Source organism: Monodelphis domestica, chromosome 5 (assembly GCF_027887165.1).
Source record: "Monodelphis domestica isolate mMonDom1 chromosome 5, mMonDom1.pri, whole genome shotgun sequence".
In the NCBI taxonomy this organism is placed as follows: Eukaryota; Metazoa; Chordata; class Mammalia; order Didelphimorphia; family Didelphidae; genus Monodelphis; species Monodelphis domestica.
The window spans coordinates 204,340,214-204,468,122 of record NC_077231.1 but is presented as its reverse complement, the minus strand read 5'-3'; the positions used below and the strand labels follow the sequence as shown (position 1 = coordinate 204,468,122).

The window sequence follows — 127,909 nt, the reverse complement described above, 5'->3', positions numbered from 1 at the left end:
ATAGTTCTCACTAGATTACCTTAGTAAATTCCTTAATTCCACCTGGCTAATTGATGTCAGCTAATAATAAGAAAGTGCAGTACTGGTAGAACCTTAAAAGTAATAGTTATATTAGAAAAACACATTCAAGATTACTCCTAGAAGCCTAAGAGGAGAAGTAACTGGGTGTCCTGGGATCTTGATTTGCTGGTCTGAATGGGGGAGTGTGGAAGAGCATTGCTAGAAACTGTGCTACAAAAGGAAGGGTGGAATTTCATCTCTGGGAATTAGCAGAGGCCAACTCTTCCCCTACGATGTCCTTCATAAATGCTTGTTGGCTGCCTGCCTTGACAGAAAGGTGATGGACTCAAGATGCAAAATAATACATACGTTTTCAAATACAGTCAATGTCTAAATTTGTTTTGCTTGACTAGGATATTTGTTGTTGTTCAGTCCTGTCTGACTCTTCTGTCATGACCTCATTTGAGGTTTTCTTGGCAAAGATACTGGAGTGGTTTGCCATTTCTCTTTCCAGCTCATTTTTGCAAATGAGGAACTGAGGCAAACAAGATTAAATGACTTGCCCAGGGTCACACAGCTAGTGTCTAAGGCCAAATTTGAACTTGGGCAGCTGAGTCTTACTGACTCAAGGCCTGGCACTCTACTGTGCTACCTAGTTGCCCTGGTTATTTGTTAAAAGGGATTTAAATTTTTTTCCTTTGGGAATTTTTCTCCCAATGATGAGAGGGGAAGGACAAGGGACAATTCAGACAGGGGAGCCAACAACAAGGGGGGAAAAGGAAGAAAGAAAGTTGAAGCCTTTCTTATTTCTTCTTTTTCCTTTGCTTCTTTTTCCTTTTTTTTCCACAAAAGGAAAGAGAAAAAATTTAGATTTTTTTTAAAAAGAAAGGAATAAATCCAAAAATATTGCAACTGAGATGAGAACCAAGACTTGTTGATGGTCTGAAAACATCAGAGGAAGAGAAAAGAAGACCCCTGAGGTCTGAACTGAGGAGCTAGCTATATAAGGGGTGCCTTGATGAAGACAGGGAATATTTAGAAAGTTGTGAACTTTACATAGATATATTGATATAGATATAGATGTAGTATCCCAGAAGTCAATGGGATCAAGTCCAATTTCCTACCTAATAAGTGAATCTTCATAACAGTTTGTCTATGTGAGGGCCATTTTTAATAGTAATCACAAAACCTTGGTTTGAAGTCATGAGTATGCTAATAAATGTTTAACAACCAGCTCTTCATTTTTAAAGGATGTATGACACTTAAACTAAATATGTACTATTAATGTTATCCATACTTTTCTTACATCTACACAACTGACAAAACAATAAACCAAGCCCTGATTTATAATGTTTGCTGATTTCCAAAGTATAAAGGTTCACACTAAAAAATTTAAGAACCAACTCTCATGATCCAGTCTAAGCTGGCTCCAGCATACTTCTGATTCAAATTCTACCTCTAATGCTTATTTTATGGAATCAAAATGGTCAACCCTTCCTCAGCTAATCCCTCACTTTCTATGAGTCTTGTGCACTGGAAGTCAGCACTTTGAAATTACACAGCAAACCAGCAATGGCCTCTGGATTTCTCCTCCACTGCCTGCCACCTAGATAGTTACCTCCAAGCTGCAACAGAAAAGACCATCCACTGAGTCAGTAAGGGCTGCCTACTCAGTAGACATTAAAAAGATCAACTCTAACCTTTGAGACACCCTTCATTGTTCTAGAACATTTAGCATGGAATGCTCTTCTTCATAGACTTTCCATGGGATGAGAAGAAGTGAAGGTGGCTTCTAGCACACATGCTATTTAGGTGAGCCCCCATTGGGATCTCTGATAGCTTCCCAGAACATCAATCTAGAGAGATTTTTCAGAGAGTAGCTACCTCAGAAATTTGGAAGTTCCTAGGTCTCTTAATAATACTTAAACAACTCTAATAGAAAAAATGACCACTGATAGGAGAAGGATGAGTCTAACCCCTAACTTTATTGGGCAGAAGATAAATCTTGATGGGGAATGGAATGTGGAGGACAATGGAGCAAAGAAAACGAAGAAGGGAGTCTAGTAGACACATGTTGGGTCTGTTGGAGTCAGAAAGACTGGCTGGGAACAACTTGACTGTCATCCCATTGGTGATTTGTCCCTATTGACACTGTAGCCAGGAAGGAAGTCAGCTGGAGAAACTGAAGGGACTAGAATGGTATTGGAACCATTTTCTAGCCTTATGTTGGCTATTTCCCTTTCTATATCCTCTGTATAATTTAAGGAATTGCATCACCAGGCCAAAATCTCTCTGATTGGAGGGATATTAGAGTCAAACATCTTAGGCAGGAGTTTGAACTCCATTTGGAGATTGATCTATACAGAGGCCTTGGCCTTGGAATTTGTTGGACACTGATTAGAGACTGGTGGTTCTGTAAATGAACAAGATGGGACATTCTCAGCATCAATAAAGAAAGGTCAGTGAAAGAAATAGCTCTTTATCCCTAGAATACTAGAATCCTACAGTTAGAAGAGACTTCAGAGGTCAGCTAGTCCATTTCCTACATGAAGTCTCTCTACAATATCTCTGATAATTATTCCTCCAGCCTCTGCTTGGAGAGTCAGATCAAATGAGATTACATTAAAGTATTATAGAAATGTCTTTTATTATCACTTTAAAAATGAATCACTTTATCACACAGTAGCCCTTTATGCTTTTGATCAGGTCCAAATTGTGAGAAAACTCTTAAAGGATCATAGATTATAGTTTTTGAGGAGTTGAGGAGGTCCAATTCTTCATGATCTCATTTGGGGTTTTCTTGGCAAAAATATTGGATTGGTTTGCCATTTTCTTCTTCAGCTCATTTTAGAAAAAAGGAACCTGAAGCCATCAGGGTTAAGTGACTTGTCCAGGGTCACATAGCTAGTAAGTTTCAAAGTCCAGATTTGAGTTTGGGAAGATGAGTCTTTATAATTCCAGACCTGATAATCTATTCACTGTGTCACCTAGCTGCTTTCTAAAGCATAGCTAAAAGATACCTAAAATACCTCTGTCTCAATTTTTCAACCATAAAATGGGGATGATACCATGTCCCAGGATTGTTTTGAGGATCAGATGAGATACACATAAAGCATTTAGCACAGTACCTAGCACATAATAGGGACTTAATCCTTGTTTCCTTCCTTAGTCACTGGACATGCCAAGATGAAAAATGTTTCCTAAAATAATCAATGGATTTAATTTTAAAGGACCTAGATCTGAATCATGACCCTGGGTTACTTACTCCCTATGTAACCCTAGGCAACTTATTTTGAATTTCTAAGTTTCAACATCATTATCTGCAGAAATGAAAGGAGTTGAACTAAATCAGGGATTCCTAAATTTTTTTTCATTTCCTGGGTAGCCTGGAAAAGCCTACAGATGCCTTCCCAGAATGATATACTTTTTTGTTTGTTTTTGTTTTTCAAACCCTTACCTTCCATCTTGGAATCACTACTGTGTATTAGTTCCAAGGCAGAAGAGTGGTAAGGACTAGGCAATGAGAGTTAAGTGACTTGTTCAAGGTCACACAGCTGGGAAGTGTCTGAGGCCAGATTTGAACCTAGCACCGCCTGACTCTCAATCCACTGAGCTACCCAGCTGCCGCCCAGAATGATGTTTTTTTTATATACATCAAATTTGTAGGATTATAAAGAAAACCAATTATAGGGAAAATTAAGATGGAAATTTTTTCCAACCAAGTTCATAGACTCCTTGAAATGCATCCATGGTCTTCCCATGGCTCTTTAAGCCCCCAGGTTAAAAATCCCTGATGTCTATAGTCTCTTCCATCCCTGAATCCTCTGGTCAATAGCCTAACCAGCCCTAGGACTCCAGTTTTTACTCCCCTCTCACCCAATTCACAAACAGCCTTTTCCTTCCTTCTGGAAGAATTCTACTGGGGAGAAGGGACTAAGACGGAGGCTTCTTCCAAGCAACCCTTGCAATTCCTAGAAACCTAATAGAACAGGATATCTCTAGTGCCTCGAAAAAAGAGCTCAAGCTGGGAAGGAATAAGGAAGAGGCCCCAGTGAGTTACGAGGCCATAATTCCTTCAAGGGCTTCTGGTGAGGTTGTAAACTCCCAGCAAAGCTTCCCCCGCTGGTCTCCTTCGTCCCCTTTACCCCCCAGCCTGATTTATGAGCCTATAATTCTAAGGCGGGTCTGCTTTTTATTCAACATAATCCAAATATTTTCATAAAGAAACATCATTCTTTCTTTTTGATGCCCGCTTCTATGCTCAGAGCTGGAGGGAGAGCAGCAGGTCAGCCTTAAGTGGTGAGTGTCTCTGACTGCGGCCCAGGGTTCTTGGGTCTTGGTTCTACCACCAACTTGCCTTATTACTGCAACATCTGCACTTCCCTATTCTTTGCCTTAGTAGAATTTAGTACAACAGAAAAAGAGAAAGATGCAATGGACAGAGTACTGGATTTGGATACAGAAAACCTAGTAACAGGAGCAGCTTGGTGGCTCATTGGATTGAGAGCCAAGTCTAGAGACGGGGGTCTTGGAATCAATTTTGACCTCAGATACTTTCTAGCTGTGTGACCCTGGGCAAATCATTTAACCCCTCTGTATAGCCCTTGTTACTCTTCTGCTGTGGGCCCAATGTACAGTATTCATTCTAAGACAGAAAGTGAGGGCTTAAAGAAGAAAAAGAAAATTAGCATCAAAGATTAGCTCTCCCATTAGTGACTATGAGTCTAAGGCAAGCTACCTTCCCAAGAATTCAGCTTCCTCATCTACATGATGGTGATAATATATCTTAATATTATATATATATATATATATAATATCTTATTTATAGTCTTGGGACTGAATGGGAACTATGGGCATCATCTAACCAAACTGACAGTTTACTGATGAAGAAATTAAGGGTCAAAGAATTGAAATGACTGGTCCAAGACCACACAATCACTAGATGATAACATAGAGCCCCCCCAAAAAAATAAATAAATAAAAGAAAACCCTTATCTTTTCTCTTAGAATCCATACTAAGTATCAGCTCCAAGGCAAAAAAAAATGGTAAGGACTAGCCAATGGGGATTAAGTGACTTGTACAGGGTCACATAGCTAGGAACTTCTGAGTTCAGATTTGAGCCCAGGATCTTCCATCTTTAGACCTGGCTCACAATCCACTGAGCTACCTAACTATGCTTAGAAAAGAAACTAAAACTCAGGGTTTGTTTGGTTGGTTTTTTTACTCCAAATTCCATATGTTTATTATTGATTATTCCAGGAAAATAATCAGGGAAATAAATTATGCTGAAAATAAATTGTTTCATTTTTGTCAAATAAATAAAATATTTTCTTAAGGAACTTTCTTGAGTAGTTGTGAGTTATAAAATAAGGCCAAAATAGACATGTCAATAAATGGCACTTATTTTAGCATGTACTAAATGCCAGGCACTATGAGAAATAGTGGGCCCAAATGCAAAAAGACAGTCTTACCCTCAAAATGCTTCTATTGTAACCCAGAGAGACAACACATATAGGGGAGTGGTGGTCAGAAAATACCAGTATACCCTTTCTAGAAACAGTGGTAATATTCATTTGATTGTTGAGGATTAGGAAAGATGTACTGCATAGGTGGTTCGTAGCAGGAAGATGGCCACGTTGAAGATTAACTGGATAGATAAAGCAGGTTCTTGCCAATCAGAACAGCTCAGCTTCTTCAGGTAGGATTTCAAGCAGCAGTGTTCTAGAGTCCAGTCTCTTGGGACAACCAATCAACATAAATTCACTGAGCACCAACTGTATAAAGAGCCCTTTACAAATACTATAAGTCCATATTGGTGAACCTATAGCACACATGCCAGAGGGGGATGCTCCCCTCCCCCTCATCACACATGCCTGAGAACATTTTTCTTATCACCTGCCCTTCTGCCCAGGAGTCCCGTGGAAGCACTTCCTCCCTTCTCCATTTAGGGTAAGATAGGGGGCTCACATGTGGCATAGGGGTTGCCATTTGAACACTCTGCCTCTAAAAGGTTCACCATCACTGCTATAACTAATGAGTATCATATAATAAAAGGTAATAATACCAATTCACATTTATGCTAGGTACTATGTGAAGTACTTTATAATTATCTCATTTGATCCTCACAACAACTCTAGAAAGAAGGTTCTATTTATATTACCATTTTATAGTTGAAGAAACTAAGGCAAAGAAAGTTTAAGTAATTTGCCCAAGGTTACACAACTAGTGTCTAAGGCTAGGTTTGACCACAAGTCTTCCTGATTCCAATCCCAGAGATCTATCCATTGAGCCACCTAATGGCTCCTATATTTCCCCCCCTTTTTTTTAAAGTGAAAAGTGGTATGATTCAGTCAGCATCCAGACTCCATCAGTTTTTTTTTCCTGTGGAGATAGCATTCTTTGTCATGAGTCCTTCAGAGTTGTCTTGGATCATTGTATTGTTGAGAATAGCTAAATTTTTCATAGTCGATCATAATACAGCATTACTATTACTGTGTACAATGTTCTCCTTTTTGTGCTCACTTCATTCTTTATCAGTTCATGTAAGTCTTTCCAGGTTTCTCTGATATTATCCTGCTCACCACTTCTTGTAGAACAACAGTATTCTCACATTCATAAACCACAATTTGTTCAGCCATCCAACTGATGAACATTTCTTCAATTTCCAATTCCTTACCACTTGTATTTCTATAGCAAGTTAAAATGCTTATAAGACAACAACCTTTTAAGATAGGTTGTACAAGTATAATCATTTTACAGATGAGGTAAGTCACAGAGATTAAATGTCTTGTTCTTGTTCTGATTCAAACACTTATTTGTGTGTGATGCTGAGAAACCATTTAACTTTTCCCAGCTTCTCTTTTCTGCTCTCTGTAAAATAAGGATAATAATGGTATCTCTCAAACATGTATGAACCTCAGCCAGCACACTATAGCAAAAGACAGTGCCTGCCTTCAAGGAGCTTACAATCTAATGGAAGAGACAACAATCAAACAGATATGAACAAACGTGGTATGTATAGGATAAATAACACCAAAGGAAAGAACAAAGCACTTGCAAGTCTTAAAGTGGTATTGAATTCAGTAAAGTTTAGATGGAATTTGCCATCAGGCATCCTAATCCTAAATCTAATACTCCTATTATACCATGATCTAGAAGCCTGTAACTTTTTGCTTTTGGAGGATAGAGGTAGGGGAGGAAGACCTAAATCAGTCTGTAGAGATCTGTTACCACTGATTGTGTATTGGCATTATGGGACACACCCATTGCCATGGGCACCTCACAAGGCTGATGCTATAAATGAGTCACCTCATCAATCTTTTTCTCAGACTCTATCAAAAATTAAGTCATTTTTGTAAAACCCATCATGCACAGGAATTCAAGACATGATGTGGCCCCTCACACTCACCACCACTACTCTGAGGAAGCTGATCAGGATCATGGATCTAATTCTATAGTTATAAATATGGAGCCCCATTGAAGAGAATGGACTTTATCCTTAGAGTTGAACTTTGAGCCACCAAGACCTGGATTCTGATTTCACCCCTGACATTAGCTATTGTGACCATGGGCAAATTACTTCATTTTTCTGGCCCCTTTCCCCCTATAAAACAAGGGACATGCTAATAATAGCTAACATTTATATACCACTTATATAGCACAACAGAAAAATGTCAGCAATTGATCTGGAAGGATAGGGTGGTTTGGATAATTCCATTCTTTGCTGACAAATGAAGATTAAGGATTAGAGAGAAAGGATAAAGGGCTCAGATTCTGTCCCAAAGGGTTCCCTGGAACCAAAGAACTCCCAACAGGGAGCTAGTAGCTGGAATGAATTATTATTATTAGAGGTTTACATTTCAAGCCAGAAAGGAATCTTGGAGATAACCAAGTCCAAGCCCTTCATTTTATGATGAGAAGCCTGAGTCCCAGAGGTTACATTACTTCTCCAGGGTCACAGACCCAATATGTGACCAATCCTTACTGACCATCACAGATAGAAATCTTTCTTATTGAAAAACCTCCTTTTTCCTCCCCCAAAAATGTAAGATAGTGACACCTTGGAAATCAAATTGGCTTCACAATGCCTAGAAGGTCCCTGCTTCTTGAATAGGTCTGTTATAACCCCATTTTCAGAATACAGAATTGGGACACATGGTTTAACAGAAGAATGTTCCTTTTGAAAAGTGTATTTTATTTTCTCAGATTCAAAACTGACCTTGAGATTCTAAACAATGTGAAGAGATTGTATGCTTACACATGCTGACTGACCATCCCTGCATTGTAGGGGCTGTCCTTTTCCCCCCTGAATCTCCAACCCAGGGCTCAGCTCTAACGTGATGCTCTCCCCAGACTCCCTGCCTCTTGGATTCCTCAGTACCTGTGGGTTTTCCCTTTAAGACCTGCTCTTGTCCTCCTTGGTGATGTCTGGTAACTATGGAAACAGCAATTAAGCTGGTTTGCTTGGTATTGCTGAAAATTGCCAAGTGCAGACATCAACCCTCTGACTTATGTGGGACCCAGAGCAGAAATGACCTGAATACCCATCCTTTCCCCATTCTACCTCTTAAAAGGACCATAAAGCTTAGGAAGGGGGCCTGGGGACAATCACGTTCTCTAGCCAGTCACACACACACAAGCATCAGGGCACAGGGTGGGCTTCTCACAAAGTAACTGGAAATTCCACAGTGGCCTATGATTGGTTTTCTATTCTCATCCCATAGCAAATATAATCAATCAGTCTATAGAGCCTTGCTATCATAAACATAGACTGGCACCAGGGGATATTCCCATCCTACTCTCTGTGTATTCTGACCCCACAAGGGTCCTTCAAAGGGTCTGACGGTATACTACAGGCCAGAGGTACCCAACAAGCCTTTCTCTATGTTTGCATCCTGTGTAGACTAATAACAAGAAGTAACATTCTTTGCTTCCCATAAAACAAATAATGTACTGTTTAAGTGACTCAGCAAGATCCTAAAGTGATTCCATTCAAACACTAGGGACAAAGGAGGATATGAGGAAAAGAATATGGCTTTGGAGCCCATTCTTCCACTAACTACCTGTGTGACTTTGGGTAAGTCATCTCCTTGGGCCTTAGTTTCCTCGTTTGTAAAATGAAGGGGTTGGGTTAAAATAAGGACTTGACCCTTTTGGTGTATTTTCTGTTAAAACCTATTACTCTCTTGCCAGAATAAAATTTTTAAATGGATAAAATATGGAATTATAAAGGAAACCAATTATAATGAAAATAAAGATGTACTGTTTTACATCTTTATGTAAAAAATGGGGAGGTATTGAACTTAATGGTCTCTAACATCCCTCCCAGCTCTCCACCTAGGAACACAGAATTAAGTGCTTATTAGATTGAAAGCACTGAGGAAATAAGGATTAAAAATAGCACCAGCCCTTCCCTCAAGAAGCTTACAATTTAATGAGGGTATACACCAGATATAACTAAATATGCGCAGAAGGAATGTATGAGAAATGCAAAGGAAACATCTCCACAAAGAACCTAGGAAATTTAGAGAAGGAAGAGACTAATTAGATTAGATTAGGAAAAACTTCCTAGAAAAGGTAGCACTTAAACTTTTAGAGGAAAAAAAAAACCATTTCAACAAGTGGAAATAGTATAAATCCTATGCTTCTTGTGACTTTGAGAAAATCAGTTAGCCTTAACAAATCTCATTTTCCTCATCTGTAAAATGAGGCAGTTGGACTAAATGAGTGGCCTCCAAAGCTGAAATTCAGGTCCCAAAATTCCAAGGCATAACCCTGAGGGGTACATGAAAAGCCACTCAGAGGCTGGAGAGATGGGTTGTGTACTACCCTTTCCTCAACTGTTTTTTTTATCTGAAAATGTTTATTTGATTAATTAATTTAGAATATTTTTGATGGTTACATGATTCATTTCTTTCCCTCTCCTCCTTCCACCCCCGTCCCGTAGCCAATGAGCAATACCCCTGGGTTTTACATGTGTCATTGATAAAGACCTATTTCCATGTTATTAATATTTGCACTAGGGTGATCATTTAGAGTCTACATCCCCAATAAAATCCCCACCAAACCCTATGATCAGGCAGTTGTTTTTCTTCTGTGTTTCTACTCCCACAGATCTTCCTCTGAATGTGGATAGTGTTCTTTCTCTTAAGTCCCTCTGAATTGTCCTGGATCTTTGCCTTGCTGCAAGTAGAGAAGTCCATTACATCGATTATACCACTATGTATCAGACTCTGTGTACAATATTCTCCTGGTTCTGCTCCTTTCACTCTGCATCAATTCCTGGAGGTTGTTCCAGTCTCCATGGAATTCCTCCAGTTCATTATTCCTTTTAGCACAATAGTATTCCATCACCAACATATACCACAATTTGTTCAGCCATTCCCCAATGGAAGGGCATCCCCTCATTTTCCAATTTTTTGCCACCACAAAGAGTGTGGCTATAAATATTTTTTACAAGTCTTTTCCCTTATCTTTCCTCAACTCTTAAGTCTTGCCTTCTACATTATCATACCAATTCCTCTACCCATTGTGGTCCAACATTTCCCCACTCTACTCCTTGCTGACCTGCAGATAAACAAATATTCATCTTCTCCCCTAGATGTCAGTCTTCAGAGTAGTTCCAGATCATTGGATCCTAGTTTTATAGAGGTAGATGGGACCTCACAGGTCTTCTAGACCAACTCTCTCATTTAACAGGTGAGAAAACTGAGATACAACAGAGTGACTTGTCTGAAATCACACAGCTAGTAAGTGTCTAAAGAGGGATTCAAACTCGGTCTTCCTTACACCAAACCTAGTGCTCTGTCCACTAGATCTACTGTCTTTTCTATAAATTAACCTCTACCCACACATTTGTATCTGCAGTCCGAAAAGCAAAATCCTCCCTTCCTCCATATCGTCAGGTTGTGGCAGGCAAACCTTATTCCCTTTTCAGTTTTTGTGGGACAAGCAGATAAGTTAAGCTAGTGTAATACTGATTTCAATCAGCATTGTTTTTCTCATTATATTATTTTCTCCCCCCCCCTAAAAAATCCTCTTTAGTACTTCCTGTTATGGTCAAGGGCAAAATCATCCTTCATGCCTTTCAGGTTCAGCACCTTGACCCCTCACCCTCACTCAGAACACCCCTTCAATTAGTTGTCAAATCTTGCTGTTTCTGCTTCCACTGCATCTGTCCCCTTCTAAGTCATTGGCTTCATTCTGGCCTTTATCATCTCTCACCTGGACTTTTGAAATAGTCTCCTAATTGGTCTCACTGCTTCAAATCTATTCCATTTCCAATCTGCTCTTCACCCAGTTGCCAAAGCAACTTTCCTATAGTGTGGGTCTTGCCATGTCACCACTCCACATCAATAAACTCCAGTGGCTCCCTACTGACAGTAAAATCAAATGTTATTCCAGCTTTGTTTCACTCTTTTACATTTCTGGATGTATATGCCTTAAAATGTACATAAATATTTTGGGGCTTAATAATATTTTATTTTTCCCAATTACATGTAAAAACAAGTTCCAAATTCCCTCTCCCCCCCATATGGTAAGCAATTTGACATAGGTTATACATGTGTACTCATGCAAAACATATTTCCATATTAGTCATATTGTGGAAGAAAACACCTTTAATCAAAAAAAGAAAAAAGAAGACAATGAAGTGGAAAATGGTATGCTTCAATCTGCATTCAGACTCCACCAGTCTTTCTCTGGCAGTGGATAGCATTTTTCATCATGAATATTTTGAAATTGTCTTAGATCACTGTATTGTTGATAACAGTTCAGTCATTCAGAGATGATCATTGTGCAATATTACTGTTACTGTGTACAATATTCTCCAGGTTCTGCTTGCTTCACTTTGTTTCATTTTCATGTAAGTCTTCCCAGATTTTTCTGAAGCTATCGGGCTTATCATTTCTTGTTGTACAATAGCATCCCTTCACAACCATAGACCATAGCCTGTTCAGGTATACCCAACTGATGAGCAGCCTCTCAGTTCCCAATTATTTCCCTCTGGTTACTGTTGTTAGTATGTTGGCTTGTTAAATCTTCCATTCTTTAGCAAGAAAAGCTAGTTTACCTCAGAGAATCCATTTCCAATAGCTCTTAACAATAGCTTTAATATCTTCATTGATGGTGAATTAATTCAGCCTTGGAGTGGTGAACAGGAAGGGAATTTTGGTAAGGATGGTGAATGGATCCAGAGGGTAGATAATGGTTACATCTTTTCCAGAAACAGTGGTAGTATACATTTCATTCTATTGCCTCAGACGGGAAATAGAAGGGATGAGATAGAATGGAATGGGAATAGACAATGTATGAAGGCAGAATACAGAAATATATAAAAAAATCTATGAAAAATAAAACATCAAATGAAACAAACACCACCGATTGGGGTTTGGGCAGGCCCAAGCTCCCAGGGTGAGCTGAAAATCAGCCTGAGACACAGAGAATCATAAAGCTAAAGCTAAAAGATCCTCAGGGGTATGTAGTCTTGTCTCTTTGTTTTACAGATGAAGAAGTTTAGATCCAAATTTCTTTGTTAAAAGACATACAAATAATAAGTAATAGAATCATGATTTGAATCCAGGTCCCTTGACTCCAACTTCAGTATATTTTTTCTGCTAACCCATGCTACCATAAAATACAATTGTCTTCTCCATCCTAGAAGGACTGTCTTTTCTTCTCCACTTTTCAAAATATTTAGCTAGTGGACTGGCATTTGCAAGAGATTCAAGTGTGCAAATCTGCAAAGAATTTAAAGATCCTGGATTTTTCTTTCCAGGTCCTGAGCTGAGCTGTTTCAAGGTAGCATTCTTCGATGCCAGTTTTCTTTTGAAGCAACAGGTAGCCCAGTGGGTTGAGCACTAGTTCAAATCTTAACTCAAATACTTTCTACCTAACCCGAAATTTGTTCTGGGCAAGTTATTTCAACTCTCTAGGCCTTGGGTTCCTATTGCATTTCCTCTTAATTCCTCAGACAAGAAGGGGAGACTCAAAGGTTTCTAAAATTCTTTTCAATCTGTATCTCTGATCCTACCAGTTCTACAAAGCAGATAGTGAGTCGGTAGAACCCTCAAATTGGAGTTTGCTATTTACCTCATATATTGCAGAGGCAGAAATCAGACAATTTGGGGGGCAGCTGGGTAGCTCAGTGGAATGATAGCCAGGCCTAGAGATGGGAGGTCCTGGGTTCAAATCTGACCTCAGATACTTCCCAGCTGTGTGACCCTGGGCAAGTCACTTGACCCCCATTGCCTAGCCCTTACCACTCTTCTGCTTTGGAGCCAATACACAGTATTGACTCCAAGACAGAAGGTAAGGTTTAAAAAAAAAAAAGAAATCAGACAGTTTTGCTAGGATAGAATTTTATTTTTAATAACACTTTCTTTTCTCCCAATTACAGGTAAATATAATTTTTAACTTTCATTTTTTGAAATTTTAAGTCCCAAACTCTCTACCTCCCTTTCTCCCCTCCCTGATCCCTGAAACAGCAAGCAGTTTGATATAGGTTATACATGTGCCATCATTTAAAACTAATTTCTTATTAATCATGTTTTGAAAGAAAGCAGAACAAAAAATAAATTGATAAAGAGAAAAACTGGAAAATAGCATGCTTCAAACTGCATTCAGACTCCAAGGACAGAACCTCTTAATTCTGAGAAATAAAAGAGAAATACATCAGTGAAGGCAAAAATCTCCATACTATTTCTGTTAATAATACTGGAGTGATAATTGTTATTGTTCAATTGTTTCAGTCATGTCTGACTCTTTGTGACCTCATTTGGGATTTTCTTAGCAAAAGACACTGGAGGGGTTTGCCATTTCCTTCTCCAGCTCATTTTAGAGACTAGGAAATGAAGGCAGAGAGGGTTAAGTGACTTGTCTAAGTAATACAGCTAGTAAATGTCCCAGCTAGATTTGAATTTAGGAAGGTGAGTCTTCCTGACTCTAGGACTGGTGCTCTATCCACTAAGCCACCTGGGTACCCCTGGAGGATTGATAATTTCATTGAAGGCAGTGATTGTGCTTTTTTTTTTTCACTTGAGTATCTCTAGTTTCTAGCCCAGTGCTGTGCACATCACATATTTATTGAATTAAATTGAGAAAGACGCTACTAAAGGATGGAGACATTAGTGACAAAGAGAAATGAGAATGACTGCTCCATATGGACACAGAGAGAAACAAATTAATTGTCTAATTCTTCCTTCCAGAACAAAGTTCCAGAATAAAGAACTCTGTCCTCTGCTCTCAATCTCTTCACTAGATTGGTCCATATTGAGTGACAGTCTGAGAAAATAAATGCTGACATGGTAGATATGGAGGATACAATGCTGAGTTCTAAACCTAGACAGCCACTCTCAGGATTCTATTGTCATGGGTCCCTCCCCTGTGACCTGCCTCCCTCCCAGAACCTGGAGGGGATGAGGCCTGGGGGGACAGAGTACCTCATCTCCTGACCCAGTTGTACCTGTAGTCTGACTGTCCTCTGGGAATTCCTTCTCCCACTAAAAAAAAAAAAAGAAGTAAAAATTACCTAAAATGAAAAATGTTTAATTACAAATCTGGTGAAAACAAGTGAACCTTTCAGATTGTAGGCATCATCATAGACTCATTACCATAAGCACATATCTTCACATGTCTGTGCCTCAGTTTACTCTTCTATAAAATAAAGGGGTTGTAGTAGATGGTTTATAAGATCCCTTTTGGCTATAACTCTTTAATGCTATGATATGATTTGTCCTTCCTCTAATGGGCACACCACCCTCTTTACCACTTAGGTCACAGGACTATATATTTAGAAGTCAAAGTGACCTTGGAGTATATGTGATGCTGAAGTGAACACTAGAAGAGATTTTATAAAGATCCAGTCCAACCCCTTCCACCATTTTATAGAAAAGAGAACTGGTTTTCTCAGGGTCCCTTAAATAGAAAGTAGCAAAGTTCAATATTCAAATCCAAGTGGCTTCTACCTTATCAGGTTGCTTCACAAAGTGGGGAGGGGAGGAGAAGGAGGAATAGGAAATCACATCAGGAAATTATCCTTAATTACTTACAAGGCTGTGTACTATATACCATGGGAGATATGAAGAAGTCCTTGCCCTCAAGCTGCTTAAAATCTAGTTGGAATTAAAACATGTAAATGAAAGGTTACACAATTGATTTAAATAAAATAACAGAAAGAAGTAACCACAAGGCAGTGCATGATGAATTGCCAAATTAGTTGTACAGATGATGTATGGGATAAAAGGGAGAGAGAGAGAGAGAATGAGAGATGCAGGGGTCAGCGGGAAAGACTTTCTGGAAGTGGTGAGTCATGGAGTGAAGTCTCTCAGGCTCAGAATAGTTAAAGAGGAAAGAGAAACCAGTAAGTCTCTGGTGATGATGTTCAGTCCTCTCTGATTTTTCGTGACTTCATTCACGGTTTTCATGGCAGAGATACATCTCTTTTGCTGATGAGGAAACTGAGACAGAGTTAAGTGACATGCTCAGGGTCACACAGCTAGTTAGTATCCAAGTCAGCTTTGAACTCAGATATTCCTAACTATTGGCCCAGTGCTCTATCCAATATGCCACTTAGCTGACCACAGCTCTAGTATCTCTCAGATATTTCAGATAATTCCAAGCCCCATTCAAAGCACAAAGGTCTTGCTTGATCTATCTGGAGGTGCAAGAACCAGAAAAAGACTTCCTTGCTATTTGGGAGGATCTATAGGAATTGAAAGGGACTTGTCAAAAGTCACATAACGCATGAGTGGCAGTTCTAGGAATAGAACTTCTCACTCTCCATCTGAGACCTGAGATCCTGGCTCTTTTTGTCTTTCTCTTTACATTCTGCTTTCTTGTCTTCCTCTCTTCCACACATCTCAATTCCATCCTTGTCCCCAACTTAGCAGAGCAGCAGCTTGGAGAATGCTAGCACAGGACCTATTTGGAGGATCTAAGGTCAAGGTGGGAAGAGACTCAGAGAGCTGAATGAATGAAGATGAGCACATGGAGACTCTAATAACCTCTTCCTGCTGACTTAGTCACTCCTTCCCAATAGTGCCATGTCCTCCCCACCCCCTTCCCCCTGCTCCATAGCTAAATGGTACACACAGAATCTCCAGCTTCTCTTTTCTTCCAATGCCCCCATACTTCTAGGAAGAAAAAAAGAAAAACATGGGAAATTGCTGCTTAATGCTCCCTCCCCTCCCTCTAATAGAGTTCTTACTTATAAATATTGAAGAGACATGCTCTGCCAAGCTCAGAAAAGTACCATTGTCTGATGGCAGTTTGACTCCCCCTCCTCTTGTCTCCCAGAGCAACCCCTCCCTATAGGATGCAAAAGGGAGAGGGAACCCTCGTCTTCTGAGGCAAAGAAAGAGAATTGTATAGTAGATGGATTATCAGGGCTACAACAGGAGGATCAGTGAATGGGACAAGGGTGAGAATTCTGCCCCCATTCAAATGGACAGCTGGCTCTCTGCCAAAAGAGAGATTTCCCAAAGATGTAGAAGGTCCTGAAAAGAGGCATGTTCCCAGGCCCCAGAATGAGGGGCATCTCCTAGGAAGAAGCAAAAAGCTAGGAAAGAGGCTATTCCCTAAAGGAAGAAGACAGTGTCTTGGAGACCCAGAGAAAAGGAAAGACCAGGCATTTTCTATAGGCTGTGGTTAAAAGGAAGTAACTGGAAATCCAAGGCTATGATTATGAGATGGTCTTATAGAAAGGTTCAGGGTGCAGAGAAACAACAATCATAGGGGACTCTTCAACCCTGACTGACCTTGGGCTATTCTAGTTTATCTAATCCCATCCAAACCCACTCTATCCTACTTTATTCTATCCAATTCAATTCAGTTCAATTCTTAAAAAAAGAAATGAAGAAAATAACAATGAATTTAGATACTCGGCATAGGAAGGCAGAGATGAACGCAAGTGTCATGGATAGAAAGCCGACTACAGAGTCAGAAAAGACCTAAGTTCAAGGCCTACTTCTAAACTATATGTGACTCAAGGCAAGCCACTTGGTGTTATCCCCAATCAATTCTCTAAGACAAAAATTGAAGAATAGTGGCCATTCTCTCACCAGGAGCCCTCTTACCAGGGGGGTTCCCTGTTCTGATGAAATCACAGACCCAGACAAAACAAAAATTGCAAGACACTCTGCTAAGGCACTGGACAAGAAGTATTTCCTGCCCTCAAAGAGTTTATGTTCTACTGACATGGAGAGAACATATACATGGGAAAATGAAAAATATATACAACATAGTACAGAATGGTTTCAGGGGAAAGAAAGTGCCATTAAATAGTGGAATCAGAAAAAAGCATCTAAGCTGTGAAGCTAGAGCTCTTCTGAGGTAAAGGTGAGGAGAGAATGTATTCTAGACAAGAAGTACCACTTGTACAAATATAAGAAGGCCAGAGGTTGACTGCCATATAAGAGGAGCATACATACATATGTATATATGGCAGGGTCATCTAGGTGGCTCAGCAAATAGAGAGTCAGGCCAGGAGACATGAGGTCCTGGGTTCAAATCTGACCCCAGACACTTCATATCTGTATAAATCTGAGCAAATCTCTTTATCCCAATTGCCTAGCTCTTAATGCTCTTCTGTCTTGTAACTGATGTTTAGCATTGATTCTAATACAGAAAGTAAGGGGTTTTTTTTAAAGGATAGTAGATGAATACTGCTAAATTTCAAGGAATTTGTGGTAGAGCAGCTTCTTCTTGCTCTTTTGTGGTCAAGATGACAAAATGATTTGTAAAATGGTGGGTTAAGGAAAGATGTATTGTCTATGACCCTGAAGAGGGAGAAACAACCCCATGATTGAGGACAGCCCCATAGCAGAGCCCATCAGCAGATTTCCTGGGCAGTTTCACCAGGATACATAATAAATTTCAATTGTTATTTCCCATGGGCCAGATATGGTACCACCCCAAAGATGGCACCCATGCATTAGACCTTCCTCCTGTTCTCCTGAAGTGCTCCTTTTCCAGTTATTCAGCTGACCCTATTGAAGTGCATAGGGGTCTTGATGTGGAGACTCTACAGATGGGTAGTTACAAACCAAATTTATTCCTTGAATTAGCTTGGCATGAGTAAGGTTCAAGTTGTTATTAATGTCTTCAGTCCTTGGTTTACCTTTACTGCCACCTTCAGACTTTGAGAAGCTGTCCCCTAAAATTCTATAGGTCACTAAGGAAGTTCTTTATTCTATGGGACCCAGTCCTTCTCCCAGTCTAGGACAAAAACCATTCTTCTAATCCAACATTGTAGATTATGTTCACATAATTTTCCTAAATTCAGACATAAGTCTTCAGTGATTACTGCATTTTAGGCACTGTGCTAAGTGATGGGGATAAACAAAAAGAAAAAAAGTCCCTATTCTAAAGGATCTTGCATTCTAATGGCACACAACACAAAAGATAGAGGCAGCAAGGTGGCACAGTAGATAGGGGGTTGGGCCTAGAATCAAGAAGACTCCTCTTCCTGAGTTCAAATCTGACTTCAGTCATTATAGCTATGTGACCTTGGACAATTCACTTTACCCTGTTTTCTTCAGTTTCTTCATCTATAAAATGAATTAGAAAAGGAAATAGCAAACCACTCCAATAATTTCTGCCCCAAACTGGATCACAGAGTTGGATGCAACTGAATCAACAGCAACACATGCATACAAGCTTAAAAGGGAGAAGAAGATAAGGAATAGAAGCATCTTGCTCTGGGGTATGGTCAAGAAGTTCTGAGAGTACCTTGATGGGAAATGAAGACATGACTGGCCTGGGTTTTCCTTCTAAAATGGAAATTCTGGGAAAAGCTATCCAATTACTGGGAGAGGTCACTTGGGCCCCCTGAACTTTTCTTTTCCTGGTACCCAACCAATCAAGAACAAAATTCTAAAATCAATACTCCTGCTCTCCATCACTCAGTGTATCTTCTTGCTCTCTGAACCAAGATTTCTAAGCACTATGAGTTTCTTCCCATCTCTGTGAATCCACATCACCTGAATAATTAGTGATACAGGGTCCATCCATGTATCTTCTCCATTCTAGCAATAGCATGAACATGAACATGTATAAAATGTAATTACATTTTGATTATGCTAGCCTTAGTGAGAGTGAGATTATTCTCCAAATGATTTCAGAGAGATATGTTTGTTTGTTTTCCCCCTACGTGCATAACCTTGGCTTCTTTAGCACTGAGTTATAGCTAAATGTTCCCAGTAACAACTGTTGAACCTACTTCCTGTGTGACCTAGAACAAGCCATTTCAACCCTCTGAGACACACTTTGCTCATCTGTCAAAATAAGTAGTTTAGACTAAATTGTCTCCAAGTTCTCTTCTGTGTTCCTAAGATAAAGAAGTGGTGGGGTTCTGAGGAAAGATCTTTGATTCAAGTTGGACAACCTAGTTTCAGGCCCCACCTCTGGCATCTACTATCTGTGTGACATTTGGCAATTCCTTTAATCTCCCTGAAACTCAGTTTCTTCACCTATAAAATAAGGGGTTGGACTAGATGCCCTGTAAGGTCCCTTCTAAATCTGTGATCTTTGATGTATGAATAAGTTCAGGACACAAAGGCAAATTACACAGAATCACAAATGCGCTATCCTTATGAAACAACAGTTTCATTTGTAGCTCTGCCAAAAATGGAAAGAAAAGGCTGTAATCACCATATAATAAACTCTGAGCTCCAAGTCTCAGTTCTATTTGTCTTCAATACGAGTCTTCCATACTTAGATGAATCTATGTGCTCCCTAATGTTGGTACCTCGCCAATGTTGGGGGTATGAGGTATTCAGGGAGGACTAGGACCTCTGGTGGGAGGACATACCAAGCCCTTTTCAGGGCTGCTCATCCACCTTTGCTACTTGTGCATGCACTTGCTACCCAGTTCTCATCTGTGGCTCTAAGAAGCAGTAGTATGTTTATGGCCACATCACAGTAAACCTGTCTCAGAAGGTTGGCAAAATCCCTCATTGATGTGAGGATGGTGGGGGAAGGATGACTACCCCAAGCATGTGAAGACTTCTCCAGAAGAATGGGAGGGTGAAAACAATTTCTTCCAACAGCCATGATGGTGGATGAAGCAGCCACTGTAGAGAATTTAGAGCTTGCTCAGACATCAAAGATGACAAGGTCATCCACTTCATTCTGGGCCATCACCAGTCATCCTGATTTTTGTCTTGCTTTTGGACTTCAGTGGTTCTGGAAGAGAGAGTAAGGTTGATGACTTTGTTGAACTCTGCCTCACTTAAATCTAATTCATGCACAAGTCAAGATATTCCCTATGATGGAAATGGTCTTTCTTAAAAACAAAAGATGAACAACTTCCAAAATGAAGATCATGACCCATCCATTTCTGCCCACCTTGTATATCTTTTGCTGACTTCCTTCCATAATCTTCCAAGGAAGCCTCTCTGACATACTTGGGGACTTCCCTCTAATGCTCATCTGATAGGTAATTACTATGCAGTCTAGTCTCTATTGCTTATGTTTCTCTATCACTACATTATCTTTTTTTCTGATACAAAATTTCTCTAATGATATGCCTTATGTTGTTTCTCCTGTGTAATTCATTTGAAACATATTGCAGTCTGTTGAATCACCCTGTGACTCTCTATTGCCCTTTGGGTAAAGCCACAACTTCCATCCTTTAGAGACTTTGACATTCCGGGACTCAAAGCCACATAAGATGACAAAGATGTTTCTGGGAGAAATGTTGGTGCTTCAGAAAGAAAGAAAAATAATAAAGGCACCATTTTTCCAGAAGTGATCCAGCCAAATCTCCCTCTTGTGGACATTTCTAGGTCTAGCTCAAGATCCATTTGCAGTGTCTATCCAATATATTCCAACCTGTCAGTAGAAATAAGGAAAAGTTGGAATTTTTTAAATATTCAAGCTAAGAAAATCAGTTGGAATCAAAGTATATCCAGAGTTCATATACAAAATATTTGTGGAGAGGAGGCAGAGGTCTAGGGAGTCTTGGGTTGGCAATCATGATACCAGGATATATTAGATATTATCAGAGTACTAGAAGCCTAATAGAGAGTGTGAAAAGTCAGGTAATATAAGTAATCAGGGTAATTCAAGTGCGAGGCCCTGCAGGCCTTGGGCTATAATGTGGCAGGAAAAGCCCTTAAACTTTAGTAAAAATTTTAATTTAATTTAGTTTAAAAAAAAAACAAAAACAAAAACCTGAGTTCAAATCTCAGATCTTCCACTTAAAAGTTGTGGGAGACTTCCAGTTAAGATGGCGGCTTAGAGAAAGCTAAAGTTCAGATCTCCAGAAACCCTTCCCTATCGAACTCAAACTATATGTTCCTAGGGCACTGAAATTCAAAACAATCAACAGCATAGACCCCGGGAATCTGCCTCCTGGGCCTGGACCTGGATCAAAAGGTACGCCTCCCCCAAAAGCCAGAACCCGAGATCACTCGGACCTAAGGGGTAGGCAGAAGGAAGGTCCCAGGACCCATCCCCCCAACCCAGAGCGCTGAGTCCAAGGCAGCAGAGGGAACCTCAGAGCCTCAGGGCTGGCTATTCTGAAGGCCACCTCCTGAAAACAACCTGACTCAGACGAAGGGGCACCCAGACAGCAGGGAAACAGAGAGAGACTGGGGGGGGGGGAGCTTGTAACCCCCTGGCTAGAACCTTCTATCCGAGTCTCACAGAAGGTCCCTGCCTCAGGGCATACTCAGTTCAACCCAGGGAAAGCTAATCCTAATAGGAGCCCTTGGAGCTCTGGGAAGCCATGGCCCCTCTCCCCTCAGAGTGCTGGCTCACCTGGCCAGCTAAGGCACAGAAACAAACACCCCATGGAAAGGGTCGAGACAGGCTCAGAGGGTGGAAGTAAGGCAACGGAGAAGCATCAGGAGGGAACCGAGGAGGGCAGTAACACGGAAACACCAGCAATTCCTAGCTTCCCCGGGAAGACTGAACAACAACTGCATAGAAGGGACAATCTGCCTAGGGCTAAAACCTCTGAACACCAGACAGAGATAAGAAAAGCTAGTCCTCCCCACTCAGATGGCAAACTCCACAGAAGCACAAAAGCCCCAAAATTCCAAGAAAAACAAGAACAAGGGGGTGACTTTGGATACATTTTATGGAGCAAAAATACAAAATACAGAGGAGATAGAAGAGGAAACACAAGCAAATGCTTCAAAACCTTCCAAAGGAAATGGAAACTCTCCACAAACCCATGAAGAATTTGAATCGGAAAGGATCAAAAAGATGGAAGCCCTCTGGGAGGAAAAGTGGGAAATAATGCAAAAGAAATTCACGCATCTACAAAACCAGTTTGACCAAGTGAAAAGGAAAACGAGGCTTTAAAAGTCAGAATCAGGCAACTCAAAGACAATGAGCAAGAATTAATAAAGCAAAGCCAAAAGACCAAGAAATTAGAAGAGAACATAAAATATCTTCCTGACAAGGTGACAGTCTTGGAAAATAGAGGTAGAAGAGATAATTTAAGAATAATTGGACTTCCAGAAAAGCCAGAAACAAACAGCAAACTTGACATTGTAATACAAGATATAATCAAAGAAAATTGCCCAGAGATTCTAGAACAAGGGGGCAATACAGCCACTGACAGAGCTCACAGAACATCCTCTACACTAAACCCCCAAAAGACAACTCCCAGGAATGTAATTGCCAAATTCCAAAGCTCTCAAACAAAAAAAAATCCTACAGGAATCCAGAAAAAGACAATTTAGATATAAAGGAATGCCAATCAGGGTCACACAAGACCTTGCAAGTTCCACTCTGAATTATCATAAGGCATGGAACATGATTTTCAGAAAGGCAAGAGAGCTGGGTCTTCAAGAATCAGCTATCCAGCAAAACTGACTATATACTCCCAAGGGAAAGTATGGGCATTCAACAAAATAGAAGATTTCCAAGTTTTTGCAAAGAAAAGACCAGACCTCTGTGGAAAGTTCCATATCGAAAAACAAAGAGCATGGAATACCTGAAAGGGTAAATATGAAGGAAAGGGAAAAGGAGAAAAATGTTATCTTTTTCTTTTACTCAAACTCTCTTCTATAAGGACTATATTTATATCAATCTATGTATACTAACATGTGGGGAAAATGTAATGTGTAAATACGGGGAAAAGAAAGACCAAATAGAATAATCTTTCTCACACAAAGATTCACATGGGAAGGGGAGGGGAAGAAAAAACTCCTATAAGGAGAGGAAGAGAGGGGTTTTTTACTTAAACCTTAATCTCAGGGAAATCAACTCTGAGAGGGAAAAACATCCAGATCCATTGGGATCTTGAATTCTATCTTACCCAACAAGGGAAGGGAGAAGGGAAAACCAAGGGGGGAGGGGGGAGGGAACACAAAAAAGGGAGGGAAAAAGAGGGGGGAGGGGGAAAGAACAAAAAGGGAGGGACTAAAAGGGGAAACATATCAAGGGAGGGGACAAGGGGGACCAATTTAAAGCAGATCACTGGACTAAAAGGTAGAGCTGAAGAAGAAAAGTTGGAATTAGGGAAGGATATCAAAATGCCAGGGAGTCCACAAGTGACGGTCATAACTTTGAACGTGAATGGGATGAACTCACCCATAAAATGTAGAAGAATAGCAGAATGGGTTAGAATCCAAAACCCTACCATATGTTGTCTTCAAGAAACACACATGAGGCGGGTTGACACCCTAAGGTCAGATTTAAAGGATGGAGTAAGACCTTCTGGGCCTCAACTGAGAGAAAGAAGGCAGCAGTGGTAATCATGATATCTGATAAAGCCAAAGCAAAAATAGACCTGATAAAAAGGGATAGGGAAGGTAATTATATTTTGTTAAAAGGGACTTTGGATAATGAGGAAATATCACTAATCAACATGTATGCACCAAATAATATAGCACCCAAATTTCTAATGGAGAAATTAGGAGAATTGAAGGAAGAAATAGACAGTAAAACCATATTAGTGGGAGACTTGAACCAACCATTATCAAATTTAGATAAATCAAATAAAAAAATAAATAAGAAAGAGGTGAAAGAAGTGAATGAAATCTTAGAAAAATTAGAATTAATAGACATATGGAGAAAAATAAGTAGGGATAAAAAGGAATACACCTTCTTCTCAGCACCACATGGCACATTCACAAAGATTGACCATACATTAGGTCACAGAACATGGCACACAAATGCAGAAAAGCAGAAATAATAAATGCAGCCTTTTCAGATCACAAGGCAATAAAAATAATGATCGGTAATGGTACATGGAAAACCAAATCAAAAACTAATTGGAAATTAAACAATATGATACTCCAAAATCGTTTAGTTAGAGAAGAAATCATAGAAACAACAATTTCATCGAGGAAAATGACAATGGCGAGACATCCTTTCAAACCTTTTGGGATGCAGCCAAAGCGGTAATCAGAGGTAAATTCATATCCCTGAGTGCATATATTAACAAACTAGGTAGAGCAGAGATCAATCAATTGGAAATGCAAATAAAAAACTCGAAAGCGATCAAATTTAAAACCCCAGCAGAAAACCAAACTAGAAATCCTAAAAATTAAGGGAGAAATTAATAAAATCGAAAGTGATAGAACTATTGATTTAATAAATGAGACAAGAAGCTGGTACTTTGAAAAAACAAACAAAATAGACAAAGTACTGGTCAATATTAAAAAAAGGAAGGAAGAAAAGCAAATTAACAGCATCAAAGATGAAAAGGGGGACATCACCTCCGATGAAGAGGAAATTAAGGCAATCATTAAAAATTACTTTGCCCAATTATATGGCAATAAATACACCAATTTAGGAGAAATGGATGAATATATACAAAAATACAAACTGCCTAGACTAACAGAAGAAGAAATAGAATTCTTAAATAATCCCATATCAGAAAATGAAATCCAACAAGCCATCAAAGAACTTCCTAAGAAAAAATCCCCAGGGCCTGATGAATTCACCAGTGAATTCTATCAAACATTCAGAGAACAGTTAATCCCAATACTATACAAACTATTTGACATAATAAGCAAAGAGGGAGTTCTACCAAACTCCTTTTATGACACAAACATGGTACTGATTCCAAAACCAGGCAGGTCAAAAACAGAGAAAGAAAACTATAGGCCAATCTCCCTAATGAATATAGATGCAAAAATCTTAAATAGGATACTAGCAAAAAGACTCCAGCAAGTGATCAGAAGGGTCATCCACCATGATCAAGTAGGATTTATACCATGGATGCAGGGCTGGTTCAATATTAGGAAAACCATCCACATAATTGACCACATCAACAAGCAAACCAACAAGAACCATATGATTATCTCAATAGATGCAGAAAAAGCCTTTGATAAAATACCACACCCATTCCTATTAAAAACACTAGAAAGCATGGGAATAGAAGGGTCGTTCCTAAAAATAATAAACAGTATATATCTAAAACCATCAGCTAATATCATCTGCAATGGGGATAAACTAGATGCATTCCCAATAAGATCAGGAGTGAAACAAGGATTCCCATTATCACCTCTACTATTTGACATTGTACTAGAAACACTAGCAGTAGCAATCAGAGAAGAAAAAGAAAAAGAAGGCATCAAAATAGGTAAGGAGGAGACCAAGTTATCACTCTTTGCAGATGACATGATGGTCTACTTAAAGAATCCTAAAGATTCAACCAAAAAACTAATTGAAATAATCAACAACTTTAGCAAAGTTGCAGGATACAAAATAAACCCACGTAAATCATCAGCATTTCTATATATCTCCAACACAGCTCAGCAGCAAAAACTAGAAAGAGAAATGCCATTCAAAATCACCTTAGACAAAATAAAATACCTAGGAATCTATCTCCTGAGACAAACACAGGAACTATATGAACACAACTACAAAACACTCTCCACACAACTAAAACTAGACTTGAGCAATTGGAAAAACATTAACTGCTCATGGATAGGACGAGCCAATATAATAAAAATGACCATCCAAACCAAACTTATTTATCTATTTAGTGCCATACCCATTGAACTCCCAAAAAATTTCTTTACTGATTTAGAAAAAAAACATAACAAAATTCATTTGGAACAACAAAAGATCAAGGATATCCAGGGAAATAATGAAAAAAAAAACACAAATGATGGGGGCCTTGCAGTCCCAGACCTCAAACTATATTACAAAGCAGCAGTCATCAAAACAATTTGGTACTGGCTAAGAGACAGAAAGGAGGATCAGTGGAATAGACTGGGGGAAAGCGACCTCAGCAAGACAGTATACGATAAACCCAAAGATCCCAGCATTTGGGACAAAAATCCACTATTCGATAAAAACTGCTGGGAAAATTGGAAGACAGTGTGGGAGAGATTAGAAATAGATCAACACCTCACACCCTACACCAAGATAAATTCAAAATGGGTGAATGACTTAAACATAAAACCATAAGTAAATTGGATAAACACAGAATAGTATACATGTCAGACCTTTGGGAGGGGAAAGGCTTTAAAACCAAGCAAGACATAGAAAGAATCACAAAATGTAAAATAAATAATTTCGACTACAGCAAATTAAAAAGCTTTTGTACAAACAAAACCAATGTAACTAAAATCAGAAGGGAAACAACAAATTGGGAAAAAATCTTCATAGAAACCTCTGACAAAGGTTTAATTACTCATATTTATAAAGAGCTAAATCAATTGTACAAAAAAGCAAGCCATTCTCCAATTGATAAATAGGCAAGGGACATGGATAGGCAGTTCTCAGATAAAGAAATCAAAACTATTAACAAGCACATGAAGAAGTGTTCTAAATCTCTTGTAATCAGAGAGATACAAATCAAAACAACTCTGAGGTATCACCTCACACCTAGCAGATTGGATAACATGATAGCAAAGGAAAGTAATGAATGCTGGAGGGGATGTGGCAAAGTGGGGACATTAATTCATTGCTGGTGGAGTTGTGAACTGATCCAACCATTCTGGAGGGCAATTTGGAACTATGCCCAAAGGGTGACAAAAGAATGCCTATCCGTTGATCCAGCCATAGCACTGCTGGGTCTGTACCCCAAAGAGATAATGGAGAAAAAGACCTGTATAAGAATATTCGAGTAAGAGTGGCTGCCTCGGGGACTTCCGGTTAAGATGGCGGCTTAGAGAAAGCTAAAGCTCAGATCTCCTGAAAACCCTTCCCCACCGATCTCAAACGATAAGCTCCTAAGGCGCCGAAATTCAAAACGATCAACAGCACAGACCCTGGGAACCCTCCTCCTGGACCTGGACCCGGATCAAAAGGTACGGCTCCCCTTAAAAGCCAGAACCCGAGATCCCTCGGACCTCAGGGGTAGGAGCGCAGAGTCCAAGGCTCCCGGAAGCCGCAGCCCGGCGGGGCTCAGAGAGCAGAACCCTCAGGGCCTTCTACAGTCCAGGTGAAAGTTACTGCCTGGGGCTTCCGCTGCAGAGAGCTGGTCGAAACAACAGCAACCCTCAGGGCGGGCAAGACAGCCTCACAGGCTGGATCCTGCTATCCAAGTCTCAGTGAAAGTCCTCGCCCTCGGAGCTTGGGCTAGCTGCAGCCCATCCCCCCGCAGGCCGACGAAACAGCCTCATGGCCAGCGATTCTGAAGGCAACTTCCGGAAAGCGAGCCGGGGGAGAGTGTGGCCTCGTGGTCCGACCCTTCCATTCCAGTTCCAGTGAGGCATATTCAGTTTAACCCAGGGAAAGCTCATAGAACCATCTGCCCAGGACTAAAGCCTCTGAACACTAGACAGAGACAAGAAAAACTAATCCTCCACAGTCAGAAATGGCAAACTCCACAGAACCACAGAAGCCCCAAAATACCAAGAAAAATAAGAAGAAAGGGGCGACTTTGGACACATTCTATGGAGCCAAAATACAAAATACAGAGCAGACAGAAGATAATATAAAAGAAAATGCTCCAAAACCTTCCAAAGGAAATGGAAACTCTCCACAAACCTATGAAGAATTTGAATCAGAAATGACCAAAAAGATGGAAGCCTTCTGGGAGGAAAAGTTGGAAATAATGCAAAAGAAATTCACGCATCTACAAAACCAGTTTGACCAAACTGTAAAAGAAAACCAGGCTTTAAAGGCCAGAATCAGGCAGCTGGAAGACAACGATCGTGTAAAAGAGCAAGAATCAATAAAGCAAAGCCAAAATACCAAGAAATTAGAAGAGAACATAAAATATCTCACCGACAAGGTGATAGATCTGGAAAATAGGGGGAGAAGGGATAATTTAAGAATAATTGGACTCCCAGAAAACCCAGAAATAAACACAAAACTGGACATGGTGATACAAGATATAATCAAAGAAAATTGCCCAGAGATTCTAGAACAAGGGGGCAATACAGCCACTGACAGAGCTCACAGAACACCTTCTACACTAAACCCCCAAAAGACAACTCCCAGGAATGTAATTGCCAAATTCCAAAGCTATCAAATAAAAGAAAAAATCCTACAGGAAGCCAGAAAAAGACAATTTAGATATAAAGGAATGCCAATCAGGGTCACCCAAGACCTTGCAAGTTCTACTCTGAATGATCGTAAGGCATGGAACATGATCTTCAGAAAGGCAAGAGAGCTGGGTCTCCAACCAAGAATCAGCTACCCAGGAAAACTGACTATATACTTCCAAGGGAAAGTATGGGCATTCAACAAAATAGAAGACTTCCAACTTTTTGCAAAGAAAAGACCAGAGCTCTGTGGAAAGTTTGATACCGAAAATCAAAGAGCAAGGAATACCTGAAAAGGTAAATATTAAGGAAAGGGGAAAATGTTATCTTCTTCTTTTACTCAAACTCTCTTCTATAAGGACTACATTTATATCAACCTATGTATACTAACATGTGGGGAAAATGTAATGTATAAATAGGGGGTAAAGAAAGACCAAATAGAATAATCATTCTCACACAAAGATTCACATGGGAAGGGGAGGGGAAGAAAACTCCTATAAGAAGGAGAGGAAGAGAGGGGGGGGTTACTTAAACCTCAATCTCAGGGAAATCAGCTCTGAGAGGGAAAAACATCCAGATCCATTGGGATCTTGAATTCTATCTTACCCAACAAGGGTAAGGAGAAGGGAAAACCAAGGGGGGGGAGGGGGAGATGGAGAACAAAAAGGGAGGGAAAGAGAGGGGAGAGGGGGAGGGAACAAAAAGGGAGGGACTAAAAAGGGAAACATCAAGGGAGGGGACAAGGGGGACTGTTTCAAAGTAAATCACTGGACTAAAAGGTAGAGCCGAAGAAGAAAAGGTTAGAATTAGGGAAGGCAATCAAAATGCCAGGGAGTCCACAAATGACAATCATAACTTTGAACGTGAATGGGATGAACTCACCCATAAAACGTAGACGAATAGCAGAATGGATTAGAATCCAAAACCCTACCATATGTTGTCTTCAAGAAACACACATGAGGCGGGTTGACACCCACAAGGTCAGAATTAAAGGATGGAGTGTAGCATCCCAAGCATATTCACATCTATGAAATATAGATGACTGTATTACTACTGTGTCTCCAAGCATGAGGCTTTACCGATAAGCTTTGTGAAGGTAACCTTGACCTGATCACGAGACCTATTGCCCAACACAAGTCCATTAACATGTTCGGAGACCAGCCCGGGAAAGCGTGGTTATGTCCTACACGCCCAAAAGGTGTTCCCTCTACCTTGCCACCCAATCTTAATTGTCTATACTTTGTGATGTGGTTACTACGTCCTTGGGAGTACCGCCCAAGCAGGACATGAATAAATTCAGAGGCAATCCCATGAATTTCCTCTTGGCCTTTCTCCCTTCCATGGAGCTCCACTGGGCTCCTCTATCACTATGTCTCTCTCTTCTTGACCTTCTCCTTCCCGGAGGCTGTAACCATCTCGGCCTGCATTCTCTATCTTAATCTCCTCAACCACCTTGTATTCCATTATCCTCATTTTCCGCCTTAAGGAAAATCATAGGGGTTGCCTGCCCTATCCAATCACTGATTTGTCCGTGTCTTTCATTTCCACCCTGGTTCTCGGTTCCTACCTCTCCTCGGGTCCCATCACAAAGGTGAGCCCCTTCCCTTGTGGGACCCTGCTGGTCAGGGAAGTCCATTAAGGAAAACCCCACACTTGGCACCCCGGATTTGGGAGCGAAATTCCTTTGTCCCAGGCATTCAAGCACGTGCAACTTGAGGAGCGATCACTGAGGTACGGAATCACAAAGGCGTGACCTTGCAGGTGGCCTCTGACGGTAAGAAACGTCTTTTATTTCAATTTCTTATTTTAGAAATTATCTAGAACCACGGGTCCATAAGCCTCATCATATACTCGTCACCTTAGACGGTTAATGTCTCTGATTGAGCAGAAAGGTATTGAGATCTCTGAAGCATTGCTTAAATAGGCACTGAAGCAAAATCTGAATTCCCAGCAAGGGGAGTTCCCAAAGTGCAGCTATGAGATCTCATTGGTAAAAGAAAAAACGAGGCAGTATCAGAAAGAAAGACAAAATATCACAAGTCAGTTGGAATACTTGGGAAACTACAAGGATGGCCTTGACGGCACAACCTGTGCAGACTTTAGGCATCACAGGTGCTGGAAAGCCAAGCCTCAGTCTAACCCTAATTCTCAGAATGCCGAAGGTCCCTCCACCTGTGGAGGAAAAAGCCTCTGCTCAAACCTATCTCTTAGGGCAGATGGCCGAGAGAGCGCCATTGGCAAGTCTAACACTTTCTCCTAATCTTTTCACTATGGAGGATTCCATTCTAAAAAGCGCAGAAGCCATGACGTTCAATGCGTTTGGCTCACAGCTCCCTCCTCTACCTTTTAAAATGTGGGAAATGAGGCAAAGGGCGTTAAACGCAAAGCCATTTCAGCATCCCGATCATAAGGTAGAAGGATCTTTCCAAATGCAAGAGGAAGTCTCTTCCTCAGAAGCTTTCAGCTTTCTCCAGCCACCTTCATCCTTTAAGGCTTCTTGTCTTGTGCAGCCCGCCCCCTCCCCCGAAGAACTCTGCAAGCCAAAACAGCATTAAGGAGGCTACAGATAGCCCCCTGCAAAGGAGAAGCAGGATTTCTAGATTGTGCCATAACATGCAAAAATATGGGAAGCTCTCAGCATTACAGAGCTGATCAAAACTCTTTAGCAACAAATTTTACACCAGATGATTGGAAATTAAGAAAAATATTACCTGCTGCTAAGAGCACATGGATTCTGATTAAAGTGCTACATTAAACAAGGAGGATTGACTTATCTCTCAGTCTTTTGCTCTTCCTTTCACTAAAGATACTAACAATATACTTAACTCACTTTCTTCAGCCAACTGATCTATCCTTGCTCTCTCTCCCCTGTCTGTTGCTGCAGAAACAGACAGAAATATTCTATGTCAACCTCTGCCTCCACCCATGCTTAATGTAGTATTATGATCATTTAAATTTATAGAAATAAGCAGGTAGAAATGTTTCTTCTACAAAACTTAGAAATGATTCCAATAGTACAGACGGAAGTTTAATTCAGCCTCTGGCCATTGAAATCCTGACTCCTATAGAAATTCAAAGCAGAGTATTAAGCTTCTAGCTAAAGCATACGGGGCTAGATAAGACCAAAACAGACAAGTCCTAGAAACAAACCATTCTTATCAATTAAATATAAGTTCATGGCAAGAAATTTCTTTACTTAAACATTGCTTATTGCAAAAGTGAGGCAAGAAAAAAGCCAAAAATCGTAACTCTGTGCCATAACACGGTCATCTACCAGAAGTTACCTGGCACAGGTGAATGGTGAAAGCTTAATGAGCAAAGCTTAAACTTAGAGCAAACTTTTCATCACTTTGGGCTACTAGCGTAAGGTTAAAGTGCTGTGAGGAGACGATCCCTCACATAAGGACCGTAAGATCATATCAAAGCATGAAAACTATTCCTTAAGAACCTAAAGGAAGACCAGCTTTAAAAAAAGCAGAGCACGTGTTTGCCCTAACTAGGAAGCAGACAGACATTTTGCTCTCATGAGGACAAACAAGCAAAAAGACTTTCTTATCAGCAAACCTCTCCACCAGTTTAGCATTTCTAAAAGGAACAGGCCTTTTGAAGCAGCACCAGAGAATACAGGAAGAATATTATTTAAATGTAAAGGTATAAACCTGTTATGCAGATCTTTGCTAAGAGATGGTATTATTATGAAGCAAAATTTAAAAAATTAAATTGTCTTAATTTGGATTGGACATGGCAAAATTACATAAGAAGGTCTAATTGTATTTCTTATAAGGCAAAGTTTTAAAGTTAAAAAGTCAGAGAAAGACTTTTGTCATATGCTACAGGAGATATTTTATCTGTAATATTTTAAAAAAGAATCATTATATAACTGTAGGCTAAAAAACAAGGTATAAACACAAATTTATCAAGGTTTTCAGAGGTAAATCCTCATGGACTCTTGCAACCATGTGACTCACTACCAAAACTATTTGGATCTGGAAAGAAAACTTAATTCAGCAGTTTCATAAATTGATCCTGCCATATAGAAGGCAATGCATCTACACCTCAGGTTATAAGTTTTTATGTCAAGTATTGAATATTATCAAAAGCAAAATTAATAATCAGTGCAAATTTTTAATTGACCAACATCAATTGGCATATGCTTTAGAAAACTTTCAAATATATTCCAATTTTAAATATGTAGAAATCATTAAAAATTTTTAAACAGGACATAAGGTCAACAAGGATAAAAATTAGCAGCCATTATTTAAAAACCTGTATAAAGTTAAAAAATTGTTTGTAAAGCATATTACTGCTACTTTATCCAAAAAGCAAATTAATTAAAATTACTCAATATCAAAATAATATAGCATCAATTCTAAATATGAAACACATTCTCAGCATTGCAAAGCCAAGGTGAAATCACTATCAAAGGCAAATGGCCTTGAGGACACTGCTTTTGAGCAGACGCAGATCACTTGCACTCTCTGACACATCAGAGTGCCAAGTCCAGTATTCCTCAATATTTTATGCACACAAGTGAAATTAGCTACCAGTGCAAAATCCTGTGAATGTTATCATGTCACTCATGCACTTCAGACATGTGTCCGAACTAAACATTGTGGACTAAGGGAGGCATTACTACATGCCCCTGTGGTATAAAAATTTTAAAGCTAACATGTGATGGGAGATAATCACTCTCCTGATTCTTAGGATTAAGCTTAAAATGATAAAGTATGCAAAGTTATTACAGATCTTTTAAATAATTGGGCATATCTAACTATTCCAAAACAATTGTGAAGTAACAGTGCTTGTAACAGCAATACATGGGCTGAATGGGATAATCCATGGCCTAAATGCAAGCAATTTCAAAAGGGCTCAAAGGAATTGATAAGCCCCAAACTCCAAACACAAGGAGATATTTTCAGCCACTTTCTAATTTAACAAGACCCAACAAGCTTTCTTTTGGGGTCGAGATTTCTGTTTATTTTCTCAGATACCAGAAGTCCATGGAAGAAAACTGAAATGATCCAGCTGAAAGACAGCCTGCCCAGAAAGTCAATGCAGATGTGCCTGGCACCATCCACAACATGGCACCGATGCCAGACAACAGGAAAAGCAGCCAATGATCTGGGAAAAACCATCACTGCCCTATAGGCAGGTCTAATGCAATATCCACACAAATGTACTTCTATGAAAGACAATACCTAGAGAAAAATAACATTGTTACTCACTAGCATTCTATTATGCCAGTATATGGGTATTTGTTGTAAGATCTAAGTTCATCATGTACCTGAAAACTTACCCTTTGAAGTATTTGTACAATATGTAACCTGCAATTATTTTAGTGGAATTGTTCCATGTTACCCAAATTTGATCAAATGAAAATCATACTATTGAAATATTGAAACAGTACAGTGAATACTGTCCAATTGTAACAAATTGTTGCTATCATCCAAAATGTATGTATAATATTTATCTTATAGGGTTCATTTTAAATTTGTAAGAACGAATTAGGTCTTCATTAGAATAGAATCAATCTTATTCAAGATGTTATTGGAAAAGCATTAAAGCTTTTAAAAAGAAAAACGGGGTGGAAATGGTATTACTAACCATCTATCTCTCCTACACCCCAGAAGGAATATAAGCTAATATTATTAAATCACAATTCTCATGTAATGACAAACGTTGCATTGTATGTTGTACATGGATTAGGCTGAATATTGCCAGGAGATTAAGACTGTCAGGGACCCAACAGAATGATAATTTTGGGTCGAGGTTTTGTTTGTATGTTTACAGAGAATGAAAACACCTGGTCACCCACCAAGCACCTCATGCCATGAGGCACAGGACCAGGAAGAGAAGCAGACGAGTACCATCTATGATGCCAGCTGATTGCATACCAAGCAAGCGGCAAGAAACCATTATTGGTGACTATAAAAACCAAACACTGACATTACACTACTTTTAATGACATTTACTATTCTACTGAAGGACAATTATCATGCTGACATCCATTGGTCTTTTATAACTAAACCAATATCAAGCATGTCAACTTGTATGGACTAAACCCCACTCATATATTTATGACGTCAGGTGGATCCCACACTCCAAAGACTTTATCATGGGATCAACATCGAAACAGCTATAATTGTTCAAACACTAATGTATATCTTTCATTTTGGATATCTGTTATATATGTCAAAAGGAAATTTATTTTGTATGCATTGTAAAACTCCTTGTATTGTAAAAAATTGGTCTATCAACAAGGGTATAGACATTGGTATGACTCTCCAAAGGACAGGAGATAGAAATTTTTCATTCATGAATACAAGAATTATGTTCAATGCAAGAGATGTTGAACAGGAATGTTCAATGCACAGATGGTCCTGATGTCACTCTTAAAAAAGGGATGAGATATCAGGCAAAATGCACTTTAGAAATTTTTAATTAGGAACCAAGGTTATTGAAAATTGATCATCTACATCCATGTGTAGATTATATTCCTGACAAAATCTATGTAGACATTATGTGCCAACTGCCATTGCTGTAGTTAAATGTTAACATCATTGTTGATCACTACTCCTAAAACTCCATCTTTTGGATTAATATCTTTATGGAAACTCTTTCTTGCTCTCTAACACCAGTCCCAGAATTCAGACGGCCGCTGGATTCGGGGTATATTAACTTCCACTTCAGGTACTGGAAGACGTTCTGGTACATGAAAGTAAAGCCTAGGTTGGACAATCTCTGTGGACGCGCAGTTTTTGAACCTCCTAGATGGAATAGGTTATTACACACATACATGGAGCAAGGGCAAAGTATACACTAAGTTTCTCCTTTTTGGAGTATGTATTGAAAATAAGAAAAATTTTGGCACTAATAAGCTTGTAGAAAAAGCACGTTGAATATTATTCATTTACAACTAGGAAAAGTAAGTTACATCAAACTCTGTATGATCAAGTAACTGTAGAAATTGCTTCTACAGAGAAAGCAACTCAAGCTTCTATCACTCCAAACATTGGTTTGGTGGAATGAATTTTGCAAACATTGGTTATGTTATATTCTTGGTTATTATATTGATTAATTCATTTATAGCAGAGATTTAAATAAGGCTCATATAAGAAATATGCAGCCAGAATGTACAAAGTCATTTCATTAGCTTCATTTTTGTTATGTCTTCAACAAATCAAAATGTTATGTTTATGGCAAAATTGATATTTGTATTAAGGTTTGCACTACTGTTTGAAAAATGTAAAAGATGCTAATATCTTTGGTATGCTATTTTAAAAAAAAAGGGGGGGGGATAAGACAGAAAGTATTTTTAAGAACATTTTTATATCATTTTAATCCTTTTGAGCAATTTTGATTTGATGCTCTCACTTTATTTTCTCTAAATATTTTGATTATACTATGTTGTTTTCATTTTTCTCTTATATTTTGAAAAATATTTCAAGTACTTTTAACACTCTAATCCTGAGCAATGAAGGTGCCAATATTTCTCTTGATATGTACCCAACAGCATCAGATTACAAGAATGTGACAGCAATTGTTAAAGTTGCAGGTGACTATCCTGGGAAACCATCACTGATGCATAAAAAGGGAATGCAGAGGACACCTCAATGGGCCGGATAGCCAAAGCCACACACACAGGCATATATCCCATAAGAGATGGATATATGTGGGCTGCTGAGGTTGGAGGTCCTGGGACACGGTGCTTGACACCCTCATTCACAGGTGGCTCGGGTATCAAAATCCAACCATATTGCCATGTGGCAGGCATCTAGGCGGGTGTATCCCTAAAATGCATAATCAGTACAAGGGAGAAAAAGGAAATTCCCCTTCATATCCAGATGCAGTCATCTTTTATCTTGCTACAAAAGCACTGGCAACTTCTTGTAATCCTAACTGTGTGTGGGCAATAATCTAATGCACCCGTCCTATGTTCTATGGGACTACTACCTCAATAATTCAGGACAATCAGAGTGAAAACTATTTTCTCATTACTTTTGTCATTATTTTTAATCGTTTATGAAAATTTTTATCTTTGATTTTGATTGTTTAGTATTAAGAACACATTTTATCTTTGCAATAATCTTTATGAGCAAAGAGGAAGATTTTATTATTGATAATCACAATTACCTTTTTCAGCCAAAGTTTTGGCAATATTTATTGAATATCTATTTTTAATCACTTGATGCATCAATTGGTGATGCTACATGATTTTTATATTTTTGATTTTGTTCACATTTCTATATCAACCACCTTTCATTTAAAAAAAAAAAAAGGGGGATATGTAGCATCCCAAGCATATTCACATCTATGAAATATAGATGACTGTATTACTACTGTGTCTCCAAGCATGAGGCTTTACCGATAAGCTTTGTGAAGGTAACCTTGACCTGATCACGAGACCTATTGCCCAACACAAGTCCATTAACATGTTCGGAGACCAGCCCGGGAAAGCGTGGTTATGTCCTACACGCCCAAAAGGTGTTCCCTCTACCTTGCCACCCAATCTTAATTGTCTATACTTTGTGATGTGGTTACTACGTCCTTGGGAGTACCGCCCAAGCAGGACATGAATAAATTCAGAGGCAATCCCATGAATTTCCTCTTGGCCTTTCTCCCTTCCATGGAGCTCCACTGGGCTCCTCTATCACTATGTCTCTCTCTTCTTGACCTTCTCCTTCCCGGAGGCTGTAACCATCTCGGCCTGCATTCTCTATCTTAATCTCCTCAACCACCTTGTATTCCATTATCCTCATTTTCCGCCTTAAGGAAAATCATAGGGGTTGCCTGCCCTATCCAATCACTGATTTGTCCGTGTCTTTCATTTCCACCCTGGTTCTCGGTTCCTACCTCTCCTCGGGTCCCATCACAAAGGTGAGCCCCTTCCCTTGTGGGACCCTGCTGGTCAGGGAAGTCCATTAAGGAAAACCCCACATGGAGTAAGACCTTCTGGGCTTCAACTGATAGAAAGAAGGCAGGAGTGGTAATCATGATATCTGATAAAGCCAATGCAAAAATAGACCTGATCAAAAGGGATAGGGAAGGTAATTATATTTTGTTAAAAGGGACTATAGACAATGAGGAAATATCATTAATCAATATGTATACACCAAATAATATAGCACCCAAATTTCTAATGGAGAAACTAGGAGAATTGAAGGAAGAAATAGACAATAAAACCATACTAGTGGGAGACTATTGTGCTAAAAGGAGTAATAAAGTGGAGGAATTCCATGGCGACTGGAACGACCTCCAGGAAGGGATGCAGAGCGATAGGAGCAGACCAGGAGAACATTGTACACAGAGACTAATACACTGTGGTATAATCTAACGTAATGGACTTCTCCCTTAATGGCGATGTAATGTCCCTGAACAATCTGCAGGGATCTAGGAGAAAAACACTATTCATAAGCAGAGGATAAACTGTGGGAGTAGAAACACTGAGGAAAAGCAACTGCCTGACTACAGCGGTTGAGGGGACATGACAGAGGAGAGAGTCTAAACAAACACTCTAATGCAAATATCAACAACGTGGCAATGGGTTCGAATCAAGAACACATGTGATACCAAGTGGAATCATGCGTCAGCTATGGGGGTGGGGGGAAGGAAAAGAAAATGATCTTTGTCTTTAATGAACAATGCTTGGAAATGATCAAATAAAATATTATAAAAATTAAAAAAAAATAAAAATTGTGTGACCTTGAGCAAGTCAACTGATTTCTCTGAACTTCAATTTCTTCATTTCTTTGAACTCTCTTCATCTGATTGCATGAAGGATGCAAAAGGAAAAAAGGTACGAAGCATTTCATAAATCATAGAAATCAGTTTTTGTTACAATTTCCCCTGAAAAGTCTTCCTCCCACATACATTCTTTGGTGTATGAAATATAATCTGATTGCCAGCCTTCCTGCTGTTCAGGGGCTACTTGACAGCATTTTTCACTTCTAAGGAGAGAGAAGAAGAAGAATGACTTTTGAATATTCCAAATGCAAAATAAGAGCCCCAAGAGTGATTACTCTTTTTGAGAAACTGTGTTGGCTCCCTATTGCCTCTAGGCTAAAATACAAACTCCTTTGCTTGACATTTAAAGCCCTAAGCTATTCTGTTCCATATTGCTACCTTTTCAGGCTTCTTGAACATTGTTCCTTTTCACAGATTCTACCTTGCAGCCAAAGGGACCTATCTGTTCTTTCATTATTTTTATCTACCCTACCTCTTACCTCTCCAGCATTCATCACAGTTCTTGGCACATCACCTTTAATGAACCCATGCTAGTTAACTAATTTTGCCTGCAAACAGTCTAATCCATTCCTGGAATTCACTTCTTCTTCGTTTGCCCCTCCTGGAATCCCTCACATTCTAAAAGGCTGAGTTCATACATGATCTTCCTCAGGAAGTCTTTCCTCATTCCCTTGGTTGTCAGTGAACCCTCTTCTCAAATTATTTTATATATACTTATCTGTTTATATGTTGTACCTTCTCCCTCTCCCCAGTAATACGTAACTTTCTTCAGTGTAGAGCCATTTCTCATTTTATCTTTGTGACTTATGTCTTGCACAATGCCTTACTTCCAGTAGATACTTGTGGTTTGGATAGAATTAAGGTAGATTAAAAAAATTGGGGTTAGATGGAATTGGACTGAATTGAGTTGTATTGAAATGCATTGCATTAATTTGGTTGGGATTAGACTGGATGGGATTGTACCAAAATTGGTTTAGATAAAGCTAGATTTGGTTTGCATTGTACTATTTGCCTGGCATGAGAAATTTTTGTGGTATAGTCATTTTCAGCCAAGTCTAATTCTTCATGACTCCATTTGAGGTTTTCTAGGCAAAGACATTGGAATGGCTTGCTACTTCCTTCTCTAGCTCATTTTATAGATGAGGAAACTGATCTTCAAATACAGTAGTTAAGAGGTTTTACCTGCCATATTAAAAGTGTTATATAGAGCCTTAAAAGTCTCTAGTAACACTGGGAAAAACACTTATGGAAAGAGCAAAACTTTCCATAGAGATGGACCCTTTGACTTTTGTTGAAGTAGGGTCCATTAGCCTTTGACCTGTGCATAGACTGCTTAAGTATCAACAGCACCTAATCTATAGGGTAGTGATGGTGAACCTTTTAGAGACTGAGTGGCCAAACTGCAACCTTCATGCCATATGAAAGCCCCACTCCTTATCCCAGACAGAGAAGGGAGGAAGTGCTCCCACTGGGCTGCTGGGCAGAGGGGAGGGTCATGTGAGAAATGTCCTCAGGCACACATGGAGAGGTAGAAGGAAGCAGCCTCCTCTGGCACACATGCCATAGGTTCCCCAACACATATATAGGGGATCCAGATTTGTGATTAACTGACAAATAGAGGGATGTTTGAGCACTACATGATCCTGGTCTCAGTCTTTCCTTTCCTGTCATGCATAATAGGGAGAAGATTCTACATTCATCCCCTGCCCCTTGGCCTTCATGTCAAGGTTAATAAATTGCAGCCCAGTAGCATTGGAGGCACACAGGAGGGCTGTTTGATTTCTCCTGTGTTTTTATTTCTGATCTAGTCAAAGGAAGACTGTGGTTTGCCCTGCCTGAAGCACAAGACTGCCTGCTAGCACAGAGCAGGAAGCAGAAGAAAGAAAACAGACCTAAATCTGAAATGCGTTCGTCAATGCAATCTGTCCTCAAAATGTTTCTACAGAACTAGGAGTGGGGAGGAGTGGAGGAAAAAGGAGTGGGGGGGGGGGAAGAAGTGGGGAGAGAGGAGAAAAAAGGGAAGGGGAGAAAAGGAAGGGAGAGCAAGTGGGAAAGGGAGCAAGAGAGGGAGAAAAGGAGAGGAAGGAAGCTGGAAAGATGGGAGAAAATAAAAGGAGGAAAAATGAAGGAGAGAAAAAGCTGGAGAAGGATAGTGGTAGAGAAAGGGAAAGGAAGGAGAGAGAATATGCAGAAGGAACTAATCAGCCTTGTTGATAGCCTTAGCTTGGAGAAGATACATCAACACTCTAATTAGATACACTCACAGATAAATCAGAGAAAGGGACATCCTCAGGATTTTGACTATGCCATCAATTCTTAGAGTGGCCAGGCATTTTTCTTCCCTGTGATCTTCCCCAAGATTCTGTCCTCCAATTTTGAAGTGAGGCTGCCACATGTTCTGTGCATATAGCCTCTTTTTCAGAAATAAGAGGTTGATATGGAGATGGAGGATGGAACATCTCTCAGTGGCAATGTACTTCAAATCACTGAATACTGGCCAGTGGAACCCCAGTTGCCTCCTCTATTTCCCATTTATAAAAGAAAGAAAACAATGATTAAGTATAAGCTAAATGATATCCTAGCCAAGAGCACTGAGCCTGGAATCAAAAGCTTCGTTCAATCCTGGCTTGAATATTTACTAGTCATGTGACCCTGGGAAATTCAATTGATCTATTTGAAGATTCAGTTTCCTCACCTGAAAAATAAAAATAACAAGATTTGTGCCATCTTCTTTTCAGGGCTAGAATGAGAAAAGTACTTAGCAAACTTTAAAGGACTAAGTGTTTGCCAATAGCCTGGATCACTTATTAATATTGCTGAGGTTGTCAGATCAGAGGACTATGATGATTCAAACCCTACTTAAATGATCTTGGGAAAGTCTTTAAATATCTCTAGATCTCAGTTTCTTCGTCTGTTAAATGAGGAAATTGAACCAGATGACTTCTACAGTTCCCTCACACTTTAAACCTATAACCCTAGAAGCCTAGTTATTTAATTTGGCAGTCTATAAATCTTTCTGAAAACTTAGAAAGGGAATCTCCAGAGCTCATTCTGTGGAAAATACTAACTGTTAAACTGTGAAACAGTCATAATGACCGGTGAGCATAGCAGGAAGAAGAAAAATTCTGTCCTCCATCAAATGAGTAATTGAAATTAGCTTAATTTTAGACAGTATGCCCCTCAGATATCATCCTGATAGAACCACAGATACATAAAGATGGCTGAGGGGAAGTCCAAAGGTTCAGGATCACTGATTAGGAGTTAATAAGATTGTTAATGGAGGCAATTAGAGGCCAATTGATTATCAAGGATGAATAGAGGAATGTCATGGGTAAGTGGGCATTATAGCATGAACCTTGTGGGTCCTATACAAGAGAAGGAACTACAGTTATCTGTGAAATCTGCCTTCTCTACAGGGTCAGGACATGAGAGAGTGGCCTCAGGGAAAAATCCAAGCTGTGGTACAGGAGAAGTAAAGAGTTTGGAACCTGTGAGGCATCAGTATCTTTGCTTAGGGGATAGGAGAGGATTTTCTTCTGTGCAAAAGAAATGAATGAAAAACATCATTGTATCTGTGGGATCTCAGTTGTAATTTGCCATCTCTGTATGACATTTTATTTGAATGAATGATGCCTTTAAAAATACACCATATATTTCCTAATACCCCCTTCCCATAGAAATCTTCCTATAATAGAGAAAAACACAAACAAAACAAAAGGATACAGCACCTGCTCCTAACAGAATTTGCAACATTTTATACCAGGGGTAGCTTCATCTTGCTACCAAGAAGAGAAGGATATATTTCATTACCTGTTTTCTACAATCAATACCAATCATCCCCTCAAATCTGAGACAAGCTTCCTTTTGGGGCAGTTAGGAGGGACAATGCTAGATTTGGAGTCAGGAAGTTCAAATCTGGCTTAAGACACTTAAAAGATGTCTGACTCTGGACAAGTAACTTAACCCTGTTGGCCTCAGTTTCCTATCTATCAAATGAACTGGAAAGGGAAATAGAAATCATTCTAGTATCTTTGTCAAGAAAAACCTGAATGAGATCATGAAGAATCAGACAAAATTGAAATTGCCTTTTAGAATTTTCATTTACATGAACCATAACTTTTCTTGGATAATTACAAGCTATTTTCCAGGATATTTGGGCCAATTCACAACTCCACCAATATTGTATTGATCAACCTGTCTTCTCACAGCCCTTCTAACATTGACTATATTACCATCCTTTAGCATCTTTGTCAATAATGAAATGAAGCCTCAGAGTTGTTTAAACATCAGTATTGCATCTTAACTATTTGATTGTCTCCTAAGAGAAGGGAAAGCAGGAAGATCATCAGGTTCTATGTCTTTGCTCATAAAGAGTTGTCTGTGGGAATAGAAAAACAAAACACATATGCAAATGGGTTCATCTATGCAATCTCATCTTGTGTGTTTCTCATCCCCATCCTTAAGTATTTTATTGTATCTATGATCTCATAAATGTCAGTATTTCTTCCAAAGATATTCCGTCTTCTTTTGCATGATTATTGGCTGAGTCATACCATGTAGTCTTCAAAGAAGCTCTACCTATTGTGTAGAGTGTTGTTTTCTAGGTTGTTTTAAATGTCTTGAATATCAGTTTTGAGGGCTAATCTTTGCTGTCTATTAATTCTCATTCCCACTACTCATTTCCCACTCATATATTTTATAAATCTTCCCTGGGGCATCTGCCTGACTCAAAGAAAGACTTTCTTTTTTAAAACTCTTACTTTCTGGCTTAGTAACAACTCTAAGATAGAAGGGCAAGGGTTAGACAAATGGGGTCAAGTGACTTGCCCAGGTTCACCTACTTTTATTTTACTGTGCCACCTAGCTGCCCCAGAGGAAGACTTTCTTTGGTTCCTTTAATATTTCATGCTGACCAACGTAAATGTCCAGATGTCCATCTATTACTGTTTCCTCTTACGACAGAGCCTGTCCTCCTTTCTGGGTCATTTTAGCCACATCACTTTTCATGTCCAAAACATCATAAGCAATTGTCTGTAACCTATTTATTACCATTATGTGTTTTTTTTCATTGTACTTTGGTCATCTGCAATTTTTAATCTTATGAAAGTGTAGAATTCCATGATTTGTAGTCATATGGCATTCCTGAGAGAATTCCAGCATTAAAAAAAGATGAGCTTCTGCAGTAGGAAGCCTCTTGGGAACATCACAAGTACTGTAGATTTTCCAAATGAGATCCAACTTTATTTTCTCCTCCTATTCAGCTCTTAGTCCAGCATGTGATCTGTCCAAGATAGATAGAATAATGGACTATATCAATGGGCTGCCCTTATAACCACATGTCATAACCTGAGCAAAATGTATTTTTCATCCATTTAATTTTATCTCTGTTGGTTGGTTGCCCAAAACTTTTGAAGGCCACAAGGAATAGAATTTCTACTTCTTTAGTTTTCTTAGTGGGTATTGGGGGTAGAACTACAGTATCTTCATGAAAGTCTGTCTGCTGACTCACACTATGAGCACTGATAGGACACCAGATGTTCCATGAAATAAATAATTTTTCATGTTGCCTTTGGGCATACGATGGAACCATATTCCTCCTTATCTACCTTCCCAAAGAGAACCTTTTATCTACACTTTCATTGAGGTGCAACTTTTAAACTACTTCATTTACTGTGAGAACACCTAATTGGATAGGATTCAGTTTCTCAGAAAGTCTCAGGTTGGGATTATAGCATCATAGAATCATAAATTTGGAGGTAGAAAGGATCTTTGAGAAAGGGTGCCTATTAGGGGCATGTCTGATTAGAGGCACCCTGTTAGTTCGGGTAAAATGTTAGGATGAAATAAGGATCTTGTAAGTCATTGAAGAGTTAACATGAAGAGTTTTACTTGACCTCCAAATAGCAAATATATATACATCTCCATATGAAAAAATATCTGTTGAGCAGAGAAGGGTATATGACTTGTGAGGTTTTCAGAACTTCAAATTGAATCGAACTGACTCCTTTGTGTGTGGACCGTTTATGGTCCTAAGTGACCAGGAAGCCACATCATCACAGAAAGAGGTCACCAGGAAGCTGACTTTAAGGGAGGTATAGCTTGAGCCTTTGTGTATCCCTATACCTCTTGATTAGTCAATCAAGTCTTGTCTTTGTCATCTTTTTCTGAGAGGGGGGACCCCTAATTGTATTAATCTATCACAGAATCCGTACAGATGAGGAAATGATGTATATGCTCAGAATCACACAGCCTCTGTGCATGAGACCAGATTCCATCCTTGGTTTTCCTCATTCCAAGTCCAGTCACCCTACTACATCACAGTGCTTGACATATAGTAAGCGCTCAATAAACTCTTTATCTATCTACCTAATATGTCTATGTTATCCATTATTCTTGATATTATCTTTTTGTCCATTATCTATTTATCTCTATTATTATGTCTAATACTTGGATTAAAAATCATAGAATACTACAGTTAAGTTAGTGTAAGTGTAAGAGGAGGCTAAAAATGGCATGATTCTTGGTATCCTCTCCCCATCTTTCTACTACCCTGCCACTATCACTTCAAAAAGGAAAGGGGGCCGCATTAGGACTGAGTCCATTTTATATGTTTGCTGGTTCCATTGATCAAATAAGTCATCACCTAGTTTCTAGAGATGATAAGCCCCTCCACAATTAAGTTGGCTGGTCCTCACCCAAGCAGCCACAATTGCCAGAACCATGCTCAAAGCCTTTGCATCTTGGTTCAACCTGTCAAAAGTTATACCCCTGTGATGGTATTGCCTTCAAGAACCTCCTGGAGACATCAGTACAGAAACCTCAAAGACAAAGACCAACTTCAAATCATAAAATGATTCCCATAGTCAGACAGGGAAATTAAGTCTTGGTGACTGATTCAATAACATAATGACCCGTGACTTGGAGATGGTCAAAGAATCATAGAGACTAGAAGGAAAGGATTTGAGAGGTGAGACTCTCTAGTCTCATAGAGCCAAAACCAAAATTTAAGTAACCAGTAGTGGACCCTGGTGGACCCTGGACAAGTCATATAACCCCTTATTCCTCTTCAGTAGTCCCCCCCCCCCAAGATTAAGTGGCAGAAAAGGTGTTTGCCTATATTGGTAGAAGGAGGATTCTTATTTGAGAATTGCTTATATCAAAACCATCACTTGTCCAATTCTTGTCACTATCTCAATCCTTCAGTGAAACATGACCTGACCTCCTACTCTTGGTTCTGTCTCTGTTCTGCCACCATGTCCAAAAAATATAATGCCATCTCCCAAATCCTGTTATCAGAGCTCATTTGTTTTCCTAGAGTGGTCTCTCTTAGAAGACCAGAGACAGAGCTTCTCTCGACAAATACTCAAGTAATTCCTTGCAGTTCTGCTCTGACCACCTTCCTTGTCCCTAACACCCATCCCTTTCCTATAAACATCTCCAACATGAAGACTAATACCCAATCCAATACCATTATTCTGCTCAGCCTCAACTCCCAAGAGATAGACCCTAGGTGATAATCAGTCACAATTCAACTATGAAATCTTGGACCCTGGGGCCACCTTGCATTATCTCCAATTTATCCTGGATATATTTGTTTGCACATAATTATTTACATGTTGTGACCTCCATTAAAACTGAGCTTCTTGAGAGCAGGATTTTTTTTCCCCTCTCATATCCCCAGTACTCAGCACTGAGCCTGGCACATGGTAGATGTTAAATTCTCATTGGCTGGCTGACTGACTGACAAGCAGGCTTAGCTCTCCCAGCTCACCCATCTCTGGCCTCATCAGACTCAGCCAGGTTTTTCTCTCCACAATTACTTAAGGCCTGTCTATAAAATGGCCTATTGAGCTTATGGTGGGTGATCCCACCCCACCCCACAATTTGTCTTTCTTTTACTATTTCATGTTGCTTGGACATTAATAGTGCCAAGGGTGAGTGTCTAGATTAAGGCCGGTCCCCTGTCCTCTCAGTGACTGGAGTTGGTTTGCCTGACAATTAAGGGAGCAGGGACTGTCATATTTCAGGTTTATGTGCTCAGTGAAGTATTTCCAATTAAATCATCAGGAATGTGCTGCTGCCTATCTGCTCTCCCACAACCTCAGCCTCTAATATTCCTAGCCAGAAATGCCCAGCACTCAGCTCCAAAGCCAGCTGGTAGTATCTTCTGTGCCTTCTCAAATGCAACAGCCAATGTGTGAAAGACCCTTACTTTCAAAGTATTTTGAATCTCAAATTCCTTCCCTTCCCCAGCCTCTCCTCCAGGGAGACACCTCAATTTCCAGGAATTAGCTCTAATGCTTCCTGTTCTGAGACACTATCCACAACAAAGCTGGCTCACCTTGTAAATATGTATCAAGTAATTTATTATTCTTAATTCTGCACTATATACAATCATCATCTCTTGTTACCTTGTACATGTCTATTTGCACAGCCAAATCAATGTCATCTGTATCATTTTGTGAACTCTTAAAGAGAAAGGAACCGTATCCGACACTGCTCTGTGTTTGACAGGGTACTTAATAAATTCTAGAGCCAACTCTCAATTATCCATGCTAATGGAGCATTGGAGTGGCATCGATCATTCAAAGAGGCCAAAAGTCATTACTCTGAATTTGGAATGTGATTTCTTTTTTTTTTTTTTGCAATGCATCTACCCAATATTGAAATGAGTCTCCATTACCAGGACATATAACCACTACATGGTGGGCAAGCCAACCCAGAACTGTACACTAAGCTTGATTATATGCCAGAGGACAAAAGTAGGAGCAGATCTCCAAATAGTTATAGGGCAACAAGAACAAGAAAGATCACCTACTTATCTGTTGGCTAGTAGTATCTTGTTTATGTGCAGAGAGGCTTACAGAGTTGTAAAAATGTAGCTGTTAACACACTGATATCCATGTCATCTAGAATAGGATAGAATGTAACAGGATAAAATCTAATTATGGGGAAAGACTTTAAAGAGCATCTAATCTAACCTCATGCAAAGAACTCCGTTTACATTATCACTGACAGGTGATTATCCATCCAGCTTTTGCTGGAGGACTTGTAGCAATACTGAATTCTCTACCTCACAAGAAAACCCATTCCATTTTTTGACAGCTATAATAGTTAGAAAGTTTTTTCTTTCATTAAGCCAAAAATCTATCTCTTAGTCACTTCCAACTATTGGTCCAAGTTTTGCCCTCCAGAGTCACATTGAATAAGTGAAATCCTTCTTCCACATGACAGCCCTCCAGATATCTGAAGACAGCTATTACATCCCCCTATAAGTCTTCCCTTCTCCAAGTTAAGCCTCCCCACTTCCTTCAATTGCTCTATCTCTCATCTGACATGATTCTGAGAGGCCTCACCTCCTGTTTGCCTTCCTCTGGATAAACTCCAGCTCTTAAAAGGTAGATGTGGCCAATGGCAAACATAATTGCTTCCCTTGTTCTAGACACCATATCTATATTAACAGAGAATAAGATTCCATTAGCTCTTTGGGTTACCATGCCATAATGATGACTCATGTGGAGCTGGAAGTCTACTGAAGCTTCAGATTCCTTTTTTTCTTCTTGTGTGTGTCACATATGCAGTTCAACAAAGTCTCTCCCATCCTGCACTTGTGTCACTGGTTTCTTAACCTATGTCTCAAAAGAAGTCTTGACATGGATCCTTATTTATCACATTAGTTTTGGCTCATCATTCCAGACTGTCAAGATACCTGTGAACCCTGATTCTGTCATCCAGCCTATTGGCTGTCTTTTCTGGATTCATCTTCCACTGATTTGATGAGCTTGCTTCCTTTGTCTTCAGCACAGTGAAGCAAAAAGTTCACTTAGGACTAAGAAGAATTAGGTTAAAATCTTGACACGGCACTCACTCCCTGTATGAAACTGAGCAAATCCCTTAACTGCTCCCTCCCCCATTCATATTTTAATATCCTACCTTCCAGAGCCAGGTCTAGAGACAGGAAGTACTAGGTTCAAATCTGGCCTCAGACATTTCTAGCTGTGACTCTGGACAATTAACTTAGCCCCAATTCTCTAACCTTTACTGCTTTTCTGCCTTAGAATGTATTGTTTCTAAGATGGAAAGTTAGGAATCAAAAAATAAAATAAAACAAAACCCTTACCTTCTGTCTTAGAATTCATACTAAGTATCAATCGAAAGGCAAAAGATCAGTGAGGACTAGGGAATTGGGATCAAGTGTCTTGTTCAAGGTCACAGCTAGAAAAATCTTGAGGTCAGATTTGAACCCAGAATCTCTTGTCTCTAGGCATGACTTTCTATCCATTGAGCCACTTAGCTGGGCCTCCTCCCCTCACTTTTAACATTTGTCATATAAGGACGACAGTACTTCCCGTACCTATTTTGGAAATTTATTGGGAAGGAAATGCTTTTTTTGGACTACAAGACAGAATCAGAATGGCCCATATTTGAATCTTGATTCTGCCACTTCTATATGAAGATGCTGGACAAACTCTGAACTCTCAGTGTTCTCATTTGTAAAATCAAGGAATAGGATAGCAAATACATTTCAAAGTTCCCTTCTAATTCTAAATCTCTGCAGAGCTGCTCATCTAGAGTTTTCACACATGAATTCATCTCACATCTCCATGCCTTTGCATCATTTGTCCTTCATGAATGGAATGTGTTCTCTCCTCATCTTTAAGGCTTGGAATTCCAAACTTCACTCAGGTACCCTCATGTTTTCTTGGAGCCCATATTACTAAGATGCTGAAGCTAGTGAGTCACGAGCTTGAGAATTCTGAGTTGCAGGAAACTAAGCCATTAGGGTCTCCATGATGATTCTAGCTGTAATTTGGTGAGCCATGAGGGGCAGGGCCCACCAGGGTCCTTAAAAAGGGGCAAAGAGACCCAGGTCAGAAATGGAGAAGGTCAAAGCCCCCATGGCAATCAGTGGTGGACAATCTGGGCAAGACAGGAAGATCCAATCTCATAAATGAACTAATGAATAAATAAATGAAAGGATGAATAAAAAATACTTTGCATTTATGTACATATAGTTATATATACTTATACAAATTCATCCCATTTCCTTAATTTAACAAAGAAAATTTTAAAAATGGAATGTAAGACACTTAAGAACAAAAACTATTTTTTTTTCTATATTCCTAGTACCTAAAAGAGTGTCTGGCACATAGTGGGTATTTAATAAATGCTTGTTTATAATTAATTCATTGAATGATTCATTGATTTTTCTTATGATTGATCCAAGCTGCTGATAAAAATATTAAATAGAGACGTGCTGGAGACAGGTTCTTCTTATTAACAATTCTTCTTACCAACCGCCTAATTTATTCATCAAACATTTCTGAACACCAGAGTTATTCAAAAAGCTTGTATTAAGTATGGTGTGAGATGGACTCTACCCCTAAATCTTTCAACCAGCTATAAGACCTCCTAAGTAAGTGTACTTTTATCCCAACCACATTTGTTTCTATTTTCCACAGGGTTATGAGGAGATACTATGTCAAATTCCTTTGATATTCAGATACATTATATTGAAGACATATGAGAGACAATGTGGCATAATGGAAATAACACTGGGCTTGGAGAAAGGAGGACTAGATTGAAATTAAAAGTCCCTCATTCACTAGCTATGTGACCATAAACAAAATCTTCTGAATTTCAATATCCTCATCTGTAAAATGGGTTTGGAGAAATACTTGTACTCCAACACAAAGGCTGTTACCAGGAAATTGCTTTGTAGACCTTAATAGATCATAGCAAAGGAAACCTAATGCTTTGTCATTTTTCTTAGCTACACAGAAAAAAAAGTGAGGCATTTTCTTATTCATAGGGAGTCCTAGCAAGACAGCCACAATGCAGTGGAGAAAACATGGAATCTGAGCCAAACAATGTGGGTTCTAATCCTGACTCTTCTGCTTATTGATTGTGTGACTTAGAGTAAGTCATTTCTCTTCTTGAGGCCTCCATTACCTTTTGCCTAAAATTAAGGGATAGAGCTAAATTCCTTTATGATCCAATTCAGATCTAAATCTTATAATCCTATGATCTCTGAGTCCACATAAATTCTAGGGATGTGATGTCTACATTTTATGGAGAAAGACTTTAACAAATAATAAAATCCTTTTGGGTAAACTAAAGCATGTGATCTGAGCTAAAAACCCTTTCTTATCTACCGTTTAACCAAGTATATCAGTAGGACCTCAAGGTTAAGATAGAGTGTAAAAACAGAAGTCTACGCTGTAGTAGTCATTTCCATTAGAACTGAACATACAATCTTCACCTGATTTAGCAATAGATTCTGATCAGTTGGGGCTCTGATTTTTTCATATCTCTGACACCTTTGGCAGTTTGGTGAAGTTTATGGGCTCCTTTTTCAGAATCATATTTTTAAATGAATAAAAAATATTTAAAGATTTCAAGAGAAACTAATTATACTAGAATGCAATTACTAAAGGTAACCGCTAGGAGACATAGTGGATAGAGCTCTAGGCCTTGAGTCAGGAAGGTCTGAGTTCAAGCTGAGCCCCAAAAACTATGTAACAAGGCACTTCACCCTGTTTACCTCAATTTCCTCATCTGTAAAATGAACTGGGGTAGGAAATGGCAAAGCACTCCAGTTTCTTTGCCTAGAACACCCCAAATGGAAGTTATACAGAACTGAACCACAACAATATTCACTAAAATGTATAGTTTTTCAAACAAGGTCAGAGATTAGATTAAGAATCCTATTGCTAATGAATTCAGGTAGACTAATATTAGACCACACAATGGCCAACTTTAATGGGACTAGAATGAGCTTCCTCTTTCTTTTCCTCTGCTATGTGGGGAATTCTGTTACATGAAGATTCCATTAACTCAGTTATGCTCCCCAGCCTTCTCCACAGAAAAGGCAACTGAACAAAGACTTTTGTCTTTTTTTTTTTTTGCATCAACAAACAGCAATTTTCACCCACTCAGAAGAATGGCTCAGCAGATAGAATGCCAGACTTACTGAGAAATATCCATATTTAATTCTTCATCAGATCCTCAATAGCTATATGACCCTGGGCAAAAATCACTAAACTTCTCAGCCTCAGTTTTCTCATCTGTAAAGTGGGGATTATAACAGCACCTATCTTACAAACTTTTCATGAGGATCAAATGAGATAACATGTAAAGTGCTTTATAAACCTTAAAGGGATATTATATATATATATATATATATATATGTATGTAAAATATATACATATGTATGTATAAATATATGTATATACAGATATGTGTAAACCTCAAAATTCCTTAGACTTATAAATGTTGGAAATTTCACCATTGGGATATTTCATACTTGGAAAATTTCTTACTGATAGTCTATTGGAATGGGAACCCCATTGGCATGGGAGGTTCCTTCTCTTCCCTTCTTAAGATTACTTTAGGACAGAAACCCTTTGCTGAACAATGGAAAGGACTTTGACCTATGCTTAAGCATAGAACAGGAATTTCTTTGAGTCATGATTGATTTTAGAATTGATACAATGGAGATACTTGGAATAAATCTCCACCCTATTCAGTCCTAACAGGATTGAGTAAGGGCTGCAGCCTAGATCAAAATTTAATTATTCCAATCTCTACCCTACTCAGGTTAACAGGATTTAGAAAGGGCTGTAGCAAAGGAGCAAAGATTTAATCATTTGAAAATATGACCTTCAACAGACATGTGCAAAAGCCAGAAACCTCTGGGTGGTCCTGGGTTAAGCTAGAGCCTCCATTGGCACAGGGAAATTGATGAACAGTGATTGGTAGATGGGAGAACTGAGGGGAGGAACTTGGATGGTTTCCTAAAAGATAGGAGGGTCTGAAGACTGGAGGGAGGGGGGAGTAGTTGGTCGGTGTGGTTCGTGTGGGCGCTGAGGAGCTTGCTCTGAAGGAAGCTGAAGGTGGGGGCCTCTGAGACTGTTTCTCCATTTTGGTCACGTGAGTAATAGGGACTGATCTCTTTTCTTTGCCCCAGCTATCTAAGGGCTTGGGCCTTTTGGCCCAGCCTAAACAGAAGGGGTATTTAAGCCCTATTTCCTTCTCTCCCTTTTCTCTCTCTCTATCTCTAATTACTTCCTCCTATTGTAATTAAACTCCATAAAAGATTGACGGCTGATTTAAGTTTTAATTTAGGAATTACATAGCTGATTCCTTGGCGACCTTAAATTAATATATATCAGTCTTTTAAAGTGATTCCCTTGTAACATATGCATATATACACATGTAAGCATGCTAACTTTTTTATTATAAGTGAAATGCCATCCCATTTAAAATAGAAAGCACAAGGGTCCTGGCATAGCTATTATTGTTGTTCATCCTTCATTTTCAAAGAAAACCAGTGTCATCATGGGGTGATGACTTGGGCCTGAATTGGGTTTAAGTGAGGCAGAGTTGTACAGACATCAGCCTCATTCTTTCTTCCAAAGTCATCGAATCCAGAGGCAACACAAAAGTCAGGACAACTAGCAATGGCCCAGGTTGCAGTGTTGGCATCTTCAATGTCTGACCAATGCTCCGTGGCATCTGCTTCAGCCACCTTCATGGCCACTAGAACAAATTGTTCTCATTTGCCCATTCCAACCAGGGGAATTCATCCACCAAGCAGTCTACCAGGAGAAGCTACCAAATCTATCTTTCATTTGAGCCAATGACTATTTCTCTGTCTCCCATAGAATGACTTAATTGAAACCAAAATTGACTCTATGTTCAAAGGAAGCAATAGGAACCAGAGTTTTGTGGGCCAACAGGTCTGAGCAACTACATTGCCTTCCCCAAGTTCTCTGAGCATGAAAGCAGATGGCATTGCAGGATGGGAGCAGATAACTTCTAATGGGGCCTGTGAAGTGGGTTACAGATGAACAAATCACTGGATGTTGGTTCTTTGTCTTCTGTTCCCTGTAGTCATTCCATCACATGGGGCCAGTTTATGCACTACTGGCTTCATAGAGCTAGTATTAAGGTATGGCTATTGTTATGATTAGTCAGCTCTCCATTTCTTTTATTTTTTTCTTCTTTTTCTGTTGCCAGAACCCCATGTATTTTTGATTCAACCCAGGGTTCAAACACAGCTACATCAGCAGGGCAAAGCACTGTCATTGGGTCTCTGATTAGCCCAAGGCATCAACAAAGAAAAAGGGAATGAGAGAAAGAAAAGGGCAAGAAAGGGAAAAGCATGGGGAGAGTAGAAGGGAATAGAAAAGAAAAATCGACATATACTAGAAACCGATAGATAAGACCACCATAATTGCTTTTCATCCTGTCAGCAGCACCCTAGAGTCAAACATGGTGGGACATATGTGTAATCCCTGCTACCAGGGAAGTGAGACCAGTAGAACCGTTGAGCTCAGGAGTTCTCACTTGCACTGGATTGAGTGGATCAGGTGTCCACATTCTGCATTAATATCATAAGTCCTCAGTGGGAGAGAATACCCTATTGTCTAGAAAAGAGCTAACCAGTTGAGGTTAGAAAAAAGAACAGAATAAAGTTCCCATTCTAATTACAATGTCCATGAGTGGCCCCTTTATTCCAGCCTGTGTAAAATAGGGACACGCCCAACCTAAAAAGAACATCAAGTCACCTATCCATGTGAGGGACAGCTAGTCAGAGATTACTAGGGACAGATGAGCTTTGAACACAAGAAGGCATAATCTCATATAACATGGCCAGGAGTAAATCATCTCATCTCTCTGGACCTTGGTTCCCTTGTTCTATAAAATGTGGAAATTGAATGAGACAATAATTAATGTATATTAGAATTTAACATTATATGAGTCTAAGTCTAGGACCAATCATTCCATAAACATTTATTAAGTACCTACTAAATGCCAAGCACCATATGAGGCACTGTGAATGTGAAGAAAAAAATGAAACAATGCCTGCCCTCAAGGACCTCCTTTCAAGGGAGATAACATGCTCATAAATCAGTGTATATAAAATACATGAAGGTAAAGACAAAGTAATTGGAAATGGGGTACTAGCGATTGGAGGTGGGATAGGGATCTGGAAAGACTTCAGGTAGAAGATGGTGATTGAGCAGTTTTGAATGAAACAAAGGAATATGAGAAGTGGAGTTAAGGGGAGAATACATTCCAGACATGGGGGACATATAGTTAGAAGGCAGTAAGGAAAAAGAATATCATTTAGGAGAAATGGCAAAGAATCAATTTGCCTGGATTGTGAAGTACAGAAAGAGCAATAAATAATAAGGCTGAAAAGAAAATAGCAGTTAGCATATACATAATGCTCTAAGATTTGCAAAACAACTCTGAGGTATCACCTCACACCTAGCAGATTGGCTAACATGACAGCAAAGGAAAGTAATGAATGCTGTAGGGGGTGTGGCAAAGTCGGGACACTAATTCATTGCTGGTGGAGTTGTGAATTGATCCAACCATTCTGGAGGGCAATTTGGAACTATGCCCAAAGGGCGATAAAAGACTGTCTGCCCTTTGATCTAGCCATAGCACTGCTGGGTTTGTACCCCAAAGAGATAATAAGGAAATAGATTTGTACAAGAATATTCATAGCTGCACTCTTTGTGGTGGCCAAAAATTGGAAAATGAGGGGATGCCCTTCAATTGGGGAATGGCTGAACAAATTGTGGTATATGTTGGTGATGGAATACTATTGTGCCAAAAGGAATAATGAACTGGAGGAATTCCATGGAGACTGGAACAACCTCCAGGAATTGAAGCACAGCAAAAGGAGCAGAACCAGGAGAACACAGACTCATACATTGTGGTACAATAAAATGTAATGGACTTCTCCACTAGTGGCAATACAGTGATCCTGAACAACTCAGAGGCATTTATGAGAAAGAACATTATCCACATTCAGAGGAAAAACTGTGGGAGTAGAAACAGAAGAAAAACAACTGCTTGATTACATGGGTCAAGGAGGATATGATTGGGGATGGAGACACTAAATGATCATCTCAGTGCAAACATCAACATGGAAATAGGTTCTGATCAAGGACACATGTAAAATGCAGTGGAATTGTGTGTCTGCTAAAAGAAGGGGTGGGGAAAGGGGAGGGAAACAATATGATTCTTGTAACCAAGGGAAAATGTTCTAATTTGACTAGTTAAATATTAAATAAATAAAATTAAATGCTCTAAGATTTGCAAAGCCCTTTGTGAATATAATGTCATTTCATCCTCACAACAACCCTGTTAGATTGTTGCTATTATTATCCCCATTTTACAAATGAGTAAACTAAAATAAACAGATTAAAGGGCTTGCCCAGGGTCATACAGCTAAGTATTGGGGACAGTATTTGAAATCAGGTTGTCTTGATTGCAAGCCAACACTCCATCCAATCCACCACCTAGCTGCCTTGGTATATAGTTTGGGATCTGGTTATGGAAACCTTCAAACATCAAACATAGGTATTTATATTTGATCCTGAGTCATTAGGTAGCCATTGAAGTTTAATGAATGGGGGAATGGCATAGTAAGGGATCTCACTTTAGAAGAAAGTATAAGATATATCAAAAATGAAAGATAGCTCTACTTAAGAAGCTTTTTCAATAGTTAAGGACAAATGATAGAGTCCTGACATAAGATGAAGACTTTGTTAGTGGAGAAAAGGGATATAATTTTGAGAGATGGAGTCTATCGAGGAGATAAGACTGGGCTGTGATTAGAAAATATGGAATTATGGTTATTTATTATGGTCATTTTGTAATGAGCTATCCCCTTGCTATCTAGGGTAAAAATAGTTTAATCATTAATATTGCCAGTTAAATGAGGCCACCCCAGCCCAATTAAATAAACAACAGTGAGTTTAATTAAAACAATAATAAAAATAAAAACAGGTTTCCCCTTTCCCATCAATTCTCTCATCCTCCATAACCACTACCACCTTACTCCACTCCCCCCAAAGCACAAGTTTTGTTCCAGAAAATGATATTGTTGATTTATGGATTTCTTTTGGAAGATGCTAGCTGGAAATAATTGGTCTGGTCATTGGTCAATCTAATTAATATTAATGAAATTCACATCAGTGAAAGGCTGAAGAATAATTCAATGGGAATTTGAGCAAATTAGAAAAAGTTATTACATGGTTCCAAGTTTCTGGGTTGATATTTTGATGATTTGGTGAAATTGATCAGTTCCCTAAATTTGGCCAACAGATTGGGATGGGTTCTTCATTTCTGACATGTTTGTTAAAAGTTTTTGTGGGTACAATTTTGTGCTAGGTTGGTTTTCTTTATCATTGTTAAAATTGTGGAATCTTCTGAAGAATTTATGAGGGAAGAGGCAAATCTCTACTCTCAGAATTAATGAGTACCCAGAACTCTTTTTTCTTAGATTTTTAGCTCCAGCAGACATTTGAAATAATCAATGCCTTTATTTCATGGGAAAGTGGTTAGACAGTTTTATTTCTCACCAAAAATGTCAACACCCAATTTAAATGTATTGGAGGAAAAATATGTCTCCACCTGCAATTCTTTGCTGAGAATTTTCAATAAATATTTGTTGAATGAATGAATGAATAGTAAAATCTGGGAGAAAGACAGAGTCAATGAGTCCATCTTTATCTCTAAATAAAGTACAGCTCATACCAATTGTACCCTGTTCTGTCAAAAAAAAGTGATTATTTTCTCTTATGGTTTCCAAAATCTCATAAAGGACTTGTCCCTTGGGCAACTTATTTGGCAATAAAGAAGTAAAATTTAGCTACCACCACTAAAATTCTATTTCAGTGCCTCATCGTGGCATGTAAGTAACCCCAACTGCTCTAAGGCTATGACAGGAGAAAACAAGATCAACTTTAGAGCTCCCAAGGATGGCAGAGGAATAGACTATCATCTGAAGACCAACTCTGCTAAATTCAGAGAGGCTCATTACTCCAAAAATTGGATAGAAAATGATAAGTCTTTTTGGCCACAACACCATTAGAAAGTCTCATAAATTACATTTGGAGCAATAGGCATACATACCTATGGTTGCTATTGTAAAAAAAAAACAACTGCCCAATTGTGGAGAATCTGAGACCCATGAGAACTCCTGGGGAGGCCAGATACCACATAGAGTGTGGGGGAGCTTACCCTAGCTCATTATCTGGTTAGTTTCTATTTTAATTAATTATCCTTGCCTTTAGTTCTAAGCTTCTGAAGGACAGCTCCATCAAAATTCACCTTCCTGAGGAAAAGTACCCTGCCCTAGTTGCAAATCTTCCTCAACAACTCCCAAAACTATACAAAGGCATGGGATCTGGTTTTGGAAAGCTTCAAAGATAGAGTAAATCATCACCAACCACTCACCAACTGCCACACAAAGGCCAGCTTTACTGAAGTGGACAGCACCCTGAAAGTCAAATAGGAAGTGAGTTAGCACCTACTAGGCAATTCAAGTATCCAATTACACCTTGATCATAACCTTTTCTCAGACCCTAATAGAGACAGCATGGGACCCAGAGGCAAAGAACTCTGCATAGCAGAATCTCCCACACCATTGGCCCTGCCTCTGGCCCAGCTCCCAAAGTTATTATTCAGGGAATTAATTAGACCTGGCATCTGCTGCTGCCAGTGCTGAAAAACCTTCCCCCACATAAGCATACACCTTAGGAACCACCCTTACTGAAGACTTGGAAAAGAAAGACCTTGACACAGTTAAATGGTTCAATGTCAGAAATGTGTATAGTTTTATCATTGGAAATGCCATTAAAGATTCTATTACTTTCTGCTTTGCCTCTGTACCCTAAGAACCTCAGGACTTTTCTGTCTGATTTGTAACTGAATATGTCTATATCTATCTGTCTGTCTATCTATCTATCTATCTATCTATCTATCTATCTATCTATCTATCTATCCTCTTTTATTTACTAGACTGTGAATTCCCTGAGGGCAGGGGCTATTTTCCTTTTCTATTTGTATCTTCAGTGCTTTTGCACACTGTGAGCACTTAATAGGTGTTTTCCATCCATACCAGTTTAAAACATATTTCTATTCATACAGCATGGAAAAGTATCCCCCCCCCTCAGTTTAACATGTGATATAATTATCAACTAATTGTCCCTCCATTTCTGTAGATGAAATATACCTAGGATGTGAAATAGAAAGGAGAGCTTTAGACATGCTAATTTGATGATGGAGAAGAAATTGATTGTCAGACTTACAAGGAAGTTGAAGAAAGTAGGACTGAAAGAGGTAAGAAAGCATTGCCAAGTGAAGGAAGAAGTATAGGATGGGTTGGAGGAGAGGAGGGATTGGAAGAAAAGAACCTGCTTAGAAGAGAAAGAATTGCATTAGAAGGAGGTGAATCAAGGAGGCTAAGCTGCAATGGGACCAGAAAAAAACCAATTGATGGAAGATTTTCTTTTTCTTTCTTTCAACCAATATCTGCTGAACACACATTTGAGACCAGACACTGCTGGGGATATGCAGATATGGAAGCCAAAGTCCATGGCCCCTCAACTTTTCATCCAGTAAGAACAATAAGAAAAACCATGATACTAAGTTGGATATGATAAGCACCATAAGAGTGCTAGAGGAACTCTTCTGACTTGAGGGTCAGGTAAAGCTTGAACAGAATCTTAAAGAATGGAAAGGATTTTTATAGGCAAAGATTATGGGAAAGGAAAGGAGCAGATTCCAAGGGTGAAGGATTAGCATGGAGTCAGGAAAGGGCATAGCAAGTTAGGAGGATGATGAGTAGAGTTTTCATATGCGCAAAATGGGGAGGGTCTTAGGAAGGATAGCTAAAAGGTACAGTGGATAGACCCTGCTTGGAGTCAGGAAGTTTCATCTTCCTTAGTTCAAATCTGGCTTCAGACACTCAGACACAGACCTGGGCAAATTGCTTAACCCTGTTGACCTCAGTTTCCTCATCTGTAAAATGATCCAGAGAAGGAAATGGCAAACCAGTATAGTATCTTTGCCAAGAAAATCCCAAATGGGGTCATGAAGAGTCAGACATGACTGAACAGCAATGACTTCAGGAAGGGAAGAGAAAGATTCTCTACATGTAATTTCATTAGTGTCAGAGTTCCCAGATATGAAACCTATTTCCACCTATGCAGATTTGCATTTCACAGTTTTAGGGAATTGCCACAGGGCACCGAGAATTTAAGTCATTGACCAAAGTCATCCTAGTAGTATTAACATGGTTTATACTAGAATTTAGGTCTGAACCTTTCTCTACTACCAAACCAAGCCAATTTTAGAAGAATAATGGAAAATTCAAATGGAAATTAGCTAAAGGTCAGATAACTGGGGGCCCTGAAATGCTAGGTCAAGGTGTTTGGATTTTATTAAATAAACAATGAGAAGTCATGGTTTTCTTTTTAAAAAGGGGGGAAGGAACAAAAAGATGTGGATTAAAAAAAAAACAACCTTTACCTTGTCTTAGAATCAATACTAGTATTGGTTCCAAGCAAAATTGGCAAGGACTAGGCAATTGGGGTTAAGCAACTAGACCATCTTAAGTGATTTCCATGGCTTGGAAGAATCTGAGGCTAGATTTGACCAGGACCTCCTGTCTTCAGGTCTGGCTCTTTATCTCCTTAGTCCTTGAGATGGATTTTAAAAGATATATCTAACACAATATGCAAAATATTTTGAATAGATGATGTAATTATTCATGGATAGACTTCATCTCCCAAAATTCTTGATGTTTACAGAAAGGAACTTAATGAAGGAAATTTAGCAGATTCATATACAAACTTCTTAGAAATATAATCCAGAGAATTTTCCTCAGTCAACAGAGTTGCCTCGGGCCCAGACATTATGGAAAATGAAGCCCATCTAAGGATATATCCTTTGCATTTGGGGTCAGAAAGATCAGCTAGGAAGAGTCCAAGTGTGAGTCAATAAAGGCCTCAGCATGTTAGTCACAAGAATTAAAAAGGAAGAGACTCAAGAGAATTTGAAAGAAAACTCAACACTTCAAATTTGAGTTGAGTTCTAGACAACCAAAAGAAATGTTCAGGATCAATGAGAAATGTGATACTAGAGTTTGGGAGAAATTTTAGACTAGAGCTACAGATATAGAAGTCATGTTCATAAGATAAATGAAGGGATGAGCATAGATGACATCACTGATAGAGAACCAGTGACATTTTAGAGATATTTACATCTAGCAAATAGAATTTATCTAGGAAAGAGTAAGGAGAACAGAAACAAAAAAAAGCAGAAAAAAAGAGCAAAAGAATTAAGCTATTATAATGTCATGGATTGCAAGGGAGAAGATTATTTCAAGAGGGAAGAAAAAGTCAACTATGCCCTATAATTATAGGGTAGTCCAGGACTATAAGGACTGAGAAAAAGACATTAGGAACTTAGAGTATTCACTGAAGGGACTAGAGGAAAGGAGGAATTGAAATATGAAAAGAAAGTCCAAGAATGACCTTCTGGGCAAAGAAAGCCTAGGAAAGAGAGACCCATTAAAAACACATGTATGGTAGATTCTCAGGGAACCAGCAACCCAGACCAAAGTTCAGGTGTTACAGAGAAGACAATTCCAAACTGAAACTGAGGAAGTCAACTATAATAAACTAACTGTCTCCAAGGACCAAGGGGGTAATAATGAGCTTGCTGGTCCCTGGGAGAAATTGGTTGGAGCTGTCAAAACTAGATTTATGAGGCAAGCTGTATTCAATGACTATACTGGGTACCTGTAAGTTTTGTTACAAAGAAAATGCTTTCGGTTCCATAAAATTGAAGTTGTTACTCTTATTAGCTATACTGCACCTAGTTTGTACCCCCACATTCCTCAAAAGGTAGGTCATCAGGAAAGTAGCTTTGACATTCATAATGTTTGACTGTTTGAGATCTCATCACCCCAAGGTCCAGCTCTAAATCTATGATTTTAAGACCCTCTGCAAGGGATTGGATTATAGATGAGGAGAAAAGGCCAAGAGAATAGTCCCAATGTTCATGTCTAAAACAGACTGTTCCTTTAATTCCATGGGTGGTCCAGGCAGAAATAATTAAACATAAAACTGGAATGTCTTCCTTTTGGAAGATGTGCTGGTCAAGTTTAGCACACATGCCATGATGTCTTCAGTGTCAAAAGTTCATATCCTTTTTTCACTGATTCAGAATTAGAATTCAAAGTAATTTTATTATTAATCTAATCAAATTGGTGCAAAATGGCCTCTCTGAGGGAATCCCCCCAAATACCCCCCCACATAAAGTATTACAAATGTAAATGCAGATAACTTAAGGATTATCCATTGTTTGGAGAAGTTCCTTAGCTCTGCTAGCCTTCACTAGCACAGCTAACCTTGAATTGCCTATATATTCTAAAGTATTAAATAAAAGTTCACCTAAACTTGCCAACAGTTACTTAAAGCCCATATTCCTGAGGGAGTGACTTGAAGTTAGACTCAGTTATCCATAAGTGCTTTTTTAAGACAGTCTAGAGTAGGGCAGGGCAACCTGCGCTTTGTCCCAGGATGTTTTGTCCCAGGTAGAGGGATATTTGTCTAGGAGGGATTCCCATCTGACATAGCAGAACACTTAGCATCTGAGTATGCAAATGAACAATTGCTTTCCCGAGTTGCCATATAGTTTGTGAGCAGAGGTACAAGGACATCTCACTCTACTAGTCTTTCTATTCGGCTGCCAAAGTAAGCTCAGTGATGCCTGGGAAAAGGTGGCCTCCAGAGAGGTTTGTGGTCTGCCAAGCCCCATAAAAATAGCTTAATTATCCCTTCCTGTATATACTCCTCAGGAGGCCTTTCCCTATAAAATGATTACCTGTAACTATGTCCTCAGCGATCCACCTGATTTACCTTGAATCCACCTTATTACCTTGAGTTATACCATGCCTGTGCTCCTAGAGCCCCCTTTTCCCCATGTGAATTCTTCTAGGAGTCTCCATTCTGAGGAAAAGTCCAGACAAACCACCTTTTATTCTCCAGACTTTGCCGGCATATCTTCTTCTTTCTCCCCTCTCCCAACTGCTTTATCTCCCCTTTATGCAGTTTCCCCTCATTGGAATGTAAACTTGTTAAGGGCATTGGGGGGGGGGGGGCTCTCGCACAGTGCCTGGCATATGGTGAGTGATGAATAAATGCCTATTGACCTGACTTGACTAGCCCATCAAATGCCTTGCTTACCAGAAAGCCTCCTCCCGCTTCTTTCCCCGCTGATTTTCTGGAAGGACAGGGGTGACAAGACAGAAATTCCTCATCCCCAGTAGGTTTGTTTTGAGATAAAGAACAGACAAGTTCAAAGTCCACTGGGAAGAAGCTTCATTTCCAAATCAGATGGGGTGTTAGACAGAGGGGCACTCCAACTTCTGAGTAGCCCAGGGACATATCTTGGCTGGGAATTGGTTCTGTTTTCTCAGAATAGGGATGAGGCTACTTCAGGGAAGGAAGAATGCTTCTCTGCATATAGAAGTTCTTGAGGGAGAGGGGATATGTCAAGGATGGTGTCCCAAGATGACATAATTCTTCGAAGAACATTCAGACCAGGGATGGGGATAATAGAGCCCCTAGCTGAGCAATGGGGGAGGAATTGACTCTGTACCATAATCCCTCCCCACTTCCATAAATGAATTTTCCCACCAACCAGAATTTCTAGTTATGACTCTCTGTCTTAGCCAATATTTCAAGGATTCCTCATTGTACAGGGGTAGGTAATTCCTCTACCCAAACAAATCATAGCAAAATAGCATAACAGATATGGCATTGAAATTTTTTAGAGGCAGGAAGACCCAAGTTCAAATGTCATCTCCAATTTTTATTAGCTAACCATAGGCAAATTATTTAGCCCCCAATGTCTCCATTTTTTTCACACTAAAAAGGAGTTGGAAGTCACATAACTCTAAGGTTATGATCCTATGGCCCTTCTGTGTCTTGTTAGGTAGACTTTATCAACTGTTTTGGATATATATATGCATATATATATATAAACCATAACATATTATATATGTAATATATAATATAACTAATGTGAGATTTTATTTTTCTCAGATAAGTTTTATTATATATTTATAACAAATCATATGTATTCTAGTATTGTTTTATAAAATATGTTATTTATAAAGATAAAAATAAATGGTAACACTATATATGTAATGTTATATACTATATAAAATATATATTTTTCAGTGAATCATCCTTAAGATGATGAGCCTTTCCAAAATCTATTAAATTAGTTCTTAGACAACAGGCATCTCTTCTACCATTTGAATCCATATTCCAAAATCTTTCTAGCTTATTAGGACCTGAACTAGTACACTCTCTCTCCTGCCATAACATTTGAGAAGCCAAGATCTCTTGCATTCTACAGTGGAGCATGAAACCAGGACATTAGTGGTGGATTCATGCATAAAAATAAGAGAAATGATATGAACAATGGAAAAAGTTGGCTAATCATATCTTCTTTAGAGTTTCCAAATGTACTCACATTACACACAAACAAACACACAAAATCACCAAGCTTCTTATAACCCTACATGGTCTAATTGGTGGGCACTGGAACTAATGGTTCATTTATTTTCCCTACTCAACAACAACAATAGTGGTAATGAAAACAATAACAACATTCATATAACACTTACTATGTGCCCTCTAAGTGCTTTATAAATAGATTTTCATTTGATTCTCACACCAATCATAGATGAGGTGCTATTATCATCCCCATTTTACTGAATGTGAGTGACTTACCCAAAGTCACATAGCTACTAAGTGTTTGAGGTCAGATTTGAATTTAGGTTTTCCTGACTCTAGGCCTGGCACCATATCCTCTATGCTATCTAGTTGCTCCTTGTCCCACAGTACCCAGCCTATACCCAAAGATTAGTTCCAGGTCTATGACAATGAATTGCTATAAATCAGAGAAGCCTCATCTTTCTACTTTTCCTACTTCCTTTGCTCCACAGCCCTAAGATATTATTGTTTTCTATAGCTGAGCCCCCAAAGGAAACAGGGGAAAGGGACAGTGTGATAGATATGGTCAGCTGTGAGAATGAATGCCATTTCCTTGAAGGAACCTAGCAAAGACTCTTAAATGAAGGTCATGATTGTCTTAAGGAGTCCATGGTTAAACTCGACTTACAAGGGGAAAATACATTACATATATAATTATTATATGATGTTATAAATTCTATATTTCAATATAGTTTATTTCCTTTGTAATTCTATGTATTTTCATTTATGTATTTTAAAACATTCTGAGAAGGGGTCCATAGATTTCACCTGACTTACATAAGAGTCATAATATAAAAAGGTTCAGAATCTTTGGTCTAGAAGAAGGAAGGCTCTTTTTGCTCACCTTGGAACTAATTCATTGGCCAAGTTTTCCATCTTCTTCCCATCACATTTAAAGCAGGAAAATAAAGGAAAGACAAAAAGTCTGTGTAGAATTAGGAATCAAGGAAAGTGGTAGAAAGCAACTAAAGTCAGATTACTAGGACACATCACTCACACAGATGCTTGGGCATTTAATAACCTGAGTGCAGGAAGTTGAAGCCAAGCACCCATACAGAGAGGCATACTGGGGAAGAAGCTGTAAAAATAAAACAGAAATCCCAAATATGCAGATCAAGATGGGGAGAAAGAAATAAAAAATCATGGAGCTAAAATTTCTCCTTTTCATTGAATCACAAAATATTAGCCATGAAGAAAAAAATCATTTATTAAGCTCTGAGTATATGCCAGCCACAATGTTAAATGAAACTAAGTGATTTTTCCATTTGGAAAAACAAAGAAAGGTAAAAAATAGTTCCTGCTTTCGAAGACCTCACAGTCTAATTGAGACAAGAACATATTATGTACAAAAAAGTTAAGTATAAGATAAACTGGAGATAATCAAAAGAGGGAAGGTACTTTCTAAAGGGGCTTAGAAATCATCTAGTCCAATACCTTAAATTTGAGAAATAAGGAAATTGAGGTTGAGATAAAGGTAGTGTTTTAAGATCAAGTCTACTACAGCAAAGGATTAGAAGCAGAGCAAGAATTAGAACCTGGGTCTCCTGAGTCTGGGCCCAGTACATTTGATTCTATACAATGGTGTCTGAGTGCATCAGTTGGTGATGCCCTCCTTTAGATATTGACTCAGTAGCCTATAAAAACCAATAGCCTCTGAGGCTCAGTGCTGGTGACCTGACCTAGTCATTTGTCCCTTTTACAAAGGGTAAATTATTAATATCAAATAGAGTTTCTCAGGAACACTTTCAGAATCATGAACATCAGAAACCTCTGCCCAGGTAGGGTAGGGAGTCATTCCCCTCAATGTGTTTCTATTGGATATGCATGCATATGCAATAAATATATGTCACCATTAATGAGAACTGACCCCAAACTAGGCTGGTTTCCCATTTGTCTGAGAGCATATTTGGGAGGCATCTCTACCTCTGTCTCATTAGTATGGAATCCAGAGAACAAGTAAGAACTTTTACTAAGATACCTCTTTGGATTGGGCATCTTTGTTGCCAATCACAGAAGATATGGCAGAAATTATTTTACAGATTTGCTATTGATCACATTGTCCCAGCAGCAGAGACTGGGTTCTGCTAATACTGCCAAGGGTGCATTCTGAAGCTGCAAAATCAATCTCTCCTACAAAAACATTTCTCATCTTAGGCTGCTAAAAATCCTGTCTAGATTCTTTTGAAGGCATTAGTCTCTGCTTCTCTGGCTGACCCACCCAACTAGATCATCTGGTTGATCTTTCCTAAGTCATAAAAAAATCATGCAATGAACAACAGTGATTAGAGCCTGTGTTGTTTACATATTATTGATGTTCCTGGAGCCTTTCTGTCATAATAGTATTAAAGCATAGAATAATCACTGTGGATAAATGTTTACATATTTTGTTATCTAAACAGATGAGGCCCAAGAATTATTGCTATATGATCCCTTTGGCAGACCAAGGGAGTTGTAGGCTAAAGTCAGAACCAAATCATAAGGTATCATTTCATCTTCTTCCCTGAGGATGTCCTTAATATTAAACAGACTCTATCAGTTTGCCACACTATTTTGAGTTCTAAGAATATAGGTTTTAAAGACTATTCTGCAGTTTATCAGAAAGACACTGGGAAAGAAGATCCAGGAGTTGAATCTTATCTCTATTATCCATCAGGCTATCTGCTTCCCAAGGACCTTTATAGTCCCATCTGTGAAATGGTAAGAAAAAAAAATCTCCAAAAACTTGCACAAATAGTCATTTCCTTTAATGAACCTTCAATCTCTCACTTACTGCTGGCTCCTTCTTATGGAAGAAAGTATTTTCCCCCTAATGACAAACTTGATTGCAGTTTTCATGAAACCCAATATATTATTGTGAAAGGAAATTGCCCTCCTTTGTTTATTTTAACTTAATCAAGAACTTGGAATTCCCTTCCTTTCACACTTAGTCAAACACATGAAGAACCTTTTATAAGAAAAGGAAGTTCACACCCTCAAAGACCAGAAGTGGATCCCACAAGCACTGTCCTCCCTGGGCAGTACCAGGAAAATTAAGAAACTATGATTGGTTCCTGAGATGTAATAGACCAGCCCACAGTGAAAGGAAGTAGAAACCAGAGAGACAGGAAGTGATGTGGGAAAAGGGCTATAGAAAGTGAGACCAGAGAGCTAAAAAGGCACTTCTGCATTGGAGGGACTTCTGCATTGGAGAGATTCTACTGTGTTGGTGTCTCTGCATTGGATTTCATTCTGCATTGGAAATTCTGTGTTGGTGACTCAAGGAGTTCGACTTAGGTGACTCACTTGGATTGAGGAGACTCTGGTCTTTTGACTCTTCTCCTGTCTTTGGTGGGATAATCTCTTTGGTGAGGCACTCAGATCCAAACTTTGCATATTTAGCCTATGCAATATTTTCTATCTCCTTCCTACATTTCCCTTTCTTTACTATCTCTATTTTGCTGTAATAAAGCTCCTAAAGCTCCTAATAGCCTCATGAGTTAAGAATTAATTTTTTATAAATGGCAACCACACCAACTTTTATAACTCTTAATTTGACCAGAACCAATTTTAACTCTTACATTCTTAATATATTTTCTTAATAAAAGCCTTTCCTTGGCATTTCAGAAACAGAATAAGAATTTCAGAGTTCAAAATGACCTTAAAGTTCATGGATGTCCAAACCAACTTCCATTGGAAATCATAAAATGCAAATAAGGACTTGATGTGTTGTTTTGTTGATTGTCTTGACTTGAGAAAGGGTTAATCATACTGATTAACCTTAAGGGCATCTCTTTCTTTGGAACATACAGGTATGGTTGTTAAACATTTACCAGTACACCCCAGAGTTTAGCCCATATTTGAAGAAGCATTGCCTCTGTAATATACTTGACAAGTAGATACCCAGACTCTGTTTGAAAACTTCTAAGGTCTTTGGGACCTATTTCCTCCCAAAGTGAGCAGCTAGGTGGTATAGTAGATAGAATCAAGAAGATTCAAGTTCAAATCCAGCCTCAGACTCTTAATTAGCTGTGTAACCAAGTCACTTAATCCTGTTTATCTCAGATCCTCATCTGTAAAATGAGTTGGAGAAAGAAATGGCAAACTATTCCAATCTCTTTATCAATAAAACCTTGAATGGGGTCACAAAGTATCAGATATGACCAAAATTCAACAATAACAAAACTCTCAAAATATAAATCACATTTGAATTGTTCTGATCATTAGAAAATTTCTCCACCACCAAGTATTGTCCTATCTCTCTTAATCTTCACTGCTAACCTTTTTGAAAAACTGTCTACCAGGGATGATTCCACTTCCTCACCACCTATCTCCTAGATCTGAAAATCTAGCATCTCCAAATCACTCTTTTGTTAAATCAGTTTTCCCAGATGTCACTAATACTCTTTTAATCAACAAATACAACAGTATTTTCCCCAGTTGTCCTCTTGCTTGAACTTTCTACAGATCTGACAGTGTCTTCCAGGATGATTTTCTCAATCTTTAGATCCAGAGATACTTAGATTACCAGACACTTCTGGCTGTTCTACTCCTTCTCAATATTATCCTTCTCTACCTCCTTCTATTTCCTTCATATTGCTGATCAGTTAACATTCTATGATCAAATATGAATAGCCTCAGGCCCCCCAAAATGCCTACAGGAAAATGATTATAGCTGATTTAAAAAAAAAAAAAGATATCTGCATGTGAATTCTGGTCCTGTCTGGAGCAAAGATAAGAGACCTAAGCTTATAGGTAGAGTCTTAAAAGTAGTTACATTTCAGCAGTGGGAAAGATGTTACAGAATGAGAGATGTTCTCTATAGAAGAAATTTTACCTTCATTGACTCTGCTAAAAGTACACCTAACCTAACTTCTTATTTCCTATGATGGTACTGACATTTTCAAGTAATTGACATAAATCTTTGCCAAATATACTCAGACCAGAGAACCAGAGAGAGTAAGGATTTCTAACTGGAGAAAAAATTGATAATTAGGTTAGATTTTGCAGAAACTTCATCTATAAGAAATGAGATGGTAGGAAGTTAGGGCATTCTTTTTTATTGATTTTTTAGGTGGAATGAACAAAAGTTCTTTCTGAAGGCAAAAATATAGTGTAAACTTCTGATGAAACCTTTTATTTATCTGACTATATATGTAGCTCAATTTACAGACTTAAGTGTTTCCCAGGAAAATGCGTGTGAATCAAGTTTCTATTAATTGAATCCTATTTTCTTATTGATTTCCATTAAACACTAGAGATGTGCTCATGGGGAAAATATGTTTCTCCTATAATAAACTTAAGGCTTCAACCATCATGGAACCACTTTAAATGATACAAATCCTAGTTTTAATATACTTTCTAAAGATGTTAGGCTTTGGTATAAGCTTGGATTTGTAATTAAAAGCCCTGTAAAGGAAAGCATTTTTATTGAACCAACTTTGTAAGTTGGAACCTTTGCTAAGGAGACCAACTGAGAAGTGTTTAATGTTTAAATTAATGTCCTATTTAAGTCTCAGTTTACACAACCTCTAGCTACAGAAGGCAGTAAGTAAGCTAAGAGAATGGAGAATACAGAGAAGAGCTGGCTCTTTGTCTCCTCTTTCAAAAGACAAACTCTCAAGGCAACAGAACTAGGGAAAGATAAGCATGCAGAATTGTGCTGGAGCATAAAATGGTATATCCCTCCTTCCTTCCTCCCATCTCTCTGTCTCTGTATCTCTCTCATCTTCTCCCTCTGTCTCTCTCCCTTTCTCTCTCCCCTCCTCTCCCTCTCTTCTTCCTTCTCTAAGGGAGGAAATATAACAGCTTCATTAAGATGAGCTAGTATAAAAGAAATTCTGGATCTTTCTCTTCTTCCTTTTCTTTTTCTAACTCAATGACAAGATCTCCCTAGAAAGCTAGGAAAGGGAAGAATAGAGATATCATTCATAGTTTGTAGTTACGAAAGACTTTACAGGCACTTCAACAAAAAAATTATAGAAACAATCTATAATACCTGGGGAATTTCAACAGTAAATTGAATGTGTTAGTAAAGAGGCCAAACTATGAAGGTTTAGGGTAGGTTTGGCTATATATTAAAATCAGGAATGCTCCTAGTCAAGAAAGGTTGTGGCCTTGTTCAGTGCATGGGTGTTCCTTTGTCTCCCACCACACTTCCTACTTACATTTATATGAAACCAAAAGATCCTTAGAGCTGAAAAATGTGAGGAGAGAGTGATGGAAGAATAGCTTAGGGGTTTGGATCTTGGTAATCAAGAGGTTGGGATTAAAAAAAAGAGGAAGAAGCAAAACAGATTAAGTCTATTTAAGATTTTAATATCTTGAGTTGCTCTGGTTTCCAAAGAGCTTGGTGCCTAGAGAATGTCCTTTTTAACTGCCTTCTCCTTACATTCCTTCTGTTGATGAATTCTTCCATGAACTTCCATTTCAAGGAAGGATCAGTCATCCTTCATTATCAACTCACCCCCTTCCCTGATTTTCAGCTCTCCTTTTTAATGCTGTCTTCCACTACTAGAATATAAGCTCCTTGAGGGCAAAAACAGTCCCTTCCCCCCAAAGAATTTATATACTCCAGGGGAATACAAGATGAATAAACTGTAAATGAGTTCATACAAGATACATAGAAGGCATAGCTTAGGGAAGAAGGCTTTAGCAGTTGGAGAAGAAAGAAAGACCTCCTGGAGGAGATGTTCTTTCAGGTGAGTCTTTAAGGAAGCCAGTAATTCAAAAAAGGCAGAGAAGAGGAGAGAATGTACCTTATAGAAAAATAGTTTTCACAAAGGCATGGTGATAGGACATGAAGTATTATGTGTAAGGTCAAATAAACAGGCCAATGTGTCTGCCCTTTAAAATACATAGAGGGGATCAATTTATAAAAAGAAAGTAGAAAGAAACCAGGTTGTAAAAGTCTTTAAATGCCAAACAAAGAAGTTTATATCTGATACTAGAAGTAATAGGGAACTACTAGAGTTTTTCAAGTGGTTGGGATGAGAATAAAATATTGTTAAACCTATTATATAAGGAAAGTCACTTTGGCAGCTATGTGAAGGAAAAAAATAGATTAAGAATACACTTAAGATATAACAATTGTAAGGCTATTAATGTAGTTCAGGTGATGGAGGCCTAAACCAGGGTGGTAGATTTAAGAGTAGGGAGAAGGGGGCATATGAAAAGATGTAGAAGAGGAGAAATTACAGATTTAGTCAATGACTGTATATGTGAAGGGTGAATGATAATGGGGACTCAAGAATGACAGCAAAGTTGCAATCCCAGATAACTGGATGGATAGTAGTACCTCCAATACTTTTAGGAAGATTTAAAAAAACTTGCATTGAGTTTGGGAGTATGGTTAAGAAAATGAGTTCTGCTTTGTTCATGTTAAATTTTGACATGTCTATAGGACATCCAGTTCAAAATGTTGAATAGACAGTTGGAAATGTGAAGGTAGAGCTCATGAGAGAGAAAAGATAGTAATGTATGCGTGAATCATCAGGATAGCATTGGTAATTAAATACATAGGAATTGATGTTCGCCAAAGGAGAGAATATAGAGGGAGAAGCATACAAAACAAAGCCTTGGTAAGTGGGCATGGAGAATATTTAGCAAAGAGCCTAAGGAGTAGCCAAATAAGAGCAGAACCAAGAAAGAGTAGCAGCACAAAACACCCAGGGAAAAAGTATTTAAGTGGTAGTAGATAAAGAGCAGAGATACACCTTTACAGAGAGATTAAAAAAAAAACAACAACCTTGTTTGAGACAAGGCCATTAGGTATGATGATTAAGAGATCACTGAGGGGGAGGTCCTAGGTTGAAATCTGGCTTCAGACACTTCCTAGCTGGACAGGTCACTTAACCCCCATTGCTTAGCCCTTACCACTCGTCTGCCTTAGAACCAATATACAATATTGTTTCTAAGACAGCAGGTAAGGTTTAAAAAAGAGAGAGAGGGGTCATTGACAACTTTGTAAACAACAATTTTAATTGAATAATGAAAATTTCAGCCAGATTACAGAGTTAATCCTAATTCCTAAAAAGTTAGGAAATGGAGGAGGGATCCACATGTATCAAACATAAGTCGCAGGAATAGGAACTTATTAAATGCCTTAGCTTTGAGCTAATTGGATAAAAGTAAATATATTCATGGAAGCTCAAGACTATAGTTTTGAACAAATAGATATCAATACAGCTCCTTGAACCTGAGGGATCTTTGATTGAAGACACCTACAAAAGAGTTGGGTGTTTCAAAAAAGAAGAGGGAAAGATCTAGAAACCATAACAACTAAGAAATAATAGGTAAGGTATCTCACCATATCTGTGTTTGCTCTCTTTAGAAGTATGGTCTATATGCTAAGATAACACTCAAGTGGATTGGTGATTTCATTAATGTAGATATTCCTTCCACTAATACAGACAATAATCCATCCATGCCTACCTCTCCTAAGTACCTTGTATTCATAACTTCTTATAAATTTACCACAGGGACTCCATATATCATCTTTTGAATATTGTGTCTGATCTCACTGTTTAAAGGAAACAGATTACCTATCCTACCTATCTTAATAGTGTTATATTTTTTGCTTGTAAAAGGATAATTAATGAAAAATTCATGATTCTGATCAGATTCATTTTAATTCATGTACCTGTCAGTTTAAATACATACCACATGACTAAATCATTATCACCACCTGGTGGTAATTTAACTTCATTGCAAGTCAAGTGCCTAAAAGGATTTTAGCAGCCTTTTGAATGTGGACTTTATAAACCTAAACCTAAATATATTAGCAGTACCTCTTTTAAAGTCACATATTCTAAGGAGAAATGACATATTTACTAAAGCTGCTTAAACTAAGTTAGAAGAGACAAATATTGTAGCAATACTGAGAAAATTGCCCCACACCGTCGTCTCTGCCAAAACATATTATAATCTACAAGAAGAGAAATACACTTCTTCTGGCCCATTAGAATAAAACTACTTTCAGGTTAGTAGTCCCTTATTAAATACTGGTGCCATACTAAAAGTGATTGACCATGTACTGCTTTTTCTTGCAGTCAGTTGGTCTTTTAATTGTTTATTTGAAGGTCTCCTTCCATTTATCTAGTGTCTTTTATGTAGCAAAGATGGTAGCAGTCCTCAGCAGGAGTTGGAGAGTTCAATGACTGTTGAATTGATTTTCTCCCCACCTGAATAGGAAGGTTTCTGCATAGTAGTCTTTCTTTAAGAATGCACCTTGGAGTCTTAATTTAAAGAAAACACATCCTCACTTTCTGGCTTGGAATTTACTCATTTACTATACAATCCTATGAACAGTTCTCTGATTGCATCTGAGTCATTATAACCCAAGGCAAAAGAGAGAAGGGAACTTGGAGAGGATGTGGGCAATTAAGACAAGGCCAGGACCAAGGCCCTCTTTGATAATCACCTCTTCGGTAAGCAGTGTGCTGTGAATGAGCTTGTTCCAGGCCTGGAGTGCTAACATATGGTGTATCTCTGCTCCTTCTACATTAAATCCTGACATTTTGCAGCTGTCAAGATAAAGCTGTTTATATGAGTAACGTTGTAGTTTGTTTATAGGGAAATAATGTGTAGCAAGTTATGATTAATCAAGGTGTCTGAAATCTGCTGGAGGCTCCTAAATAGATTTGTTTTCACTGCCATGCTTTTTGTCTCTTAAATCATGGGTTTAGTCATACCTCTCTTTGTACTTCATTTTCCTGTTGACTCCTTTGCTTGTGGTGAGGAGAAGGGTGGAGGCCAGGTCTCAGGGAGAGGCAGCTGCTGGACTGGAGGAAGGAAGATGCAGATTCTTGGTTGAGCTAGGTGAGGTGAGGAAAAAAAAAATACCAAACATCTTTTGGACAAGATCCATGATTTTATTGGTAGAAAGAACTCCCAGTAAGGAAACTCTCTACCAATGTAGTAAAAGCACCTGCTTTGTTGCATCATCTCAGAGTTTCCTAGGGTTCTGAAAGGTTCATTGACTTGCCTGGCTGCCAGTATGTCCAAGAGAGGAATTGAACCCAGCTCTCAATGCCAAGCTGCTGCCCACCTTAAATTTTCCTAATGCAAAATGTTTGGAGGACCTTTCAGTCTCAGGTTCAGTGACTTTCCATTCTTCCAATCCCATCTCTCTACTCATGGTTTTAATGGATGCCTTCCCCAAGATGCTGGGCCTTTCTATCATAATTTTTTAAAACTTATGTATTTGGAATATTTTTCCATGGTTATATGATTCATGATTTTTCCATCCCTCTTCCCTTCCCACTCCCTGAGCTGACAAGCATTTCCACTGGTTGGTAACATGTATCATTGTTCAAAAAGTATTTCCATATTATTCATATTTGGAATAGTGTGATCTTTTAATGCCAAAACCCCAGCCATATCCCCATCAAACCACGTGATCAATCATGAGTTACTAGGTAATGTCTTGGATCATTGCATTGCTACTAGTAGAAAAGTCTGTTACATTTGATTGTGCCACAGTGTATCATATCAGTCTCTGAATACAATGTTCTCCTGGTTCTGCTCCTTTCACTCTGCATCAATTCCTGGGGAGTTTTCCAGTTCACATAGAAATCCTCCAGTTCATCATTCCTTTAGCACAATTGTATTCCATCACCATCAGATACCACAATTTGTTCAGCCATTTCCCAATTGATGGGCATCCCTCATTCTTCAATTTTTTGCCACCATAGAGAGCGTGGCTATAAATATTTTTATACAAATCTTTTTCCTTATTATCTCTTTGGGGTACAAACCCAGCAGTGGTATGACTGGATCAAAGGGCAGGCAGCCTTTTAAAGTTCTTTGGGCATAATTCCAAATTTCCCTCCAGAATGGTTACATTAATTCACAACTCTACCAGCAGTGGTTTAGTGTCCCAATTTTGTCACATCCCCTCCAACATTTATCACTGTCCTTTGCTGCCATATTGGTCAATCTGCTAGGTGTTAAGTGGTACCTCAGAGTTGTTTTAATTTGCTTTTCTCTAATCAGAAGGGATGTAGAACACTTTTTCATGTGATTATTGAGAGTTTTAATTTCTTCATGTGAAAACTGCCTATTCATATCCCTTGACCACTTGTTGATTGGGGAATGGCTTGATTTTGTGTAAATTTGGTTTAGTTCTTTATATATTTGGGAAATCATACGTTTGTCAGAGAGTTTTGTTATAAAAATGTTTTCCCAGTTTGTTGCTTTCCTTCTAATTTTGGTTAGATTGGTTTTGTTTGTACAAAACATTTTTAATTTGATGTAATCAAAGGCATTCGTTTTACATTTTGCAGTGTTTTCTATCTCTTGCTTGGTCTTAAATATCTTCTTTTCCCACAGATCTGACAGGTATACTATTCTATGTTTACATAATATATTTATGATTTCATTCTTTATATTTAAGTCATTTAACCATTCTGAATTTTTCTTTGTATAGGGTGTGAGATGTTAATCTAACCCTAATTTTCCCCATACTGTTTTCCAATTTTCCCAACAGTTTTTGTCAAATAGAGAGTTCTTGTCCCCAAAACTAGAATCTTTTGGTTTATTGTCCACTATATTACTGAGGTTATTTGCATCAAGTCTATTCCATTGATCCACCCTTCTCTCTCTTAGCCAGTACCATATTGTTTTGATGACCACTGCTTTATAGTACAGTTTGTGATCTGGTACTGCTAGACCCCCATCCATCAAATTTTTTTTTCATTATTTACTTTGATATTCTTGATCTTTTATTCTTCCAGATGAACTTTGTTATAATTTTTCTAATTCCATAAAAAAGTTTTTTGGCAGTTTGATAGGTATATCACTGAATAAGTAAATTAATATGGGTAGGATTGTCATTTTTATTATATTAGCTCATCATACCCATGAGCAATTAATGTTTTCCACTTATTTAAACCAGTTTTAATTGTGTGAAAGTGTTTTATAGTTGTATTCATATAATTCCTGTGTTTGTCTTGCTAGATAGATTCCTAAATATTTTGTACCGTCTAGAGTGATTTTAAATGGAGTTTCTCTTTCTAACTCCTGCTGCTGAATTTTTTGGAAATATATAGAAATGCTGATGATTTATGTGGGTTTATTTTATATTATGCAACTTTGCTAAAGTTGTTAATTATTTTCACTAGCTTTTTAGTTGATTACCTGAGATTCTTTAAGTATAGCATCATATCATCTGCAAAGAATGATAGTTAAGTTTCCTCACTGCCTACTTTAATCCCTTCAAGTTCTTTTTCTTATTGAATTGCTACCACTAGCATTTTTAGTAAAATGTTAAATAATAGAGGTATCAATGGGCATCCTTGCTTCACTCCTGACCTTATTGGAAAGGCTTCTGACTTGTCGCCATTGCAGATGTTATTGCTGATGGTTTTAAATATATACTGTTTATTATTTTGAGGGGGGTCCTTCTATCCCTATATTTTCTAGTGTTTTCAATAGGAATGAGTGTTGTATTTTGTTGAAGACTTTTTCTGCATCTATTGAAATAATCATTGATTTCTGTTTGTTTGATTATTAATATGGTCAATTATGTGGACAATTTTCCTAATATTAAGCCATTCTTGCATTTCTGGTATAAATTCTACCTGGTCATAGTGAATAATCTTTGTGATAACTTGCTGTAGTCTTTTTGCTAGTATTTTATTTAGGATTTTTGCATCTATGTTCATTAAGGAGAGTGGTCTGTAGTTTTTTTTTCTCTATTTTTGATCTGTCTGGCTTTGGAATCAGTATTATATTTGTGTCATAACTGTTTCCTCCTTAAGCTGCTTTAATTTCTCCTCTAGAAATCTAGATGCTATACCATTTGATGTATAAATGTTTAGTAATGATATTACTTCAATGTTTATAGTACTTTTTATCAAAATGTAATTTCCTTTCTTATCTCTTTTAATCATATCGGTTTCTACTTTAGTTTTTTCTCATATCATGATTGCTATGCCTTTTTTTTTTTACTTTAGATGATGCATAATAAATACTGATCCAGCCTTTTACCTTGAATCTGTGTGTGTCATCCTGCCTCAAATGTGTTTCTTGAAAATAACATATAGTAGGATTTGGGTTTTTAATCCACTCTGGTCTCCACTTCCATTTTATGGGTGAGTTCATCCCATTCACATTCAGTGTTATGATGTCTGTGTATTGCCCTCCATCATATATGCCCTTTAGATCCTGCTCTATTCCCTTTCTCTCTGTTCTTCCTCACCAATATTTTGCTTTCTGTCAACCCCTCTCCCCCCTCCTTCCACTTACCTCCCCACTTGTCTTATTCCCCTTCTACTTCTTTGTAGGGTAAGGTGGAATTCTATACCCCATTGAGTATACTCATTTTTTCCTCTCTGAGCCAGTTATGAAAGTAAGGTTTAAGTATTGTCTGTCACCATCTTTATCCTCCCCTTTCTATAATGATTTTTCATGCCTCTTTATGTTATATAATTTACCCTGTTCTATCTCGCCCTTCCCTTTTCTCTCAGTATTACCCTCTCTTTCAACACTTGATTGATTTTTAAATATATTATTCATATGCATACATATATCATACATACATATGATTCCATTTTATCACATTTACATACACATCATATCATCATATATTATCATATACATCATATCATTATAATTAGCTTACTTCTCCACCCTCTTTCTGAGTAAATTCCTTCTATCTTCTCTACTACTGAGAGTAATTTTTTTAAATTTATTTTTTTTAATTTGGTCAATTTTGAACATTATTCCCTGGTTACAAAAATCATTTTCTATTCTTCCCTCCTGTAATAATTAAAATAGTGGAAGCCATAAACTGTGGCAGATAAAAGAGTGGTTGGCTTAAATTGTGACTGCAGAAAATATGGTTTCAAGACAGTGTCTTGTTTTAAATCAAATATAAGGTGGTCGCCAGGGGAAAATTTCCAAATATGAAAATAATGAGAAAAGGGGTAGACCAGCCTAGGCCAGCATGAGCCAGCCTAGGCTGAAAACCCTAAGAGAGAGAGATCAGTCAGTCTTTCATCAACTCACCACAAGATTTGTCCCAAGCAAGATTCTAGTGTTCAGAGAGACACCAGTTCAGCTTCAGTTAGGTCAATCAAGTTCAGCCATCAAGCCCTTCAAGGCAGCTTTGGCCAGCTGCCTCCTCCAATTCAGCTTTTCCCAGCTAAATCTTCAGAGACCCCTTTTTGACCTCCTTTTAAAGGGAATTTTCTCCTATGTCACCTCCCCTAAGTTCTCACATCTACCAATCACAGTAGACGTTTTCCAAAGGACTAACCATTTTTATTCACACCTGAGTAGACTAAACTTTTGAGTAATTCATACCTGAGTAGACTAAAATCTCTGATTAAGTTCTCACCTCTTTGCCCCTTGTAAGTTTACAAGTTTCCTGACCTTTATAGGTACTTAGCACCCTTTTGTATTAGATCTAAAAATAGGCACAGCTTAAGTGCTTGGCCTCACTGTAAGTATGGGTTAAGTACTTTTCATTGTTCAGTAAAGAGTTTACAACTTTATCTTCCCCTAAAGTATGTTTAAGTATGAGTGAAGTAGAGGTCTCACATTCCTGATCTAAGTCCCTTAATTGTTTAAAATAGGGAATGGTCTTAACCAGGTGTTCTGAAGTAGGGTCTGAGAAAATTTTTAAGATTCACATTCCCCTCCCTCCTCCCTTCCCCTCCTGTAGCTGACTCAATTCCAATGGGTATTACATGTGAGATTGACCAGAATCCATTTCCATATTGTTGGTATTTGCACTAGGATGTTCATTCAGTGTCTATATCCCCAATTGTATCCCCCTTGACCCATGCAATCAAGCAGTTGTTTTTTCTTTGGTGTTTTTACTCCCACAGTTTTCCCCCTGAATGTGGATAGTGTTCTTTCTCATACATCCCTCCGGGTTGTTCAGAATCACTGCATTGTCACTAATGGAGAAGTCCATTACAATTGATTGTACCATAATGTATCAGTCTCTGTGTACAATGTTCTCCTGGCTCTGCTCCTTTCGCTCTGCATCACTTCCTGGAGGTTCTTCCAGTTCCCATGGAATTCCTCCACTTTATTGTTCCTTTGAGCACAATAGTATTCCATCACCAATATATGTCACAATTTGTTCAACCATTCCCCAATTGAAGGGCATCCTCTCATTTTCCAGTTTTTTGCCACCACAAAGAGCACAGCTATGAATATTCTTGTACATGTATTTTTCCTTATTATCCTAAGAGTAATTTTTTGAGAATTACAGAAATTCTCTTTCCTTGTATTTATATAAATATTTTGGCCACAATGAGTCCCTTAAATTTTTCTCTTTCTTATTTACCTTTTTGTGTTTCTCTTGTGTCCCATGTTTGGACTTCAAATTTTTTATTTAGGTCTAGCTTATTTCTCAAGAATGCTAGAAAATCTTCTATCTTATTGAATATCCATTTTTCCCCTCAAAGAATATACTCAGATTTGCTGGATAGATAACTATGGGTTGTAAACCCAAATCTTTTGCCTTCTTGAATATCATATTCCGTGCCTTATGATCCTTTAATGTAGAAGCCCCTAGGTCCTGTGTGATCCTGATTTCAATTTATTTTCTGGTTTGAGGATCTCTGAGCAATCATCTTTGATAATTTCTTGTAATATGATGTCCAAGGTTTTTTTTTTTTCTTGATTGTGGCTTTCAGATAGTCCAATAATTCTCAAATTGTGTCACCTAGATCTATTTCCTAGGTCATTTGTTTCTTTCAATAAGGTATTTCATATTTTCCTCTGTTTTTTTTTTTTATTCTTTTGATTCTGCTTTATAGTTCCTGGATTTCTCATTAAATCATTAGTTTCTAGATGGCCAATTCTGATTTTTAAGACCTGATTTTGCTCTGTCAGTTTTTGGATCTCCTTTTCAATTGGCCCATTTCTTCTTGCATCACTTTCATTTCTCTTCCCCACTTTTCCTCTGCCTCTCTTAATTGGTTTTTGAAGTCTTTTTTGAGCTCTTCCTGAATCTGTATCCAATCTATATTTTTCTTTTGGACTTCTCTTGTATTTTCTTTGCTTTCACTGTTCCCTTCTGTGTCTGTACCTTGCTCTGTCTCCACAAAAATTATTTAGAGTTCGTTGGGGGTTTTTATTGTTTACTCATTTTTCCTATCTAATTTTAGTTAGGCTCTATTTTCTGGGAAGTTTGTATACCCTCTTAAACTTCAGTCCTTCCTTAATGCCATTCTTAGCTTATTTTCTGGGTTTTTACAAATTTCAGTTCTGGAAGCTGATGTGATTGTCTGAGGGCTGAGAGCTCTGAGATCCCCCTCCCCATGCTGAATCAATTTACCCTCAAGATGCTGATGGCTTAAGGATTTGCCTCAGGCTTGGGAATAAGCTTTTGCTCTCACTCTGATCTTGATCAGGTCAAGGGCTGATCAAATTCTAGCTCCAGGCTTAGGCTCAAATTTTTTGTCTCACTGTGTATTTGATCCAATCACACACACATCCTTGATTACCTTGTCCTGGAACTCTGCCCTTAGTTTGGAGCAAAAAGATCAGGGAAGGTGGGGGTCTGTGAACTTTGTCCTTATCCCAAGCCCAGACTGGGATTCTTGGCTTTGGTCTGAGCCCACACTGATCAGCCTATTTCAACCCAGATTGCCCTGGGCTAGGACAACAGACTTCTCCACAGGTTTGAATTGTCAAGGGGTATGGATTAATTTGTACTACTATTTGCCCCAACAGGATCTCAGGGTCTGAATGTTAACTTGGGTGGAGGGGGTAAGTGGCTTACTCTTCCCTCCTTGTTACAGTCTCTTGCTGGCTCTGCTCTCCTCTCATCCCACTTCCCCAAATGTTCTCTGCCTACATTTTGGGATTTTCTTCTTTGATAGTTGTTTCACTCTGTCTCCTTGTTGGTTCTTTCATTATTTCTATCATATTCTTATCAATTATTAGCCATAGATAAATTCCAACCTTTATTCTTTCCACTTTTGTGTCAAGGTTCCATGACCTTTCCTGGGAAATCAGCAGATTAGATTATTTATCTCTGCTTCTAAAAATCCATGCTCTCTATCTACTGTTGGACATCTATTGTTGGTCAGCAACCCTTTTATTCAGCCTGCAGTCAACTCTTTATGGTATTTTAGTTTAATATTGTAAAAGTTAATATTCTAATTTACTAATGACCAACTAGGTGTAAAGCACTGTGGTATATATCTTACATACATTTTCTATATACCTAAAAAGGTGTTATCACCTTCATTAAAATGTAAGCATTTTTAAATTTTAAGTTAATTTGTTTAGTCAATTTAGAACATTATTCCTTGGTTACAAGAATTATATTATTTCTCTCCCTCCCCTACCCCCACCCTCCCCACAGCCAACATGCAATTTCATTGGGTATTACATGTGCCCTTGATCAAAACCTATTTCCATGTTGTTGGTGTTTACATTATGATTTTCATCAAGAATCTACATCCCCAGCCATATCCCCTCGACCCATGTCTTGAATAGCAGTTGTTTTCTCTTTTGTGTTTTTATTCCCAGTTTTTCCTCTAAATGTGGAAAGTGTTTTCTTCTCATAGATTGCTCCAAATTGCTCAGATCACTGCATTGCCACTAATGGAGAAGTCCATTACATTTGATTGTACCACAGTGTATCAGTCTCTGTGTTCTCCTGGTTCTGCTTCTTTTGCTCTGCATTAGTTCCCGGAGGTTGTTCCAGTTCCCATGGAATTCCTCCAGTTCATTATTCCTTTTAGCACAATAGTATTCAATCACCAACATATACCACAATTTGTTCAGCCATTCCCAAATTGGAGGGCATTCCCTCACTTTCCAATTTTTTTGCCACCACAAAGAGCGCAGTCTTTTTTCTTATGATCTCTTTGGGATATAAACCCAGCAGTGCTATGGCTGGATCAAAGGGCAGACAGTCTTTTATCGCCCTTTGGGCATAGTTCCAAATTGCCCTCCAGAATGGTTGGATCAATTCACAACTCCACCAGCATTGTTTAATGTTCCATCTTTGCCACATCCCCTCCAGCATTCATCACTTTCCTTTGCTGTCATGTTAGCCAATCTGCTAGGTGTGAGGTGATACCTCAGACTTGTTTTGATTTTCATTTCTCTGATTATAAGAAATTTAGAACACTTTTTCATGTGCTTATTAATAGTTTTGATTTCTTTAATTGAAAATTGCCTTTTCATGTCCCTTGCCCATTTATCAATTGGAGAATGGCTTGATTTTTTGGTACAACTGGTTTAGCTCTTTATAAATTTGAGTAATTAGACCTTTGTCAGAGGTTTTTGTTATGAAGATTGTTTCCCAATTGGTTTCTTCCTTTCTAATTTTGATTGCATTGATTTTGTTTGTTCAAAACCTTTTTAATTTGATGTAATCAAAATTATTGATTTTACATTTTGTGACTTTTTCTAGCTCTTGCTTGGTTTTAAAGTCTTTCCTTTCTCGAATATCTGACATGTATACTATTCTGTGTTTACCTAGTTTGCTTATAGTTTCCTTCTTTATATTCAGGTCATTCACCCATTCTGAGTTTATCTTGGTGTAGGGTGTGAGATGTTGATCCAAACCTAATCTCTTCCATACTGTCTTCCAATTTTCCCAGCAGTTTTTATAAAATAGTGGATTTTGGTCCCAAAAGCTAGGATCTTTGGGCTTATCATAGACTGTCTTGCTGAGGTCACTTACCCCAAGTCAATTCCACTAGTTCTCCTTTCTATCTCTTAGCCAGTACCAAATTGTTTTGATGACTACTGCTTTATAGTATAGTTTGAGATCTGGGACTACAAGTACTCCTTCCTACATATTTTTTTTTCATGATTTCCCTGGATGTCCTTGATCTTTTGTTCTTCCAAATGAACTTTGTTTTTTTTTTATTCAGTAAAAAAATTTTTTTTGGTAGTTCAATGAGTATGGCACTGAATAAGCAAATTTATTTGGGTAGGATTGTCATTATTATTATGGTAGCTCATCCTACCCATGAGCAATCAATGTTTTTCCAATTGATTAGATCTAGTTTTAATTGTGTGGAGAGTGTTTTGTAGTTGTGTTCATATAGTTTCTGTGTTTGTCTCGGCAGATACATTCCTAAGTATTTTATATTGTCTAGGGTGATTTTAAATGGAATTTCTCTTTCTAATTCTTGTTGCTGAGATGTGTTGGAGATATATAGAAATGCTGATGACTTATGCGGGTTTATTTTGTATCCTGCAACTTTGCTAAAGTTGTTGATTATTTCAAATAGCTTTTTGGTTGATTCTCTAGAACTCTTTAAGTAGACCATCATATCATCCACAAAGAGTGATAGCCTGGTCCCCTCATTGCCCATTTTAATACCTTCAATTTCTTTTTCTTCTCTAATTGCTATAGCTAGTGTTTCTAGTACAATGTTAAATAATAGAGGTGATAATGGGCACCCTTGTTTCACTCTTGATCTTATTGGGAAGGCTTCTAGTTTATCCCCATTGCAGATGATGTTTGCTGATGGTTTTAGTGATGTGCTATTTATTATTTTTAGGAAAGGCCCTTCTAATCCTATGCTTTCTAGTGTTTTCAATAGGAATGGGTGTTGTATTTTGTCAAAGGCTTTTTCTGCATCTATTGAGATAATTGTGTGATTTTTGTCAGTTTGCTTGTTAATATAGTCAATTATATGGATGGTTTTCCCTATCCCTTTTAATCAGATCTATTTTTACTTTGACTTTGTCAGATATCATGATTGTGATTCCTGCCTTCTTTTTATCAGTTGATGCCCAATAGATTTGGCTCCATCCTCTTACTTTGACAAAATGCGTATCTAACTTCCTCATCTGTGTTTCTTGTAGACAGCATATGGTAGGGTTTGGGATTCTAATCCACTCTGCTTTTCGCTTGCATTTTATGGGTGAGTTCATTCCATTCACATTCTGAGTTATGATTGCCAGCTGTGTATTTCACAGCATTTTGATTTCTACTCCTAGTCCTGCCTTTTCTTCTTTCACTATTTCCTTCTACACCAGTGTTTTGTTTTTTAATCATTTTCCCTAATTCCCACCCTTATTTTACTTCCCTTTCTACCGCTTCCCTTCTTATTCACCCCTTATTTTCTTTACAGTCCTTTTAAACTATCCCACCACCGTCTCCCTCCCTTGTACTGCTTCCCTCCCCACCAGCCTATTTGTTACCCTTCTTCTTCCCTACAGGGCACAAATCAATTCTCTGACCTAATGGATTGGATTGTTCTTCCCTCTTTGGGTCAATTTTAATGCACGTAAGAGTTGAGTATTTCCTATCTCCAACCTCTTTACCCTTCCATTGTATTGATGTTCTCTCCCCTCCAGCCATGGGCTTCTTTGTGACATATAAATTTACCCACTTCGTTTTCTTTTCCCATTTCTTTTAGTATTAATCTCTTTTTTTTATGTCTAGTTGTATATATATAAATATATAAATATATATTTATGCATACATATATATATATACACATATTTATGTCTTGTCATTTCATCCTATACAATTTGTCACCATTCCCTCTAAGTGTACTTCTTCTAGCTGCCCAGGTGATATTAACAATTTTTAAGAGTTACCAATGACCTCTTTTCTTATAGGGATATATATCATTTTAATTTATTGGGTCTCTTAAAAAAGGGGGTTTTGTTTTGTTTTGTTTTTGTTTTGTTTCTCTTTTTTCCCTCTTTTTTAATTACCTTTTGATGATTCTCTTGCATTCTGTGCTTCGACATCAAATTTCCTGGTAAGGTCTGGTCTTTTCTTTACAAATGCTTGGAATTCTTCTATTTTGTTAAATGACCATACTTTCCCCTGTAAGAATATAGTCAGTTTTGCTGGATAGTTGATTTTTGGTTGTAGACCTAGTTTCCTTGCTTTCCGGAATATCATATTCCATGCCTTTCGGTCCTTCAGTGTAGATGCAGTCAGATCATGTGTTATCCTCACTGTGGTTCCATGGTATCTGAATGACTTCTTCTTAGCAGCTTATAATATTTTGTCCTTTGTCTGATAGTTCTTAAATTTGGCTATAACATTCCTGGGTGTTGTCAGTTAAGGATTAAGTACAGGAGGTGATCTGTGGATTATTTCAATCTTCACTTTTCCCTCTTGTTCTAGAATATCAGGGCAGTTGTCTTGGATAATTTCTTGTAGTATGATGTCCAGGCTTTTCCTTTTGTCACAGTCTTCTGGTAGACCAATGATTCTTAAGTTGTCTCTCCTAGAACAATTTTCTAAATGTTCCATTTTATGAATGAGATGCTTCATATTTTCCTCAATTTTTTCATTCTTTAGATTTTGTTTTATAGTGTCCTGCTGCCTTGTGAAGTCACTTGATTCTAGTTGTTGTATTCTGTTTCTTAAAGACTGGATTTCATCCCTGGCTTTTTGGTCATCCTTCTCCTTCTGGTCTGATTTTCTTTGGAGGTCATATTTCATCCTCTTTACCTCATCTTTTATCTCCTTTGCCTCATCTTTCATCTCCTTTGCCTCATTTTCAAGGTGATTGATTTTGACTTTCAAAACTCTATTTTCTTGTTTTAGTTCAAGGGCCTCTGTTTCCAGATGACTTATCTTAGTTTTTAAGTTCTTTCCCCAATGGTCTTCAGCCTCTCTTAATTATGTCTTGAATTGTAGTTTGAGTTCTTCCAAAGCCTGTGTCCATTTCGCTGGGTTTTCTGTTTTATTGCTTGGTGTTCCCTCCTCCTCTGTTTTGTTTGCTCTTTGTTCATTGCCTGTATAGAAGCTGTTGATTGTAATTTCTTTTTTCTTTTTCTGTTGTTTGATCATATTTACCCCTTCTTTACTCCCTGCAGTTGTCTGTGCTTTTGCTCCTCTCATTTTTTTTTTTTTTTGGTTTTGGGCTTTTCTGTCAGTCTTCCCTCTTGGAGTTTTGTCAGCAAGTCTCTCAGTGTAGTCTATGTGGGAGGGATATTGAAGTTTTTGCTTCCCTGCCCTCTGGAGGCTTTGATTATGTTAAAGTCCAGAAGTCTGTGGGGAAGGGATGTTGGAGCTTGAGCTTCCCTGCCCCCTGAAGACTATTGATGGGATTAAGTCCAGCTGGGTTGAGCTTGATATGCCCTGAGGCCAAAACCTCCTGGAAGGGGGTAGCAATATGGAGGGTCTCCTCTGCTGCAACTAGGCTGCCTGCTCTGCACTCCTTCTCTAACTCCTTCCCCAACACCTGTGTTCCATGTTCTAAGCCTGGCACAGCTTTGCCCACGAGGTATTCCCTCCAGACCAGTGCCTTTTCCCACTCTGAGATTCCAGCTGCTTCTGGAGGCTTGGAGCTCAGAGGGGGTGGGGGGTCCTGGGACCTTCGTTCTCCCTTCCACTTAAACCCAAGTGTTCTTGAATTCCGGCTTTATGGGCATGCCTTTTAAAATTGAGTCCAGCAGGAGGGTTCCTTGGCTCTGTCTTGTTGTTAGGTTTGATTTTCAGTCCCCTAGGAGCATTTAGTTTGTAATTAGTAAGGAAGCATTTTCAGAGGTCTGAACTTTCACTACCTCTATGCTGCCATCTTGACTCCACCTCAAATGTAAGCTTTTTGAGGGAAGAAGCTGAATGAGTTTTTTTCGTCCTTGTATCTTTTATTTCTCTAGACAGTGTTTGGAGTATAGTAAGGGCTTAATAAATAATTGTTGATTTCTACACAGGAGCTTCAATTTTAGTGATGAATATAACAGAAATATGTAAATTTGAGGTAATCTTGAGGAGGGGGGAAAAGCATTAATAACTGGCAATGGGAAAGGAAGAAGAAGATTTAGAAAGACTTTGTAGAAGAAATAGCCCCTGAACTGAAATCTAAAGGAAGATAAGAATTCCAAGAAGTCCAAATTGGAAGTAAATAGATTTCAGAGAAAAGCAAATAGGCAGAGGTGAAGGGGAAAATACATAATTGAGGTAACAGTCTCAACTTGACTGAAATGTAGGGCATATAAAAGGGAATGATATGAAATAAGGTTGGAAATATTAGCTAGAACTAGACTACTGAGATTTTTAAATGTCAAACTATGGAGTTTTTATTTGATTATAAAGACAGTAGAAGCTAATGAAAATTCTTGAGCAGAGTTAGGTTTCTTCTCCAAAAGGATTATTTTGGTATCTGTTTGGAAGAGAGATTATAGAAAGGAGTAACTGGGAGTTGGAAGACCAATTTTAAAATTATTTCAATAGTCCAGGAAAGGGGTTATGTGGACCTATACTAGTGTAATAGGAGTATAAGAAGAGAAAAGGGAACAGATGCCAGAGATATAGCAGAGACAGAACTGTTAATGCTTGACCACTGACTGGATATAAGGAACAAGAGAGAGGGAAGAGTCAAAGATGACTTGGGTTTAATGCTTGCTTAACCACGAGGATGACAGTACTCTCAGTAGAAATAGGAAAATTTGGAAAAGCAGAAATTTCATGTTGGGGGGATGATATTGAGTTTTTCCTTGGCCATGTTTAGTTCAACCAACAGTGTATTAGTATCCCATTTTTACCACATCCCTCCAGATTTTATCATTTTCTTTTTCATCATAATAGTCAATCAGATAGGTATAAGGTAATATCTCAGAGTTGTTTTAATTTGCATTTCTCTAATCAATAGTGATTTAGAACATTTTTAACATTACCATAGATAGTTTTAATTTCATCCTTTGAGAATTGTTTGTTCATATCCTTTGATCATTTGTCATTTGGGGAATGCTTGGTATTCTAATGAATTTCACTCCATTCTCCATATATTTGAGAAACAAGAACTTTCTCAGAGAAACTTGCTATAAAAAGATTTTCCCCCTATTTGTTTCCCTTATAATCTTGGTTGCATTGGTTTTATTTGTATGGAAACTCTTTAATTTAATGTAATAAAAATCATCATTTTAATTTTTTACAATGTTATCTATGTCTTATTTGATCATAAATTCTTTCCTTATCCCTAAGTCTAACAGGTAAATTTTTCTGTGTTCCTCTAATTTGTTTATGGTATCACCCTCTATTTTTAGATCAAATTTCAATTTTGACTTTATTCTAGTGTATGATGTGAGAATTTCTTGGTCTATGCCTACTCTCTACCATATTATTTTCCAGTTTTCCCAGCAATTTTTGTCACACAGTGAGTTCTTCCCCCCTGCCCCCAAATCTTGGATCTTTGGGTTTATCCAACACCATAATCTTTAACTACTGTGTTAATTAACTAACCCATTCATTGATTCACTATTCTATTTCTTAGCTAGTACCAGATTGTTTTGATGATTACCACTTTAGAGTGTAGTTTGTATTATGGCTAGGACTCCTTTCTAATTCCCTCAATATTCTTGGCTTTTTGTTCTTCCAGATTAATTTTGTTACTATTTTTGCTTGCTTTATGAGAAAATGTTGGTATATGAAAAAAGTTTGATTGTTACAGGGGTGCAGAGGTAAATTGATTTCAATAGTATTGCCATTCTTATTATATTGGCTTAGTCTAGCCATGAATAATTAATGGAGTTTTTTCCCATTTGGTTAGTCTAACTTTATTTGTATGAAAAATGTTTTGTAATTGTGTTCATATACTTTCTGGTAGGTATAACACATGGTATTTTATATTGTCTACAATTATTTTGAATGGAATTTCCTTTTCTATTTCCTTGCTGTTTGACTTTGTTGGTGATAAATAGAAAAGCTATTGCTTTATGTAGGTTTATTTTGTATCCTGAAACTTTGCTAAAGTTAATTATTTCCATGAGTTTTTTGGTTGATTCTCTGGTGTTCGCTATGTATACCATCAAATTAACTGCAAAGAACAACAGCTTTGCTTGAGGAATTGCCTATTCTAATTCCTTCTATTTCTTTTTCTGCCCCTATCACTATAGCTAGAATATCTAGTACTATAATAAATAGCAGTAATGACAATAGACACCCTTGCTTCACTCCTGATATCACTAAGTAAAATTCCATTCAATGTTTTATAATATTTTATAAGAAATTAGTATTGTATTTTCCCCTAAAGTTGTTTCTTTGCATCTATGGAGATAATCATATCTGTCATTTTTATTATTGATAATAGCCAATTATGCTGACAGTTTTCCTGACATTTTTAAGTGCCTCCTATATTGCAAGGCAATACAAAATCCCTACCCTCAAGAAGTTTATAATCTAAAAGGATGATGGGAAGATGTACATGAATAGCTATGATATGGGGTATTGCAATGGAAAGACCTAGACAAAGTACTCTCTGAGAAAGAAGGGAGAGAAAGGGTGGAAAATATGGAGAGGAAGGAGTGATTTTCAGTTTGGAGGTGGGTAGATGAGGAAAAGCTTCAAAAAGAAAAATAACTTCAATTTAAACCTGAGTGAAGGAAGGCAATTCAATGGGAAGATTTAAATAGCAATACTAGCAAAGGCACAGAGATGAGAGGGGATAGGAAAGGTAACCAGGGTAATCCAGTTTGGATGACATGTAGAATATGAGTAGAGAAATTATGAAATAAGACTACAAAAAAGAGATTAAAAATCATGTTCTAAAAGGCCTTAAACACAAAGATCAAGAGTTTAGATTTAATTTTTAAATACTCAGGGACCCCTAAAGACTTTCAAGTAAAGTAATGATCATGATTAGCAAAACAGTAAGATTATTTGTATGATTGTATGAAAATCACATTGGAGAACTGAATCACTGAAGAAAGATACTATGCTGACTATGATATAAGAAGAATCTAAATTAGAAGAAAAGAAAGCCTGAATTATAGAAGTATCAGTGGGAGTAAAAAGGAGACTGATCATAGAATCATAGATTTAAAACTAGAAAGAGGCCTTGGAAGTCATCTAATATAAACCCCTTGCTTATAAGTGAGGAAAGCAGAGAGAAGTTAAGTGATTTGTCTAGGTTCATACAGCTAGTCAATATCTGGTGCAGAATTTGAACTCAGTTCCTCTGAACACCAAGTGCAGTGTTTTATTCCCTGGGCTAGATATCCTGAATATAAGAATTATTGCAGGAGTGGAACAAAGGGCAGCAGATTAGATATGGAGAGTGAGTGAAGTGGGAAAAATCAAAGATGACTGAAGTTTCTGTGCTGTCCTTCCATCATCCATCCCTGGGAAGGACCATGGACAGAGCCTGCAATAAGAGGTGGCTGGGCAGGGACCTTTTGTGTAGTTCAGTTAAAAAAACTTAAGCCTTAGCCAGAAAAGGTCCAGAGTTGTTGAGGAAAACAGTATATTGTGAAAAGCCAGCCCATTGCTGATACATGTTATCGCATTGAGGAGCCAGACACAAAAAGCAATTCCTAGAGCTGAAGCACAGTCAGAATGAGGATCAAGAGAGAGAGCAAAGAACCCGGTCCACAGTCAGGCTGTAGTGTTAGAACCTGAAATCCATAACAAGAAGCTCAACAGAGTTTTCTCAGGTTGATGTACTTAAATATCTTCCCACACATGGCTATTTTTATGATGCTTTTTTTAAGGCTAGCCACCCTCCAAATTCACTTCACTTACAATCTTATTGGCACCTATCACTTTAGTTACCATCCATGGCAATGATCATTTTCATTTTCTTTATTTTTATTGACATCTTTTATTTTTATATCATCTTTGTTCATGAATATATCCTTGTCCCTACCCCTAGTTAGCAAGCCATCCCTTCTAACAAAGAAATTATTAAAATTTAAGTTCAACAAAGCTAAGCAACACATAAACCAAATCTGAGAGTATATCCAGTATTGCCTATCTTTAGTCTCTTGCCTCTGGAACAAAAGAAATAAGATGCATTATTTCTTCTCTGGGGCCAAATTTTGTCATAATGACCATCTTTAAATGATAGTAAATTATTTAGAATCCAAAAAAGTGGGAAGATGGTAATGCAATTGATAGAAACTATGAAACTATAAGGAGAACCAGGTTTGGAGGAAAGATGATGAATTCAATTTTAGACTGTTGAATTTGATGTGTGTTGTCAAACATCCAGAAGGAGTGAGCTGGTAGACTCTTGCAAAGATAAGACTGGAGCTCTGGGGAAAGGTTGGAGTAAAGTGTATAGAGAAGGAGAAGGCTAAGAAAGCAGTCTTGGGGAACCCCTACATTTATCAGGTAGAGTAAGGTGGCAATCTGCAAAGAGAACAATGAAAGTGCAATGTCATGGAAACCAAAAAATGAGTAATCTGCAAGGGAGGGGTCAATAGTGTGAAATGCTACAGAGGTATTGTGAAGACTGAGGACAAAAATGGCATTGGATTTAGCAACATGGTGGTCATTAGTAACTGTGGAGGCAGTAGTTTCAAAATAGTTGTAGGAACAGAAACCAGATTGCAGGAAGTGCAGGAGTAAGGGGAAGCAAGGAAATAAAGTCAGTGAAATTAGATTACCTTTTCTTTCCCTAGAATTAATATCAAAAGGGGAAATAGGCATAAGTTTGTATTTGGGATAAGCCCATTGACAGATCAGGTGAAAGGTTTGAACAGATGGGGAATGAATGATAGCCTTTTCAGTACTGAATTATCCTAGTCTTCTGACTTCCTTCATTCTCCCTACCAGTTAAATTTTCTCCATTTCACAGAAGGGGAAATAAAACTAGCACGGTGACAGCTAGTTAGTTAATGGTAGAGATCTCAAGAAGCCAGTATACCTGAGTGTCCTCACAGAATTATCTATGACTCTTCAAAGGACAACAGGTCATTTATTCTAATCTATTACTGAGGCATAAATTGCCTCTACAACAATATTCCTGACACATGGACATTCATCCTCTATTTGAGCATCTGCAACAGAATCATAGGATCATAGACCCAAAGCTGAATGGGACTTCAGAAGCCATCCAAACAGTCTTATTTTAAATGGAGGCTCATGAAGGTTAAGTGACTGATCCAATGTCATACAATTAGTAAGCATCAAAGACCAGATTTGATCTCAGGTCTTCTAATTCTGGAGACAATATTTTTTTGCCACTCAGTCATTTGCAGTCTCCGAGATGTCTAATGTACCTCCCAATATCAGTTAGTAGACTATCATTTTTAGAGGCAGGTCATTCCACTGTTGAATAGCTGTCATAGACATTCTTCCTTATATTGATTTAAAATGTGCTTCTCCCAGTTGCCCAGGTATGTTCTATGGGGTCAAGCAGAATTCTAACACCAAAGCCTACTCTGAAGGAACTGGCAGCATTAATGCAGAAGAGAAAGGGTTACTACAGCCAAGAAAGCTAGTTCTGAAAACAAATAGACAAACAAATAACTAAATCCAATCAAGAATCCTGCAGTCTCCCTCTTCCCCTCCTCCTTCTCTCTCCAGTCGAGACAACAGCACGAGCCTCACGTCGGAAATTAATATCACACGGGACAGTTAATCAAAGCTGAACCCCCCCCATTTCCCCCCAACCCTGGTGAGTGAGCAGTGCTTGGAAGAGAGCTGACAGGCGGGCAGATGAAGGAGTGGAGCCAATTCACTCCCCCTTCCAGAGTCCACCTGTGAAGGAAAGGGGAGGCCTGAGGGAAGGGGGGCTGAAGGGGGAAGCACCAAGCCAATTTCTTCCCATAAAAAATGATATGAGGTGAAAAACCGTTTACTGCACGTTAGGCTCCATGGCTGGGCCATTTGTATGTTTTACTGGGATGGTTATGTCACTAAATGAGGCCTGAAAAATCCATCATGACCAGAAAGCAGTGACAGTGGTTGGGGATGGGGAAGGGCAAGGGAGGAGAGGAATAGGAAATTATTTTCCCCGTTACTGGAGGTGTTGAAGCAGAAGGTAACTCGATCACTTGTCAGGGATGTTGTAAAGGGGCTTCATGAACTAGTCAGGGGGTTAGACCATATCAATCAATCAAAAAGCCTTTATTAAGTAATTACTATGTGCCAAGCACTGGCTAGGTGGTGGGGAGACAGTCCCTGTCCTCAAGGAACTCATATGCTAATAGTTAACTTTTTTATCCCTTACCTTCTGTCTTAGAATCAATACTAAGTATAAGTTCCAAGGTAGAAGAGTGGCAAGGGCTAGGCAATTGGGATTAAGTGACTTACCCAGAGTCACACAGCTAGGAAATATCTGAGATCAGATTTAAACCCAGGACCTCCCATCTCTAGGCCTGGCTCTCTATCCACTGAGACACCTAGATACCTGTCTACTAGATAATTTCCGAAGTTCCTTCCTATTCTCAGATTATTTTAACCCATGACATCCCAACATTATCTCAAAATGTACAATGTACCCAAAATATTATTTGAGTATTGCTTTAGGGAATAGACTGTTCTCATCTGTGATATTAGGACTTTCAATTAGATGACCCTGAAATTCCCCTCCAGGCTTAAATTCTATTTTTCTGTATTTCTATGGTCATTGCCTGCCTTCTTGATGTTCTGCCCCATAACCAAAAATCATGAAAATTTTCCAGTATGTTTTGAGGAGGAAGCATAATATTGCCTGTCTGGAACTTTGACTTGCCTTTCTGCCCAGTGGCCCTCTTCCAGCATCCCTCCTTTTTTTTATTCCAAGGATCCCCTACCCTAATGGCCTGTCAGAACCCTTTTCAGCCTCCCTTGGAGAACTGATCATTCCATAGCCTAATAAGTCCCAGCTGTGATGGAAGAAAAGGGTGACCTTGTCCTTATTTACTCTAGCTACTTCAACAAGATTTCCATTGACACATTCCACAGTCTCCTTAAGAGGGACGTGCCAAATGAAGAAATAAGCCAGGAAATAAGTCTGTGACTGATGTCATACAGGCAATTTACAATGCCAAGAGGAGAAGGGCTAGACATCACCCAATGTCAACTTTAGAAGTTGAAGAAGTACAGCAAAAGGAAAATGTGGAAAGTCATCTGAATAGACATTATTAATCAGGAGCTCTGATAATGAATGCAAGAGCCTGCCACCTGAAATGTCAGCTTCAATTTTAATTGCCTACCACTATCTTTCACTGCACTCCTAAGCAAAGAGAGGGCCTTGACAGCCTCTGGTCAAGCTTCGGTAAACTGACCATTCATTCAATGAAACAGGGTTCTCTGTTGAGGTTTCCCCCAACCTCCAGGGACTCAGGGAAGTTTAGAAAAATATTTAATACAACTCTGTCACTTGTTAGATGAGGAAACCATGGTCTAGAGAAATGAAAATCATAGAATCTTAGGATCCCAAAGGAAGAAGGGCTTTCAGGGGACAATCTGTATCTAAAGTCAGAATGTTTTCCTGAGTCATAAGATCATTAAGTCTTTGTTCGAAGATCTCCTGGGAGAGTGAACTACTAACTCTTCAGGCAGCCCATTTCACTATTAGACAATTCTATTAGGAGGCCTCTCCTTATAACTATCACATATTGGTCTTATTTGTGCTCCCTGGGGCCCACCAACAAAAAATCCAATTCCTGATATGGGTCAAGCCTTAATTAAATGCAATCCAGACAAAAGACCCAGTAACAACTTTCCTTGTGTCTGCACAGATTTCTCTAACTTCTAAAAGTCAAAGGATTCATATCCTCATCTTGCCTTTCATTGCCCTAGCTATAGCAGCAAGATTTGCATTATGTAGTACCCAGTCTCCTTAGGTGACCAGACAGCAACTAGGTCTAAGTGATGTCATACAGGCAATTTACAATGCCAATAAAGAACAGGGCAGACATCCAATGTCCAATTGATTCCAATGTCAAGATCATAGATGAACTATGAGGATCACCATCTGGATTCCCTGAAACAACTGCCAGATAGACAGAGGACAAAGTGGACAAGAGCTCCAATGAGAAAATTCTTTTACAAGAACATTTTAAAATACATGTAATAAAAGGAAAAGAAACAATATGTTCTAAAATAATTTGTAGCAGCTCTCTTCATGATGGCAAAAAACAGGAAATTGGGGAATTTCTGAACAAAATGTGGTATATGATTATAGTTGAATACTCATGTCATAAGAAATGGCAGGCATGGTGATCGTTAAAAAACCTGCAAAGACTTACATAAAGTGAGGCAAAGTAAACTGAGCAGAACCAGGAGAACATTGTACCCAGTAACAATAATAATGTATGATGATCAACTGTAAATGATTTAATAGTTTTCAACAAGACAAGGATCCGGGACAACTCCAAGGGACTCATGACAAAAAAAAAAAAGGATTTCTACTGCTATAGCAGGAAGAGATAGAGTCCAAATGCAGATGGAAACATACCATTCTAGAGGCAGACCTAGAGATGGAAGGTCTTGGTTTCAAATCTGACCTCAGACACTTCCTAGCTATGTGACTCTAGGCAAGTCACTTAACCCCATTACCTAGCCCTTACTACTCTTCTGTCTTGGAATCAATAGAGTATTGAGTATAAGATGCAAGTTAAGGGTTTAAGAAAAAAGAGAGAGATTCTTCATTTTATATCCTCCATGAATTTTTCTCTAGTGAAAGCAAAATGTATCTGGTTTCACAATATGACAAGCAGGGAAATATGTATTATATGGTAATATATGTACAACCTATATAATATTAACTGCCTTTTGGGGGAGGGGAGAAGGGTTAAAAGGAGAGGGAGGAAGAATGAAATGTAGATTTTTGGACAGAGCTAATGTAAGGATTTATCTTTAAGCACATTTATTATAATTTGTTACATATTTATAATGAATCATGTTTTGTCATATTATATAATATATATAAAAAGAAAAATATACATATATGTGATAGAATTTGTTGAGTTGATTTTTATGTGCCTGGGTCCCAACAAACAACTTTACAAGTATATGGTGGAGGAGATATAATTAGTCAATGTTTCCCATGAAAAATATCTAGGAGTTAGTTTTAGTAGACTGCAAATTCAGTGAGTCAAGAATAGGTCATGGTGGTCCCAAAAAATGAATTCTTTCCTAACCTGAATTGGGAGGCTTGGTTCCCAGAATGAAAGGAGTGACAACTGAACTGTGTACTCTGCCTTAATAAGATCACATCTGGATCACTGTTTACAGGTCTACATGCCACATTTTAGAAAGGACCTACACAAGGTCAGAAGTCTAGATGGAGCATTCAAGAGCATAAGAGAAGTAGGTAACATACCATATAAATATAGTTGGAGGGACTGGGGATGTGTAACCTGAAAAAGAGAAGTCTTAGGGAGAACATGATTGCAATCTTTAATTATTTGAAAAATAAACATGTGGAGGAAAGATTAGACTCTTTGGTCTCATAAGGCATAATTAGAAGTAATGGGTAATTGTTGCAGAGGTATGGGTTTGGTATAAGAAAAAACTCCCTAAGTTTTTGCTGTTCAAAACTGGAAGGAGCTTTCCCAAAAAGGAGTGTCTTTTCCTACCCCACTGGAGATCTTCAAGTAAAACAATGGCCAATTGTTAGGGATATTAATAGGAGGGAGTCTTGGTAAGATATCCATGGTACTAGGTAACCTTTGAGTTCCCTTCAACTCTGAAATTCTGGTAATGGAAGGAATAGAATATTGATTTGTGTCCATGGAGGGTCAAATGAGGACAAACTGATTGTTTGATATGTACATAAACTCTAGTTCTGCTGAATTCAATTCTTTATTAGGTAAGGAAAATGGAAATGGGAAAAGAAAGTCAGTATCAGGGAGCTGTGAAAAGAGACTAGGTGTGTTTAGTCTCCCATGGAGTCCAATAATAACCATCCAAGGGCTTCAGAAGGAGAGAGGAAGCACTAATAGAGGATGATAAATACTCAGCAGAGAAAGAAAGGTTTCAGTACCTAACAAGATCCACGAAACCTGAGCCCTGATTCAAGCTGTAAAAATACTCCCAACAACAAATTCTCTTTAGTCAAAGGGTTTATCAAAGTCTCCTCAGAACGGGGTCTTGAAATGCAAACTACAAAAAAGATGGCTTTCTATATTTGTACAGGTATCCTTCATGCTTCAAGGAAATTGCCTATAAAGCAAATTTCCATAAAATGCATCCTCTTTTTCCACTGACTTCTATGATAAAATGAGGGTTGTATTTCATTATGATGGTGAAGGAGGAGGTCTTGAAAATGTAATAAGCTTATATTCAGGACAGAAAACCTATTAAAACTACATTTTCAAAAGTCACTATAACTTTCTTGTTAACCAGTAAGCATTTATTAAGTGTGTAATGAATATAAGACATTGTTTAGGTTTCAAGATGGCAAAGACCTGTCCCTGCCCTCAAAGGGCTAACATTTACTATGGAGAAACAAAATGTATGAAGATAAGTAAATACAAATTTGATAAATCTAGCACTGCCTCTAGGTGTACTCTCTCCAACTTCCATCCCTCCCAGTGGAAACCCTGAAGATGACTGCTATGCTCTCAGGGATATAGAATATCCCAATCCAAATGATTGTCTTTCTTTGACTATCACTCATGATGCCCCACAAGTGTGATTTCTCATTGAAAATTAGGTAGTTGAGTCAGTTAGATTTTAGCAAAGCTATTTGCTAAGAAGGTATAGTAAGAAGATCTTGGTACAAAATACCTTACCAACTTCTCCAAAGTCCAGGACACACTTTCCTACAACAGATACATGAGAAGGTGTGTTCAAACTTAATGTATTATATCAGTGAAGCATATATGTAAAACATATACATATCAAAGGGGTAACTTACAATTCCTGGTGTTTTATAGCCCCAAACTCCATTTTTTTAGTCCATAAGTCAATGTTTTCTTCTGGCACAAAGGGTATGCTCCTTGAAGCTTCCTACTTCCTCAAATGAGTGTCCTTAAGAGGGCATGTCTGTGGTTCAAAGATAGGGAGCTAAACTGAAAACAGAAATTTATTAACATGCTAAGGATTACTATTGAATAGCAGCTTCAACTTCCTTGGCTACAGATTGTTTTCTTAAAAGCTTTTAGGCCTACTTAGAGTATAGAGACAATCAACAGCATTCTGCAACAAACTAGAATAGATAAGTATAGCATTTCATTGGAGAGAGAGGGGCAAAGAAAGAGACAACACAGTAAAGGAAGAAAAGAGGAGTATTTGGAATGGAGGTGGCAATATTTATTATAAGAAAACTTTCCCAACTCAAGGGAAAGAGACAAGGGGAGTTGAGCAAATGTTTTTACAATTGAGAAAGAAGTCCTCTTAGACAAAGCAAAAGTCTTTTTTTTTTCATAGAGAACAAGCAGTTGTTCCAGCAATGGATGGGCATGTTTGCCTTACTGTGTTTTGCATTGTTTATCTTTTATTTCTCCTGTGTTGAGGATTTTCTAATACTAGGCCACCAGAAGGTTGTATGATTTTACCCCATCAAAATGTTGCAAAGAAATTATGATTTCTGTGTTGTTTTCCTATGTTATTCTCCCTCAGACAGATTGTATGCATCAGTGGGAGAGTGTGACCCAGGTCTATGGGTGGACTACAATGCTTTTATTTTTTCTTCTTTGTCTTTTATGTGTAAAACTGATGCTTCCACCCCACCCTGGGTAGTAAATGATGTGATTATGATTGCCTTTGCCTTGTCATTTTAGCCAATATTTTATGATTCAGAGTGGACAGTGTCAAGGAGATTGACTTTGTGTGAAGAAGGAAAACACATCAACAAGAAAGCAGGAGTTACAGTAGACCAAGTAAATTGCATCCTGCCTCATACCAGGGATACTTCTAGCACCCTCACGAAGAGTAGGAGTTATGGGTCATGGTAGGGACTATGCCTAGTCCCTCCACCCTAAGGAAACCCCTACATCTGGTGTAAGAACAGGTTGGGTGAATAAGTTCAGAAGAAGAGAAGAAGGGGGTATAAATACCATACCAGATACCATTCATATCCCCTACATTGGCCATGGGTGGCTTGGTAACCATACCACTCTGCATATAAATACCAAATAATATTTTCATGGGAAGCAGTAACAACTCAGAATATCAGGAAAGGCTTTGTATTGGAGGGCATCCCGAGGCTTCAATAATCCAGGAAAGAAATGGTAAAAGACCAAGCTGGAGTGATTGCAATATGAATAGAGAGAAGGGGATGGATGAGAAGGATGTCATGGGCACAGAATGCACAACACTTGTTAGCTGATTGCATGTGGGAATGGAGTGCAAAGAAGAGGAGAGAATTGATGATAACTTCAAGGTTGCAAACCAGGGTCAATAATGCTCAATAATTTTGCAAAACATGAGTGCAGATAAGCTAAACTCTCAGTGTTTGACAGAACAGTTAAAAGGTCTGATGTAAAACAAAAATCCCTCTCTGATTATTTAAGGCAGGATGGAATGCTTTTTTTTTCTTTGTCAAATGCTTTGAGCACTAAAGACATTTAGAATTGAAGAGACTCTAGGCTAAAGTAGGTAGGGAAACACAGAAACCAAGCTGTGAGGGGGACAGTTCTGAAGATAGGAACTCCTGGATTCATATCTGGCCTCAGATACTTCCTATCTATGTGACCCTGGGCAAGTGCTTTAACCCCCATTGCCTACCCCTTACTACTTTTATGACTTGGAAACAATACTTAGTATTGATTCTAAGACAGAAGTTAAAGGGTTTTTTTAAAAGAAGAAACAACTATGAGAAAAGATAGTGGAACTGTACAACCTAAGAAACATCTGCATTGACCATAAGCCAATGAAGGAACACATTTCTTTTAGCATACCACAGAAAAGCCAAGAATATTTTTATATCTAGTAGTAAAAACATAATGAGAATGACATAAAATATATACTTAAAACATTGTTCAGATGCTTGAAAATGAACTATGAGAAGATTCATAACCTTTAAAAAAGAGTGTCTTAACAAAGGATTATATCAGAGGCAATTTAAATTTTTAAGTAAAAATTTTAAGTAAAGAAAGTAATTTTATGCAGATGCACTTCTACTCTGGGTGCCTCAGTTTTGCCATCAGTAAAGTGAAAGAGGAGGATTGATGAGATTATTTTTAAGGACCTTTCCAGCCAAGATCCTATGTTCCTATGTTATAATAAAAGGAAGAGGAGTAGGGCCTCTCAATAAAATGAAGGGTAATATGGTGAGCTATATGGATAGTGCCGGATGTGGAGTAAGAAACACAAAGTGTGACACTGGATAGGTAACTTAGTTTCTCTGTGCTCCTGTTTCCTCACAAGTATAGACCAGAAGGCCACTAAGATCTCTTTTTAGCTCACAGTCTATGATCCTTTGAAAATGAAGTAAAATCAGGCAAAGATGTTAAGAAGAGGAAAGTCAGGTTGGCTTAAAAAGAGGTGTCCAAACCTGGATTATCCTCCTTCCTGTCCTGTCTCATACGCGTACTCCCTGGATAACCTTAGTAAAACCACCTCACTCTCACTGTTTGAGACAATACTCTAGGACAGAAGGTTGGAATCTTTTTGGCAGGTCATGGCACCCTTTGACAATCTGGGGAATACTATGGATCACATCCCTTCTCAGAATAATGTATCTAAATAAATAAAACAAAATATATAATTACAAAGGAAATAAGTTATTTTGAAATACATTCACTCATATACAATAAATACAGTGAAGGAAGAAAGGAAGAAAGAAAGGAAGAAAGAAGGAAAGAAAGGAAGGAAGGAAGAAGGAAAGGAAGGAAGGAAGGAGGAAAGAGAAAAAACGCAGGTTAAGAACCTCTGCTCTAAGGCACTGACCTGTTAGTAAAGTGAATTTCCTCACCTAGAAATTGGCTTCATGTATACAATCTCTATCCCAATCTTCCTAAAGATGAACAAACATACTGGCAGAGCAATCTGATTGGGGAAAACTATGCTCCCAAATGTAGAGAAACTGTAAACAGGGCCAAGATAATTCTTTCCACTTCTGCTGCATGGCACAGAAGACATTGGTGTCAGGAACTCAGCCAGAGAAACAAGCTGCTGGTCCTGAGTGCAGCTGGGACAAGCAGCAGGGCTCAGCTACTGGGAAATTCACCAGTGCAGGGGTCAGGGCAAGTAGATGATACTAGGGTTTAAACAAAGGCAGGCCATATATAAATCAGGACAGACAAGGGTAGTCAAAGGCTAGAGGACTAGATTTTCCAGGTAGATAGAAACATGGCATACTGGTTAGGGACAAAAATAGTACACTGGGACAGAGAGGAAGGAAGGCAGAGGCTGTCTCACAAATATAAGGAAAGGATGCTGGTCTGAAAATATGTGAATTAGATTGTAGAGTTTTTATCCTCAAAACCTCAGGCTCTTTCCGATGGTTCCATTTTTATTGGAAACCCTTTGGTCATCAAATGGGCCATGTTCCTTTTTGCTAGGTTGAGTCTTAGGGGCCTAGGTTTTTTATTCATTCCACCAAAAGATTTCAGCCTCTATGTCATAAGAAGGCCCCAAAAGTGCTCACTGGTAGAGCCTGGAAAAAAAGAGGCCAGAGATTGAAAACCTTGTTCATCCTCTGAAGGTTCTATGTTTCTTGAGGCAGGGGCAAGGGCTGGGTCATTAGACCAGAGTGCTAGAAAGATATTTTTATTTTTCCTTTTCAAAAATAATTTTATTTATGCTTTGTGATTTTACATCAGAATCATTTGTGGAAATATACTCCTTTTTCTGCCCATCAAATCCTCCTTAAAACAATAACTAATTAGAGGTATTTAGATGGGTATAATGCCTAGCCTCAGGAAGACCTAAGTTTAATTGTGACTTTAGACACTATGTGTGACCTTGGGCAAGTCACTAACCCCCTGACTGCCTCAATTTTCTTAATTACAAAAGGGGGGTATTACATCTACCTCTCAATGTTGTTATGAGGGTTAAATTAAATAATATTTGAAGTAACACACTTTGTACAATGTCTGGCACATGATAGTAATTTTAAAAATCCTTGTTCCTGTCCACCATCTCCTTATAGCAAAGAAAAACATCCAGGCAGAATTACTAAGCACAATAACCATTTTAAACTCTTCATTAATTTTTATTTTCCCAAATTACATGTAAAAATAATTTTTTGCATTTGTTTTATAACATTTTGAGTTTCAAATTTTTCTCCTACCCTCTCTCCCCTTCCCTCCCCTATCCCTGAGATGATACACAATTTGATAGTGATTGTACAATTGTGATTGTACATATGCTATTATACAAAGCATATTTCTATATTTATCATGTTGTAGAAGAAGACATCAAAAAATGAAGAGAATAAAATGGAAAAATTGCATGCTGTGATCTGCATTCATACTCCATCAATTCTTTCTCTAGAGGTTGATAGCATCATTCATCATGAGTCCCTTGGGATTGTCTTAGATCATTGTATTGCTGAAATTAGCTGAGTTATTCACAGTTGTTCATCATACAATATTGCTATCACTATGTACAATGGTCTTCTGGTTCTGCTCACTCTGCATCAGTTCATGAAAGTCTTCCAAGATTTTTCTGAAATCTTCCTGCCCTAGAGAACCATTTCTAATAACATATGCAACATTTTACCTTCATAATTCCCCTTCACACCCCAACTTTTTAGATAAGAGGAAAAAAAGTATGTTTCTTTCTCCCTTCCCTAGGACCACTATTGGCTTTTGAGGAGTGGAGAGTCCTGCTTCCTTGAAGTAATTAATCTTTGGCAGTCCTTGTGTATTCCATTCTTTCGAATCTTCTTAATTTCATTCTGCATCAATTCCTACAAATCTAGAAAGGAAATTGTGGCCATCTGTTTAATTAGTTCTAATAGATTAGACAGGATGGATAAACTGCCTGTGACTGAGATGGGGGTAGAAGTTGTACCAGAGCCCTAGAAATATGTACATGCTTCAAGCACACTCAGGTTTTGGGACAAATATGAAAAGAGCATTCTCATGTGTAGAATGGAGTCAGAATAAGCAGACAGCAATTAAGTGTTAGTGAACAAAGCAACAAATGATCTCTATGATGATTTTCTGTAAAAGCAGTTTTGATTACTTAGACTCTTTGAATCTTAGGGTCGAAAGGGACCTCTGGTTAACTGGTAATGTGCCTACCTAAATAAAGCCTGGAGTCCTCTTAAAACATCTTCATCAAGGGAATTACCCAGCCACTACTAGAAGAGCTTCAGAGAGAGGAAACTCACTCAGCTCCCTGGAAAGCAGACTAGCCCACTTTGGGACTGTCATAGCTGGGTTTTTCCACTGGGATTGAGTCAGAATCTGTCCCTCTGAAACTTCTCATCTATTGGTCCCAGTCTTGCCTTGGATAACAAAGCATAACAAGTCTAAAGCTTAATTTATTTTAAAATATTTAATGTTGGTTAAAATTAGCTGCTTTAGTAAAGATAGGGACTGGATCCATGCCTTCATTGCTGTAGGGAACTCCCAGGTGAAGAAACATCCTCTACCAATATACCTTTTAGTCTTAGAGAAATGCTTAGATCACTGAGGAGAAACTTGTACAGATTGCACAGCCAACATGTGATGGAACCAGAATCTAGTGCTTCTGGGAGATAAGTGGATAACATAAGTATTGAATAGTTGGCCTCAAAATATGTGGGGAGAAGAAGAGAGGAGAGGGAAAAGGAGAGGGAAAGAAGTAGAGGGGGAGGGAGGGAGGGAAAGAGAGAGAGAGAGAGAGAGAAATATACGTGAAGATAGATAGATAGATAGATAGATAGATAGATAGATAGATAGATAGATAGATAGATCAATTGAATGGAATAGAGGTGAGTTGACCTGATAGATGTGTATGTATAATGTGGATATATCTGTATACATATACATATATGTGCATGAACATATTAATATACAAAATATACATATATAGGGATGTGTATATATATATACATATGTGTGTATATGTGCCTATCTTTCTCTGTATCCATCCGTCATTTATCTTTCTACAACTATGAGAGGCAGCATGGAGTAGTAATGGGTAATAGACTTCAAAGCCAGGAATAACTGAGTTCAAATCCTACCATATACTGTCTGTATGATTCGAGGCAACTTATTTAATTTCTCAGTGCAGAAGGTACCTAAGACTATAAATTACAGTATGTAGGGCAATTGAATGGCACAATGAATAGAGGTTGGAGTCAGAGAGATCTGCATTTAAATCTAGCCTCAGACTTTATCTGTGTGACCCTGGGAAAGTCACTTCATCTGTTTGCCTCAGTTTCTTCAACTGTAGCACCTACTTTCCAGAGTTGTTATGAGGATCAGATTAGATGATCATTGTAAATTGCTTAGTGTAGAGTAAGCACTATAGAGTTGTTAGTTATTATTATATATTCATATGTAGGTACGTATACTTATATTCCTATATCTACATGTGCTATTTTGAAGGAACAACAGAAAATTCTCAGGCATCTTTAAAACCATGGAAATGAAGGTACCTGAAGGGACAGATAGGTAACTCAGTGGATTGAGAGCCAGACCTAGAGAAGGGAGGTCCTAGATTCAAATCTGACCTCAAACATTTCCTAGCTATGTGACCCTGAGCAAGTCACTTAGCCCAGTTGTCTAACTGTTTCTGCTTTTCTGCCTGGGAACTAATACTTAGCATTGATTTCAAGACAAAAGGTTAAGGGGTTTTTTTTAAAGTGAAGGCACCTAAAGTCACCTGGTGGCATATCCAGGCTTCAGTTGTTTTCATTCAGGAATAAACCTTTTGAAATGTGGATTTATAACCTCAAGTTATAAAAGGACAGCAAACATCACAGAGGAATATGTGTTAAGTTTCGATATCCCAAAGGTTACTCCTAACTTATAAATTCTAGAAAAATGAAAATTCGATCTATTGAACTGCCACAAAATGAAATATAGCTAGTCCCAGGAGCATAGAGATATAACTTCAATTTCTCCCATACATTTCACCACTTTGGCAATCTCTAGCTGCTCTGTTCCCCATCAAATTAGAAAATGGGACAAGGACTAAATAATTTGCTCTGAGGTCACCCAACCAGGCAGGGTTAGAGAAGGGATTTGTCCTCAGGATTCCTGACTTCCCCAATCCCTATGCTAGCCTTTTAGTAACAAGAAAGAGGTTACCCAGATCAGAGGCTTGTTAGAAAGTCATGTCTTCTTCATGACCACATTTAGAGTTTTCTTGGCAAAGATAATGGAGTGATTTGCCATTTTCTTCTCCAGCTCTCTCTAGAGATGAGGAAACTGTGGTAAATAGGGTTAAATGATTTACCCAGGGTCATGTAGCTATTCAACATCTGAAGCCAAATTTGAACTCCGGTCTTCCTGATTCCCACTGTGCCACCCAGCTCTCTGTTAGAAAGTTACTGATTGGCATTAATTAATCAATAAGCATTCATCAAATGATTATTATCCACTGTGCTATGTGCCAGGAATAAAAATGTAAAATATAAAACAACCCCATTAGAAGAATATGGTAAAGATGCAAGTCAGAGAACCACTGGGCTAGAAGGACCTCAAGAGGATCTGGTTCAAATCTATTATTTTGCAGGCAAGGGAATCAAACCCCAGAGAACTGAATATGGAATAGGAGCATCTGAGTTCAATGCGGTGCTACTGGTCATCTCAGCAACCTCAGACAATTCACCTTACCCTCTGGGGCCTCTGGGTCATGCCATTCAGAAGCATCAGAAATCAGATTTGAACTCAGATCTTCCTGACTCTGGATCTGGCACTCTATTTACCATACAACCTCAATGCCCCACTTTATCATCCTTCACTTTGTAGAGGAGGAAAATAAGATCTGGAAAAGTGACTTGCCCAAAATCACAAAAATAGGAAGTGACAAGTCTGGGATTTGAACACAGATTCTTTTACCCCTAAGATAGTTTTCTTTCCATGATTTCATATGCTTCCCATTAACCACAATTTAGGAAATATTTTCTAAGAGTACAGTGCATTGAAACAGAGGAGGGGCATTCCAAAGTGGACAGACCTTCTGTTGGCCATAATCTGTTGTGTCCAGTGGATAGAGCACTTGACCAGGAGTCACTTATGAGCTATGTGACCCTGGGCAAGTCACTTCATCTCAGTTTGCCTCAATTTCCTCATTTGTAAAATGGGAATGATAATAGTACCTACCTCCCAGGGTTATTATGAGGATCAACTGAGATATTTATAAAGCACCTGGTGCTTCATAGAAAGATATGAATATTTATATATAATTATATTTGTATGTAAATAGAAAGTACCTAGCATATAGTAAGCAATATATAAATGCTAGTTGTTATTATTAAATGGCAGAGGTCCAAAGTACATAAATAAAGGTCCAATGAGAAGTGGTAAGGATTACATAAATGTTCCCATTGCAGCTTCACAAAAACGTGGGCCCCAATCCCTGTCCCTTCCTTTTATCCAAGCCTCCTGCTGTTCTTTTTATAGATGTCTCCTCCCTTGCCTTTTCCCCCCTCCCTCCAAAGAAAACTCACAAATATGTTGTGTGAAATATCAGAACTAATTAGACCAAATGGTGCTCAGATCTGTCACTGGTTTTTCTGGGGGAACTCAGCTGGTCTCATGATAGGAATTTTTGTTAACTAATTGAGGGGAATTCTCTAGGGCGAGTGCAGGGTTCCTGCTGGAGAAGATGGTGGAGAATTGAGAGGTCACTCTAGAATTCAATGTGTGAGCAAAAGCACAAATGGAGACAAAAGGTGCATACCAGCAGAGGGAACCCTACTGTACCATGGCAGCTGGTGAGAGAACAGCATTTCTTTAGTTTGGTTGGATGGCGCACTTGTGGTGGCTTCTCTTGGAACAGTTCTTGTAGACTACAAAGAGCACAATTGGAGCCTATTTCCAAAGCTGTGGGCCAACTGCCCACAGAACTCACAGGAAAGAAGTGGTTGGTCAAGAGTTGGTACACTTTAGTTGTTAATATGAATTTTACTAGTGACAGCACTTCTTCCTGATCAGTTGAAGGAACTGGGACTATTTTTAAGCAACATGTCATAAAAGAAAGAAGGTTGAACCTAGAGTCAGAATCCCTTGATTCAAATCCTACTTTCAACACTTACTAGCTGCCTGTTCATAGACAAATCATTTGACCTCCCTGAGCATGTTTCCTCCTTTGTAAAATTAGGACAATTATATTTGTACTTTCTACTTCCTAGGGTTCTAAGAAAAGTAACTAGTAAACCTTAAAGTACCAAGAGAAGCTGAACTTGGAGCTAGCAAGACTTGGGTTCAAATCCTGTCTCAGACATTTACTATCTGTGTGTTCCTAAGCAAATCAAAAGGTCCTCCAGCCTCAGTTTCCTCATCTCAAGGGCCCCTAATGTCACTTCTAGTACTAAATATACAATCCTATTATATGTGCATTCATTTCTATTTTCAGGTTGAAGAAGAAAAGATTTGGGAAGTTGTGAAAACTTTCTTCAAATCAAGTCATGGAGAATATTCGTTAGACTTATTCTATAACTCCAGAAGGCAGAACTAGATTTCAGTTTTATATATTTTTAAAAATGCTGTTTGATCATCATAATAGGCTACTTGGGATAATAATGTGCTCTCTCTCTTTGGACATAGTCAAGCCTAGCTTGGATGACCATCTGTCAGGAATGTTGTAGAGGGGATTATGGCACTGGGTGGTAAGTCAGAGTCTAAGGCTTTGCATTACAACAGATAGGATTTAAATTGAATGCAATGAAGAATTTCTTGCCTTGGAAGGTTGTGAAGTACAAAATTGGAAGAGATTGTAAAATCTCTTTCCTGTAAAAGAAACTTTAAAAGAAATAGGAGAATTAAATTGTTTAGTTTCTATGTGACTGAGTGAAGAGAAAGTGACTAAGATAAACCAATTCCTTTCTTTGTATTTAGCACTTTTCTTTTCTCAGCCACTACATACAATAATAAAGACATGCTTGGAGTTAATCATGTTATGGAACATTTCCTGAAAGTGGCATTCTCTTAAGATTGGTAAACTAGAGGTTGGAAAGTAGCACAATGACAAATGTATCATGGAGTGGCAAAAGATATTCCACCCCACAAGCCCACACCTTTAAGTGATTTGGTTCCCCTTTCTAATCCAGAAAAGTAGGGGTCTGAGTGCCTGGGATCTAGAACTACTCTTAGATCAGATGCTTTGGGGTTGTAGTAGAGAAGGGTGATTAAATGCAGTAGTTGGTGCTTTGTCTGAAGAATTTTTACACTAAGGAATAAGGATCTCAGGTAGAAAGTTCCTCCATTGTGGTGTTCTGAAAACTCAAGATCATTCAATCTAAAGTTGGAAGGGTCCACAGAGGACATAGTCCCTCCCAGATCTGAACAGCAATTCTCTTTACAGAATCCCTGAAAGTGGTCATTCAGATTCTATCTGGTCCTTTCCAGCAATTAGTAGCTCTTGCTCTACCTCACAAAGCAATATATTCCATTTTTCAGTTTCTCCTTAATTTGAAAACTCCATACTCTCTCTGAAACTTCATCAGCTCCCATGGGGTCAAATATCATCTTTGTAGATGACTCCAAGATCTGTATACATAACCCATTCTCTCTCCTCCTTTCCCAGCCCCAAACATCAATGGTCTATTGCTGACAGAAATCTCATACTCAGTGTGTTCAAGAAAGAATTTATTTTTCCCAGAAAAAAAAAACAACCTACCCTTCTGCCATACTTCTCTATTTTTTCAAGGATACCATCATCATTCTTCTAGTCTCCAAAGTTCATAATATAAGTATCATCTTCAACCTCTCACTATCTCTCACCCAATATATCCAATCAGTAAAGTCTTGCTGATTGTACCTCCACAATCTCTCTCACATCTAATCTCTTCTCTCTAATTCAAAACTACTACTTTAGTTAAGGCTTTCATCACCTCTCAATAGGTGACTATAGAAACTAATTCTTGACTGTTTCTACTTAATCAAAATGAATATCACATTAAGTTTTAACTTTAATTGACTTTTTGAACCCAAGAATAGAACTTTACATTTAATCTCATTAAATTTTATTTCATTAACTTCTGGCCATCATTTCAACCTATTATGTTTTTAGATATAAATCCAATCAATGAAAATATTAGTTATTCCTCCCAGCTTTGGGCTAGCATCATTAAATTTAATAAATATGCCATATATGTTTTATCCATGAAATAAAAATGATTCTTACATGCTGAATGGAACAACCCAAGGATAAAACATTGTAACATTCTACTTGAATCTATTAGTGGATCTGGAGCCAACACCTTTTTCTGCTTCTAGTCATTCCCACTGCTAATTCTGCTATATCCCACTCGAATATTTCTGCCATCTTGCCTATGTATTCCCTCTACCTCCATTTTTATCCCCTAGTAAAACTACCCTTACTCTTTTGGTTCTACTTACTTTAATATACACACAGATTACAGTTACATTAAAGAAGCCTGAAACATACCATAGCATAACTAAAGCAATTATTATAATGCAGCCTTAACAGCAGCTGTAATGAGACAGAATTAAAAATGTACCAGCATAATCACAATTTACTGTTCCCAATGACCTTCCAGAGCTGCTTTCATTTGGAAAGCAACATCCAAGCCATGCTGCCTGAAGGGGGGGGGGGGGAGCAATATGCATAACTGAGGCTTCTATTCTAGAAGCAAAAAGACTGTGCTCTCCAAATTCCACACATTACAGTGGCTTCCACAGTCAGGAGCAAAGGAGGAGGTACATCTGAGCTGGCTGTTTGTCAGCAGCAAGTAAGACTGATCTTTGCTTCCTTTCATTTGTTACCAATGCTTTACTAAATAGAGCTGGAGCCACTTCAAGTATGCTTCTCATCTTCAAAGTGCTGAATGCCATCCATCCATCCCTGTTTACTGAAGGCTCATAACATGCTAAGCATGTGGAACATACAGGAAATCGACCCTGGCCTCAAAGAGCTGGCATCCTAAAGGAGAGAAGAGAGAAGCAGACATAGTTTGATTTTCAATTACTTTATGTTAGTGGGAAAGAATGGTTAGAATATCAGAGAGAAGTTATAGAAATCCTCTCAACAAATTTTACCTATTACTCCTATAATCCACCATCTGAGGCTAAGCTTAATAAAAAGAATTCCTCTTTCACATGACAGTCCTTCAAATATTTGTAGTTTTCTTTCATGTTTCTCCTAAGTCTTATATTCTCCAGGTTAAACTTCTTCAGTCCTCTCCCCCACCCTTGTTGAACTCTTCTGGAATGTTCTTGAATATGGTGCTCATTTGGGAGATGGAAACCAAACTATATTCAAAGACTCCTAAGAGAGTCAGCTTTTGACTCGTGGTTCTAGGAAGAAAATGAGGGGGATCATTTAAATAATGATCTCAAAGTTTCTTCCAGCTTTAGAAAATTCTGAGGTTTTCAATATTTTGGAAAATAATTAAGGTGTTGGAATTTTAGGATCCCAGGGAGGGAAGAATATTCCTAACCGTAGAAAACTTGTTCTATTCTCACCACTATCATGCTCAGAAATGAAGACTCAGCTTTCTCCCAAGCTACCTCAATCCAAAATCAAATTAAATATCCAGGTAGCTCTGAAGAAAGCATTTTCCCAACTCTTATGTGCCTCAGTCAGTCGACAATAGCACTTACTATTAGATAGATAGATAGATAGATAGCACTATTAGATCCCAGAAGGGTGCTATCATAAATAATGAATGATAAGTCCTGCTCTTAAGAAGGTTACAGTCTAATGGAAGAAGTCAAGAAATCAGGAAATTTTCTCACCCTTAATTTGTATTTTATTATTAAGAAGCAATAGACTTGTTCAGACTGTTTTCTCCCCTCTTAGAATATCAGCTCTATGAGTACAAAAACTTTCAATTTTTGTATTTTTTCCAAGTACTTAACACAGTGTCTGGCACATAGTATGCACTTAATAAGTGCTCATTAACTGATATATGCTTAATAAATTTCATTCCGATTTTAGACCCTCTAGTTCCAACTCATCAGTTAAAACTGGGGTACCACAACACCCAAAAGGATTCCTCTCACAGCTGTGGTGATAGGAGTATGCTAAGAAATCCTGGCTTACGTGGTCCCTTGAATCTCAGCAAGTCCCAGCAAACAGTTGATACTATCAAAGCAACATGAAATAGTGGGGAGGGGGGAGAACTGAGTCAGAAAACCCATATTCTAGTCCTGGTTCTGTCCCGAACTATCTGTGATTTTGAATGTCACTTCATGTTGCTAAGCCTCAGTCTCCTCATCTATAGAAATAATAGGGTTGAACCTTCTAAGGTTCCTCCTGGTTCTAAAATGCTTTGCCAGCCTATCCCCAGTGAAGATAACGCTTCAAAAAAAGGGGGTCCTGGGCTCCAAGGTATAGATAATTAAGTTCAAGAGAAAGCTTTCTGAACTGTCCTTAGAAGGACAATAGTGATTAATAGAGCTCTTCACTATTAAGAGTCAACGTGTGGGTCTACTTGACCATTTCCTATGATGTATATCTACTTACCTGCTTTGATAGGTTCCTGATTTCATTGACATAGGGAACTGTCAGGGAAAGAATAATACCCTGTACCAATATGGACTGGCACTCCCCAACAACTTATAGAATTTATAGCACTGCCTGAAGCTTTGACATCTCAAGTGTCTTGACTAGATTCTTGCAGTCAATGGGTGTCAGAGATTGGACTTGAACTCAGAAGTTCCCTAATTTTGAAACTGGCTGAATGTCCACTACATCACCGCCTCTCAAACACCTAGTTATCACAGCCAAACATCTTCTCTAAGCTAGAATACATTTAGGGAACCATTATCTGAGAATAGATCCATGCAAGACTGCAGAGAATGGATTCATGAATCAGAGTCCAAGATAGAATGTTTCTGTTTCTTACACCCTGGTGAAAGTCATCCCCTCTAACACAGTATGCCATTTCTCCCTACTGCCGGTTCATATAGCCCGTCTATGTAATTCCTTCCCTCAATTAGAAAGCAAGAAATTCCCCAAGAAGCATTTGGGGAAGAAATGCCATAACTAACAATTTGTGCTTATTTCATTATATGTGCTCAGGGCAAGCAGCATGAAGCATGTCCTTAAGATAATTTTTAAGACAGATTTATTTGGGGGGATAGGAGACATACCACGGACCACTGGACCCATTGTTAGAGACCTCAGAATATCTCAGGGGCCCCTGGGGAAAGCTAACACTCCAAGGGAAGTAGGGTCAAGCCGAGATGCAGCATATATGGGGTATGGCCAACAGCAGAAGTGGGACATCTGATAGCCTCTTATTTTAAGTAATTGTTCTTGCTAACTATCTGCTTAGCTAAATTGATTCTGTGCTTCTAAAAGGGTATAAGTCTCGTCTGCATACTCTAAATTTAGTGTTTCTGACCAAAGCCCCAATTGCCCTGCTCAGGGATGGATCTTTTAAGAAGCATCATTTTGGAGCTAAGCTCAGATTCATTTCAACTAATGGTAAAAACATAGTCAACGTGAAGTCCTGGAGTTATTGAGGAAGACTGAATCCACCCAGGAATGACTCAAGGTCAATGGCTTACATTCTGGTTGCCAGGCTGAGAGTATAGGTCAAGGGGAAGAGAGTTCCCATAATAACTATTGTTATTCTCCCATAACCACCCCTTACTGTTTTTGTACCCCATGCAGTGAAATCTGCAGTGATATAGGAAAATGGGTTTAGGGAGGACTCATTTTTATTACATGTAAAAAGGACTGAATTTAGCATCAGACAATTTGATTCAAATTTTGGTTCTTCTTTGGATAAGTCTCAGTTCTCATCTGTCAATAAGGAATTTGGGTTAAATTATCTAACTCTAAATTTATGATTTCATGACTTATATGTGTGTTTTCTGAAACATTAGAAGGGGAAAAATCTTAGAATCTATTAGCCGTCCTTGCATCTCCCAATACCCCCAAAATTCATGCCCTAGGGAACTGCTTAGATAGATTGGTCAGGACTCTGGCAGTATGGGACAGGAGCAGAGTGCAATTTGAGGGTCATTTAGTGCAATGAGATCCATGGGGGCCACTTTGGCTGGATGCCAGCTAATAAAGTAGGATGTCACCAGCCTGTGGGAGCCATTGGAGGCCCAAAGACTGATGACCATCTATATCACCAACAACCTCCTCTTATTAAAGTTTTGCTAAGGGAGGTCATTTTTCAATACCTAATCATTTGATGCTATACAATTACCCATGGCCAAGCTTGTCCCCAAAGAGATAAGAAAATACACCCACACACACACTTTGTTTCAGGGGTCAAGAACACTGCATAGACTGTCAGAATCAGTGATGCATTGCTTAGTTTTGCTGAACTATTTGTAAAGCATTCTTTGTTATGAGAGAGATCTCTGAGTAGGGAAGAGACTATTTGGAAATGAAAGCATTCTTCAATCATCTAATATTTTGTTCTTATAAGGACTCCTTCAATAGAGACAGAGAACAAACAACCTTCCCATACCTTGGCAGATAATTTTCAAGAGCCACGGTGATGTGTCATCATCATTGGGCAAACTTAGCTAGGTTGGTCCTCAGATAAAAGCATGGACATCATCCTCAGGTCCTTGGTAGGACCTGCCAGAGTTCATGTTCTACTACAGTAGCCTTTGAGAATTTTAGAGCTCCCTCCAAGCCTTGACGAGGCAGCAGAGGAAGACTTCTTTGGAGGTAAAAGGAATTTGTAGCACTTTTCTTAGTAGAGGAAATGGGGGATATAGCTTTCACAGAGGCCTCAAAACCTAATGCCTTAGAATCACAAAATCAGAATTTCAGAGCCAAGAGCAACTGAAGAGATTATTTGATCCAAATGCTTCTCATTTCAGAGCTGATTTTTAAAAAGCAGGTACAACTAGGTGGTTCAGTGGATAGAGAGGCAGGAGGGGAGGTCATGAGTTCTAAGTGGTCTCAGATACTTCCTATCTGGGTAACCCTGGGCAGGAAAGTCATCAAATTGCCTAGTCCTTGCTGCTCTTCAGCCTTAGAATCAGTATTTGTATCAAATCAAAGAAAAAGATAAAGGTTTGTTTTTTTTTTTAAAGCAATGGGATATAATGAAAAGTGTGCTGCCCTCAAAGTTGGCAGAAGCCAGGATTTGAATCCCACCTCTCACTCTGGTTCATTGTGCACCTAGAAACAAGTCTGTGAAGCTTTCCTGGGGGACCTTAGGTCAGTCTCTTAACTCCCTGAGCTAACTTAGATGCCTTATCAATAAAATAGACTAGATGGCCACTGAGGTCCATTTCAATTCTCTCTTCTTAGAGTCCAAGCCTCAGTTTCTTCTCTGTAATACAGCATCTATTGTTGTTGATCAATTGTCATTTGTGACTCTCTGTGACCCCATTTGGGCAAAGATACTGGACTTGTTTGCCATTTTCTTCTCCAGCTCATTTTACAGAGGAGGAAACTGAGGCAAACAAGGTTAAGTGACTTATCCCGGTCACACAGCTAGTAAGTGCCTGAGGCTGGAATTGAACTCAGGTCTTCCTGACTCCAGGCATGGCACTCTACCCACTGTACAATTTTGCTGCCCCAAAATACATCTAGGTGCCCCCCTCCAGTAGTCTCATTTTTAAAAATTCACATTGTATATTTCCATTAGCCCGGAACCAATTACCATATTTTACATAATTAAAACTTCAAATAGTGTGAATTCAATAGTAAATAAAATCCTTGCAAACACTTCAGGGGATTCATTAGTTGCATTAATGGGGACCTGGTTATATAAGAACAATAAGAAAATACTTTCCTCACAGGTTTGTTGTGTTATCAAGTGAGTAAAGTGCTTTGGAAACCATAAAGTAGCATAGAAGGGTTAGTTATGATTATTGTTGTTCATGGTATCATCTAAGACTGGAAAAGACCATAAAAGTAGCCTATTTCAACTCTTGTTTCATAGATGAGGAAACCGATACTCAAATATGTTAAAAATAATGTGCCCCAAGTCCCATATATTACAAGCGAAAGAGGAAGAATTTGCATCCAGATCCTCTAATTCCATGTTCATGCTCTTGAGCCACTGAGGTCTCCCCATCATTGTTACAAATGAGGAATTAGGATTAGAACTGAAATGCTCAATAGCTTGCTCAAAGTCCTGGAGGTAATCAGTGGCATAGCTGGAATTAGAATCCAACTCTCTTGCTTCCCTGCCCAGTTGCCTTGTTATTGCACCATGGATACGGCTTCTGTAAACACACATTCATCCCCTCATGTGCGTGCACACACACAGAAAGAACAAACAAAAACAACATGGAACACGCGAGCCCTTTTCAGCGTTGAGAGCTGGGCTGAATTCCACCCACCTCCAGTCCCCTGGATTGGTTTACAGGATTCACTGGTGTTGGCAATGCCTGGCAGCCCCCTCTCCTCCCACCCCCAGGTGCTAATGAGATGCAGCGAAGGTCCATAGCCCTGACAAGTGGCTTGCAGATTTTTTTTATTATTGTTGTTTTCGAAAATGCCTTTATTCTAGCCTCTGCCAACAGCTTGTTAGCACATGGCTTTGGTGAGTGGGGAGGCACTGGGATCACAAGATGGTGTGATACTCTTCCATGGTCCTTAAGAAAAGATACCTGCTCAGGATCCAGCCTCAGAACCCCATTCCAGATTCCAGGTGCTCTGGAATCTCCTGGATGGCCCTGTCATATGGTCATTAGCTCTCTAGGCCTGTCAAGCCAGGTCTTTATCCAAAGGTCTCTATCCTCCTATTCTATCCTCCTTTTCTCTTCCCATCTGTCTAGCAGAGGTGTGAATTATTTTGAAAAAAGATGAGAAAGAAGGGAGGGAAAAAAGATAAATTAGCACCCCCCCCCCGAAAAAACCCTACATATACAGTCACACACAGACAGCAAGCAATCTGCCCAGACATAATATGGCAAACTGCTTGGGCAACCTAAAAGCTGGAAGGATAGTAAGAATATGGGCCCTCAACCCTCTCCTTCTATCTCTGAACTCTCTCTTCAGAGGGAGAAGCTGCCATCTCTCTATCTTTCTCCCTTCTTCTTCCCTTTCCCCTTTCTCTCTCTATCTCTCTCTTCTGCCTCTGTCTCTCTGTCTCTCTGTCTCTCCCTCTTTCCCTCTCTATCTCTCCCTTTCTTTTCCTCCTCCTTCCTTTGTTCTCTGTCTCTATCTTTCTCTCACTCCTTAAACTCCTGGCCTCACTTCAGCATTTGTTCAGCATTTGTGCCTATATCTGCTATATCTGCTCAAAATATTTCCCAGAAGACCATAGACTTTGAAACTAAAAGGAACATGAGTGGTCAATAAATTCAGCTCCCTTATTTTATAAGCAGAAGCAGCTCAGGTATACAGACCTGAAATGACTTAACCAAAATCACATGGGTGCTAAGTGGTAGATCCAGACTAAGGTGGAGGATTGGGGCTTAAGTGAAAGATTTAAGTAGCAGCTCCCTTCTAATAATTTTTTACAAAACATTTATTAAGCACCTACTACATGCCATATATCACCTAAACACTGGGCATTCAAAAACAAAATTGGAAACAGTGCCTCTGCTCTCAAGGAAATAAAAGTCCAGCCTTCTCAGGGCACACACACACACACACACACACACACACACACACACACACACACACACACCACAAAATAGAAACAAAGTCAGTGAGGACTGAGGCAGGTGAGAAGGGAGTTACTAGCATCTGGGAAGGGATCAGGAATGGCCTCATGTAGAAGATGCTCCTTGGGCTGAACCCTGAAGGAAACGAGGGCTTCTGAGCACAGATGAAGATGAGTACCTCAATTCATTGGCAATACATATGTACTTATTTTATTTTTATTTTATTTTGGTTTAAATTGTTATTTATTTATTTCCCTTTTAAAGATTATTTTATTTGGTCATTTTCACACATTATTCATTGGAAACAAAGATCATTTTCTTTTCCTCCTCCCCCCCTTCCCCCACCCCTCCCATAGCCGACGTGTGATTCCACTGGCTATCACGTGCGTCCTTGATTCGAACCCATTTCCATGTTGTTGGTATTTGCATTAGAGTGTTCGTTTAGAGTCTCTCCTCTGTCATGTCCCCTCAACCCCTGTAGTCAAGCAGTTGCCTTTCCTCCGTGTTTTTACTCCCACAGTTTGTCCTCTGCTTGTGGATAGTGTTTTTTCTCCTAGATCCCTGCAGATTGTTCAGGGACGTTACACCGCCACTAATGGAGAAGTCCATTACGTTCGATTATATCACAGTGTATCAGTCTCTGTGTACAATGTTCTCCTGGTTCTGCTCCTCTCACTCTGCATCACTTCCTGCAGGTTGTTCCAGTCTCCATGGAATTCCTCCACTTTATTATTCCTTTTATCACATATGTACTTATTTTAACTTGCTGGGCGGTAGATCCACTGTAATAGAGACAGGTTCATGACCCATCTCTACCTTCAAACCCAATAGCATTTCACGGTTGTCAAAATTTAGGGATTGAGGGCAGTGTTCCCTAGTAGGTGGAAAGCTAGCTTGGGAATCTGGATGACTGGCTGTGTCACCCTAGGCAAGTTACCTCCACTTCTCAGTCTTCCAGACAATGCCAAGTCTCTGTGGTAAATGGAAGGAGAGTTTCTTGCCTGTATTGATAGAGAATATCCTTACTTTTACTGGGCACCTCCCTATTCCAATGAAATCAGATAGCCCACTAGCATTCATTAAGTGCCTACTATGCGCTGGACATGGTGCTAAACTCTAGAATCAAATTTGAAATCAGAAATATGAACCCCAAAAAGGGGGTGGTGGTGGAGGGTCATTGTCAATGGCTAGGAAATGAGGCAAAGTTCACTGGCATATGGGAAATGTACCATGGCACTAGAGACAATAGTCTTGGAGTCTCAGTTCAAATCCTACCTCTACCCATTTGTAAAATAGAAATGACAATACTACTTGTGTTACTTATGTCACAGTGCTGATGTGAGGTTCAAATACAACTCAGTCTTACCAACAAAGCTAAGGAACTATATTTAATTCAATTACTCGACTCTTTTTCTGTCTACCAGGCAGACATACACAGACACACAAAAATGTGCATCACATGCATGTACACACACAAGTTGGAAGCTCCCAGACAGGGGTGAACACTTTAAACACATTTTCAATCAAATCTGAAAAACAGACCTATAACTGGGGCAAGGCAACCAGGGCTTTGCTAGAGGCTGATGAACTTAAAGATGCTAATAGTATCTATCCTTCACAGAAAGGACTGAATATCATAGAAACAACAGAGCTTAGCATCTAGTCAGTAGGAATAATTAGATTATTACCAAGCTGTCAGAAGCCTCTGTTCCTCCCCCTCCCACTCTGAACCAGAGTCCCTTCCTCCACACTAAGTGAAGATCTTTTTGTGCTCATTGTCCAGGTTGTCCTCTGTGTCCTCTAGGCACAACAATTCCTATTCATGGCTCTGCTTGAAGGTAAACTCCAGATCCATTGGCAAGTGCAGCTAATCAAACTAATCTTCATCTAGAGAAGCAGAATCATGAAATATTACAAAAGGCAAATCTATTTAAAGTATCCAGTTGTGCATCATGATTCCATCGTCCTCCGCTCCAGCTGACAGCTGTGGAACTGCCTGCAATTAAAGGTCCAGAATAGAGCCAGCTTCCATGGTTCCTGGTTGGGGTTGGTCCCTCTCTCTCCCTTATTCCAGAGGTTAGTCCAAAGAGAAGGGTGCTGAAGTCAGCTACCACAGTCAGAAATTGGGAGGTAGGGGTCCAATTACGAGCATACCGAGAGCTACATTTTCCCAGTCAGGCAGCCAAACTGGGGGCTGGTTAACCTGTGGTTCACTTAGCATTGTCCTTCATGCTGGCTCTAAGAAAAGAAGACATCGATCTCATTAATAATGGAATTGTATTATCTCATTGATAATAACTCAGACCCACAGCTGGCAGCTGCAGGGGCATGGAGCACTCATACCTTCAGTGATATCGAATGGTGAGAACAAAGCTCATGTGTGGTATATTAAGGCATATAAAATTTTAAAAACTGTACTGAGGCAGCTCAGGAGCATTGTTTATAGACAGATGGCCCTGGAATCAGGAAGACCTCAATTCAAATCTGGCAAACCTTGGGCAAATCCTATAACCTTTGCCTGCCTCAGTTTCCTCAAATGTTAAATATGAATAATAATGGAACCTACTTGCCAGAGTTGTTGAGGATAAAAGGAAATAATATTTTGTAAAGCATTTTGCAAATCTTAAAGCACTACATAAATGCTAGAATTATTCTTAGCATTATTTCTGCAGGGATGTTCTAGCAATTTTTTAATGACATCTTGGAAATGCATGCAAACTTTGTGGTTTAATCTGCTTTATCAACATTTTCTCCATCATTTTCTTAGGTCTAAACAATCACTCACAATGTGATGTGTAGCATTTGCTAACTCCTGAGATACAAATGCTCATGCTGAAAATGTAACAATTGATTCTCATTGGCCAGTTTGAGCTAGCTCCAGCACATTGCTGGCTGTAGGGCACCTAATTATAATTTCTTTATGATGCCCCTCATTGATCATGTTCACATTACTTCTACCCAAAGTCTTTCTCTGAACACCCTAAACCACAGGTACCTCTTCTTCTCCCTGCCACTCTGACATTCTGTGATTTCTTTTAAATCCTTACTTTTTGTTGTAGTAACCAAGCTCTAAGACAGAAGGTAGACAGGGTTAAGTGGCTTACCCAGGGTCATACAGCCAGGAAGTATCTTAGGTCAGTTTTGAACCCAAGTCCTCCCAACTCCAGGTCTGGTGATCTATCCACCATGCTACCTAGCTGCCCCTCTATTCTCTGATTTTTGTGATTCATTTAGTATTAATCTTTTCTTGGAGAAGTAAATGAGGCATGGTGGGAAGAGCATTGACTCTGGAGGCAGAACTGTTTTCCAATCCTTGTCCTTCCACTGTACAATGTTAGACACATCCCTTAAGCTCCCAGACTCAGTTTCCTTCCCCACTGTAATACTTGGTCTCCCTCCATCATAGAATGGTAAGAATGCTATAAGGTAAAGGACTATTATTGTTACCTCTCTGATCATGAGCATTATATGTCTTATCATTCTCAACTGGACTCTGCTTAGTTCATACAATTTTGTTGATTGGGTTTTTTTGCTTGTTTTAGACCTAGCACAATGCCCTGGATATATTAATTTGTAAAGTTTAGATTTAGAGCTGAAGGGGACCTTAAAGATCATCTAAGTCAAGCCTTTCATTTTATAAATGGGGAAACTTAGGCTCCAAAAGCTTCATATGGCCAGTGTCACACAGGTAGTAAATGGTCCTGTGCTTCTGGGTTCAATCCTCTTCATAGCACCATAGGGTGCTTAGCAAAAATTGGATATCTGATTGACTCACAAGTGTCTTCACCACAGAAGAAATTATTTGACACTCACCATGCTAGGGGACAGAACATGCTACTATACTCTCTGCTCCTGTCTTTTCTCTGGCCACTGAACTCAAATCTCATCACCAGACTACTCTATATAGAGTTGGCAGATTGTTGTCGAAATCAGTAGTGCAGATGCTCTCCATGGCAGTGCCTTTGTTTCTCTGCTCTATACCTGGCCCGTCCTGGTGCCTTTGTTTCCCCAAAGTCTTCCTTGGTCCAGAGAACAATTTTGGAATTACTTGGGCAAGTGTGACTGTTTCAACAAGGGGAACTCTGAACTTCTACTGGGGAGTCTTTTCTTCTCTCCCTTCCCTCACAAACATCCACCCACCTCTTACCCTTGCCTCTGGAAGATGGAGAGGGACAGGCAACAGAGCAGGTGGCCCTGGCTGGTGCTGAAGCTGGTGGCAGGTTGGGTGGTAAGTTGCTTGTCAGCATGTGGGCCAAGGGAACACATGGCCCTGTGTTCCTGGGGACAGGAGGGGAACAGGCAGGAGCAGATGAACTGCTAAGCAACAGGGCTTGCAATTCCAGCCAGGGAACTTTGCATCGGATAAGGAATAAGGGAAGGCAGCCAGAGGGGAATGGGCGAGGGGGGAGATGCAGACACTCTGTCTCCTAGCTTCACATAATATTGAGTTTATTTACTTCCAAAATCTAAAAAGCTATTCTATTTTGAAAGCTTTTGTCTATCCTCATCTTCCAGGGAGGAAGCAAGAAAAGCCCTCTTGCCTCAAAAATAACTTCAATAAACTTTCATACTGTTGTGTTCACTGGAAGCTTTGCTTGTATAGAAGACATAAACATGAAGAATAGAGTGAAACTTTTCAAACACATAAATAGCAATGAATTTAGTGAAATAACTATTATGATGATTTGTACATATAATATGTGTTGTCGTATGTCTACATACATACATATACACACATATGATGTATATGATAAAATATGTACATGATATATCTCTATACACAGATATATGTATATAAATATATATGATTAAAATCCTTGGTTAATATTCAACTCATGAAGCCCCAAAGTGAGAACTTTTTCTGAATTTTAGCCAGATGATGTTAACATTAACCAAATACCTTATGTCAATATTAACCAGCTAAAGTAAAACAGCTGCCTCTTCACCATCATATTGGGAAAGAGCCAAAAAATATACTTTCTGTCAATATTAAGCCCTGTTTGGGCATAATTTATGTGAATTGGTCAGGAAGATAAGCAAAGTCAATGGATTATTGTGTAAGACCTGTTACACTAAAAACTATTCTTTTGAATAGTTTTGACTATTTTTAAACCTTAGATTTCTCCCTCATAAAATACTGAGTTCCACAGACTTTCTCCAGAACTGAATTTGGAGAAGAGAAAGTGGTAAATCCTTAATAAAGAAAAATGTTTTACTCCTTCCTCTCATTCATGAGTCCCCTCCTCACCACTCTTAAGTTCTTATTTTTAGATCTTCAATTCTTGCCTCTCCTGACTCCTATCTTATTCTCTTCAGCTTGTCCCTCTTCTTTTCCCTATTTACCTTCTTCCCTCTCCTTCTACTTACCCTTTCCCCATTTGACTTTCTCTTTTTCCTTCTCCAACTTCTTTCCTTCCCTTCCCTTTCTTTGCCACTTTCCTTCCCACCTTTCTTCCCTTCTTACTTGTTTCCAATACATCCCCTGCACAACTCTGCCTCCACTTCCACTCACTTCTTTCCCTTCCTTATTCTACTCCCTCTCATTTCTCCCCTCTGCTACCAGCTATCCACTTGCCCTCCCCAATTCCTTTTCATTCACCTTTCTTTCCTTCCCTTCCCTTTTTGATGGAATAGGAGTCAGTCTGCCTTTCCGTTACACAGAGAATGCCAAGGCCAGTCAGTCAATCTCTGGCCAGACACAAGAGTCAGGATGATCAACATCAAACAATCTGGTTATTTCCTTATTGTTTATTCCCAAGAAGGCAATTTGGCTGCAGCTGAGCTCTAGAGGCCCCTGGGGCTGGTCACACTTTCACATTCAGCAGAAGGGAGGAATTATTTGCCAGGAATAGAATCTTGGAGCCTGTTGCATCCTACCTGATAGTCCTTCCTATCCTCCCAACACTGGTTCTCAACCACCCCCATCCCCAGGGATAGTTGGGCAGGGGGTGCAGAGAATTACTATTTCAAGTCAATCCAAACTGGCTACATGCTGTGGCCATAGACCAAGGGAAGGGATAGTAATAAAGTTCACAAGTACTTTCCTCACAACAGCACTGTGAGATTAGGTGACCTGAATGTTATTTTTCTCCATTATTTTCTTAATGAGAAACTGAGGTACACAGTTACTTCTCAGGGCTGAGATATTTTAACTCAAGGTCTTTTTCATTTCAAAACCAATATTCTCTCCATCATACCACCTTGCCTCAAACCAGAAAAGGTTTTAGATTTTTATATATTGTGCTAAGAAGAAAGGGGGCTCCAGATATGTGACCTACCATGGGCATGTCCAGTCTTAGAGAAGTATCTTTAATATTCACATACCTAATTATCACTAATGATTTTTGTATATAATCACAAACAAGAGAGAACTTTCAACTCATCTATCATATCCCCCTACAGCAATATGACTGTGAAAGGAGGCAAAGGCCAGAGGGACCACAGCCACCACAATTAACCCATAAAGCAACCAACAGGTTAGAAGGAAAAGTGTCATCAGTGGCTACCATTACTCTCAGACATTCATCAGTTATATCTTTATTGTTGTTGTTCAGTTATTTTGGTCTTGTCCAACTCTTTGCGACCCCCATTTGAGATTTTCTTAGCAAAGATACTAGAGTGGTTCACCATTCCCTTCTTCATCTCATTTTACAGATCAGAAAACTGAGGCCAAGAGGGTTAAGTGACTTGCCCAGAGTCCCACAGCTAATAAGTGTCTAAGACTGCATTGGAAATTAGAAAGATGAATCTTCCTGATTCCAAGACCAGTGATCTATCCACTGCACCATTTAGCTACCCATAAGTTATATACCCATGACAAAAATTATTAGCAGAGGTTCCTGTATACTTTGGTAACCAACAAATATTCATTAAGTATCTATAAATACAAGGCTAAATACGGGGTACATAGGGTGCTGAAATTGGAATTAGGAAAACCTTGATTCCTATTCTGCCTCTGACACTATTGTGTGACTGACCACAGGCAAGTTAATTCTCTAGGAAAAGCTGGGATTTGCATCAGTGTAAGATTCCCATATCAGTGAAGTCACAGTTCTTTGGCATTGTCAAGGCACAAAGATGAAGAAGTACAAATTTATATAAAAGTATATCAAGGAGAAGACAAACTAGGGATAGGGAGAGGATGATGGGGGTGGGGGGAAGATGAATGACCATAGAAGTTCTCATGTAGGAGGTGGCACCTGAATTGTACTCTGAAGAACAGTAGATATTCTAAGAGATGAAGATGAGGAGCTAGTACATTTCAGATATGGCAGACTATCTGTTCAAAGACTTAGGATCAGGAAACTAAATGTTATCTATAGGAAATAACTAGCAAATAATTTTCTTAGAGAGTATAAAGGAGAGTAAGATAAAATGATTGGAAAGATAAATAGGAACCATGTCATGGAGAGAGAGCTTTAAATGTCAAGCCAAGGATATTGAGACAATAGTGAACCACTGAAAAATTTTGATTAGTGAATGACCTGGTCAAATCTGTATTTCGTTAACATCTTTGTTAGAATGTAAGCTCCTTGAGTTTCATTCTTTGTAACTATATCCCCAACATCTGGCATGATGCCTAGCACAGAATAAGTGATTACCAAGTGTTTTTTGATTAATAATAGACTGAATAGCATATATTTGACAGCTGTGTTGCAGACAGATTGGAAAGATGGAAAGCAAAGAGATCATGACTTCTTCCCCTTCTGCCTTGGAAATTTCCTTTCTATTAACCTAACCATCTGCTTGGTCAAAAGACAAGGTACATAGGGTGCTAAAGTTGGAATTAGGAAAACCTTGATTCATATTCGTCCTTTGGCACTATTGTGTGACCAACCATGATAACTAACATCTCAGAAGGCCAGCATATATCATTCTAGATGTTGCCCCTATACCTCTGACTACTGAACACCCTATCTCCTGGGGTAGCATTCTACCTCAGAAAGCTTAATCCTTACTAAGAGAAGGTAAACTTATTTTTTACTCCTTCCCAGGCAAAATCTTCTAGAAAGCCCCCTTTTCTCCCCACAAACATATAGCTTGTTCCTATTGACATTTTTAAATCATCCTTCTACTTCCCTTTCAAGAGTGTGATCTGTCAACTCCATTCCATTCTTTCCATTCCTTTTATCTCACTCTTCCATAGCTCCCCACACTTGAGTGACGATAAATTATTTACCTTCTTTTCTCACTTCCATTTCAAATGACAGTGCATCTGTTTCTCTTACCTCATCCTCCCTTAACTAAGACCAAACAAAAATAAATAAATATACCAGGAGAAGGGAGGATGAGGTAAGAGAAACTCTATGATTTGAAATGAGATAGAGGAAAATGCTTATGTTTGGTACTCTAGAAGCTCTATTTAATAAAAATAGAAAGACTAAAAAGGAAACATGTAAGAATGTGGTCCATGAACAGAAGAATAAAATTAAGAAGAGACTAGAGGAGATTGAAATATAGTGGACAAAACCTTTAAAGTAAGTTATGTTTTAAACCAGATATTTACCTATGGAAAAAGGGAGAAGGTTAAGGAGGAGGAGAAGAAAAGAAAAGATAAATCTATCAGAAGGACTAAATTACTTCAACAAAATATAGAACTGAATTGACTTAAGTTCTTTTTGAAAATTTTATGGCAACTTATGAATAGAAACATAAAAATATACATATTTATCAGTGCTATATATTGCCTTTATGAAATTAGATCATGTATTAAGAAATAGAATTATTATAAATAAATGTCAAAAGGCAAAAAATATTAAATATATGCTTTATAGTAATGGTAATACAGGAAACAAAAGCAAAAGATATAGACATAAATGGAGATGTTAAATAAAACCAAAAATAATGGATAGATCAAAATAAATCAATTAATATACTTATTAAACATCTATTATGTACCAAACATTTTACTAAGCCCTAAAGATAAAGCCCTTATTCTCAGTTTTTCATTCCAATGGGACAGGCAGCATATACATGTTGTTTAAATATATACAGAAAATATGAAAAAAAGGACAGTATTAACTATTGGAGGTGCAGGACAGTTTTCATTTATTTTGTTTTATTTCACTCCCTTTATTTTTTTCCATTTGAATTAATTTATTTAGTCAATTTAGAACATTAGTCCTTGGTTACAATAATCACATTATTTCCCTCCCTCCCCTCCACCCACTCTTCCCACAGCCAAAGCACAATTTCATTGGGTATTACTTGTGTCCTTGATCAGAACCTATTTCCATGTTGTTGTTTACAGTAGGATGTTCATTTAGAGTCTACATCCCCAACCCTATCCCTTCCACCTATGTATTCAAGCAGTTATTTTTCTTTGGTGTTTTTACTCCCAAAGTGTTTCCTCTGAATGTGGATAGTGGTTTTTCTGGTAGGTTCCTCCAACTTGTTCAGGGACATTGCATTGACACTAATGGAGAAGTCCATTACATTCGATTGTACCACAGTGTATCAGTCTCTGTGTACAATGTTCTCCTGGTTCTGCTCCTCTCACTCTGCATCACTTCCTGGAGGTTGTTCCAGTCCCCATGGAATTCCTCCACTTTATTACTCCTTTGAGCACAATAGTATTCCATCACCAACATATACCACAACAGTTTTCATTTATAAGCATAAGCTGTGTCTTGAAGGAAATCATGGATTCCAAGACGTGGAATTGAGAAAGGAATGCTTCCCAGGCAAAAGAGGTAGCTGTTACAAAGTTTCAGGGACAGGAAATGAAGCTTTTTATACTCAGAACAATTGGTAGGCCAGTATGACTATAACACAGAGCATGAATAGGAGAATAATAGTTAAATAATGTATACTAGTAGGAACATAGAAAAGGGCCAGTTTTGAAGAGCTTTCAATCAAAAACTATTAGAAATGTGTTTAATCAACCAATTAAATTTGTGGAGGTGGACCCTAATAGCTCTCCTGGTTGTGGGTGTTTTTCTTGGACTAAGGGATGAGTAAACAGGTGGTTATCCTTGAGTAGGTGGGAGTATTGTCTCTGCCAGAGGCTCTAGGCCATGTTTCCTGAAACAAAATTCTCCAAACATGCTGCTTTTTTTCTGTGGCTGATACCTGTTTTTGCTATTTCATTCTGGCTCACTTTAGAACTCTAGCTGGATGTCCTTCCTTATGTCTGGTCATTTTGTGTCTGGCTCCTCTCTGCATGCAGCAGGCTGTGATGCTGGCAGACCAGCTTAGTCTGAGTGAGATAATCTTCGATGTGAAGAGCTCTACTTGGGAACTGCCAGAGGCAAACAGTAGGTCATTCAAGACAAAAGATCCAGTTATCACCAGGTAACATTCAGTCAGAGGCCAGAGTCAGGAGGCATGTCCAAGATCCATAATTAGAGTTTGAGGTGAAAAAAAAATGAAGTAGGAGAGTCATCTAAGGTTCAGGAAGAGTGGAGCAAACAGGATGCCCAAACAAGTTTGAGCTATTCTCCAAGGTATTTTTCCCAGCTTACGTATTTCAATTTAATGGCTATGCCAATGTCCCCTTTTTTTAATTGAAATTTATATATTTATTTATTTGTTACATTAAAATACCCAGGTATTTTACTCTCCCCTCCCCATTGAAGAAGGCATCATTTGGCAAAAAGATATATGCTCATATCCTTTTGAGCCCTAGTGATGGGGCTAACTCTTCCCTCTTTGGTCTTCTGATGCACTTCATCGATGCTATGAATAACTCCTTATTCTTGCTATAATTTCCTGCATAGTAAATACTTTTGTTTTTCAAAACAAATCAGGGCCCCATTATAAGAATCAGTTATATTTTTACTCAGTTTGTTAGCCTTCCTTTACATGCTTTACAGACAATTACAATGTTGATCTCAGGCCAAGGGATTAAAGATCTAAAGCTAGAAACAATTTCAGAGGCCATCTAGTTGAATCCTCTTATATTTTAAGGAAGAAATTGAACCCAGGAGGTTGACTTTCTCCAAGCCACAAAGGTAATAATCATTAAAGGTGGATTTTCTCTTCTCTGAATTCCTTTAGGAACAGCAACAGAGTGACTAGTAAGAAGATGACCAGAGAGATGGCTGTATGGACTGTGGATAGTTGGTTGCTGCTATGCCAACTCATTTCAGCAGTACATACCCCAGACAGTATTGAGCCAGCCTACTATCTCCCTGACCATTTTCACATCATGCTCTTGCTTTTCAGGCTTTACCTTCAAAACATCATTTCATGGAGTTCAGGAGTTTATGGCTAGTGAGACCACCATGTCTAGCCTGACACAAACCCAGCAATCTGCTTTTCCCCAGCCCTCTTCATGCCATGCTCCTGCACACTAACTCCTAGCCAATTCCCCATTTCATTTGCTACCCTGAGTTCCAGGATTCTGGCAAAATTTCACCATTTTTAGCCCAACTCTTAACCATTGTGCAGCTGCTCCCCAGCCACCAGGTGCATCCTACCCAATTTTTACTTCCAACTCTAGGAACAATAATCAAATAAGGCTTTCCATTTCTAGAAGGGACATATTAATTATTTTATTACCTTCTATTACCCTCCCCAATGAATTTCTTGACCAAAGCACCCCTCCCTGGCTCCTTACATATTGTTGTGTTCTATTAGACGTTAAGCTTCTTAAAGCTCCTTGAAAATATGGACATTTTTTTTTGCTCTTTTTGTTTGTAACCCCAGCACTTAGCACAGTTCCTGATACAGAGCAAGGGCTTAATAAATTCTTTTATATTCATTCATTCATTCATTTCCTAGCCTTTCTCTCCCAGAGCTTCTGAGATCCATATTCTTATCTAAGGATATGGAATAATTTTGACTATAACTCAATTCTCATGTCCCCCACATATTTGGATTTTTATCTTGCTTCCTTTTACAACAGAATTCACCCTATCAGAATATAGGTAAATGCATTTACTATAGTAAAATGAAAATAAAATATAATCATCTCCAAAATTACAGATCACAACTTCTCTCAGCAAAGTTGAATTTTCAACTCCTTCTACCATCTTCTGTATCATGATTTTTGCTCTTTTGGGGGAAAGAGAAATAGAACTAAAAGTGTTTTTAGACAAGGGCTTCCAAGTACTCTGTCTCAAAGTCATAGGAGGAAAGGAAATTGGCTAACTCCACTCCAATTCACCATATCTCATCACATGATTATTGGTAACCACTGACTATACTTACTGGGAAGGCAGGAAAGTCATGCTACCTGACCTTTCTGCTGCTGATCCCCAGGAAAATTCTTCCCCATATAT

General features: G+C 38.6%; 1 long non-coding RNA gene across 1 annotated transcript; it reads right to left on the bottom strand.

Moving 5' to 3' along the window:
* Positions 1-19,569: 19,569 nt before the first annotated feature.
* On the bottom strand, positions 19,570-73,377 carry LOC103104673 (uncharacterized). Its single transcript, XR_008912303.1, has 3 exons — positions 73,199-73,377; positions 57,412-57,454; positions 19,570-20,182 (listed from the first exon to the last, which is right to left on the bottom strand). It is a non-coding gene; the product is annotated as an uncharacterized LOC103104673 (long non-coding RNA).
* Between the last annotated feature and the right edge of the window lie 54,532 nt (positions 73,378-127,909).